Consider the following 135,860-nt stretch of genomic DNA (forward strand, 5'->3'; position numbering starts at 1 on the left):
AGCACTAGAAGAATTGGGATCCAGAGACAAATGCCAACCCCTGCGCCAATTCAACAGTCCCAGCCTACTGCCAATACCCGCACCATCAGTCCTGGCTCCCCAAACATGGACAGGAGCGACGGGACCCTGAAGCCAGGGCTTTTTCCATCAGCACATGGGAGCTTAGCCTGTGACTGGAAACCCCCCCATGGCAATCACACAAGTGCTGGAGATTCCAGGACCAGAATCAAAACTTTTTTTCCATAAAATCGCAGGTTTAAAAGGACTCTGAGCGCACTGTCATGGGAAGTGCTGAGGGTGCTGTTTGCACAAGGACGTGATGTAGGGCCAGGGAGGCGTGAGGTCAGACATTCAGTGGTATTTATTCATGCAGAGCCTGGCAATCTTCAGATCCCAGAGGCAGCGCGAAAGCAGTGTGACGTCTTCGTTAGAACGGGAGGTGTCTGGGCCGTGTGGGGAGCTGCTCATTGTGGCAAGAGCCCCCCAGTGCTTGACAGGGGCATGGAGGGGTCGACTGAACCTTTCCCTGGAAGCTGTTGGTGAATCAGAGGAGCCCAGTGCAAGGTGGGATGTGTGTGTGTGTCTTTGTTCTACCTTCGCATTGCACTTATCACCGCAGGGTCTGAGCACCTCCCAGCCATGCATTAACATCTGTCATGGGTTTGTTCCCTCTGCCTCTCCCTGGGAAGAGATGTGTGTGCAGGGGAGTGCTGGGGTTTGGATTGTTTTAACACACACACACACACACACGCACGCACGCATTGCTATCTGTATATTAGAGAAGACAAAGTCAAGGAATGCCTCTGGCACGTGGAGCAGGAGGTGGGGAGGTGTAGGACTGTCCTTAGTCCTGGGGGGAGTTTGCTCCACAGGCTGGGACTGGCCCCGGCCCCAGAGGAAGTTCTGTTTCTCACACAGATGAGCTTTATCTTCATTCCATGGTGCCAGAGGAGTGACGTTGTCCACCAAAGCCTTCCTCCAGGAGCCTTAGTCAATCTTCTTGATTCTCTGTGCCCAGGCTTGGAGATAAGGACTGAGACCATGAACTTGACTCTGTTCTATAGGACGGCCGTGTGCGGGGGGGAGGACGGGGTCGATGTGCTCGTGGTAGCCTGGGTTCCTAAGGAGACGAACTGCTGTGTTCTGAACTCATTGGCGTTTCCTAAGTGCTGAAGGCTTCGTGCCCAGATGGACGGCATTGCTGGGGTCCAGCAGGGAGGGGTTGATGGGCGACGTGGGTGAGCCCTGTGCAGAGAGGAGATCCCTACCCAGGCGGGCTCAGGAGGCAACTGGGGAAGTGCCTGCATGTGATGGCTTTAATCCAGCCACAGTAAATCTCCATTCACCCTCCCAAGCAGCGAGTGTTTCTGGGCCTGCCCATCCCGCCCAGTCCCCCTATGTGCAGAGTGCAGCATGTTGACGGGACAACCCAGGAACTTGGGGGCCTATCACCCTTCCCCAGGTATCTCCAAGCCCAGCTGGGGAGGGCCAGCCGAGTGGGTGCAGGAGGGGGCTGAGACCAGGTGCAGGGAAGCCATGTCCCTGAACAGCAGTTTGTCACCAGGTTTGGTGAGCCACAGGGGGCGGGGAACAGGGCAGCTGCTTCCTTGCAGGGACTAGGCTTTAGTATCACGATTTGGCACAGAGGCCTGCGAATACCCCCTCGCACCCGTTGCCCCGTGGTTCTCAAACGTATTGGCTCATGCCCCCCTCGTGTCTGTAGTAGCTTACTGCCTGCCCCCCCCCACACACACACACAAGTAGCTAGGCCGATAAAAAAATAGTCAACATGCAACTCTCACTAAATATTAAAAACACTAAGGCATTGATTCAAACAGCGCCTTTTAACTACAGAGCAACGGCAGAGTTCAGTGAAACCCTACTTCCTGCCACCACACCGCTGTTACTAGCGTGCCGGGTGCATCTGGGTTTTGGAGCAGAGCAATTCCATTCTGGGCTGGATGCTGGAGACAGCTCCCCGGAGATCCCCTGGTACCCGAAGACAAGATCATTGTTTGTTTTTGATATAAACCAGCATTTCTCAAACTGGGGGTCCCAACCCAAAAGGGGGTCACAAATCTATTGTGTGTGTGGGGGTCATGGTATTGCCACCCTTACTTCGGCGCTGCCTGCAGATCTGGCAGCTGAAGAGCAGCAGCCGCTGGCCGGGTGCCCAGCTCTGCAGGCAGTGCCACCGGCAGCCCCACGCAGAAGTAAGGGTGGCGTGTAGAACGCATCCACAACATTTGCTCTTTATGCCCTGACCAACCAGGAAAAACGGGTGAGTTCTCAGTGGAAGTAGACCCCCCACTGATTTGTCTGGAGGAATCAGCGTTGCTGCTTATTCATTGCTGTGGGTAAAACGTGCACAGTACGTGTTTTTATTCCTAAAGCGTCTCACGTGCCCCCCCCCCGAATACATTCTGCATCCCCCCCAACGGGGCACCCCCCAGTTTGAGACCCTCTGCTCCAGTACTAGAGCGGAGAGGAGCGACCCACCGTGCAGCTGGCAGAGATGGCATCTCCCATGAGCGCGGGGGTGAGTGAGTCTCCCGGCCTGCCCCAGCACAGGAGTCGTTAGCCGGGCCGGGCCGGGGCTGCCCTTGTGGCTCAGCAGGTCTGCCACGCGCTGCTGGCCCCTCCAACAGCTGCTACCCAGCTACGGCCGTTCCAGTGGCAGTCCAGGTGCATCAGTGGTACACACTGCTTTGGTGTTTCTGTGGCAGAGGTATTTCCCCTTTCTTTCTCATCTGCCCTCCGTGTGAGTCTGGCGATTTCCCCTCCCTTTCCCCCTCCTCTGAATTCAGCCAGATTTATTACAAAACGCCAAGCTCTGGCTAACAACCCTATTGCTTGGCAGCATCCTGAGAGCAGAAAATGCAATCTGGAGCCTCTGCGTCATTAACAGAGGACAGCTTCCTATGGAAAGGTCACGCGCAGAGTGCAGGCTAATGAGGAGAAGCCTGAGAACATGTGGGATTCTTCTAGATTAGCAGTCAGGCACTCTATCCTCCCTTAACCCCTTCCTCCCCCCCCCCCCCCCCCATCCCGCAGTACTCCCCTTTCAGCCCTTCCTTCCTTGGGCATAGCAGAGTTCTGGGATTGATGTTCTCTGAGATCCAGGAGATAAGTGGAGAGCCAAAAGGTAACCTGAAAAGGAGAAATAACTGTGGGCACCGCCCCAGGGCGCTGGACAAGTGGGGGAGTCTCCTATCAGGAACATCAGGTCTATGAAAAAGAACTTGGCAGCTAAAGCAAAAGGCATTTAAGGCTAAAGTCTCGTTAGTACTTGGGGGAGCAAGAGGAGTTTCCCTGCCAGAGACTGCAGTCCAGCTGGAACTAAAGTGAGAGCCGGAAGCTGGTCCTGGCTGGGAGGGTGACACACTCCGGTTTAGTTCGGACACCAAGAGCCACCCCTGGGTGGGCCATTCCAATGGGCTGAGAGCTAGGGCTCAGATTGGGAGTGGGCAGAGCAAGGGGGTAAGTGGCAGTATTCTACTCAAGCGCCGTCCACAAGCCCAGAGCCACTGGGTGTTTTGGAGAAACTGACCAGAAATGATACAGTCAACATGTTGCCATAGTGTCATCACTAGGCTCCAGAGTTAACACGCTGCTGCTCTGAATGGAGCAACTCCTGCCTTTCAGAGTTATGGTTCCAGTCTGCCTGCAGACTCAGGCCTGCGTTGGGTCCCATGCGGAAGGTTTTCTTGCAATTGTGAGTGCTAATCTGTAGAAACTCATGGGTCTCCCACAGAAATGGTGGGACAACCGAGCCCCAGCTCCACCCACCCCTCGTGGGAAGCATGAGCTCCTTGGAGCGCAAGGTGAGACTGACACCCCTTTGATTGTGTGCGCACGGCGCTGTACTAAGGCACAGTTCAGATCCAAGGAGCTTGGGTCTGTACCTCCCCCTCTCCTCGAGGTCAATAGGAGATCTGGATGCGGAGCAACTGCAGGATTGGCCCCTACAGTCCAGTCGCCCCGTGGAATGACTGTACATGCCCCCAGTGCCTGCCCCTCTTCTGGGGCTGGGCTGACTCTCTAGAGAGGAGCGAAAGGCAGAGGAGGAGATGGGCCTTCCTGGGGGCAGGCCAGAGCCATGCAGGTAGGACGCGAGGCAGGAGCAGTGTAGGGTCCAGAGGACGTGACTTGGACAGAATCCATGGGAAACTCAACAGTACAACTCTCTCTGCGAGTGGGGCAGCTCCGGGCATCTAAGCTGACCATCCTGTGACCTGTATGCGGTGGTGTCGGTCCCAGGGTATGAGCGAGAGAAGGTGGGGGAGGGAAGATCTTTTCTTGGAACACAAAGCTCTTCTTCAGAACACTCCGCGTACCTGACCCAGCCCTGCAGAGCTCTGCGTAAGCACAACAGCTTGTTTCTTGTGCAATAAAAGGTATTACCTCCCCCCACCCTGTCATACTATGACCTGCCGTTGTACAGCCCTGGGCGTTTGGGCCAGGAGTATGTGGCAGTATTTGGATGCCGGAGTGCCAACCAACAGCTTGTACTGGAGGAAGGGGTGTTAGTTAGGCAGTAGGTGGCGCTCTGAGCTCTGCGTCGGCACAGACCCACTGTGCAGTTACAGATGCGGTGAGGCTGTTTCGGGGTTACCCGAGGTGTCTAGGGTGAATCAGTTCTGCCTGCTCCCAGCAGGAGAGACCCCTGTCTGTGCCCCACCCAAGGAAACTCTCCCCAGCCCCTGGCTGCCGGTAACAGGGGTGATCTCCATGGGGAACAGACACTGGATAACAGGCTCTTCAGCCCAGCAGCGAAAGGTCCAACACAATCCAATGGCTGGAAATTGAAGCCAGACAAATTCACACTGGAAATGAGGAGGAGAGTCATTAGCCACTGGAACATGTTCCCAAGGGTTGGGGTGGATTCTCCATCACTGGCAGTGTTTAGAACAAGGTCGGATGTGTTTCTAAAAGCTCTGTACTGGGCATCATGGTGGGGCAGGTTGCTGCCCTGTGCGATACCGGAGGTCAGACAGATGACCACAATGGTCCCTTCTGGCCTTGGGATCTATGAACACAAGCGCTCTGCTCTGGGCTCCCCGAGCGGCACCCTGTCCTTCTGCAGGCTAGTAACTTATTGTCACGGAGTGGGGGGAAGTCAGGGCCCTGCACCCCTCTTCCTGCGATTCACCGTGACTCTCAGCCAGCCAGTAAGACAGAAGGTTTATTAGATGACAGGAACACAGTCCCAAGCAGAGTGTGTAGGTACAACCAGGACCCCTCAGTCAAGTCCTTCTGGGAGGGTTAGGGAGCTTAAACCCCAGCTTTGGGGTTCCCTGTGTTTCACCATCCAGCCCAAACTGAAAGCAAAACCCCCTCTAGCCGTCTCGCTCCCCTTTCCCCCAGCTCCTCCCCTCCCTTTGTCAAGTTCCCCGGGCAAAGGTGTCACCTGGCACCACCCCCCCTCCTGGCTCAGGTAACTCTCACGTAAAATCATCCCCAGCTATCCCATCCCCAATGCAGACAGTCCCAGTAAAACTAGACGACATTCTCAGGTCAGTCCGCCCCACTCCCTACTGCGTCACACTTATACACCCCACTTTGTTACACCCGAGTGCCCGGTGCCGTATCTCATGGACGCCCACAATGTACATCAGTCTGCTGCCTCCATGGAAACAGGGCACCCCAGTTCACTGGGTACCCCTCCGGTCAACAGCCTCCTTAGCACAAGGCGCTTAGACAGGTTTCTAGTAACAGAGCGAGAGAGAGATTCAAATACCAGCCACGAGATGGGTTTGGAAACACGAGGTTACAGGTAAAGGTAAAACCTAAGATGCACTCTACGGTCTGTACTTATTGACAAGCTTCCCCCCCCCCTCTTCCCCCGCCCCCATGAGTTCTTGCAGTGCTTAGCACTGGACACCGCCCATGCAGCAAAGTGCAGGGGTAACTTGCAGTGGAAAAGAGCCGAGTGCGTGTGTTGCTTGTTACCTGTGGCTGGGGAGTGTTTCCCCTGGGGGCACAGACAGAGCTCCCTCCCGCTGAGTCACCCCAGGCACCTCGGGTAACCCCCAAAGTGTCAGAGAAGCCATCTCCCAACTGAGCAGTAAAACCAAAGGTCCTGCCCACTCATGGTCATTAGCGATCCCCTGGTGCATTCTGTAGGGGAACGGGCACAAACCCTGGTGACTGTGTCGTGAGCAAAGTCCAGCTCCATTCCAGTCGCCTCCCTAAATTCCCCACCCTTTCCCATGGCTGGTGCGTTCTTCTCTGCTTCCTGCCCATTAACCATTGCCCAGTGCTGCTGTGCGCTGCTAACAGCTGTTACATTCCAGCCCAGAGGTGGCTGCATTCCAGTGCTGCAGGAAGTGATCCGTGTTGGTCTCTTTTCTGCTCGCAGGCATGTTGGGAAGATGACTTAATGGCTGTGAGGCACTCGGAGTGCATCCGCTGGCGTGCTCTGGGAGTCTGACGGATTACGGTGACGGGCTGCTTGCTTCTTGGAGGGAGGGTCCAAGCCACACCAGCAGTGATGGAGGCAGCGCTGTCTGGGGAAAATACACATAGCCAGCTCCGTGCATCCCCATCCCCATCCCCATCCCCCCGGGCAGCATGTGAAAAATGAGAGACTTTGGCTGTTTCACAGAGTCCCAGCATCACTGGCTGCACAGGAGAAGAGCCGGAGGTGTGATCGGAGAGAGACAGACTGGGCTCCTCTCAGCTTACCTGGGGCTGGGTAAGGCAGGAGGGTTGAGGAGCCCAGCACATGGAACAGCTGGTGGTGAGTAAGGAGCAGGTCAGCTCAGGTGGCAGCCGCACGTGGGGATGGAGCTGACACAGCAAAGCTGGCAGCCTCCAGGATGTGAGCCAGACCTGCCCGCTGGGAGCCACCCCCCGTGAAAGGCTCACAGGCCATATTGTGAGTGTCATTAGAGCAGCCCGGGACAGGCCCTGACTAATCCAGCGTGAATCATGCACTCTGTATGCGAGGGGGCTGCGCACCTCTGAGAAACCTTGGGCTAGAGCCAGACACAAGACCAGGGAGAAACTCAGCACAGGTAACAGCAAAACACCCTGTGCGTGTGCAGAGCGCTGGGCCCCAGCCCATCTCACGCTCTGTCCCACGAGGAGCCACTGGATCTCCCCCGTGTCAGCGCTCAGCACACACTCGTCCACAGGAGAGGTGTCCAGCCGGAGCAGAGACAGTGCTGTGTCCCAGCTGTCCGCGCTCAGGGTGGGACGTGGGCCAGGCCAAGGGGACTGGGAACCTCAGGACAGGCACCTCGGGCTCAGATAAATCACCCTGTGGAGACCAGGGAAGCGTAGAGCATTCAGCTCAGTCGGCAACTTTAACATGTGCAGCTCCCTGGGTGCAGGATGGGAGGCAGAGCCGTGGCAGTGAGAACCTCCCACTCTCTAGTGTTGCTCCTTTGCTCACCGCCTGGGAGAGCGTCACAAGCCCCAGCATGACACTGCACAGCATCAGGCCAAGTCAGAGAGTGAGAAATGAATCTCACGTAATAGTGCCCTGAGCTCTTGCCCAGCAGGACGTGAATCAGGCCTAAGAAATGAAAAGCTCCCCCCTGGAACAGCATCTTCCTTTGGCCGGGGTGTAAGCCGGACACGGGGCCTGAGAAGTTCAGCATGTGTAATGGTGTCAAACACTAACTCTGGGCAGGCACGAGTCAGAGCCTTGTGGCCAGTGCACAGAACAGCTTCCCTGGGTGGAGACAGAGCCGTGGTGTGAGAGGAGCCCGGCGCCAATGTCTGTGGCACAGCTCAGCGCTCGGCCTGGCAGCCGGCGTCAGCGAGATGGGAAACGCCGCACATGCGTGTCACTGGGGAAAGGCTCACACTGGTTTCCAGCCAGGAGAGAGTTTACTCCTTCTGGAGCTCACACGCAGATGCCCAGAGTCACTTTAATGGGGCAGGACGCCCACCTATGGGATCTAGCTCCCAGCATCTTCTGAGATGGTTCCCAAGCTGGGGGGGAGGGTAACGTTATTTCATGGACCCAGTGATCAGTTAATTAACGCTCCCCCACCCCAGCAGAAGAAGAGGGTGCAGTGCAGCAGGCAGACCCGACAACATGGCACTTTAAGCAGATGACCCCACGGCTCTTCCGAAGGGTCTGACTCTCTCCCCCACCGCCCCCCCCCCCCATCTTCGTACGGCTGTGCCATTCTCACGGGGGTCCCTGACTGCTGCTGCCCCTGCCCTCGGGGATTTCCTCCCGAGTCCCCCAGCAAGTCGGCCCCGTATCTATGCCAAGGTCAGGTACTTGAGCTGGGTCCTGATCTGGTGAGAGGCCAGACTGAGCCAGGCCTCTAGTCCAGCGGTCTCCAAACTTTTTTGATCGCTCACCCCATCAGTAAAAAATTTGAGCATGCACCCCCTGCTCCCGGCCGAACTGTCGAAGCAAAAAAAAGGGGCACTGCTCCGGCGGCGCTCCTCCTGTCATGCACCCCCAAGGATCCTGTTGTGCACCCCACTTTGGAGACCTCTGCTCTAGGCCCAGGCTCCTGTCTCAGCAGTGGCTGCAGCATTTAAACCTTTACAAAATGCAGTTTTAAAAACAATGTAGTGGCTGCACAGCAAAGCGTCCCGCCATGAGCTGGCCACGGCAGCTGCCGGTGCGCAGCCAGACCAGAATGGAGCCCCGGAGACCTGGGAACAGCCTTCAGCCAGCTCTGGGGTGTTGGCCCTGAAGCCTAATGAGAGCTGTAATGGAAATATCATTACCTGGTGCACTGAATATTTTGGCAGGAACATCCAGGCGTGGTGCCCACATCATCAGGTGCCATTTCTGGTCGTGTCCTTCCCCCAGGCCAGACAGGCCCTGGCTTGAGACTGGCCTGAACTGTTTGCAGCACCGGATCAGCTCAGAGCAGTGTATCATAGAATCTCAGGGTTGGAAGGGACCTCAGGAGGTATCTAGTCCAACCCCCTGCTCAAAGCAGGACCAATCTCCAACTAAATCATCCCAGCCAGGGCTTTGTCAAGCCTGACCTTAAAAACCTCTAAGGCCTTGGCTACACTTGCGAGTTGCAGCGCTGTAAAGGCTCCCCCAGCGCTGTAACTCACTCCCCGTCCACACTGGCAAGGCATTTGCAGCGCTGTATCTCCGTGGTCGCAGCGCTGCATGTACTCCACCTCTCCGAGAGGAATAGCGAGTGCAGCGCTGCCGCGCCAGTGTGGCCGACCAATGCGCTGTGAATGGCCTCCAGAAGTATTCGGCAGTATCCCACAATGCCTGTTCTAGCCACTCTGGTCATCAGTTCAAACTCTACTGCCCTGGCCTCAGGTAACCAACCATGTGACCCGCCCTTTACATTCCCCGGGAATTTTAAAAATCCCCCTCCTGTTTGCTCAGCCCGGCGTGGTGTGGAGTGCTCTCAGCAAATCTTTCCAGGTGACCATGCCTCCACGCGCCAAACGAACCCTCATCAGTGTTTGGGGGGAGGAAGCTGTCCAGTCCCAGCTGCGCTCCAGCCATAGGAATTACGATACCTTCAGGAAGGTATCAAAGGACATGATGGAAAGGGGCCATGACCGGGACACCCTGTAGTGCAGGATTAAAGTGAAGGAGCTGGGGAGTGCCTACCGCAAAGCCCGCGACACAACGGCCACTCGGGTGCTCTCCCGCGACCTGCCGATTCTACAAAGAACTGGATGCGATACTTGGGGTTAACCCCACCTCCACTCCGAGCCCCACCCTGGACACTTCAAAGCTGGTGGGGGGAGGGGGGGGGAAGAAAGAGGAGGAGGAAAACGGGAGTGATGGTGGTGGGCCGGATGGAGACACCCCGGAATCCCTGGAGCCATGCAGCCAGGAGCTCTTCTCGAGCCAGGAGGAAGGTAGCCAGTTGCAGCGGCCAGTACTTGGTGGAGGACAAACAGAAGAGCAGGTTCCAGGTAAGCGGTATTTTTTTCCCCCGGGAAGGAATTTTTTCGGTCCGGGCTCTTTGGGAGAGGACGGTTAGGCATGCATGCCTAGATGTGGAATAGTGCATTGATGTGGTTTATCACATCGCGGTAACCGGCCTTGGTAATCTCCTCGAATGTCTCATGCAGAACGTGTGCAATGCGTTTGCGCAGGTTTATCGGGAGAGCCACCGTGGTCCTTGTCCCAGCCAGGCTAACGTGTCCGCGCCACTGTGCCGCAAGGGGACCATTGCTGCACACAGGCAAGCTGCATAGGGGCCAGGGCGGAAGCCGCATTGCAGTAGAAGACCCTCCCTTGCTTCCCAGGTCACCCTCAGCAGCGAGATATCGTCCAGGACGAACTCCTGTGGAAAATGTTGGGACAGTGTTCAGTGTAGGTGTCCCCTGAAGCTGTTGACTCTCCCCAAGGCACAAAAACCCAGAGGACAGAGCAGCCCTGAAACAATCAGTCCCCCTTACCATTTTGAGGCTCCCGTGAGATATGTGTGCTCTGTTTTGGACGGGAAAATTATGCTATTGTGTAGACCCTGTGTGTTTTCTACTCCTTAAGTGCGGGGGGAATCATTACTCTGTCTGGTATAAACAATGCTGCCTCTGTTAACTGCTGCATTTTGCCTATACAGCTGCATCAACCTTGAGACCTCAGCCGTCCCTCTTATCGCCTGCTCAGAGACTGCAAAGACTCAGGAAGAGACCGCGAAAAAGCAAAGAAGACATGCTGCAAGAAGTGATGCAGCAATCTATTAAAGAGAATGAGAAAGCACAGAACTGGAGGGAGAGAGAAAGCAGGATCCGCCAGGAAAACGCAGCGCACCCGCGGCAAAGCACAGAGCACCGGCAGCAAAGCACTGATAGGCTCATAAGCATCCTGGAGCGCCAAGCAGACGCTATCCCAGAGCTGGTAGCCATGCAGAAAGAGGAGCAGTACCGCAAACACAAACGCCCCCCCCCACACACAGCCCTTGTCCCAAAACTCTTTCCGTTGTGCCCCACTGTCACCTCCAACCCACTTTCCCCAACTTCCGTGTTCTTCACGCCACCAGCTGCCTCCAACACCAGTATCTTCACCACCCAGCCCTGAAAACCACGACCCTTACCCTCTGCACTCAACCCCCATCACCATGCAGTATAGCTATCCTGAAGTGCAGCACTCACTGCACAGCACACCAGACAGGACAGACGCGAATCTGTGATTGTACCGTTCCCCACTCCACCCCCTTGTTTCTTTTCAATAAATGGATTTTTTGGCTTTGAAAACATTCTTTATTATTGCATAAAGTAAAAGATTCCTTAGCCCAGGAAATAAACAGGCCCTGCAAGTCTGCTTAGCAAACACTGATTCCTAAAGATTGGAACTACTGCACTTCACTCCCTTGCAGGGCACCAGATATCACTGCTGGTTTTCAGCCTCAAATTGCTCCCTCAAGGCATCCCTAATCCTTGCAGCCCCGCGCTGGGCCCCTGTAATAGCCCTGCTCTCTGGCTGTGCAAATCCAGCCTCCAGGTGTTGAACCTCGGAGGTCCATGCCTGAGTGAAGCTTTCACCCTTCCCTTCACAAATATTATTGAGGGCACAGCACGCGGACATAACCGCGCGGATGCTGTTTTCAGCCAAGTCCAGCTTCCCATACAGAGATCGCCAGCGGCCCTTTAAACGGCCAAAGGCACACTCCACAGTCATTTGGCACCGGCTCAGCCTGTAGTTGAACCGTTCCTTGATGCTGTCAAGGCTCCCTGTGTAGGGGTTTCATGAGCCACGGCATTAATGGGTAAGCGGGATCTCCACGGATCACAATGGGCATTTCAACTTCCTCTACCGTGATCTTCCGCTTTAGGAAAAAAGTCCCAGCCTGCATCTTCCTGAACAGCCAAGTGTTCCGAAAGATGCGTGCGTCATGCACCTTTCCGGGCCAGCCTGTGTTAAATGTCAATGAAACGCCCATGGTGATCCACAAGCGCCTGGAGAACCATAGAGAAATACCCCTTCCGATTAACGTACTCGGATCCTAGGTGGGGTGGTGCCAGAATAGGAATGTGCGTCCCATCTATCGCCTCTCCACAGTTAGGGAACCCCATTTGTGCAAAGCCATCCACTATTTCCTGCACATTACCCAGAGTCACGGTTCTTCTGAGTAGGATGCGATTAATGACCTTGCAAACTTGCATCAACACGATTCCAACAGTCAAGTTTCCCACTCCAAACTGGTTTGCGACTGACCGGTAGCTGTCTGGAGTTGCCAGCTTCCAGATTGCAATAGCCACCCGCTTCTCCACTGGCAGGGCAGCTCTCAATCTCGTGTCTTTGCACCGCAGGGTGGGGGCAAGCTCCTCACATAGTCCCATGAAAGTGGCTTTTCTCATCCGAAAGTTCTGCAGCCACTGCTCGTCATCCCAGACTTCCATGACGATGCGATCCTGCCACTCGGTGCTTGTTTCCCAAGCCCAAAAGCGGCGTTCCACGATGCTGAGCATGTCCATGAATGCCACAAGCAATTTCATGTCATACGCGTTACGCGGCTCGATAGTATCGTCGGACTCCTCACCCTCACTGTCACTTTGGAGCTTAAGGAATAGTTCGACAGCCAAACGTGACGTGCTGGCGAGACTCGTCAGCATACACCTCAGCAGTTTGGACTCCATTTCCCGCAGACAGATCACGCTGCACAGAAACCATTGAAAGATGGCGCCAAAGGTGGATGGAAACAAAGGGATTTCTGGGATGCGAAGCAATGCATCACAGGGCATTGGGACAGGACCCAGAATCCCCCGCACCCACGCCCCCTTCCCACAACTCACGGCGCCAGAATGGGAAGAAGTGCTCTGTGGGATAGCTGCCCATAATGCACTGCTCCCAATAGCGCTGCAATTGCCGCAAATGTGGCCACGACAGTGCGCTGGGCAGCTGTCAGTGTGGACAGACTGCAGCACTTTCCCTACTCAGCTGCACGAAGTCAGGTTTAACTCACAGCGCTGTACATCTGCAAGTGTAGCCAAGGCCTAAGGAAGGAGATTCCACCACCTCCCTAGGTAACCCATTCCAGTGCTTCACCACCCCCCTAGTGAAAAAGTTTTTCCTAATATCCAACCTAAACCTCCCCAACTGCAACTTGAGACCATTACTCCTTGTTCTGTCATCTGGTACCACTGAGAACAGCCGAGCTCCATCCTCTTTGGAACCCCCCTTCAGGTAGTTGAAAGCAGCTAACAAATCCCCCCCCATTCTTCTCTTCTGGAGACTAAACAATCCCAGTTCCCTCAGCCTCTCCTCATAAGTCATGTGCTCCAGCCCCCTGCAGCCATCTCCAGGCTGGGCAGGTGCAAAGCAGCTGTTGGCCCTGCCCCAGAAGGACTCAGAGCTGTCCCTGGCTCCTGCAATAGCAACACCAGCCCCTGTGGTGTCAGCCCCAGAGAGTGGGGACATGACAGCAGCAGGGAGCAGTGTCTGGGGGGCAGAGGCCTGCAGCTGTTCCCAGCCTGGAGGCAGCCCACAGGAAGATGCTGAGGCCATCTGGAAGGAGCCCAAGGGCAATGCTCAGAGCTAGCATCAGTGGGGGCATCTCTGTCGGCCCAGGGCAGGGTTTGGTCCCAGAAGGGTATAAGGCCAGAGGGCTGGGAGGAGGCCAAAGCAGGCAGCAGGAAAGGAGCAGAGAGACAGGCAGGGGCAGGAGGTCCTGAAGGTCCTCAAAGATTTTGGGGGTGCAAAGAACCTGACCTCTGTGCAGGAGAGCCAGTGACAGGGGAGCAGGGACAGAAGATCTCAGCAGCAATGCAGATGGACTGAGTGGGCTCTGCTAGGAGAGCACAGGGGGTGGGGGGAGTGGTTACAGCTGGGACAAGAGGGCTGGACTCCCGAGTTCTGTTCCTGTGTGACCCTGGGGAAATGGCGGCTCAGAGAGAGCGGCGGCTTGCTTCTCTCTGCGCGCTGACGCTCCCTGCCCAGCCAGCGGAGGGCGCCTGAGGAGGGCTCAGAGTTGTCACCGAGCGGCCCCGCTGGAAGGGGCGGGAGGGGCCCGAGTGCCTAGCACTAGGACAGCTGTGGGCGGATGGGTGAAGCAGGGGCACAAGGCCCCATCTCATCCATCCCCCTCCAGGCCCTGACTCTCCTCTCACCCCCGCCAATGGGGCAGCACAGTGGGGAAGCGAGAGGAGACCCAGCCCTGGATCCCTTATGTGGAGCTGCTTCCCTGCCTAGTGCCGTGGGAATTCCCCCAGTCTCTCCAGGACAGGCAGCAGGCGCCGGCCACACACCAGGGCCAAGGCCTCTGCTCCTAGCTACGCTGAGCTTGCTGCAACAGGGCACTGCCCCGGCCCCGGGCACAGGAGAGCCCGCATGCTGTGGAGCCATAGGATACGCTCAGAACCCGCCACCCAAACCCCACCAGGGAGCGGCTCTGACCTCAGGCCCTGCCTCCCCCACCTCTGCTCCGTCCCTGGGGCACGACCTGGGCCCAGCCACGCACCCCCCAGGACAGTTTCCATGGGCTGCAGCTGGGGTGCTGGCAGCCCACTGAGAGTTAACCCTGTCCCTGCCGGGCATCGGACGGGATCTGCATGTCCACCACACGGCCCATCTCGCTTCTCCTGCTCATCCTGCCGGGGAGGAGAACAGACACCTCACAGGGGGCAGCGTGACAGGCCTCCCTGGATGTGTCAGACAGCGTTCCTTCTACACAGCCTGCTGGAGAGCCCCGCGGACGCCCCCAGGAGAGTTCAAATCTCCATACACTCAGTCCCCCGCTGAGCTGGCGGCCAGACCTGCCCCAGGGAACGCCATGGGCTGGGGCTCCATGTTGCTCCGGGAGGTAGATGGGAGGCCTGAAAGGTGGAAGCAGGGGACTTCCTGCTCTCAATTCCCCCCCCCCCCCCCCCCAAATCAGCCATTCGGGTCTTGTCTATCCCGCTTTGCTGGGCAGTTTCTGTGGCCGACCAGACTCAAGCGAGTGAACCCGAGTGCTCACACACGGGACTTGGACTCCAGCCATTAGCTTCCATTTGCTTTGCTTGCACCCCTTCATCCTCAGCACCCGTGGGGGCAGGGGAGAGCCCTGGGGGAAGGTGCAGCATCCTCGCGCCCCCTCCAGCTCAGGTGCGGGTGGAGAAAGCGCCCTGCTCCTCCCAGGAGACCTCTGGCAAAGCTGGAGCTGACCATGCTGCTCCGTAGGGGAAAGCCCCCTGGTAAGAGTCCGGACTCACCCCTGCGGCGCCCCCTACTGGTTTCTTTGGGGAATCAGGTCGTCCAGCACCTGGAGCGCCCTCTGCAGGCCGGTGATCCGGCTTGTCCCTACTTCTGGCCCCATGTCCCTCCCAGGACCCAGTGCCCCTATTACTGGGATGCTGCCCCCTGGCAGTACCCCACAGATCTGGGTCTCCCCCTCCCTGGGGAACCCCCACCCACTATCCCCACCTTGCCTCAGCACTCGGCCACTGCCAGTCACCAACTAGCCCCCGCTCCCTGGGGCAGACTGCAGTATAGGCCACTCATCACTGGCAAGGGGAGTTTGGACCTGCTGCCATGGCCTAGCCCTGGGCTGCCCTCTGCAACCCCCAGTACCCCTTGGCCTTCTCCTAGGCCGCAGCCTGGCGCTTTCCAGGCTGGAGCTCCCCAGCCTTTCCCCAGCCCTGCTCCACTCCGTAGGGTTACCATACATCCGGATTTTCCTGGACATGTCTGGCTTTTTGGGCCTCAAATCCCCATCTGGGGGGGAAAACCCAATAAGCCGGACATGTCCGGGAAAAATAGGGAGGGAGGGACCGGCGATGCTTAGCCGGGGCCGGCGGTGCGGGGCCGGGCAGTGCTCGGCCAGGGGTCGGCGGTGCGGGGCTGGGGGTCGGCGGTGCTCGGCCTGGGGATGGGGGCTGGAGCCGGCGGTGCGGGGCCGGGAGCCGGTGCCCCAGGGCCCGAGCCAAGCCGGGTGGGAGACGCTGCGGCCAGAGCCTCTTGGCCTGGGCTGGCCGGCCGCCCGCCAAAGGGAGCCGCTCGGCCGGAGTGACCGGACTGGGCCGTCCGTCCCCCCCCCCCGCCCCAGCTTGCCTGCTGCTTCAGGCTTCCCGCAAATCAAATGTTCGCGGGAAGCAGGGGAGGGGGAGGGGCGGGGGGGGGCGAAGCGTCCAGGGGAGGGGGCGGAGTTGGGGCGGGGCCGGGGCCCGTGGAGTGTCCTCTTTTTGGACCCTTAAAATGTGGTAACCCTACACTCCAGGCAGGGCCGGCTCCAGGCACCAGCCTGGCAAGCAGGTGCTTGGGGCGGCTGCTCCGGAGAGGGGCGCCACTTCCAGGTATTCGGCAGCAATTCAGCGGACGGTCCTTCACTCCCGCTGGGAGCAAAGGACCTCCCACCGAATTGCCGCCACAGATCGTGATCGCAGCTTTTTTTTATTTTTTTTTTGGCTGCTTGGGGCGGCCAAAACCCTGGAGCCGGCCCTGACTCCAGGTACCCTGTGTCTAGCTCCCTGCAGCCAGGCCCTTCTCTCCCTGAAGGCAGAGAGAGACTCTAGAGCTCCTGGCTCCCAGCCTCTTATACAGGCCAGTGGGTTCGCGTGGCCCCAGCTGCAGCCACTTCCCCCTCCCCCCAAACAGCTCAGCCTTCACACTGCCGGCTCCCTGGGCTATCTCAGGCCCTTCCAGGCAGGAGCAGGTGGCCACCCTGCTACACCCCTCTAATGCCTTTGTGGGGACCCCCCCTTTCCACATCAGAGCAAATCACAGCCCAGCAGTGCAGGATGTGGGGCTGGAGGTCAGCCCAGACCATCCCCATGGCCCCTTCTGGCCTCAGAAGCTCTGACCGCAGCCCTGTGTATTGCGCTGACGGGCCAGTGGCTTCGCTTGGGCGTGAGCGGGTTGAACAAGCCCCAGGGCACAGCGCAGAGCTGTGAAGAAGCCAGGGAGCTGGCTCCTTGTGTGCCATCTGCCCCCAAGGGTGGGGAGGGCTTCTCCCTCCCCAGCCCCTGGCTCTCTGTGCCCACAGCTGGGCTCTGTTCAGTCTATAAACTCTGGGCCATGGTACGTTTCTCCCAGGCCTGGGGCCCCATGAAACCAGAGGGAGGGTTGGGCCGGGGGAGGGGCTGTGCCACGTGGCATGACTTCTCAGGAGGGAGGGATGCCATCTTTGTGGGCATTTCACTGGCCAGCACAGCAGCAGGCTGGCTTCCCTCTCAGCATCATGGGTTCAAATCTTACCCAGGACATTCACGGCTCTGTGAGCACAGCTTCAATCTAAGCCCCAATGGCCAGGTGGCCACAAGCTACATCCCATTTGATGCTAGGGAGTGGGACCCATCTACGCTAGAGCTGGAGCCATGTTCAACGTCACCAGGCTTTGCCCATTGACCCTGGGATGCCACCGGCAGAAAGGCCGAGGAACGAGGAGAGGGACTGAACTCCCCTCTCAGCCCTTGAGCCGGACACTGGGGCAGCCCTCTGGCCGGGATGAGTGAGGACGCCTAGCCTACTGCAGCTGCCCGTGTGTACCAGCCCAGGGTCAGGCAGGGCTCCCCATGGGCCTTGGAGATTCCAAGCCAGCCACAGAGGAACCCAGGCCAGGAATAAAATCGCACTGTGTATTATTCTGCAGCATTGATAGTGGTGAGGCGTCACCCTGGGGATCCCCTCTCCACACACAGGTGTGGGATCCTTATTCCCAGCCCCCTCTCCTGTGTGCAGAGGCACATCCAGCATCCTTCCCCCACCACTGCCCCACCCAGCAGCACCTCCCCAACCTGCCGTCCCCGAGAGGTAGGTGTGTGCCATCTGCTGGGCAACCTGGGTTGACGCTGAGGGCCCTGTTGTTTCTTTTTATAGAGTGAGGTCATCCGCCAACGTTCCCAGCTCAGATGTTCCCAGCCCCAGCCCTTCTCCGCGCTCTCCTGAGCCAAGAATGTACTGTGTGCCTCCTCACCCCGCTGGGGGGGCTCGTAAATGTCTCCCAGCCGAGGCTGGGCCAGAATAAGGAGAGCTGCACAATTAGTTAGCAGGTCTGAACTTAACCTCATAACCACTGACACCCGCTGCCAGGGGGGAGGGCCAACCCCCTCCCCTCCCAGCGCGGGGAGTCGCTGAGCAGCACAAGGGGATCAGAACTGGGAGCCGTCGGCTGCATTAGCACTTATACGGGGATTTATAAAGGAGGATGCTTGCCAGACAAAGAGGATTGCTTTTTTTGGTAGAATCACAGCCCTAGAAGAGGGGAAGGCAGTGGGTGGGGTGCAGCGGATTGCAGTCAAGCATTTGATACTGTGTCTCGTGAAGTCTTAATTGAAAAACTAATTCCAATTGTGGTGGGTCAGAAGAGAGCCACCTGGGCCGAACGCTGGCTGGCAGGCCACCAGCCCGCAGGAACAAGGAACCCCATCGTGTCTGCAGGGCACTAAGGGATCCCAGTTACATGCAGCCTTATTCAACGGCAGTCCTGCTTCAGAAGAGAAGCAGAGAACGCCCAGGGAAGCGTGTGGATGGTCCTTGCCATGCTGGGAGTTGTGATAGGGAAATAAGCCCCACATGAGCAAACCACACACCGCGTGGCCCAGAACACCCTGAGCAAGGGAGCAGGGAGAGGACCAGTTTAATTATTAATGTGGTTACGCTGGAAGGCGCTAATGGTCATCTGGGGAGTCCTGGATCCACACACACACCTCGTTAAAGCCAATGGATGTGGCCAAGCCCCCCTCCTTCAGGCTCAACAGAAGGAGCACTCAAGCCCCTTTATGTAATAAAGACAGCTGCAGACAAGGGAGGTGACTGCTCAAGGCTATGGGGCGTATGGCCAGTCAGAGCTACCCCAGGTACATTAACAGGGGTTTCCTTAGCTGCAAACACAGGGGCTAGGATTTCGGTTGCAGGCTGTGTGTGTTAGAGGCAGAGAGCCAGCAGAAGCGTGACGCTGTGTCAAAGCAGAGGCAGTGGGCTCCTTGGGCACAGAGATCGCTGGAGAGGCAGGCCTGGGGATTTCTGAGCAAGGACACTGCCTGCTGCTGGTTTCTTCTGTGATCAAACAGGACTTTGTGGACAAAGACTAGAGCTGACTGGTATAATTTATTCCTCACCTAACAGAAACAACCCTGCAAGGCCCCGAGTATGGGTGAACCGCCCGGCCTGAAGGGGCAGTAAGATTGTAGCGTTGCCAAGGGACCACGTGCAGGGCTGCACGGATGCAAACAAGAGACAGCTCTGCCCAAAGAACTTACCGTCTCAGGTCCTGATGCTGCTAACACTGGTGCACATGCTTCACTTTAGCACGGCGCATTCACTGTCCTAAAGCTAAATATATCCAGGACTTATTGGACAGGACAGGCCAAGGGGAGGGAAAACGACTAGCTCACGGTCACCCAACTGGCCCATGGCAGTACCAGGTCTGGAACCCACGTCTCCTCTGAGTCCCCACGCAGCAGCCTATTAGGTTTCCTTCACCAGACTTGGGAGGAACAAGTTATCAACTTGGCAAACTTCACCCAGGACTTAACTTGCAAGGAGGAGATGTGAATACCCAGGAGGACAGACAAATGATCCAAAGAGACCTAGCAAGGTTAGAACCCTAGTTGAGGAATGCCAAAAGGAGAGTCAGCTGATGCATGGGAGGGAGTGAACATTTCCTCAGAGCGAGGAGCCCCTTGGGACATGGTCCTGGTTAAGGTAATGCAGTAACCCTCATTGGGCACCTGTAATGTGTAAGGGGGATACTGCAGCTGGCCCATCCTGTGACCAGGTGTTGGAACCCTGCAGGGGCTGCTAATTGGCTCCTGGGCACAGGTAGCAGTTGTTGGCTAAGCAAAGAGAGCGGGCACCAGGGAAGGGTCTGTCTTGGATCTGAAGCCCTAGGAAACAGCCATGCCTGGGCAGATGACTTGGGCTGCAGTTTCTTGATAAAGCCAGGAAGAAGAGGGGGTTTGGGCACCCAGCCAGGGGGGTGCATCCTCATTACTTGGGACATTAAACTACCTAGCACAGGTGACTAGAGAACAGATGAGGAACCCTGTTGCAGGGAGAGGGACTTGGGTTTTCATGGATCTTTCCCATCTCTGCGGGCCAGTCTGTAGACCAGTTAGGGCAGTTTGATTACGTTGCTCAGGGCTGTGAAAAACGTCATGCCTTGGGTGATAGTTAAGCTGACCTCAGCCCTGCTGTAGACACCATTAAATGCAGCGATCACCTCTCAGAGAGGTGGGTTTACTACAGCCAGGGAAGAACCGCTCCAGCCATGGTAATGTCTACACTACAGCCACAGCATTTCTAGTGTAGACAGCCTGAGGCCATGCAAGAGGGTGCATTAAGCGAGCTGCGTCTGCTGGGGAGCAGCAGGGTGATGGTTAACAATACCAGCACTTAAAGGGACACTCGCAGGTCTAATTTACACCCAAATGTGGGATTTAGTAAAAAGCGGTCGCAAACACGGCACGGGACGGCAATATTTCCATGATGTGTTCAGTGTTTGTTTCTCATTCCAATGGAAAGAGTTTCTTTTTAAACAAACCAGTCACCCCCTGTGGCATTGGCTGGGCCAGCGCACAAGGAGCCGGGAAGGGAAATATGCTGAAGAGTGCAAGGACCGGGACAAACAGGTTTCTGCACCTGAGTCAAGGGAGAGGCAGGAAGTGGGGGAATCTCATGAACCAGGAGGAGGTTTTTGGACGGCAAAGAGCCAGGTTTAATCATCTCTGGGAGCATTAAGGCGAGAGGGCCAGATCCAGGGCTGCAGACGAAGTGCAGCTCTGGTGTGGGGGCGGAGGGGGGTTTCAGCTACCCCAGTGGATGCCTGTCACGGAGTGGGGGGGGGGGGGGAAGACACACCCCCGGCTTCCTGCTATTCACCGTGACTCTCAGCCAGCCAGTAAAGCAGGGGGTTTATTTATTGAACACAGTCCAAGACAGGTTTTGGAGGCACAGACAATAGGACCCCCTCAGGTCCATCTTGGGGTCCCAGGGGCACCACAGCCCCATTGGGGGGCAGAGCCCCGGCCAGGGTCCCTCCATTACTAGCCAGCTCCTGCAACCCTCACTCCCTCCAGCGTCTCTCCCCCAGCCTCTCCCCCCAGCCTTTGTTCAGTTTCCCGGGCAAAGGTGTCACCTGGCCCCAGCCCCCTCCTGGGTTCTCACGTTACATGCTCCAGTATCTTCCCTCAAGGCCAGTCTCCCATCCCCCAGTGCAGACCGTCCTAGCCAGCCACACTCCCCACTCAGCATTCAAAGACCACATTAAGAACAGTCCCAGTTCATCACAATGCCCCCCGCCTCTGGGCAGCTCTACTCTGGGCCAGCTGCCAAAGGGGCTCGGTGGTTATACGCGGAGGGCATGCCCCCTCCGCTGGGGGCAGATGGATGAGTCCCGTTCTGCAAAGGCAGCTCTGTGGATCAGTGCTGCGACTGCATGCAGTGGAGAACCTAGGAGCATCCCTGGAGGGGGCTGCAGAGCCACACCCCCCAGTGGGCAGGGAGGGCGCGAGATGCTGCCGGTTGATGCTCTATAGCTGTATGAATTGGCACGTGGATCCCTAACCTGGTCTCTAGGCCCTCAGGTCATGAGTTGCTGAATTCATCAGGAGAATGAACTTTGACGGCTTTGCCTGCGGCAGCTCACCTGTTGTGTCTCCCCCCCAGCACCCCTTTAGGAGATCAGGCCCTACTTGTGGGGAGCCTCTTATTGCCAAAGGTCCACACTGCCCACTGGGGGAAGAGACCTCTTAGATCTGGTGAATGAAGGTGAAAAACTGACGGAGAAGCAACCACACAGCCCCAGGCAGATACAAGACACCTAGGACATGACTCCCCAGGCAATGCACCTGCAGCTGTCCAAAGGGGTTCTGCCAGCACTGGCTTCAGGCCCCTCCCTCACATGGGTTTCACCCATTGCCATAGAAGCAGGCACAGAGCAAGACCCTCTGTCTGCTCCCTCTCCCTTTTCCCCAGACCTCGAGCGGAGTCACCAGGCCACTCGCTCCAGAAGAAGGCATGAAATGAAGCCAAGAGCGCTGTGCTCCCAGCGCAGGCAGCTCCTGGGTTGTGGTCTTGGACGTACGTCCCCCCACCACATACTGGCAGGGCTGTGATCTCTAGGTGCAGATGAGGGAGAGGGCAGCAAAGGGGTGAAAGTCATGGCGATGGAGTTCAGAACAAAGTCTGGAATCGGGGGCGTGTCTGATGCTCAAAATAAAGGGCTGACTTTCCATATTTAGTCCAAATAAACACAGGCCAGGCTGGGAGCAGGGAGCTGCCAGACTAGAGCCTTCCAGGGCAGTCCCAGCCCAATTCCCCACATGGGAGGCAAGGCTGAGCCAAGAGACCCTGCCCAACCCTTGTGTCACCACAGCACCCAGCTGCTGCCCTTGGGTAGCTTCTGCTGACCCAGAGCCCCCAGGTCCCCCTGCTCAGGGGCAGGGCAGGAGGAGATGGCAAGTGCTGCTTAGGAGCGGGCAGCATCCTCCCAGGCCATGCGAGCAGCTGGCAGGTTGCCATGGGGACAGTGACACCTGCAGCTCAGAGGACATTCCCTTCCCACGGCATTGAGGGACTGAGGGAGCCACCCTCTCTGCACAGCCTGACCCAGATACAGAGATGGGGATAGAAGCAGCCCTGGACCAAGCTCCCCACCCCTAACCCCAGCGGGTAACCTCAGTCTGTCTCCCTAAGATCTCCCCAGCCTCACAGCTATACCCCCATCCTCTCACAGCCTCCCAACCCCCGATACACAGCTGGCCCAGCCCAGTCTGCTCAGATGCCTGCCCAGCCGTGGGCGCCAGCCCTCACTCTGCTGACAGTCCACTTCCCTGCCCCCCATACTTGGAAGGGGGCCCCTCGGTCAGCCTGACTCTGGCAGGGACAGTTTCCACCCCACTCCCTAGCAGGGCATCTCCCCTTAGCCTAGCACTGGAGAGGCTACTGGGGCTTGCTCACCCTCTCACAAGAGCAAGACAGGGAGGGCTGCAGGAGGGAATGCAAAGACCAGCTGGCTGTTACTACTAGCCATTCCCCTTGGGCCACTGGGAATGCCCGGGGGGCAGGGCTGCTATGGGAAAGGCAGCAGGATGGGGTGGCCCAAACATAAGTTGTACTTGCCTCATACCCCCAGCTCAGCACGTGACTTTCAGTGAATCACTGATATCCCCGGACCTCGGCTTCCTCTTCTAGCACTATGACCTCACTGCATTAATTAGTGTTTTTAAACACACTGAACACCTGACGAGCTACTAAAGTGCTATAATTACCCAGTTAGCCAAGGCATGCACCTGCCCCCTCCCACCCCACTGCCTTCTATTGGTAGAATCAGAGCGCCACAGCTGTGTGTCATGATCCCTGCTTTACTAACAGCTGCCGGAGATTCTCCTTTAGCTCCCACAGAAGGGGTAGAAGGAGCAGAGGTCCATACCCGGCTGTAACCCTGGGATTTAAAATGGCCAGTGTAGCACAATAAAGTCTTGAGGGGCCACAGATTTGTTGCAACATTTCTCACAGTCTTTTGGAATCTTCTACAGCATCTGCCTGTGCTGTGCCACTAATAACCCCACTTCTTCCCCTGCTGCCTTTGAACCTGCTCCACTTTGGTTTTGTCCTTGGCTGGCTGTCTGGATTCTTGCAATTTGTACTGCTCACATCACTGTGGTATCCGGGCCCCAACACCACGCAGTGCTCGCCCGACAGAAGGGCTGGCTCTTCTCCCCATTCGCCGGCTGTGATGTGGTGTGGCAGCCCAGCACAAAAACCACAGGTTCCACCCCATCAGGCCTCTTCTCCTGGGAGAGCATCAGCCCCTGGTCACGCACACAGCCATTCCCCAGTGCTCCCCGCTGTCGAGCACAGCCCCCCCAGCATGGGGTTTGTAGGCATCACACAGAGAGGGGTGTTAAAGAGTGATTTCAAGGCGTGGCCTTGCGGGTGTTTTCCCACACATATGGCAGCATGGGAGAGAGCACGATGGCATGGTGGGGAACATGCCAATGGGCGCTGGAGGGTGGCGTGGGAGGTGTGGCTGGGTAAGGGTCTATATGGAGGGCAGGGACGGGCTAGGCGGGGACGAAGGGCAAAGACAAGGCATCTGGGGAGTGGAGCAGGGGGCAGCAGTACAGTGACACGGAGAGGAGTGGCAACAAGTCCGGGAGACAGTGGGGCAGTGGATGCCAGCGCGGGCTCCGCCCCCAGAACAGGCAGCCCCCCCCATGCCCTCCCCCCAGCGCGGGCTCCGCCCCCCCAGCACAGGCTCCGCCCCCAGAACAGGCAGCCCCCCCATGCCCTTCCCCCAGTGCGGCCTCAGCCCCCCAACATCCAATCCCTGTACAGTACAGCGTGCCCCGTCCCGCAACCCCCAGGCACGGGCACCTCCCTAGCCCAGCCCCGCCCCGCCCCGCCCCGCGCCATTCAGAACTACACGCCCCAGAATGCCGCGGGCGGGGCGGGGCTCTGGCCACGGGGCGGGGAGGTCAATGAATTGAAATGAGCCAATGGAGAAGCAGCGTGAGCTGGATTGGGCGGTCCGCGCCTGGTGACTGGTGGGAGTGGGTGTGTGGGCGGGGCTGGCAGGCGGGGGTTGGGGGCTGGCGCGGCGGGCGCCGCTCAGTCCCAGCTGCGGCAGGAGAGGAGCGGAGCCGGGACGTGGCCGGGGCTCATGGCCTGGCCGAAGCAACGCTACAAGAGGTGCGCGGGGGAGCGCTCCGGATTAGAGGGGAGGCAGGCACTGACTAATCCGGATTGAGGGTTTGGAGGGGCAGCGGCCAGTGTGGGTTAAAGGACTGGCCGTTCCTAGTTGAGGATGGGGGCGGTGCTCTCCGATCCGGATTAAGGAATTAGTGGATCTGGCTAATCCCAGGGTGGGAGGTCGGGTGGTCTCTAATCTGGATTGTACAATTGGGGAGATTGCCAAATCTGGATTGGGGTGCTGTTTGCTAATCCAGATTAAAGAGGGGAGGGAAACATGTTGACCAACCCCTCCCCCCAACCCAAACAAACCCCAAAGTTGGGAAAGTCTCTCATTTAAACCAAGCCCTGGCTCCCTGGGGCAAACTATTCCAGAGCCCTGCCCTGTGGGTTTTTCCTTCCCTTCCTTAAAGCGTCCGGTAGTGCCTACTGTCAGAGATGAGCGACTTGTCTCATCTGGTTTGGCAGTTCCTACTTCCTTTAGTCCATTCGGGGGGGGGGCAAACATAGAACCAATCTGCATTAAGGAAATCTGGGACCCCGGCCAGTGCCAGCGTAGAACCTGGTAGGATGGGTGTATACAGCCTTTCACCACAGGACTAGTTTATTTGGACCTGAGACAAGCCATGCCTGAAAGCTGCCAATGGCTATTCGGTGGTTTATGTGAAATGAGCTCGATACCCACCTCACAGCTGGGGCTCACTGGTGATCAGAGTTGGCTCAGCGGCGAGGCCGTGGATGGGACGGGCTCCTTGTCGCCCCAGAGCAGAGTCCTCCACTTTGTCTAGTAGCCTGATGACTTTCACCAGCACTAAACTCTGAGGGCAACAAATACCATGGGCAGGGCAGGGGGAATTGGTCAGTACTAAAAAGGTGGGTATGCTTGGACCAGCCAATCCACAATAATAAACTGGGGGTAACTGATATGATTGGCCACTTCCCTTTCTCGTTGTAGTTCTTTATGCCCAAATATTGCACCTCTCTGAGGTGGAATGTCTCTTATTTTGGTTTTAATAAGATCAAGCTGTATTTGGGGAATCTCTCTTCCTGGTCAAAAAGGAGGTGTTGTTTGTGGGTGGGTGGATGGTGTCTCTGGATAAATCGATTGGGGAGGGAGCGTGGTTAAGGGGCGCTGGCAGATCTGGATGCATGAACGTGGGGTGTAGTGCTGGAGAAGTAGTCGGAAGCCTTGTGTGAGTGGGACGGATGCATTCAGCTCAGGCTTCGCCTCTGGCAGAGCATAGGGTGTTGGTGAGGCTCTTGGAGTGTGCTGTGGTTTGCTTTCAGAGTGACTCTGTTTCCAGCCCTGGGATTAGCAACCAGTGAAACAGCTGTAGGTTGATCCCATTTGCCTTTCGTCAGAGGTTTAATAAATCCAGGAATCTCTTTGCAGCTTCGCTGACATCCTGCAATCTGTTCCTTTGCAGAATTCCTTCTGTGAGCTGGCAGTCCCAGAACAGCACGGGCCCTACGGCCTGCTCCCGTCCGCTCACTTCCACGCAGCATCCAGCCCTGAGAGCTGCCCAGAACAGTGCAGTCACTGAGACCAGGCCTGCATTTGGCGTGAAGGGAGGCAAGCATGTCTGAAGAGAACCTCCTGAGCATGGATGAGGGAGCCCTCCGGAAACTGGTGAGTCCCTCCTGAGGGGCAGCCCCATGGGAACGTGCGTGTGTATCTCCTCGGTAGCTCCTGACCTTGGCCGCGTCCTCTCCGCAGAGCGCTCAGACCTTCCCTGCTGAAAGAAAAGAGAAACCACTGCTCCGTTCACCTTTCTGCTTGAGCCTTTCCCTGATAGCGTGGCAGCTGTAGCGCGTGGTGGTTGGCTGAGCGCTGGGGCACTCTGGGTGCCTGGGAGTATGTGTCAGGTGTTCCGCTGTAATCAGGATGGGAGGAAGAAATGGAAACAACTCCTGTAATTTCCAGAGCACAACCTGGGCAGGACGTATGTACAGCCTGCTGCCAGAGTCAGGCCCTGCCCACTGGGGTTGTGGCTCTGTTTCTGTTTACACTGTAACTGTTGCTGGGCTCGGGGGGACTCAGGTACAGCCCTGCCATGCTTTGGTCTTGCAGTGTAAATGGGACGTTTGTGCACCTAGGCTCTGGCACAGTTTGGGATCTGGTTGAGACCAGTTCTCTTCCCCATGGTGGAGGCAGATCAATGCCGTGGCTGTTCGGCCCTGTCTACACTTCCTTTGAAACTGGTTTCCTAGCTGCTGGCTTGCTCGGTGCCTGGTGGCGTTGCTGCGCTATGGGCACGCGATCGGGTGAGCTTGGCTGGCACAGCCGGAGGGGTTGGGAGGCTGCTTGTTTGTAACTCAGGAGATAAAACATCTCTGCCTGCTCCCCAGAGACCCCCTGGGCCAGGTCTGGGCATGGGAACGGCGTGAGCGTGGCTGAAGCTAAGCAGTGCTAGTTTGTACTCCGGCCTGGGCATAACAGAAGGGTGAGCGGTCCTAGCCCACTGCTGGGTGGGGTGGGGGCAATGAGACTGGGCGAGTCTAGTGGAAAGGCCTGGGCTGGCCAGCTTCCTGGGCCTGGGGGTGCTCCAGACCATGGGGCCTGAGCGAGCTGTGTCTGCAGCCCCTGCGTTTGGCGCCGGTCGCTGGCTGCAGGGCCTGTCGCCCGTCACCCCAGTGGCTGGAGATAACAGTGACTGGCCCCTGGGAGCGCCCTGTGTGAGTGCCTGCCCGGCGTCCCTGGCTGCGTGCTGAGCTCTTGGCTAAGGGGGGCTCTGGGGTCCCCTCCCAGTCTGGGATTGCGAGCTCTCCCCACTGAGGGCAGGTGCGTTGGGCTCCAGCCACTGCTCCCACGAGGGCACTTTGCGTGGGGCTGAGTGAGGTGGGGAGCGCGGCAGTGTGTTGGCCCAAATCTCCTGAGGCGGCTGCTGCTTGCTCCCATGGGGGGCACAGGGACCCTGGGGGATCAGCTCCCGCCCCTGCCGAGCCTCCCCACCAGTGCCTGATGATGGGGGACATGCATAGGCAGAGAGGGTGGTGGGTGCCCAGTGAACAGCAGGGTTAGTGCTCGCTCTCTGAGGAAGCAGGGGTCTGCCATGCCCCGCCTATGTGATGGCCCCGTAGGGGCCCGACCCCCTTGTTCTGGCACCGGAAGGGGAGAGGGGGGGCCACTCCCAGCTCTGTGCCTGGCATGGTGGGGCTCTGGCAAGCTCGCTGTCCTGTTGCTGCTGACCGTATCCCTGGCCTTGGCGTGCATCAGTCCCTTCTGCAGGCTGCCCCAGACGCACTCTGCCACTTGCCCCGTTGCCTTGCCCTGCTCAGCTGTGCTGCTGAGCCTGGCCTCTGGGCTCCTGCTGCCAGGGACAGGGGTTGATGCTGTTGTTTGTCAGCTGCCTTGTGCATGTCTGGCTCCGGTCTCTGGCTCCTGCCCGCTCGGGTGGCCCTGCCCTGCTCTCTGCTGCTAGAATCCAGGCACAGCAGGAAGCGCTCTGCCCCCTCTCTGCAGGGCCTCTGCCCTGGAGCAGCCAGCGCTCCCCATCTGCTCCAGCTCCCTCCTAGTGCGTGTGTCGAGTTGCTTAGCGTGCCTGTGGAAGGGACCCTGCGGACTGGGACAGAAACCTCCCATCCCCCTCCTTTCACTACCCACTTGCTGTGCCCAGCAGCAGGTAGCTCCAGGACCACTGGCTCCTTCGGCAGCAGCACGTCCTCCTCTGCCCTGTTTCTCCCCCGGCTGCTGGACAGACACTGGGTCCCAGGGCAAGGCGTCTGCAGTCCCCCCCGCAGTAATAACCCCCACCCTAGGCCCCCCTGCCTGCTGGAGTGGTCAGAGAGCTCCCAACCCAGGGTGAGGAAGTGGGGGGGCTCCTGAGTGGGTGCCAGCCGGCGGTCTGCTCCGAAACACACCGCTGGGGCCGCGGCCGGGCAGGCGGGGCTGCCGCCTATGTGGCTGGGCTGGGCTGGGCTGTCCTCAGCAGGGAGGCCGGATTTCCCCTCTCCCTCCCGTGGGCAGTCCTGGCCCCCTGGCTACCCCCAGCAGAGCAGCTCCGCGGGGAGTTAGCGATGGACTGCACTGGAGATGGGGGCTGCGATCACCCAGGGTGACACACTGGGGCTGTCGTGGGGTGGGAGTCCTCCAGCTAGGGCCCTGGGCTGCACAGCGGCCCGGAGAGCCTGGTTCTGGGGGACAATGCTGCCAAGGGCCCCATGCTGCTCTCTCTGCTGTGGGGCCAGGCACAGCTGGACTGCTAATTCCCCCCTCCCCCATCTCGGCCGCTGGCCTCGAGCGGGAGGGTTTGGCTCCGGCGCTCCAAAGGCCAAACTGCTGGTGACCGAGGTGCTGTGTCAGTAATCCTGGGAAATGGTTAACGGCGGGAAGCTGAGTCAGCCTGGGGGGAACGTCCCGTCTCAGCAGGCGGCTGGGGCTGGAGACCTGGCACCCCCTGGGGCTCGGGGGGCCGGTGCTTGGCCTGTCCGTCCTGCGCGTGTCTGGGAGCCAGCCCTTGGGAGTGCGCTCTGGGTGGCAAGGTGGGGACCGACCCCCCCCCCCCCGGCTCGGCTCGGGGGGGAGTGGACTGACACCCCCACCAGGCTTGGTGGGGGAGCGGGCAGCCAGAGCGGTAGTGCGGGGAGCTGCAGAGAAGAAGGCTGACCCCCCCCCCCCCAGGCTCGACGGGGGGGAGTGGACTGATTCCCCCCCCCCCCCCCCCCGGCTCGGTGGGGGAGCGGGCAGCCAGAGCGGTAGCGCGGGTAGCTGCAGAGAAGACGGCTGTCGCCCCCACGGAGGGGAGCTTTCATGAAGGGATGGAGGAAGCTGGCACTAGATCAGCAGAGGGGAAGGCACTGGACAGCAGATAGTGCAGCCAGTTGGAGTGAGAGATCCTGCGGGGAGCCCGGGGTGTGGCTGATCCTCTCGGGGCGGCGCGAAGCTGGGGCAGCGCGGAGAGCTGCGGGGGGCTCCGTAGTCCAGGCCAGTGGAGGGGGAGCAGGTGCTGTGGTGTACCCGAGCGGGGCGGTGGCGGAGAGCTGCGGGGGGCTCCGTAGTCCAGGCCAGTGGAGGGGGAGCAGGTGCTGTGGTGTACCCGAGCGGGGCGGTGGCGGAGAGCTGCGGGGGGCTCCGTAGTCCAGGCCAGTGGAGGGGGAGCAGGTGCTGTGGTGTACCCGAGCGGGGCGGTGGCGGAGGTGTGGGTGCAGAAGGTGAGCTCAGGGCGCAGGATGAGGCCAGTGTTACAGCCTGCGCTGAGAGGGGAAGGGGGCATGGGCACGGGGGTGCACCCTGGGCTAGGGGGAGAAGTGGGCGGGGGTGTGACACTCCACTGAAGCATAGTCTCGGTGGAGGGAGCAGCCATGGGGTGAGCTGGGGCACCTGGTTTGCTAGGTAGCAGCGGGGCTGTGCTGGGAAGGCACCAGGCGCTCACACGGCTGTCGGGAGAGCAGCAGGCCTGCCCGGTGCCAGGGGAGCGATTGCAGTCAGACGCTCGTCACTGGCTCCATGGAGGAGGCGCTTTCCGGGTGATGCCCGGAGGAGGGGAGCTCTGCTGAGACCTGCAGGGGACGGCGTTGGGGCAGGGTGGTGGCAGCTGTTGGAGGGTTACTGGGAAGGGCAGCAGTGTGGGGAGGTGGGAGGGCATGAGAGGGGCCCGCATGTGATGCCTGGCTTGTGTGGGAGCCCCTTGCCCTGTGTGGGGCCTTGCTGTGGGGCAGGCACTCCCCAGTGACAGCAGCTGGTGCTGGATGGCAGTTTGGGAGACTTATCTTGTCTCCAGCACAGTCCCGTGACCATCCCCTGCCCAGCGCCCGACTGCCCCCTCGGGGCCCAAGGCCCTCGCTGAGCTCTTGTTTGGATTGCTTGCTGACGGGTCTCCAGGTTCATCTGTTCTGGCGCCTGGTTCTTGTAGCCAAGGCCCTGGAGTCTCGTGTGGACTCTGCTACGGTCTGGCTGCGTGACCTGAGCGGCCCGGTGAGGAGAGCGTCTGTCCTGCTAGAGCCTGGTGCTGGGCTGTCACTTGGGCCCTGCCCTTCTGTGCGCTTGGAGGTGAAGAGAAGAGCCAGGGCACCCAACTCAACCTGTTCTGAGTGCGTGGAGCTGCGGAGCCCTCGCCGAGGTCACGGCAGAGAGGGGCTTTTTTCTGTTGCCAGGCATAGACCATAGGTGCCCTAGCTGTGCCAGAAACCCCTTTGTGCCTCAGTTTCCCCTTGAATTCTCCTCATACCCTGGGGAGCCAGGGGCTTGACTCAATCAGTGATGGAGCAGCTCCTCCGCTGGAGGGTGTGCTCAGAGGGGGAGAAGCATGGCTGGGATCCAGCGATGGCTGTCCCTCCTCCTCTCTGCCCCCCAGGGGCGACTGGGCCCAGCTGCTCCCCACACAATGCGGATTGTCACCTGTGCTCTCGTCCGGCCTGGCAGTGGCTGCTGTGCCTGCAGGACTGGGCATGTGGGCAGAGCAGCAGGGGCTGGGCCCAGGCGTTGTGGGGAAGGGGAGGGGTGAATGGGTTTCTCTGACGCGTGTCACTCTTGCCCTGTCTCCCCTGTGGGGCTGGAGAGGGCTAGGATCCCCATCCCTGGCTGTGGGGGGGAGCCCCCTGCCCAGGGGCTGTCCCTAGCTGTGTGCTCTGCCTCTCGCGGCTGGGAGAGGCCCCTTCCGAGCTGGCATGGGAGGAGGGATTTTTCTGCTGGCTTTTGGCTCTGCCTGTGTTGGAAGAGGATTAGCCCATATAAGGAGAAACTGCCTGCCTCTCCCTGCACTTCCTCCCCCTCTCCACGCCCAGCCGCCTCTGCTCCCCTCTGCTTCCCCCTTCCCAGCCCTAGCTCCCTTTAAACCCGTGGGTTCTGGCTCCCTCCCGCCCTTTCCGCTTTCCTCCCCATGCTTGCCTGAGGGGTTTGCCATTGGAGGTGGGGGGAGGGGGGGCTGGCCTGTTCTTAGGGGGCACCATGGGGGGGGTAGTGATTTCTGCAGAATCCGCTCCTGGCCTGTGCAGGCGCTGCCTGTCTCGGGGTTCACCTGGCTGGTTCGCTGGGAACCTTCCCGCCCCCGAGCTGGGTGTGTGCTAGGCTCCCTGGTGCTGAGCTCTGCCCAGGGTGGTGCTGCCTGGCTCAGCTGGCAGCTGATTGGCTGGTTTGAATGGTCACACTGCTGCCTCCTCTTCTGAAAGGAGCCGGGCAGGCTCAGCCCATGCGGCAATGAGGGACGTGTGGCCAAGCCTGATCATGGGGGAGGCAGAGCCCCCGGGTCCTGCGGCCTGCACGAGGTGGCACCAGCCCCGAGAGCTTGCCCTGGCAGCCCCCCTGGCAGGGCCGTGGGGCGATCAGGGGGATTGTAAATGTGTCTGAGGAACATGGAGTAAAATCCTCCCAGAGAGAGGGGGAGACTTGCACCCCTGGCACACAAGGCCTGGGGCAGAGGGGCCCGCGCTGTCGCCTGGACACCCCCACCTCTCGCACGCAGCCGGATGCATCCGTGGACTCCAGCCCAGCCTGTTAAGCTGTGCTGAGCCCCCTCTGGACCAGGTCGACCCAAAGCTGGGGCATGCGCCCCCCTCCCGGCCTCTCCACATTCCAGTCTGGCTCATTAGAGAGGCAGAATGCAAATCCCCTCCCAGCTGGGGCCAGACAAAGGGCGGGCCAGGGCTGGAGGGGCGCAGGTGCAGGGTCCACCTGTTTCTTCACTGATGCTGGCTTTTGGGAAGGATTGTGTCCCCCCCCCCCCCCTTTGGATCCTCACTTTACCTTCCCTCAAGCCATCTCCCAGCCCTGGCTCTCACTTTCCCACTGATCCCCCCTCCCCCACCCACCTGTAGTCCTTCCTTTGAACTGCTGTGCCGTGTTATGTGCTGTTAAACAGCTGCCGTGACCCACCCCAGAGATGGCTGCCTGGGGCTGGGATGTATGGCTTCATAGAGACAGGTGGTCCATAGCACCTTTAGAGATGCAGGCCATGAGAGAAGTGCACCCAACTACTGTCCGTAGCTGTCTGCTCAGTCCGTCCGTCCACGTGCCCAGTGTCTGGCTCCTTGGTGCCCCTCTCTCCGTTCTGTGCTGGCTCCCTCCGGTCCTTTGCCTTTCCCCAAAGCCATGCGGGTTTGGAGGTAATTATAGCTACCTATAAATGGGAAAACTTGCCCCGTCCCAGTGCTGGGGAGAGGCCTGTGAATGGCAGGGGGCTCTGGTACTGCCAGGGAAGCCGCCCACCCGTGACTTGCTGGAGCCCTGTTTACAAGGCCACATTGTATGTTTCGCTAGGCAGGCGTTAGCTCGTAACCGTTAATTTACTGCCTGGTGGGGGGTGGTGGTGCGCGAGGGCCTCTGGCACGTCCCGAGCTGAGCAGGGTGGAACGTTCAGTCCTTTCCCGGCCGATCGGCTTAGGCTGTGGTTTCCAGTACATTTGTTTCCCCTGCGCTGCTGGCCGCAGAGCATCGAGGGCTGTTTGTTTTCCCTGTCCTGGGCTCGGTGCTGACGTGGGTTAGAGATGTGGATGCTTCCCCTGCTCTGTTGTAATCTCTCCTCCGCGGAGGGAATGCTTTCCAGGGAACCAAGCGCAGAGCAATACCGTCTAGAGCCGGCGCAGTGCTGGAGACCCTGGCTGGCTTCTCTCCCTTTCTCCGGTCTCCCCCATGCCGTCTGGCTGGCTGGGAGCGAGCGGGCTCCAGAGGCCCAATATTGGAAGAGAGGCCTGGTCTCTGGCTGGGCTGCTCCCCCAGAAAGCATTAGGCTGAGGGGTGCAGCTGCGACTGGAGAGCGTGATGAGTGCCATTCTCCCAGCTGGCTGGGCGAGGAAGGCCATGTGGGGCAGTGGTGTGGGCTGCAGGCCGTGTCTTGGCAGGGAAGGGGTGCGGGAGCTCCTGGCCCTTCACTCTGGGAGTGTGTGCGCCAGCCATGTTGATTCAGGCGGTCCTGCTCCCAGCAGGCCAGTGCGACCTGCCCTCTGCCCTTCTTGCATGGTCCGGGGGCCGGGCGCGCCGCAGAGGGACGTGGGGCGGCCAGGAAACAGAGCTGACAACGAGGGCAAATGTGACCCATTATCCAGGAAATGGGACCGGGGCCAAGCGCTGTCAGCAGGATGGGGGAGGGAGGCCTGCTGTGGGGGGGCAGGCCGGGGGGAGCAGTTCCCTCCTTCCTGCTCCGATAAGGAGCTGCAGTGCCAAAAGGCAGGGACATGAGGCACCTTCTGTCCGCACCCATGGGGGGGAAGGCTCCAAACCCCTCCATGTCCCCTCCCACCGGCCCCACTCTGCCCCCCTCCTTGCGCTGCCATCTCTTAGGAGTGATAGGGGTCCACAGGGATATCTGTCCCCTCATGCTGGGGGCTGGGCAGGCCTGTACCCGCATCCAGTGGGACGGGAGGGGGCGGTGGGAGGGGGCGGTGGTGCTCGCTCAGCAGCTGGTCACAGCCTGGGGGTCTCATTGGGAGCAGCTGGAAGATCCACAGGGCTGAGGGCTCATCTGAGCCCACTGCCCCCGCACAGTGGGGTGCTGGGCCTGTTGCCCACGGCTAGCCGGCGATGCCACTGCCTTGCCTTGGGGAGAGTCCATCTGATTTCCCCAGGCCTCCCCCCACCCCAGCCCCGGATTTCCCTTCTCCTGGGAAGCCGCGTCCTGCAGCTGAGCCCTTCGAGGGGGCTGGGGCTCCTCTGACTGCGGGGGGGGGGGGGGGGGTTGGGGGGTTTGCTGCCTCTGGGTGGGTGTCTCGGCGCTGTGTCCACACCAGGCTTTTCCCCCCAGCAGTGACACTGCAGACGGGGCCCTGGGCAGTGGCTGGTGGCTGGAGCAGTGGTAGGAGCCTTGAGCTTGGTGCACTGGGGGCTTGGGGCTGGAGTGCCGCTCGGTGCCTGGTAAGGCTGGGCGCTGACTGGGGGGGACCTTGGGGCAGCATTTGGAGTGGGCTGATCAGGCAGACGCCAGGCCGGATCGGCTCAGCTGCCGGGGCCTTTCCAGAGGCTGCAGGTGGAGGCCACTTTGATGGATGGGAGGGGGAGGGGCTGGAACTGTTGGGGGGCGTGCCCCCCACTCACTCTGCATGGCAAATGCAGGGGGTTTCACCTCTGATCCTCCCCTGCCCCAGAACGTCCTTGCTGATGTTGCACAGGGAAGCCCCTGCCTAGACTGTGGGGGTCCCCTGCGTGTCTGAGCTCTGAACGAGCTACCCGCTGTCCTGGCCAGCTCCGCTCTGCGGGCCTTGGCCTGCCTGACCCCTGCTTTCCTCTGCGCAAGGGGCAGGGCTGCACTCTGTCCCTAGGGGGCCTGGCTGGGCTCTGGCTCGGGGGGGACATGGGCTTGTGACACCCCCACATGCCCGGCTGTTAGCAGCCCCAGTGGGGGAGCCCAGGACTCACTGGGGGAGTATCTGCTGCTAGGCTCCAGCCAGGGAACAGCCCTTCCTGCGCCAGAGCTGAGGGGCTGCCCTGTCTGGGTCCCCTTTGTGCTCCCTCGGGTGCTCCTGGCAGTGTCCCCCCCCCCCCCCCCCCAGGGCTCTGGGTACGCTGCTGCCACGGGCGATCTGGCCCGCCCCGTCCCACTGAAGCAGGTGGCTGAAACCCACCCAGGAGACGGTCTATGTGCTAAGCGCTCCTGCTGCTGGGGGCAGCCGACCCTGCAGGCTGGCAGCTGAGGGGGGAAGCACCCAAGCCTGCCACTGTGGGCCGTGGCTCCTGAGGGGCAGCATGTGCCCAGCTCTCGGCACGTCAAGTCCCTGCCCTGGGGTGGAATAGATACTGTTTGTGTGTCGCCAAGCCAGCTGTTGCTAGGCCTAGCACTGGTCTGACTCTGAATGGCCCAGGGGCTGTGGTCCAGGCTTCCCCTGGAGGAAGCCCAGTGCCAGGGCACCTGCTTCCCACCCCACAAGCTCTTGGTCCTGGGGAAGCTCCAGAGAGGAGCCGGGGGGGCTCACCCTGCAGAGCAGGCAGCGGCACTAGGCGGGGCTGGGCCATGGAAGGGCAGAGGGAGGTGCTGTCCCAGGCTAGGTATGCTGGTGCCCCCAGGCAGGGAGAGGCGTTGCTGGAGGCAGAATGGCCTGCCCTGGCTGTGGGATGTCATGAGGGGGAACCGTGGCTTGGCCTTGGCCTGCTGACGATTGCCGTATGCCCACTAGGGGTTCACCCCAGGGCAGAGCACACCTGGCTCTGAGGGAGGAGAGGCCTGGGTCTGCCAAGGGAGGGCAGGCGGCCCCCTGGCCCAGGATGCTGTGCAGTGCGCCCTAGCCTCTCCTGAGGTGAAGAGTCCGGCTCAGTCCCCATGGGGACAGGCGGGAGCACCGATTCCTGGCTGGGCTGGGCAGGGCGTGAGGAGTGCAGAGCTTGTGCCCCCATCCTGGCAGGGAGAAGGGCCCTGGGCCCCACTCTGAGCTCAGCTTCCTCCTCTGAGCCCCTCGCAAGCTCCTGCCCTCTGGGAGCCTGACTCCCGCATCCCTCAGGGTCTCTGGTGACTGCCCCAGTGGCAGCTCAGGGCTGAGGTCTCTCGTTGCTCCCGGCCTGCACAGCCATGCTGGAGCGTCGGCGGCTTTGAACCAAAAGGGCCATTGGTGCAGCTGGCCTGGCAGCACCAGGGGGGAGTGTGGGCAGGGGTGGAATCCCAACTCTGTGGGATTGCTGAGGGCAGGCAGGAGCACTTGGCTTCGGGGCCAGGATGATGGAGAGAAGCGTGGGGAGTTGGGGGCATCAGGCTGTGAATCTGAGAGACCCCAATGGAGCTGGCTCATGGGAGGCGTGAGCCCTCCCAGCCAATCCCTGTGCATCCTGTCTGCAGATTGAAAGGGTATTGCTGGCAGGCAGGGTTTCCTGTCTGTGGCTGGGTGGGGTGGGTGTCTCCATGTGGTGTCTCCTGCCTGCTCCGTGTGCCAGCGCAGTGCGTGGCACTGGATGACTGACTAGGGCTGTGGGGGGAATGTGCCTGGTGCTGCTTCCTGGGGACAGCAGCCGACCTGGCTTGTCAGTGTGGAGTCCCCTCCACCCCCCTTTACTGGAGAGCTGGAGCAGCTGCCGAGGAGGGGCTGGGAGGGAAGCCCGGAATGGAAGGGGTAATTTCCTCATTAGCCTGCCCCGCCCTTGCACACCCGTCCCAGGGGAGCAGCAAGAGGCCCTGTCTCCTCCCAGCTGTTCTCCCTGCACCTCTCTCCAGAACTGACTCGCTTTCCTTGCCAGGGTTCACGGGGTCTGAAGCCGCTTCCCTGCCCCAGGGGCCAGAGGCAGGGCCTGATCCTGGCTTACAGCCCCCGTGAGAGAGCCCTGCCTGGGGCTGTGTGGAAGAGAGCCAGCTGGACCCTGGCTGGCAGCCCCCCTGCCCGGCGGCCGTTCCCAGCTGTGGTGAAGAGGCACCAGTTGCCGCAGGGTGTGAGAACCAGCTGCAGCGTGGCTGATACCACCTGTGCTGATGGGCAGCGCGTGAGGGGGAGGGGGTCCCCACTCAGAGCCAGACGGGACTAAGGTCGTGGCTCCAGGAGGGAGCAGGTATCTCTGGCATGCTTGCGCTCTCCAGCGCATCAGGCAGTCCAGCGTGAGCCCTGTGCCACTCAGCCCCCTGCTGTCTCTGGCAGCCTCGTCTCAGAGTGCGGTCCCACTGGTGCATCCCTGGGGCTCAGACGCTCTCCCAGGAGGTGCCTTGTAGCCAGCAAAATGCCACCTCCTGCCCTGGCGTATGTGTCCTGGTCTCCAGGGCAGCCTGTGAGTGAAGGGGAGAGGGATGCCCAGGACTCTGCCACTTGGTCCCACCAGAGGCCCCGTGGCTGGTACCTGGCTATCTCCCCTCCCCTCCCCCCCCACCCCCCAGTTAATCTCTGCTCGGTATCCCTTCCATCCCGCCTTTTCCTCCCCCTGCTCTCCTGTCTGACCCCATCTCCACCAGCCCGTGCGGATGAGCTGGGGCTCCGGGGAGGGGAATCTTTCCTGTTCTCTGGGGATCAGGGGCAAGGTGTCTGGCAGGCCAGCGCCCACCCTGCACAGCATGGCGCAGAGCACTGGTGACCCGCGCTCGCCCTCCCACCCGGCTACGGGCTCTGGATAGCTGCGGGCCCTTTGTGCAGACGTTCTGGGCCAGGTGTTTGGGATTCAGGCAAGGACTAGCAGCTCCACCTGATGCTTCAGCATCTAGGAAACAGAGTCTGGTGCAGCTCTGAGCCACCCTGCTGGCTGGTCCCCACCCCACCCCCGGTGTGCCTGCCAGCTCCCTAACCTGATGCATCAGAGCCGCTCCCTAGGGACTCTACCACTGAGCGCCCTAGTGGTGGGGAGCGGGGTCTGGGGCAGGCAATGTTTACCCTCCTGTGGGTGCCTGGGCTTCCAGAGGCACCAAAGGGCACTGGCTTCTTGGGGGTGGGTCCAGCTGGCCTGGCACCTCCCGGAATGACGCTGCATGTTGGCAGGGTGAGCTCTGGCTGCAGAAACGGGGGAGCCGGTGGCTGACCTGACCCACACCATGCTCCATAGTCCCCCCAGCGTCGCACGTGGGCTGGATCCGGCTCGCTGCTCAAATCTGGGCCCAACCTGATTCTGCTCTGTCCAGGCTGGAAGTGAGAACCTGGGCTGGAGCTGCCAGGAGGGAAGTGGGGGCTGGGGGGAGCCTGGGGCCCTTGCCTCCTGGCTGGCACCTGGGGGGCTCCCCCTCTGTTGAGCGGTTGCGGCGTGTGGCCAGGAATCTGGAGTGGGGTCTCCCCTCGGGGGGTTTATGGAGCGGTGTCCCTAGCTGGCTGATGGGGAACGGGCCCAAGCTACAGATGGCTGGCAATGTTAATTCCACCCTAGCCCCGTCCCCCAAGAAACAGACAAAGGCTGGGGCTGCCGGGATGGGAGCTGCCTGCTCCCGGGGGGATGTGGTTCACCTCCTGCGCTGGGGGTCTTTCCCCTTGGGCCTGGTCAGTGGGCTGCAGGGTTTGTTTGGCTCCATGTGCTCAGGGGCAGGGGAGGCGGAAGCAGGAGCCCAGGCTGGGGCTGGCACCGCTGCTCCCACCCCTCAAAGGCTCCATCTCAAACAGCAGCTGGTTTGGGTCAAATAGTTTATTTTTAACAAATTCCATGAGAAATAGCGGCTGGAGCCAGTGGCTCCTTCAGCCCTGACATGCTGCAGTCAGAGAGGCGCTCCGGCTTGTGCAGGGCCCAGCTGGCTGGGCTCCTGCCCTCGCTTCCCGGGGTCTCCTGGGTCCCCACCCCTTGGGGCTGGGGGTCTCTGGGCTCCCCCCTCCCGTTAGGCCTGGGCCTGGCTTCCTGCACCTGGCCCAGCCGTGGGGTCCCTGGAGACGAGACCCTGTGCAGAGCAAGGCAGGAGTGCTGCCGTAGCAACAGCAAGGGAGCCACCCTTGGCTCCTCGGCCAGGCCCAGGGCACTGGGCCCGTGTGGAGCCGGCAGTGCCCTTCGTCCTGCATGACTGGCGCTGCCCACGGCAGCACTCTGCAGACCTGTCTGAGCAGCCTTCCCCAGAGCGGCAGCAGGGTGTCCTGTGTGCTGGGCTGGCTGAGGCCGCTGTGCTGCCGGGGGGTGCGGGGGAAACAGGTCCTGTTTTGCCCAGGGTTTGGAGGGTTGCTGGAGCTGAGGTCTCTGAGCTGGGTACGCTGCCCCCAAGGATGCTGGGAGTCCAGGTTCTCCACAGCCACCCGCGCCAGCTCCAACCACTCCCGAATCTCTGCACTGTTCCCTGTCCCACCCGCTATCCAAGGTGCTGCCCCTCCCACGGGCCTACCTGCTGGGCATGCCGTCAGAGCTCGTCTTGTGGCAGGACAGGGCGGTGGCTGCAAACGGGGGGGGAACGATAGCTGGACATCGCTCCCAGCCAGAGCCCAACCGAAGGAAGGGACATGTGGATCAGAGCTTGCCGTGAGATCGACATCAGGAAACGGGGCCTCCCACGCCCTGGCACGCTGCCCTCGGTGCTCCGGCATCTCCCTCCAGCTGCTGCAGTACCCAGGATAGGGCCCCCCGCTGCAGGCAGAGAAGCAGAGCAAACTCTGAGGGTGGGGAAGGGAACAGAGGGGTATTGTGGGGAGGGGGCAGGGGCTGCGGTGGTCAGGGGGAGTTGCATTGGTGCATCGTGGGTGCCTGTCAACCCCATCCCATTGCCGTCTCCGCAGGCTCCCTTTGCCCCAAGCAGACCCAGCCCTTGGGCCTTCCATTTTCTTTCCCGTCCAACCACCGCCCTGTGCCCCCCGGACAGATCTGTGTCTCTGCAGAGGGGCCTGGCCTGGACGTGCCCTGGAGTGTGCTGCCAGCTTCCTTCCTCCCCAGGGCAAGCGTTGGCAAGGCGGCAAGTCCGCGGCATGATCTGAAGCTGGACAGTGTGGGCCCAAGTCTTGCCTCTGCGTTCTGCTCCCTGCCCGGGCACTGCCAGCTGCAGTGTCGGGAAAGGCCAGTTGGCCTCCTCCTGCCCAGTCCCTGCTCTCTGTCCCTGTTGGCACGTGCATGTGTGACGCTGCCTCTGAGAGCCATGCCGGTGCCCCCGCTGCATAGGCACCCTCTGCTTTGTGTGCTGGGGCCGGAGGGCTGTGCGCCAAGGGCACACGCTGCCTGGCGAGGAGAGGACAGTGCCCAGCAGTGTGTGCGGTGACACTCCCGTGCAGCTAGCGCAGTGGCACAAACAGCCCCATTGTGCTGAGCGGGGGCGGCCCGGCGGGAGGGGCGCTCAGGAGGGGTGGCACTGACCGCCGCTCCCTTGGGAGAAGGGGGCTGGATAAATAGCAGGCTCTAGCCGTCCCTGGGTGACCTCCCCGCTCTGCTCTGCTCTGCTCCTCAGCTGGAGGCCACGCCGGACCTCGCTGAGCGGCGCCAGATCCGCTCCGCCATCCGGGAACTGCGGCGCCAGGAGCTGGAGCGGGACGAGGAGGCTCTGGCATCCAAGCGCTTCCGCTCGGAGCGCGGCAGCCGCCGGCAGGAGAACAAGGAGAACTGGCTGCGGTGAGTGCAGGGGCTGGGGCATGGGGTGTGGGCCCCGCCACACCTCGTGGGCAGGGCTGAGCTGCCCACCCCGGCCCAGTGAGCCTGGTTTATGGAGCAGAGTCTTTGCCCCTCCCAGCAGGGATGGCAGTGCCCCTGGCAGGCAGGCCGGTGCTCGCTGCTCCCTGGATACCTGGTCCTCCTGCCGTAGGGCCCGTGTGGGATGAGGCAGGCTGGGATGGCAGCTCCTGCTTGCTCCGTGTCCCTGGTCCCCCCAGAGGAGAAGCTACAGCTCGGCTTAGGGGAAGTGCCCCCATCCTGGCATCATGCCGTCTTGGCCCCTCCCTGCCCGCACCACCAAGAAGCTGAGCGTGCACTCGGATTTCTGGCACTGGGGGGACAGCCCAGTTCCCCAGCCTGCGTGCCCCTGGTCAGACTGTCTCTCTGCAGGTCTCAGCGGCTGGAGGAAGAGCAGCAGAAATCCCTGGCGCTGCTCTCCGGGAAGCTCGACTCCATCACGGACGTGGAGGAGCTGACGGCTCTGGTGAGTTGCCCTCCAGGGCGTGGGCTGCTGGCGGCCCTCTGGGGGAGGGAATGACCCCGCTCTGGCTCCGTTCCAGGAGGTAAGTCTGCGCTCTGCCCTGGGTGTGGGGTGGGGAGGATCTGGTACCAGCCAGGGTGCCTGCTGCCTTCCAGCTCGGCTCCCTTCACTCCCTCTCCTTTCCTGTGATCAGGGCAGCCAAGCACAAGATGGGGAGCTAGGACTCCTGGGTTCTGTTCCCAGCTGTGCCCCTTACTCGCTGTGCGACCTGGGGCAGGCCATATCCTTGACCCTCTCCGTGCCTCAGTTTCCCCTCGGTAAAACAGGCCGGGGTGCGGGTCCATTGCTGTGCCCTTGCTACTGCTCGCACACTCTGGTTGGGGGTCCCCTGGTCTCGTCAGCGCCTTCCCCCATCTGCCATGTCCCATCACCTTCCGCTCCCATCAGCTACCCTGTCTGAGCAGTGTCCAGGGGAGCCGTGGCCAGGCATTGCCTGAGCAGTGCCGTCGGGCTGCTGGCAAGGCGCAGAGAGCTGGGCGGGCATGGAGCCCCCGGTGCCAGGAGCAGGGTGGGTACTTGCCGTAGTGCCAATGGAGCAGTTGAGATTGGGACCTCTCACGACCCAGGCTGGCGAGCAGGGCTGTGTGTATGGCAGCGCGGGGGCAGAGCCGGCTGTCGACTGGCATGTTCTGGAGTCTCCCTCTTGGGGGCTAGGGCTGAAGGAGCAGGGCAGTGGAGGGTGTCCCGCCAAGGGGACCTGAGTCTAGGGCTGCAGTGTCCTGGTGGATGGGAGGTGGGGAGGATGCAGACGGTTTGGTCTCCCACTGGCGTGGGGGTGCGGGCGGGAGGAAGAGGCTGCTGGCTGGTTTGCCTGGAGTGTGAGCTCCTCCCCAGCAGGTGCTGCACCTCCCACCCTTGCCCCCAGTAGGCAGCATTCAGTGAGAGCGTCTGGAGCACTGTTCCCCCGGGGCAGCGCCTGACCACCTAGCCGTGGGGAAACTGAGGCAAGGCGGGGCCATGCCTTCCCCAGGTACCATGGGGAGTTTGTGGCAGAACTGTCGCTAGAACCCAGGAGTCCTGGCTCCCAACCATCCACTATAACCCCTGCTCTGTGCTCCCTCCCTTCCTGCCCCTGGCGCCCATGCATGGAGCAGCGGCAGAGGAAACCTGCGCTGTGCCAGGTGGATCATACACCTAGACAGGATTTCTGGCGGCTGCTGAACCCACCTGGCCTGTCTGGGAGTGGGCTGCAGCCGAGCCTGGGTGGGCTGGACCTGGCGCTGGGGGCGCTCCCTCCCCCATCGTGCCAGGAGCCTGGGGTGGCTGTGGAGCGGAGAGAGCCCATGTTGTGCCCCTTTCTGCCACAGCTGCGAGGAGCCGACGAGTACGAGGAGCGCAAGCTGATCCGGGCCGCCATCCGCAAGCTGCGGGCCAACGAGATTGAGGGTACGGCACCCCCGTCCCCTGGCTCCTTGCGCAGGCCTGGCCTGGCACTGCCCCGGGCCAGCTCCTCGTTAACTGGCTCCTCCCTCCCTCCCTTCCAGCTGCGGCCTCGGCAGGGAGAGCCCACAACAGCCGGAAAGGGGAAAAGGAGCCACTGGCCTCCAAGGGGAAGGAGAGCTCGGATGGGGGCAGCTCGCCGGTGAGTGGGGCGGGGGGAGCTTGCCGGTGAGGTGTGGGGCCGGAGGGAGCTCTGTGGTGAGTGGGGCGGGGGGAGCTCTGTGGTGAGTGGGGCGGGGGAAGCTCTGTGGTGAGGTGGTGGGCCGGGAGGGAGCTCTGTGGTGAGTGGGGTGGGGGCTCACCGGTGAGGTGTGGGGCCGGAGGAAGCTCTGTGGTGAGTGGGGCGGGGGGGGGGAGCTCGCCGGTGAGGTGTGGGGCTGGAGGGAGCTCTGTGGTGAGTGGGGCGGGAGGAGCTCTGTGGTGAGTGGGGCGGGGAAGCTCACTGGTGAGGTGTGGGGCCGGAGGGAGCTCTGTGGTGAGTGGGGCGGGAGGAGCTCTGTGGTGAGTGGGGCGGGGGGGAGCTCGCCGGTGAGGTGTGGGGCCGGGGGGGCTCTGCAGGAACTGGGAGGCCTGGGGCAGAGGGTTAGTGTAGGGCTCTGCAGTGAGCCGGGGATGTGCCTACTCCCACACGTGTTATCGCTGCACTTGGGGGCAGTCTCCCGCCACTTGCCCAATGTGCTGGGCATTGTGCTGGCTCCATCTTGTCCCAGGCTTTCCCCCCATGCATCCCAAGTGCCCTCTAGGGTGCCCACTGTCGCTGAGTTCCATTCCTCCCTCTTGCATCTCAGGGCACCCTGGGACCCCACAGCCCATGGGTAATCGCCATGGTCCCACCCTGCCATCCCTGAGCCCTGGGGCTTTGGCCCTGGGGCAGGTGGGTTTCCCACAGCTGCTCTGGGCAGTGACGTGGGCAGGGGATCTGTGCCGGGGGACCTTGAGGCTTTCTTCCTGAAATTGGGGAGGGGGGGAGACTAGCTGAGCCTGAAGGCTCGTCAGTTCTCGTCCCTCCCTGCCCCCTTGAGAGAAGGGCTAACTGGCTGGCTTGGGGGGTGGGAGCTGGGCTGAGCCCTTTTTCCCTCACCCTGGGGACTTCCAGCCACTTCCTCCCTGGGCTGGATTCGAACCCGCCCCCCAGAGGAGCACGGCAAGCTGCTGAGGGCTTGCTCCCGGCTCCTGAGGAGATGTGTAAGGGGGTGGCCTGTACGTCCCAGTCCCTGGGGCAGGCTGGGCAGTGAGGAGCACTGAGCCCTTCCCAGGGGACGCCCATGTCCCCCTTGGGCTCGGGGCTGGCCAGGTTCTCCGCTTCTCTGCCTCTATTCAGGTGTCACGCGGGCTGCCCACTGCTGGCCCCAGGCCCCACCAGGGGGCGACTTGGGAGCAGGGTTAACGTAAACGCCCAGTGCTGGGGGGTGGGCAGGGACAGCCGGCCAGGGGCCCGCAGCTGGGTGCTCCCTGTCGGGGGGCTGGCAGCCGGGCTGGCACTCACTCCCCTGTCCCCCAGGCACAGCTAGAGGACCTGGAGGAGCGGGAGCGCATCCGGGCTCAGATCCGGGAGCTACGCAGTGAGCAGAGGGGAGAGCCCCACAAACCAGATGCCCAGGGTGAGTCCATGCAAATCCTGCCCCCGGGGCCTGATTTCCATAGGCAAAGTCCAGCCCGGCCCACACCGGGGCAGAGCCTGGGGGCCCAGAGGGGAGGGCACAGAGCTGTCTTCCCCCGCTGGTCATGCAGGGGCAGTGGGGCGGGGTGGGTGGGACCCCGCCATGCCCTGCCCAATGGGGTCGTGGCCTGTAGGGGCTGCCTGCTCTCTCCCTGGCAGCCGCCCCTTTCCCAGGCGGCGGTGTGGGGTCGGGGCAGCACCCGGTTTGCTGCTCGGTCCTGAGCAGGGGTCTTTCCCTGCAGGGCCGGGACATGGCAGTTGGTGTGCGGCAGAGAGCGGTGGGAGAGGGTTTGCCCCAGTCGGGGGTCTCACTCGGGAGGGGCTGGGAAGGGGGGTTTAGCTGTGGAGGAGGGTGGGGGGACTCTGGGGCGACCTTCCCCCATAAGTTGGTTCTTTCTCCCGCAGACCCGGCCTCGGGGACCCTGCTGCTCCTGGACCCGCTGCATCCCCCGTGCTGCTCCTCGTCCTTGGAGCTGGAGCCGCAGCGGAGAGCCGAGCCCCCGGAGCGCAGCTCCCAGAGCCCTGAGCCCGGCCCAGGGGCAGAGCAGCCCTGCACACAGGAGGGGGACTGCGAGGGGCTCGGCCAGCCAGAGGCAGGAGGCAGTGGGGAGCCCAGCCAGGGCAGTGGGGAGCCCAGCCAGGGCGGACCAGAGCAGCAAGAGACACCTGCTACCACGGGCGACAGCTGCCCAGTGGAGGAGACTCGCCGGAGGCTGCCCAGCGACGGGAACCAGAGCAGCCAGGTAACGGGCCAGCTGCCCCTCCCGGGGGCTGAAGGGGGGTGCCCAGGAACGGGCTGCGCCTGCCCTCTCTGCTGGCTGGCGCCCACGGGCGTATGGGACAGGTGTGAGTGGAGGGCTGAGCTGGGTACTGCGAATGCTGGCCGCTAGGTGGCTGCTCACCACAGGACCCGCTGTCCAGGCCTGAAACAGGACGTGAGCGAAATGAGTCTGGGGTTTAACACGTCCCCATTGATCAGTACACAAAACTCCGCTGCGCCTTGCAAGGTCAGCCCAGAGTGGCATGGCAGGGGGCTGCAGGTCAGCGGGGCTGGGGCAGGATTATCAGGGGGCTGTGTTGGGATTGAGGGGCGTGGGCAGAGCCGGGGGAGGGGGCAGGGCTGGATTGGCAGAGGGCTGCGTGGTGGGATTGAGCGGGGTGGGTAGAGCCGGGGGAGAGGGGCAGGGCTGGATTGGCAGAGGGCTGCGTGGTGGGATTGAGGGGGGTGGGCAGAGCCGGGGGAGGGAGCAGGGCTGGATTGGCAGAGGGCTGCGTGGTGGGATTGAGGGGGGTGGGCAGAGCCGGGGGAGGGGACAGGGCTGGATTGGCAGAGGGCTGCGTGGTGGGATTGAGGGGGGTGGGCAGAGCCGGGGGAGGGGGCAGGGCTGGATTGGCAGAGGGCTGCGTGGTGGGATTGAGGGGGGTGGGCAGAGCCGGGGGAGAGGGGCAGGACTGGATTGGCAGAGGGCTGCGTGGTGGGATTGAGCGGGGTGGGCAGAACCGGGGGAGAGGGGCAGGACTGGATTGGCAGAGGGCTGCGTGGTGGGATTGAGGGGGGTGGGTAGAGCCGGGGGAGAGGGGCAGGGCTGGATTGGCAGAGGACTGCGTGGTGGGATTGAGGGGGGTGGGCAGAGTCAGGGGAGGGGGGCCAGGCAGGCAGTACCCAGCACCATCTGGCACCTGTCGGATTGAGGAGTTGCTGGGGCTAACCCTCCACCTCCCCCTTCCCCCCAGGTCAGCATCTGTGTCAAAAGCCAAGTGCCCGAGAAGCCGGCCAGCTCTGCCAACAAGACGACGCGAGCTGGTAAGACGCAGGCACAGCACCATCCCCTCCCCCACGCCATCCCCAGCTGTGCCTGGCCAGGGCCTTGTGGTCAGGGAGCCCCTGCCGGGAGTTGCACCAGTGGATTGTGCCCACTAGTGTATATGGACTGTCTGCATAGGGACCTTCCTGCATCAAGTGAGGGCTTCCTTGTATGCTGGGGCACCGAGGCTGCGAGCTTCTCCGCAGCAGTGCCCCCTCTCCAGTGATGCTGAGAGCTTCTCCGCAGTAGCTCCCTGCTGGCCATGTTGACTTGTGCACCCCCTCTCTGGGGATGTTTTGCAGACACCCAGCAATGCTTCTGCTGGGGGTGCTTGTGTGAGCATTGCTGGGAGCTCCCCTGTGCCAAGCTCCCCCTTGGGGCTGCGAGCTTCCCCATAGCAGTGCCCCTTCCAGTGTGGCCATGCTGTGAACTGCCTTGTTCGGGGATGCTGCTTCCCTCTGGGCTGGCTGCAGAGTCGGCTCGGAGCTCCCTGCGATGGTGCCACCCTCCAGGTAGATGGCGTGGGTGGACGGAGCTGTGGGCTTTCTTGCAGCAGTGCCAGGCTCCAAGGTAGGTCAGTGGGTGGTGCTGTGGGCTCCCAGCTCGGTGCTGTGGGCTCCCAGCTCAGTGCTGCCCTCTGGGGGAGGCGGCGTGGCCTTGCTGGGGCTCCTGGCTAGCCTGTGTCCTCGTTGCTCCAGTCTGGCTGCTCGAAGGCGTTGAGTCTTCTGTGACCAACCTCTGGGCTCCTGGCCGGGCACAGCTGAGTCTGTGCTCGAGCTGGGGGATGTGCACCCCCCCCGCCCTCCACCGCCCCCCTGGGATAGGACAAGCTTCCCAGGCAAAATCAAGACCACTCCTGGCAGAGAGCGAAGGCAGGGGGCACAAACATGGAGGTGCCTTGGGAGACTGGTGCATGTCTGTGTGGGGGTCCTAGAGGGGGTGCCCCCTGTGACCCAGGCCTGTGACCCCTCCCTGACCCTGCTCATCAGCTGCCCCTGGTCCCAGCTGATGTGGGAGCGGGGCCGGGCTGGTGCTGCTGACATCGCCTGCCTGCTCGCTGGGCCGCTGAAGGGCCATGAAAGGGAATCCGTGTGTGCAGCAAACTCCAGCCTTTTACATTCTTTAGCCCAATAAGGCCGGCGGCTCGGCACCGCTCTGTGCTTTCCTGGCCCTCCACCCCGCTCTGCTGGCTGGAGGCATCTCAGCGGGGGAGCTGGGCTCCCAGCTCGGGGGACCGCCCCACACTTCGACTCGTACCATAGGCCTGCTGCGCCAGGCAGCGCCAGGGCTCCCCCCCCCTTGCCGGCTGCTGCGGCTTGGGGAGCTGGAGGAAATAGCTGAGATCCTGGCCCTGGTCGGCTCCCCTGACTCAACCTGCCAGGGTCTCCGCTAGGCCGGGGAGGGGCTGAGATGAGTCGGGAGTTCCCTGCAGGACAGGCTCTCGGGTTTCTCTCCCAGGCGGAGCAGGGTTCATTGTGCATAGCCCTTCTCCAGTACCCCCCTGGGGGGGGATCATCTCTGTGACAGCCCCCTTGAGCTTCCTGCCCCCTCGCTAACTGGGCAGGTGCTGCCCCCAGGCATTGAGCAAGGCCGGGTGTAGGCTGGCAGCGAGAGCAGAGGGAGTGCGCAGGAAGGGCAGGGAGGAGACCTGGAGACCTACAGCCCTGGGGTCTGCCCGGAGCCGGGACAGGCACCACCCCATGCATCACTCTGGTCAGGGGAGGGCAGGCCCCTCTCCATGGCCAAGAGGGTCCCCCTCCCAACCACCAGGCCCCCTGTGGAAGTGGGTCAAGCCCCTAGACTCCCCAACAGCCATCAGAGGGTGACACCTTGGCTGGCAGAGGTGAGCTCAGCGTCTCACTGTGTGAGCCTGGCTCTGTTGCGTGGTGCCAGGCAGATGCTGCGGTGCCCGCGTCCCTGCCCCAGAGCAGGGGGTCCTGGGGATGACCGTGCCAGGGCAGCGTATGGAGCAGGAGCTGCACCGTGCGCACCGCGGCGGCTGCGATCGCCCCTCTGGAAAGGGGGACGTCTCCTGCAAACCCAGGACAGCCCCTCCCCTCGGCTCTCACCGCAGGGCTGTGCCCTGGCAGCATCGCCCGCTGGGCTGAGCCTGGAGCTCGCCTGCTGGACTAGCCCCCGGCCCAGTCTTTGTGGCGGGGCTGGTCGTAGTGGAGGGCATGGGGGCGCTGGTGTCTGGCAGCATAGGACTGTTATCTGTGCTCGTGGAGGGTCAGGGGTCCTGGTTTGACCAAGTGTAACCCCTGGGCCAGGTTCCCAGGGCAGACGCTCACAGCTACCCCTGCAGGTGGGCTTTCCCCGGGCAGTGCCCCGGACTGGCCCTCAGCACGTGGCCCTGCCACAAGCTGGCGAGGCGGGGTGCTCGTTGGAGGCCCAGGCAGAGGGGCACAAATGGAGCCCGTGCAAAGGGGCTGGTTCTGCAGCAAACCTTGCACTCCTCGGACACCTCTGCAGGAAGTTGGCCAGGTTCCCCCAGCCTGGCAGTGCCCTTGGAGGGGGACAGGCGGGCGGAACGTGGGCCCTGTCCCTGAGTCTGCCCTGCCTGGGGACTCTGGGGGGGCAGGGCTGCAGTCTGCCCTCTGCTGGCCATGGGCCTGCGCCAGCCCAGATTAACTCACCCCTGGCTGAGGGCTGGGTACCCGCGGGGCAGGGCGGCCTGGGCCCCTGGGGGTTGCGCCGGGCTCTGTGGCGGGGGGCTCGGCCTCCCTGCCCATGGGGCAGGCTGCGGGTTGCTGTGCTCAGAGGTGATGGCTGGCACTGCTGTTCTAACGTCGCTCTCCTTGGCTGTGCTATCTGCATCTCTGAAAATGCTACCTTGGTCTGGTCCTTCCCAAACGCTGTGGCTGGCAGCACCCACCCATGATGTGCCAGGAACCCCTGCCCGCCAGGACCTCCACCGCTACGCCCACATGCCGTCTACTGGGTAGAATGCCCCCTCCCCTTGGCCCCCGGCGCTGTGGCTCTGGCCCCATATCGGGCTGGTGCTCGCGGCAGCATGGAAGGTCCCGAGGTGCTTTTCTGTGACGACTGCCCGCTGCGAGCTCTAGGATGCGGGTGAAGGGCCCCGGCCCTGCTTCTCCAGAGAGCACGCCAGCCAGCCCTGCAGGGTGGGCAGCCTGCCCCCGGGCATGAGAGCGGTGCACAGGGCTGGCGCTGCTCCGGGCTCCGCCCTAGCTGGGTGGTAATTGGGCTGGCGGGATCCTCCTGAAACCTGACTGAGCTGGGGGTGGGGATGCCTGGCAAAGCGCTCCAGTGCCAGTCAGGCTCTGCGCCCACCGGGCGGGTGAATGGCTCAAGTACTCACTCTGCACCTGTCTCCCCTTCCAGAGCCCGCACGGGAGCAGCCCTTCCAGAGAGCCAACTCGGTGCGGGAGCGCGTTCGCAAGTTCACCTCGGACTCCCTGGCCCAGCCTGGTCCCAGGTCCTGCAGCCAGAAGTGGGAGAGCCCTGGCAAAGGCTCCTGGTCCTGCAGCAGCAGCTCCTGCGTCCCCAGGGTGCCTGTGGTTCCCAGGCGGCCAGTGCCCAGCGCACAGCAGACTTACCCAGTGTCCCCGGTGCGGACTCAGCCCGGCGCCACCAGGCCATGCTGCCCTCCGGGGAGCCAAGGAGGGCTCAGGGGGGCCCCCCAGCCAGCAGCCGTGCAGAGCACCACACCTCCTCCTCAGAGGCACAGGCTGCGATGGCCGGGGGCCCAGCCTGCCCTAAAGAGGAGGGCAGCTCTGTGGGGAGGAGCCAGGCTGGCCAATCGCAGGGCGGCCGGCTGACGTCCCCGCAGAGGCCCATTGAAAATGCCGAGGGAAGCTCGTCCGGCACAGAGGAGCCTGGTGCCCAGCAACGCTGCCTCTCTGCCCAGCTGCCCGGCCCAGCCCCAGCCTCCTGCCTGCGGCACCAAGGCCAGCGCCAGGGACGAGGACACCATGAAAACGCTCTTCACCATCGAGATCAAGGATGGCAGGGCCCAGCCCGTGAGCAACCGCATCGTGGGCGTGCCGGGCAGCCAGCGGGCAGGTAGGTTCCACAGTGGCTGTGGTGGCAGGGCTGAGCTGCCGATGTGTGGGTCCCACGGCTCTGCTCCTGGGAGAGGTGCGAGCAAAGGGCAGCCGCTCCTGAGCGTGCCCAGGTGGGGCCGGCTCTGCAGCCAGGCGGGGGTGCAGCCTTGCCCGGCTATCATGCTAAGATGCCTTTGAGCAGCTGCCCCATGGTTCCCCCTCTCCCCAGGGCAGATCAGTGGGGCTCACGGGAAACCAGCAGAGCCTCGACCTGCTCTTGGAGTTGGGCTGTATGGCCCCAGGGCTGGCTGCCCCCGGTCCCAGCCAGGGGAGTGTCAGGGTCCAGCCGAAGGGCTGTGGGACACTCCCCGGACACTGGGTCCTCACCCCCAGGCCTGCCACAGAGCTGGGAGCGCCTCGGCTCGCTGTGGGTGCCCAGGGGCCTCAGTCCCTCACTGTGAAGTAGACAGGTCCCCTGCTGGGGAATCTGGGTTTCCTATGGGGGATCCCCTGACTCTGGGCCCGCCCTATGCAGAGGCCAGCTGTGCCATCAGCAGGGGTGGGCTGTGCTCTGCATGGTGAGCCCTGCGCTGGGGGGCTGGGCTCTATGAGGGTGGGGGACAGTTGTGGGGGTGAGGGGCGGGTCTGAGCCCTGTGTGGCTCTTTGGGGTGTGCATGTTGTGGGGGCCTGGCGAGGCGCCGAGCTAGCCCGCGGCCGATGCTGGCTGGCCCCAGCTGTCTGTCAGCCTCGACTCTCCTGCCTCCCTTCCTAGAGCTGACCCTGGGCTGCGGAGCTCACCCATCCGGATCAGCAGCAGCAGCACCGCTAGCGGCACCGGCAGGGTCAGCACAGCCAGCAAGGTGAGGCCCCCCCCCCCCCCCCCACGGGCCTGGGGAAGAGCCGGGCCTGGTGCACACGAGGGATCTGCTGCCCCTGCAGGCGTCTGAGTCCTGCCCTGCCACACTCTATGCCCCCACCTGGGCACCTCGCGCCCGGTGCAGGCTGTCCCGGGGGGGCGCTTTACCAGCGCAGTGCCCTGCGCAAGGGAAGGATGCTTCAGCCCTTGAGCCGGCAGGTGCGGGAGTTTGCCAGCCTTGGCTGGCTGGGTCTGGGGCACAGAGCAGGTGCCAGGAACTGGGGGGCTCAGGCTGTGCGAATGGGGTGGGGAGGGAAGCAAGTCCCTGGGCCTCCACTGGCTCTGCTGTGAAACCAGATCCTGCCTCAGCCTGGCTATGGGCCCCGCGGCTCCCGGCTGGGATTGGGCCAGGCCTGTCCCCAGCCCCCTAGCGTGTTTGCCGAGTCGGCTGCGGGGGGCCTTGCCACTGAGCCCAGCGAGCACCTGGTGGGGGAGCTGTCACAGCTGCCCCCCCTGGTGGCCAGGTCAGAGCAGTTGTTACTCCGGGAGTTCTGTGATGGTGTGGTCTGTGTGGGGAGTGTGTCCCCATCCCCTCCACACCCCTCTGGAGATCCTGGCCTCACTCTGGGGTCACATGGGGCCGAGTGACCCCACAAGCCACGGGACAGGACCCCAGAGCCCTCGCAGAGTGCGGGGTGGTACCTCGCTGGGGTACAGCAAGGAGCTGCCTGGGCCGGACCCTGCCCATCATGGCTCCAGAGGGGGATTCTTTGGGAAGGACTGGAAAACGTACCCCTTCTCCCCTGCCTTCCTTTTCTCCTAGGCCAGTGGGTCTCAAACTTTTGTACTGGTGACCCCTTTCACATAGCAAGCCTCTGAGTGTGACCCCCCTTATAAACGATAAACACTTTTAATATATTTAACACCATTATAAATGCTGGAGGCAAAGTGGGGTTTGGGATGGAGGCTGACAGCTCGCGATCCCCCATGTAATAACCTCACGACCCTCTGAGGGGTCCCAACCCCCAGTTTGAGAACCCCTGTCCTAGGGGGTTAGAGCTGGCTGGCATCGGGGAGTGGCCACCTAGCCTGTAGGCGGCTGCTTGGAGCTGGGATTCCTGCGTGTGGTCAGACGTGCGCCGGGGGGAGCTGTGTGTACCAGGCGTGTGACCCAGGGAGGGGCTGGGGTGTGCGCATGGGGGGTGACCCCTGGAGCTGGGATTCCTGCGTGTGTACCAGGCGTGTGCTGGGGGGAGCTGTGTGTACCAGGCGTGTGACCCGGGGATGGGCTGGGGTGTGCACATGGGGGGGGGGTGGCCCCTGGAGCTGGGATTCCTGCGTGTGTACTAGGCGTGTGCTGTGTGTACCAGGCGTGCGCCGGGGGGAGGTGTGTGCGACCCGGGGAGGGGATGGCGTGTGCGCGTGGGGGGTGGCCCTTGGAGCTGGGATTCCTGTGTGTGCCAGGCATGTGCCGGGGGGAGGTGTGTGTGCCCCAGGGAGGAGATGGCGTGTGTGCTTGGGGGGTGTCCCTTGGAGCTGGGATTCCTGCGTGTGGCCAGGCGTGTGCCGGGGGGAGGTGTGTGTACCAGGCGTGTGCCGGGGGGTGCTGTGTGTACCAGGCGTGCACCGGGGGAGGTGTGTGTACCAGGCGTGTGACCCGGGGAGGGGATGGCGTGTGCGTGGGGGGTGGCCCTTGGAGCTGAGTCAGCGAAGGGAAACATACAGCTGGGCGTGCGCCCCAGAGGGAGGCAGGCGTGTGCAGCTGGACATGTCCCTGGGAGGGGCGGCGGGCAGGCACGTGTCCCCTAGTGGAAGAGAGGGGAGGGAGTGGGTGTCGTGTGGCCGGCGCGTGCCCCCAAGTGGGAAGAGAGGGGAGGGGGTGGGGCGCATGTGGCTGGGCGCGTGCCCCCAAGTGGGAAGAGAGGGGAGGGAGTGGGCGCGTGTGGCTGGGGCGCGTGTGGCCGGGACCTGAGCTGGCCGGGCATGGTTGGCACTCTTGGCCATGTAGGGTAATACAGAGCACTCAGGCATGTTGCAGTGTTTAGGAAAAACAAAGGGCGTCAGGGCCAGACTGCAGTGGCTGTGGGGCCCAGGATGACACCAGGCCTGGCACGTGCCCCTGTGGGTGGCGCCCCCTTGTGGCAGGAGTCTCTGCATCTCCCCTTCCCCAGGAGGTGCAGCACCAGAGTCCTGTCCCACAAGACCCCTGGAGCTGGAGGAGGGGCTGAGCCGGCCTGGCCCTCCCGAGGGTACATGAGGCACCTCTGGCCGAGTCTGCAGCTCTCGGCCGCTCTGTGCCCAGGTCCCCGCGGGGGCCGCACTCGGGGGGGCTCCCTGCAGGAGTAGCCACCACCCGGCAGCCCTGGTGTTCCTGAGCCCTAACCCTGAGGGAGCAGCGGGGGGCTGTGGGGTCAGCATTGAGGGGCATCCGCAGGGCAGACTGGGGGAGGAGGGCAACACCTCCGTGGGAGCCGTGCACTCAGCAGGGACAGCTCTTGCTGGGTGTGTGTGTGTGGGGGGAGGGTGGCTTCTCCCACACTAATGAGCTAACGCGGCCCCGTGGCCTGGCTGTGGTGCGAGCTGCCCGTCAGCTCTCATTAAGGTATTAGTGTGGAGGGCACGGAGCTGGGTCTGCCCGGTGGGAGAGCGCAGCTGCCAGGTGGGTGCCGAGACTGTCCGCAGGGGAGAGGGGCAGGAGGAGCAGCCCACAACCTCTTCCAGGTACGGGTGGCCACGGGCATGGAGTGCGCTGAGGGGCTGGCAGGTGCTTGGGTGGGGGGCCAAGGGGACCGTGCTCTCAGGTGTCCATGCGGAGGGTGAGCAGTGTGGCTGCTGGGGGGGGTGGGGGTGCTTTATTCCAGGGGCCCCTGCGGAGGGCGCTGCGTGCTCCTGGGCCCTAGAGGGGGCAGGCTGAGGGTGGGCGCGTCACTCCTGCTGCCGCTTGCTGCCTGGGAACCTGATCTGCCTGGCTGATGTTTTATTTACCAGCCGTGCCAGGTGCTCATGGGAACTCAGCGCCCCCCAGGTGAGCTGGTGTTGGAGCAGAGTCAGCAGTGGGGCTGGAGCTGCCTGCTCGGAGCCCCCAGTGGGGGGGCAGCAGCTGGTGGGGAGTGGCCTGTGACGCAGAGAGGTTTGGCTCCGGTGGATGGAGCAGGCCGGGCGGGAACAGGGTCCCTGCCAACGCTGGCACTGGGCTGTGCACGCCGAGGCCATGGGGAGGGAGGGCCCAGGGTGAAGATGGGGACCCCCTGAGGACCCCCAAGCAGAACAGGCAGCCCTGCCCCAGAGGAAATCCTGCCCCTATGGCCCATGGAGGGGTAGGGGAGCCTGGCCTGGGCCTGCAGCCACCTCCTGTCTGTGCATTGTGCTCTCTGCCCCCAGGCTGGGCAGCGCCGGCCCAGAGCCCAGATGGAGGCCTCCTTTCCTGCGGGTGAGATCCATGCACAGGGATGCTGATGCAGGGGTGAGGGGCTGGCACTGTCAGGGCGCGGGACGGGAGCTGGGTGCACTGCCTGGACGGGAGCTGGGTGCACTGCCTGGACGGGAGCTGGGTGGCACTGCGGAGGCTGCCCCTCCCAAAGGAACTGCAGGGCTGTGTGCTGAGGGCCCTGCCTCCCCCTCCTTAGGGTGTGGGGAGGGGACGCTAGTGCTGGCCTTTGAGAGCTGGGGTGCAGGGGGGTGGCACTGCTGGGGCTGGTCTGGGGGAGTTACAGACAGGTGACGGGGCCAGCATGGCAGAGGCTGGGGGAGTGTGGTGGGGATCGGCATGGCGGGGGCTGGGCTGGGGGAGGTGTACTGAGGGAGCAGCATGGTGGGGGCTGGGTGTGTGGGGTGGCGGGAGGCATGGCGGGGACTGGGGGGGGTAGGGTGGCGGGAGGCATGGCGAGGGTTGGGAGAGGTGGGGGGTGTACTGGGAGAGTGGCATGGCGGGGGCTGGGGTGGTGGTGGTGGGGGCAGCATGGCGGGGGCTGAGGGAGTGTGGTGGGGGTGGCATGGCAGGGGCTGGGCTGAGGGAGGTGGGGGGGTGTACTGAGGGAGCAGCATGGCGGGGGCTGGGTGTGTGGGTGGGGGCAGCAAGGCAGGGGCTGGGCTGAGGGAGATGGGGGGGTGTACTGAGGGAGCAGCATGGCGGGGGCTGGGTGTATGGGGTAGGGGGGTGGCATGGCGGGGGCTGGCCTGCTCTATCCAAGCCCCTTTCTACCCAGCAGAGCTTTGGTTGACCCTTTCCCCCATTTGCTGAGGGCGAGCCCTCGGGGGGGGCAGCTCAGGGGGAGCCCCGGGCTGAGTGAGGGGGTGGGGAGGCAGGTGGCTTGCACATGAGCATGTCTTAGTGCCGCCCCCCCCCCCCCCCCCCCAGCTTGGCCACCTGGCCCGAGTCCATCACTGGGCTGCGCTGGGAACTGTCCCAAGTTCAGCACCTCCCCACCCGGCTCCTGTGTCGGCCCCTCTGCCAGGCCCCGGCCTGTGGGATAAGAATAGCCAGGCTGAACACAAAGGCCTGCTGGTGGAGCCCAGCCCCGGGGAGGGGCAACGCCCAAGAGCCCCTATAAAGGGCTGGGAGCGTGCAGAGCCCACCGCCCGGAGCTGGCAGTGAGAGGGGCTTGACCACACGGCGTCTTGCCCCGGGAGCCTGCGGCGTGGCAGCCAGAGTCCCCGCCGTGCCCGCGTCCCATCCCCAGCCAGCACCATGCCGGGGGTGCACCTCCCCAGCCTGGACAATGCCCGGGAGGCGACGGTCGAGGAGATCCAGCTGGACCTCCAGGCCTTCCAGCTGGCCACCGAGAGGCGCCTGGAGGAGGCGCTACAGCAGTTGCAGCCCCTGGCCAGCGCCCTCAATGACTTGAAGGAGGAGCACCTGGTGCTGCGGGCCGAGCAGGCGCGCCTCGGCCGGCAGCTGGAGGTGCTCGCGCTCTGGCTGGGAGCCCAGGATCTGGAGGAGAAGGACCCCAGCACCCTCTTCCTGGAGGCACAAGATCCCTGTGCCCACTTTGCGGGCACCGAGGAGCCCAGCAGCCCCGTGGCCCATCCGCCCACCTTCTCCAGCACCCACAGGCAGTCGTCTGTGCACCTCTCCAGGAGCAACAGCTTCGTGAGTGTGCAGGCTCCGGGCAGGGGAAGGCGGGGTGGCAGGCCCACTCCTTCCAGGGGGACGGCTTCCCTGAGAGCCCATCCCATGGGCAGCGTTGGCTGGGCTAGGTCTTGGGTCTGGGGGAAGGAGGCAGGGGTGGGCAGATGTTGCTGGGCAGAAGCCCTGGTCTGCCCCTGCTGGCTGGTCTGAAAATCTACTCTGGGTGCCCAGTGCCGGTCCCCCCGCTGGGGCCAGGGCAGGCGGCCGGCTTGGAGCTGCCTGGGCAAGGCCCCTATCGGCCCTTCCCCAAGCCTTGGCCCCTATCGGCCCTTCCCCAAGCCTTGGCCCCTGGGCAAAGGGAAGCTGTTCCTGTGGTGGGGGAGCCCCAGAGCTTGCACCAGCTGCTGCTGGCCCAGGCAGGCGCGTTTTCACGGGGGATTAGCTGGGCTGTGGCAGGAGATTACAGCTGGGGGTTGCTGGGGGAGACCTGTGCCAGCCGAGGCTCCCATCACCCGGAGCCAATCCAGGCCGCCTGCCTTGCATTGCTGACGTGCCATCTGGAGCAGCCTGTTGTGCTGGGCGTTTGTTTGCAGGGACAGCTGGCCTGGGGTCTCCTTACGCCAGCTCCGAGCCCAGCCAGGGAGCTGCGCCCTCCCGCGGGTGCTGGGGCAGCGTCAGAGCTGCTTGCTGCCGGGCGTCACTGAGCGGGATCTCCCCTGGCTGCTGGGCAGGGAGGCGCATGGGCCGCCTGGATCTGGGTGTGGCCCCCGAGCACCAGGGCTAGTCGGGCTGCTGTGCGCACAGCCCAGACCTAGCGCCGCTTGCCCCCGGCTGACCACGCGTTCGGCCCTGCCCTAGGCTTGGTTCCTCCCATCACTGCCTGCCTACCACCAGCCCCAGCCGCAGAGGCCAGCTTCCTGCCAAGGGCGCTGCGCATCTGGTCCGCCCCTGCCCCAAGGGCTGCTGGGAAATCCCAGCCCTTGGTCCCCTGGTGTTTTAGCCAAAGAGAACTGACCCCCAGCGAGCCGCTGGGCAGAGTGAGAGAGGCTGCGCTGCCGGCCGTCACGCCCAGAGGGCAGCTGTGCTGTATATGTTGGCCTGCCATGGGGGGCACCCTGCTCCAACGGGGCTACTATCCTTCTCAGCCCCTCAGCCGGCCAGTGCCAGGGTGCCTGGGCCCTGCTGCTCTGCCGGGGGGGTGTGAATGGAGCCAAGCAGGTGTGGCTCAGCCCCCGTCCGCAGGCCTTTGTGGTGCTATTTTGGGCCTGGCCGGCTGGCCGGGCTGCATTCGTTGGGGGTCGTGTTGACAAGGAGCCGGCACCACCTGATTGTTCAGAAGGGGCTGGGCTGCCTCGTTGCCAGGGCAGCTCCTGATCCCCAGGCCAGGAGCCTCTTTCCGATAAGCCCCTTAATCTCCTGGAAATCCTGGCTGGAGCTAGAGGCGTCCACGGTGCCTGCTGCCCAGCCCACCCGCCGCCCGGGGCAGCCCCCCCTGCTCGCTGGGTGTAGCTGGGCTGCCGGACGTGTAGACTCACTGCTGCTGAGCTCGCATGGGCTGCTTGGGCCCTCGTGCCTGTTGCTAAGGTTTGCTGGTAGCCCTGTCCCCGGCTCTGCCGTTCCCCTTGCAGGGTTCTGCAGGCCCTTTGAGGCGGAGAGCAGGAGTTGTGAGGGTAGGGAAGGAATCGCCCGCCTGCAGGAGCAGCACGTCTGCCCCGGGCTCTGGTGGTGTGGGGGTGATGGAGCCACCGGATCGAGCTAGGACCAGCTTTGGAACAGCGTCTGGGAGGAACCCTTCCATGGGCCAGATCCCCGGCATCTCTCACTTCCTCCAGGGGAAGCCACGCGGCTTCACCACCTCCTTAGACTGGACCTCTGGGCCTGCTCCACCCCCTGAGCTCTGCTCAGCGAGTCCTGCTGAGACAGCCGAGGGGGACTTGTCCGCTCTTGGGGGATGCATGCACCTCGTCCAGCTTGTGCGGTGACACTCAGTATTGTCAAGCCAGTCGGGTTTTAGTCACAGGATGCCCTTAGGGCAGCCCAGAGGAATGAGGGGTAAAGCATCGTCCATTCGGGGTCGCTCTGTGCCAGCCAAGCTGTAGTGAACTCTGGCTCTCCAACCGTCTGACCTTGGTCCAAATCCTCGACTGCACTTGTCCCCCAGCTCACACCTCTCCGGACCCCTGTTTCTGGGCTGGGAAATGCTGGGCAGCCCCCTTGCTGAGAGGTGGGGAAGTCCATGTGCCTCTGGGTCCTTGCTTGCTCGGTGTCAGCGTCTGGGTAATTGGATCTGCTGTTGTGTTCTCCAGAGCACCACTGAACTTGGGCCTAAGGTCAGACAGCTAGGCCACACCCATATCTGTCTCTTCGCCTGCCCGAAGTGGCAAACAGCCCTTTCCCACCCGCTAGTGACAATCCAGCACAGAGGGGAAACCGAGCACAAACTGATCTCCTGAAAGTATTACAAAAAATTCCTGCTTTGTCACATGTGGCTCAGTGGCAGAAGCCCAGGACTGGGAGGCAGGACTCCTGGGTTCTATTCCCTGCCCCCGCCCTGGTCTGCTGGGTGACCTCGGGTCAGTCGCGTCCCCTCTGCGTGTGGAGATGGTCAGGGCTGCCCCAACACAGCTCTACTTATGGAACGCTGGAGGGTGTTAGTGGGGATGGTGGGGCTGGGGAAGGCAGGACGGTTCAGCCTGTCGTGTGGGCGTAGAGGATTGGCAGACAGAGCCTCTGCTGGGCTTGCTGGTACGGCCCGGCTCGATGGGTAGTGGGAGCAGGGCAGATGGTCAGGCAGTGGCATTGGCAACTCAGTAGGTGGCGCTCTTCCCTCTCATCAGCCCCCTAGCTAATGCCCAGCCTGGCGCTGAGGGCACGGTAGTGCTGGGGTGTAAAACCAAGTCCTCGGCTGCTCGTGGGCATGCGCCCCGGCACGTCTTCCCAGGGCTGTGCGCTGGGGCTGTCGACCGGAGCTGCTCTCCCTGTGGGGCTGGGGGATGTATGCGTGGGGTTTGCTCGGGCCCTCGGCAGGGCAGGGCGCTCTGCAGCTGGGAGGTTCTCCGCATCGCCCCTCTCGTCGCAGATGGAGGCGGAGCTGGTGGATCAGCCCCAGTGCCGGTGCCGGAGCCGGAGCTGCCCAATGGGATGGAGAAGGCCCAGGCGAGGGAGCGCGAGAAGAGGAACAAGCTGAGCGCGTGAGGAGCTGAGCAGGATCGAGGAGGAGGACGTGCTGGATAAGATGGGTACGTTGAGCCTGCCCCTGACCGAGCTACCCCAGCCGGGCTGTGGCGCAGGTTTGAGGGGGCAGTGGGGTTTTGGGGGTGGCTGTGGGGCAGGGTGGGCCATGTGAGGCCATGGTGGAGTTTGGGGGGCAGGGTGGGGGTGAGGCCATGGTGGGGTCTGGAGGGGCAGGGTGCGGGTGAGGCTGCGGTGGGTCTGGGGAGTGGCTGGGGAGCAGGGCGGGAGGATGAGGCCGTGGTGGAGTTTGAAGCAGGGTGGGAGTGAGGCCACTGTGGGGCAGGGTGGGAGGTGAGGCTGCGGTGGAGTTTGGGGGTGGCTGGGGGCAGGGTGGGAGGTGAGGCCTCAGTGGGGTCTGGGGGAGTGGCTGGGGGGCAGGGCGGGAGGATGAGGCCGTGGTGGAGTTTGGAGCAGGGTGGGAGTGAGGCCACTGTGGGGCAGGGTGGGAGGTGAGGCTGCGGTGGAGTTTGGGGGTGGCTGGCGCAGGATGGGAGGTGAGGCCTCAGTGGGGTCTGGGGGAGTGGCTGGGGGGCAGGGCGGGAGGATGAGGCCGTGGTGGAGTTTGGAGCAGGGTGGGAGTGAGGCCACTGTGGGGCAGGGTGGGAGGTGAGGCTGCGGTGGAGTTTGGGGGTGCCTGGGGGGCAGGGTGGGAGGTGAGGCCTCAGTGGGGTCTGGGGGGTGGCTGGGGGGCAGGGGGTGAGGCCGCGGTTGCTGAGGTTGCTGGTGTCGCGCTTGCCTTGGCAGCTGGACCAGACGTCGGACTTTGAGGAGCGCCGGCTGATCCGCTCTGCCATGCGGGAGCTGCGCCAGAGGAAGAGAGGTAGCTGCCTGTGGCTCCCCAGGGGTTGGTGGCTGGGGGAGCTGGAGGGGTTGGCACCTTGACCCTGGCAGCAGGCTGGCAGGGCCATGGAATGGAAGCAGCAGAGGTGGGTCAGGGAGCCAGGAGCCGTGCTACCGAAACCTGAGCTGGCCTGGGGATGTCTGGGCCCTGCCCCAGGGAGGGGCTCGGCGAGGCAGGCAGGCTCTGTAGCCTTTGCGGATCATTGTGTGCGAGTGTCCCCAGTGCCATAGCCCTGGAGCCGTCTGGCATGGCAGCATCCTGGGCGAGGGCAGCAGGGGCCTGGCTGGAGAACGGCCCCATCCCTCCTGCCGTGTCTCCAGCTCTCAGTCCAGGCAAGGAGTTCCCCATGGGGCCCTGACTCCTGGACGTGCTGCGGAGGATGGACTGGGCAGGGACTGGGCACCCCAGAGATGCTGTGGTGGCTCCATGCCGGGCAGCATCCATCACCCCCAGTGCCCTCATCTCCGCGTTAATGCCGTCCCCCGCGTGCATTTGCAGAGCAGCGAGACAAGGAGCGGGGCCAGCGGCTGCAGGAGGTGAAGAGCCAGGCTGCAGTGGGGAAGACAGGCCATGCCACCGAGACCACCACCCGGCAGAGCGCCCAGTCGGCTGATGGCTCGGCCCGCCACACGCTCACCAAAACTGAGCACCTCGTCCAGTCCAGTAAGGGCCCTGCAAGGCCACTGGGCGCTACCGCTTGGTCTCACAGCCTGGTCCCACTCTGTGCCCCCCTGGCACAGGCCGTCTCTGCTGTTCTCTGCTCTGCCATCTTGGCACGGGCCGTCTCTGCTGTTCTCTGCTCTGCCACCCTGGCACAGGGTCCGTCTCTGCTCTGCCACCCTGGCAGGGGCCGTCTCTGCTGTTCTCTGCTCTGTCATCTTGGCACAGGCCATCTCTGCTGTTCTCTTCTCCGTCACCCTGACTCGGGCCCATCTCTGCTGATCTCTTCTCTGCCACCCTGGCATGGGCCCGTCTCTGGGTGCCTGCCAGTCTCTGCTGGCCTCTTCTCTATCATCTCCCAATGCGTGGCCCCTGCTCTTGGAGTCTCTCTCTGTTTCTCTGTCCTTCGCCGCCCCCATGCCGACGGTGCTTGGCTGCCTGGGCTTCACTCTGAAAAAGGGCCCCTGAGCCCAGGCACTCCAGGACAGCTGGCAGCCGTGGGGCCTGGCTCCCCAGCGCTGACCTGCTCTGCCTTGCTAAGAGTCTGCTGGGCTCTGGAGGCGCCGCCTCTGTGCCAAGAATCGCCTGCTCCCCGGGGTCTACAGGGACCTGCCAGCAGCGCTGTGGCAGGCTCAGGGAACGCTGGACCTGGGGCACAGGATTACACTCACCATGGGGAGCCCCCAGTGAGCCTGGCCCACAGCATGGCAGGCATGGAGCCTTTGGGGCGGCCAAGGGTCTGTAACAGGGCCCGGCCCCTTGTTAAAGCTGGGCCTCCCACTGGCTGGCTGGAGCCATCCCTGGCCCTGCCTGTCCATTCCTGCGCTTCCTCTACCTGCCAGCAGCTGCTGCCCAGGCTGGTATGAGCTCAGGCAGCCAGGCCCTCCAGCATGCCCTGCCCAGGGGGCTCTGCCAGCAGGGAGGGCTCCTGTCCAGGGCTGGGACTCTTCTCTACTCCATCGGCCTGTGTGCTCTGCCCTCAGCTGCACCAGCTGCCTACACCCTGGCTCTTACGGTTCCTTCCTGGTGCCACCGGCCTTCTCGGGCATACAAGGATGCTTGGCCACGTGGGCCCTTCCACCAGGTGCTCTGGCGCTTGGCCAGGCCTGGCTCCGGCTGGGCGGCGCTCTCCTCAGACAAACCTGCCCTGGCTTCCTACTGCCTCTGCTCCTTTCGTCCCCTGCCACGGGCCTGTTCTCTCCTGTCTCCGGACTGAGGCAGAGCCTTCTCTGCATCTCCTGCCGTCAGGCCGGGCCTCCCTGCCTCTTTCTGCCCCGTACTCTCTGTTGCCTTTGGAGCCTGCTGCGCACGCGCCCGTTGGCCTGACCTGGCCTTCGCGGGATGCGCTGGCCTCACTCAGCTGCCTCTCTGCAGCCACGCCGGCTCTCTGGCCCTGCCCTCTCCAGGGGCAGGTGCTCTAGGTGTTGGCTTCGCCCCACCCTGGCTGATCCTTTTGTCTTTTCCTCCCTTTGCAGAAGACGGCACAAAACCTCCCGGATGACGACAGTGGAGTCGAGCTACACAAAGAGATCGGACAGTAAGGGCCCTTCGCCCCCCTCTGGGCCTCTCTCCTGCCACCTGGTGGCAATTCCCCCTTCCTCTGGGGGGCACCTGCTTGCCCGTTGGCACTGGGCGCTCAGCCCTGGGGCAGGGGGAGGGGCAGCCACTTGCCCATTGGCGCTGGGCCCTGGTGGAAGCAGGCTGCGGCGCCTCTGGGCAGCGCCAGGCACAGGGAAAAGGCAGCTACTACTACCTCCCTCACCAGTGCCTGAGGTTCTTCTCCTTGTCTCTGCAGATGGCAGCACGTTTGTCCAGACCAAATCCTCCTACAGCTCCTCGTCCAAGAAGGTGGGCAGGTGAGTGACACCCTGCTGAATGGGCAGTGCCCTCTGGGGAGAGGTGGAGAAAGGCATGGCAGCTCCGTGTGTGCCGCCCGAGCTCCTTGGGCCACTTGTGCCACCCATGGACCCCAGCAGGGGGGACAGGCCTCTACTCACTGTATTTGGGTGTCCCCAAGGGTCAGCGACCTTGGCTACCCTCCACCCCCCCCAAGGCAGCTGCTGTCGCCTAGCCTGCTACGTGTCCTTCCAGCAGCCCCCGCGGGGTGTCAGCCTTTGGGGTCTTGTGATGTCTCCACGTGGCTGAGTGCCGGGAGAACCCGGGGCCTGTCACTCGGGGATCTCTGAGCACTGTGCAGACCCCACTGATTTAAGGCTCCCACAACCCTGAGTGGTGTCGTCCCTGCCACACGAAGGCAGATTCTCCCCTGGCTTGGGGGGCCCCATTGAGACCTTTGGGCCTGCAACTGAGTCTGGGGAGCTGCAGCTGCTCCTTGGGTCCCCCCTGCACCCCCTCCCCAGGGTGCTGTTGGGACCTGGCTGAACAGAGACTCCCTCCCATGCTGAGTCTCTCCCTCCCCCAGCATCTTTGACCGCGAGGACGAGAGCAGCTCGCGCCAGGGCAGTCTGGCCGCTCTGGAGCGGCGCCAGGCCGAGAAGAAGAAGGAGCTGCTGAAGGCTCAGATTCTGCCCAAGACGTCGGCCACACAGGCGCGGAAGGCCATGATTGAGAAGCTGGAGAAGGAGAGCGGGAGGTGAGGGCGCCGGGTGCGGCCGGGGCAGGGTTGGGCTGGGTTGGGCCAGTGCCGTGGGCAGTTGACCAACATGCTCTGTGTGTGCTCCCTGCAGCCCCTCGAGCCCGGCCATGTCGCGGGTGGCCGTGCAGCGCTCCTCCAGCTTCGGCGTCCCCAACGCCAACAGCATCAAGCAGATGTTGCTGGACTGGTGCAGAGCGAAGACCCGGGGCTACGAGGTCAGTGCCCTCCTTCCCTTGCAGCTCCTGGCCAGGCTGGGCCCACTCCCTGCCCACCATCCTCCGGGGCTAGGGTTGCCAGGTCTGGAACACGCAGTCGAAAAGGGACCCTGAAGACTCCAGTCAGCACCGCTGACCAGGCTGTTAAAAATCTGGTTGATGGTGGTGCCAGTGCAGTGGAGCGGCGTGGCTCCTGGAAGCGGCCGGCATGTCCTGCCTGCTCCTGGGCGAAGGGGCAGCCAGGGGGGCTCTGTGCGCTGCCCCTGCCTGCAGGTGCCGACTCTGCAGTTCCCATTGGCTGGGAACCATGGCCAATGGGAGCTGCGGGGGCTCCGAGCCACCTGGCCCCTCTGCCTAGGAGCAGGAGGGATGTGCCGGCTGCTGCCCAGAGCCCACATCTGGAACCCCCTCCTGGACCCCCAGAGTCCCCTCCTGTACCCCAAACCCCCTCATCCCTGACCCCACCCCAGAGCCCGCACCCCCTCCCGCAGCCCTCACCCCAACCACCTGCCTCAGCCCAGAGCCCCCTCCTGCACCGTGAACCCCTCATCCCTGGCCCCACCCCAGAGCCCGCACCCCCTCCTGCAGCCCTCACCCCAACCACCTGCCTCAGCCCAGAGGCCCCCCCCCCGCACCGTGAACCCCTCATCCCTGGCCCCACCCCAGAGCCTGCACCCCCTCCCGCAGCCCACAGCCCTTCTCACACCCCAACCCCTTCCCCGGTGAAAATGAGTAGGTGAGCGAGAGTGGGTGAGAGCGAGTGACAAGAGGGAGGGTGGATGGAGTGAGTGGGGGCAGGGCCTTGGGGAAGGGGTGGGGCAAGGGTGTTCAGTTTTCTACAATTAGAAAGTTGGCACCCCTAGCAGCAGGTCCTACTCGCCCCCACCCTCCTTCTGCTACAGGTCCTGGCCAGGCTGGGCTCTCCTTTCCCCTCCCCTTCACCCCGGTTCTTGGCTGGGTCAGGCCCTCGTCCTCACCCTGCTCCCCCATCCCCTTTGGCTCTTGGCCAGGGCCTGCTCTCCTCCCAGCCCGTAGCCAGGCTGGGGCCTGCTCCCTCTCCTGACCCTGCCTCTGCCCCACAGCACGTGGACATCCAGAACTTCTCCTCCAGCTGGAGCGACGGCCTGGCCTTCTGCGCCCTCGTCCACAACTTCTTCCCCGAGGCCTTTGACTACACACAGCTGACGCCCCAGAACCGCCGCCGCAACTTTGAGGTGGCCTTCTCCTCGGCAGAGTATGTACCCCTCCCCGCTGCGCAATGCGGGCCGGGGCTGGGGCCCTGCCCGCTCTGCTGTCTCAGGAGCATGGCACTGCCCTGCTAAGTGCCCCTAGGGCTGCCTCTCCTACGAGCTGAGCCGGCTCCCTGCTGCCCTGCCACGTGCTTGGGGCTCTCCGGCCGGCTCTGCTGTTCCCAGCATGCCGTGCGTGGCTGCTCTGGCCTGACCCTGGGCAAAGCGACGTCCGTGCAGGTGCACAGGAAGCCAACGCAGCCCAGTGCTCAGTGCAGAGATGTCGGGCCAAACCCTCGGAGCCCTGAGCATCGCTGAGATGGCCCCGGAGCAGCCTTCGCGAGGGACTGAATGATTCCCCAGAGTGCTCCTTGCCCATAACCGGCAGCCGCTGCCCCGCCACGCCACTGAGCACCGACAGTGGCCGGCCTTCCTGGCTAACCCTGGGCGCACGGAGCCCCTTCCCCTGCCACCGTCCCCCTCTTCTAACTGCTTGAACGCGGGAGGAAAACCTGCAGGCCGAGGCCCCTCAAGCTGCCTGGGGCTTGCCTGGCGACGAGTGGGGAGGGGATGGCCAGGCTGGCGGGGGCCGGGGTGCAGTGCAGCGCTGCAGCCCAGGCAGCGTGGGGCTGAGTCCCGCCCCGGGGGCTGGGCCGCTATTGCAGCTTCCTGAGCTCCCCCTTTTCGCTTCTGGTTTCCTGGGGCGCTGAGATAAGGGAGCGGGTCCAGCTGGAGGCTGAGTGTCAGCCCCTCTCCTTCCTTCTGTCTCTCCATCCATCCATTCATCCACCTATCCCTCCTTCCCTTCAGCGGCCGGCTGCACCCTTGCGGAGCCAGAGGCAGTGTTTCCACAGGCTGGGGGTGTGTGGGGATGTGATCTGAGTTCCCTTGGCCCGTGCAGGCTGCCCTGCCGGGGCTGACGTCTGGGGGCCAGGAGGCCCCAGAGGGCACGTGGGTGTCAGCTCCCCAGGCCCGCGCGCTCTTCTGTCTAGTCTGCACAGGGTACAGCGAGCGGTGGTGTGCGGGGTGCGTGTGCCTGGGACTTCCGCCTTCCTGTTAATTATGCCTTTTGCCTTAACGGGGACCGGTGCGTGGACCATGAGAGCAATCGATCCCTCCGGCCTGGAAGCCAGGTGGCCCTTCCCCTTCCTCCCCCTCCGGCCCTCGGTGAGCTTCTTGCACCGATTCCAAGCGGAGCCAGGCGAGGAGGGAGCCGGGCCTTCCCCTCTGCCACCCCATCTATATACGCAGCTATATAGAGAGCCGCTCCGCTCTGGAATCCGCTCCTCAACCGCTGGTTGGCGCCAGAGCACTTCACTCCCTTCCTCTCCTCCTCCTCCTCCTCTGTCTCCCTCTGTTCTTCCTCCTCACGCTGGACCTCACACTCCCACACCTCTGTCTCCCCCGGCTGTGCTCGTGTAGCCCCGATTCCTGTTAGTCTCACAGTGCCGGTAGTGCAGCGGTACCCGGGAATGCGCACCCTCCCCCGAGCATGTGTGAACTGGAGCGTTGTTATGGCCCAGGGGAATGTGAATTGGATTGATACGTTTCTCTTGTTCTCTCTCTTCCCCCCCCCCCACCCTCTCCCCGACTGGGCTGTGATCACTCGCTCCCCCTTTCCCCCCGCCCCCAGGAAGCACGCAGACTGTCCGCAGTTGCTGGACGTGGAGGACATGGTCCGGATGCGCGAGCCGGATTGGAAGTGTGTGTACACATACATTCAGGAGTTCTATCGCTGCCTGGTCCAGAAGGGGCTGGTAAAAACCAAAAAGTCGTAGCCTATTTCCACCCCCGGGAGCGATGGTGAGAATCTTCCTCTCAATCTACCGCCCAGCCCCGGCTTGGAGGGGGCAGCGAGGGGCCTGGCTGTGCTGTGCTGAGTCGGGGGCTAGCGGGCAGGGCAGGGGTGAGCCTGGTAATGCCCAGGTGCAGCTGTGCAGTAGGTCAGGGGAGGGGGGTGAGTCCTGCCATCCATGGGGTGGGGGTCTGTGGGGCACACTCCTCTTCCCAGAGAGCAGGCCAGAAGTCAGGGCGCCAAGGGGCAGAGCACTGTTAGCCAGACTGACTCTGACCTGAAACACTGCCCGAGTGTCAGCGTCTAGAAGGGGGGCTGGGGAGGGGACCAGGTCATCGCCCCCCAGCACCGCGCTCGGGCTGAGCCACAGCCTTGGCCCCCGCCAGGCGGAGGGGCACCCTGACGAGATTTCCCTCCCCAGCTCTCTGAGTCCGGGATGTGGGGCACGGGGGGCTGTTCTGAACTGCTGCTTTAATTACACCTCTCCCTGGGCCGGAGCAGCCTGGTGCTGGATCGAGGGCTGGCAGCGCGACTCCTGCAGCCCTCCCCGCCCCACTGCTCGTGCTGGCAGGGCCAGGGGGCTAGTGAACTCCTGGGCCTGGTGCTTCCTCCGTCTGTGTCCCGCCGGAGCAGCCTTCTCGCCCCGGGCGCCCGCTCCCAGCCCTGTGCCGTAGGCCGGCGAGGCTGAGCCGGGGTTCAGGCGAGGTGAGCCAGCCCTCCCACTGCAAGGTGCCTCCTCGTCATATATGGGCAGGCGATGGGAGCAGGGAGCCTGGAAAGTGTGACTCAGGCACGTCCATCACGCTGCTCCTTGTTAGTGTTTGGGCCTGTCTGGGGCCATCTCTGCTCCCGCTGGAGCCTCCCCCGGCCCGCGGGCCCTGCGCGCTGCAGGCTCAGCTATGCCTTTATAAGGGCAGGGATTCTCCTGAGGCTGCCTGGAGCTTTTCCATCACGAACCCAGCCGGACCGGTGCTGCGGGGGGGAGGGAGCCAGCTGCCAGGGGCTGCATTTCCAGAGGGGCTGGAACCAAGGGGAGCAGCAGCTGCTGGCCGGGGGCACCTGGGCTCCAAGCCCCCCAGAGCCAGTAGGGCCCCCCCAGGCTGGAGCGGTCACTGCAGTGATTGCTCACTCTGCTGCAGTGCAGGACTCAGTACAGCGAAAGAACCATTCGGGGCCTAGGCCCGGAGCAGGAGGGGTTGGCATCGGCCCAGCTGTATGGGAGGGGAGCTGCAGGGCAGAGGGCCTCTGGGGTAGTTAAGTGGGCAGGGCTGGGGGGGCAGAAGCCCTTACCTCCCCCACCCCCGGTGCTCTGTGCTGAATGTCCTGAGCGGTGCTGGTACTGCCCAGCAGACCCGGTGCCAGTCTTGGCTCTCACATCCCCTCTCCATGCCCACGCTGCTGGAAGCAAGCAGGCACTGTTGGGGGAGGGGTGCAGGGCAAGGCCTGCCCCATCTTGGCGCTTTCGGCCAAATGCCTGGACGCCGCTGGGCCAGGGCGCCCCTTTCACTCCCAGCGCCAGTGGTCCTGGCAGGGAGCACTGAGCCGGGTGTGACAGGGGGCTGGGCATTGCGTGTGCACCAAGCGTGTACAGGGGCTAGGCCAGGTGGGCGGGGCTGAGCCCTCCCTGGGTGCAGATCAGCAGGTGTTGGCGAGAGCGGGAGGCGGGGGGGGAAGCTCCGCATGCAGGGCTGGGGGGTTCGCGTGGGGGTACCCAGCTGGCTGCAGTGTCCCTGGCTGAGGGGGAGCCGGGCTGCTGCAGCTGGGCGCAGTAGTGAGCAGCAGCTCCCAGCTGTTCTGTCGCAGGCCAGCATCCGTTCACTTCATGTGTCAGCACTGCAGGCTCCGAGTCCGTCTCAACTGCCCACAAGTGCCTTACCGCCCCGCCGTGCCCAGGCGGCCTGGGCTGGGAGAATAACACCCTGCAAGGGGTGCACACGTGGCGTCAGCAGCAAACGGCTGGTGGCTGGAGCTCTGCCACGGCTCGCTGAGAGACCTTGGGCAAGTGGTGCCTCGGTTTCCCCACCTGCAGAGGTGGGAGGATGCTGAAGGGGCTAATCAGTGGCGGGGCAGCACGTGGAGCTCCCTGGCTGGAAGGCTGCTGAGTGATCTCAGCCCTGCACCATGCAGGCCGAGGGGGGGCTGGGTGGGGGACTGAGACTCCTCCCTCTAAGGCACCGTGGGGCTGAGCTTGGGGGAGGGCACTGGGGCAGGGGAGAGGTACTCTACTGCCAGCAGGAGGCACTCCCCTGCCTCTGAGGGGAGTCAGGCAGGGGGTCTCTGAGGCCCTGGGGGCAGGCCCCTCCCCCTGCCAGCCTCGCTGGGGGGGGGATTTCCTGCTCTGGGCTCTGCCCCGGGCCTGAGCAGCGCAGGGAAGGCCTGGCTCCTAGGAAATCAGCCACGTGCTGGTAGGAAGCCTGCGCCAGGCACCGTGGCTGTGATCAGCTGGGCTTGGCCTCAGCCCCGGCCAGGGAGCTGGCTGGGCCAAGCACTGTGGTGGTGGCATGGGCCAGGCTCTCCCAGCCTCCATGCAGCGCCATCGCTGCTCAGTGCCCGGACAGATGGGGGGGTGGGGAGGGGTCTTCTGCGTGATGGGGCTGTTTCCCAGTGAGTTGGGGGGTCCTGGGTGCTGGTTACACAGCAGCCTGCTGCTGTACCTGCAGCTGCCACCGCCGGGGGCTGTTCCTTCCTGCTGCCAGGCGTCTCCCCAGCCTGCAGCGCCCGGTGCCCAGGCCTGTTCAGCAGAAGGGGCTGATGGCTGGGGGCAGAGGGATCCTTCGTCCCCCTCCAGCACTTCCACGCAGGGATCGCTCAGCGCTTTACAGGCACGAGCCGCCTCAGCCCTGGGCCCTCGGTCTCACCCCAGCCCCCACTGGGCCGGCCAGCCGCTCTGGGGGTCTGTGCCAGCAATGGGGAGGGGGACGCTGGCTCCAGGCTTGTGCTCACCCCACCAGCTCTTGCTCCCTCTGCAGTTGGGATGTCCCTGAATGCGCGGCTCTCCCCTGAGCGTGAGCTGGGCAAGGCCTGGCACCGGGTTACCAGCTCCACTCCTTCAGGCTCATCCCTCTGCCCCTCCTGTGCGCCAGGCTGCTGCTGTCTGCTGGGGGGCTTGGCATCGCTGCAGAGCCCCAGTGGTCCTCTGCTACTGCTCCATGATTTAGCCAGCTGCCCCTTTAAAATCCACTCCCCCCATTCCAGTCCCAGGTAGCAGAGCCTGGCCAGCCAGCACGGGGCTCAGGGGAGCCTCCACCCCCCCTTTCCTGTACTGTTTGCAACAGCTGCTGTGGCCCTGGGGCTAGTGCCAATGGCTCCCAGCAGAATCTGCCTCTGGGAGCCTGCGCTGGAGCTCTGGGCCAACAGGGTCGTGCTGGGCAGGGAGTCTGGGCCATGCCCGGCCTGGGCTGCCCCCCACCCACTGCTACAATAACATCTGCCTCTGCTGCAGCTTCCCCTGCACCCGCTCCTGGGGAGGTGGGGGGGCACTATGTGCCCCTGGGGCAGGCGAGGGGCTGGTACAACACTAGCAATCCTGCTCCAGAGGTTAACCCATTCTTGTGCTGTGGCCCAGACCCCCAGCACTGCACCCAGGGCTTCCATGATGCTGCTGAAGGTGGGTCTGGCAGGCACCCCATGGGCTCAGCCCTGAGCCTTTCACCACCTCCCCTGCAGCGCAGCCCTCCAGCGGAAGGAGGTGAGGTGCCCCCTACGAGGGGCGCAGCTTGGCTGGGTTCCAGGCCTGGCACCCTGGCCAGTGCCTGGTCGGCTCGTCTGCTCTTGGCAGTGTTTGGCTGAGTGTAGCCTGGGGGATTGTGTTTGGGTCGTAGCTGCGCTCCCGCTCCCTTTGCAGCCCCAGTTCTCGTTGCTCCAGGTGCAGTTTCTGCCCCAGCTGCTCGCAGGGAGTTAATACACCATAACCGTGCCCCTTTCTCCTTTAGCCACGGTGCAGGAACTACAGCTCCCAGCATGCATCCCCCGGTGCTGAGCTGCAGGCTGGGACGTGTGGTCTCCTTGGGCCTCACCTTGATTGGCTGCCCGTGGGCCCTGGGCAGCTCTGGGGTAGCATTTCTCACCCTTGCCCCGTTGGCATGGGGTGTGCTGGCAGGGCTGTCCCTGCTGCTCTGGGAAGGACGGCACAGGAGCTGTTGGCGGGTGGAGCCCAGGCAGGCCTGTGCCAGGAGCTGCTGTGTGCCAGGCCGGGTTGGCGCTGTCGTCCCTGGGGGAAGCCGCAAAACCAGGCTCCTGCTTCCTTCCACTCTGCATCTGCCCTGGGGCTGGCTCGGGGGGCAGGGCTGGGTATTTCCTGGGGGTGGTGAGCCAGAGCAGGTCGCAGCTGAGCTGTTCAGTGGGGCGTGCAGCGTGGCACAAGGGCCAAGGACTGAATGGGCTCTGGGCGCTGACCAGCCCTGGAGGGACCTGGGTGGGCTCCGGGGGAGGTGTGGTAATGTGGGATGTGCCTCTGCCCATGCAGTGCCGAGATTGCCCGTCTGCACCCACTCACTCCCCTAGCTTGTATCCCAGCCAGGCTTAAAATCCCCTGCTGTTAGGCCAGGGGCTGATGGAGTCACCGCCTCTGCCTGGGGAGCTGTAAGGAAATGGGTTTCTCGGGGCGGGGAGGGGAGTCTGCCAAGGCAGGCGCGTGCCCATTCACCCCAGGCTCAGGCACTGTGGCCTGCCTGGCGCACAGCCCCGCGGGCAGCCAGTTCGCAATCAGGAGTGTTAGGGAGCAGAGCGGCAGCCTCGTCAGCCACTGGGGGCCTGCCTGGGTTGCTCCAACGCCGCCAGTTGACGGCCAGAGCTGGGGAAGGGTTGGGGCGGGCAAGCAATGCCAGCTGCCGTTGGAGGCCTTGGGCTACCTTGGGCCTGACCCTGCGATCTGCCCAAGCCCTCGGCCGTGAGGCTGGGAGTTGAGGGCATTAGCAGGATCAGGCCCTTTGCCCGGGGCACCTGCTGTGATGCTGGTGGGATGATTGTGAACATTGGGGGGGGGGCACTGGGATGGGCTGGGCCTGTGGGGAAAGGAGCTCGCCCATCCCGGGGCGAAGGGGCCCTGGTGGCAGGGTTCTCAGCATGCCATTGGCGGCAGGGTGGGAGGGGACAGGGGATTGAGGGAGCACAGGGAGGAGCTGTGGAGGAGGAGGCTCTTGTGGGGAGAGAGGGTGAGTCCTGCGGTGTGGGGGGTCAGGGGCTCATGCAACGTCTGCCCTTCTTCTGGGTGCCTGCTGCCCCATGGCTGGCACTGGAGCTGAAGCTGCAGGCTGCCCCGTTCCTGTCAGAGGGGCCAGGCAAGGGAGGAGGCTGCCATGGGACTCAAGGACTTAGGACAGTGACAGGGGAGGGGGGACACTTCGGCTCCCCAGCCAGGCAGTGTGGGGGGCAGTCTCCTTTCTCTGGGCACATCCCAGGAACAGGTTAACACACAGGCTGAGGGCATGGCCCCTCTGGGCACCACAGGCTGGAGGGGAGCGGCGAGGCCAGGGGGATGTGGGATGGCCTGGGGCTCCGTGCGGGCAGCTGCATTCAAGTCAGGACCAAGGTTTAAAGGCAACGGGCACTAGCCCTGGCCCCACAGCTGAGCGGGAGGCCCCGGGAGCCAGGCAGCTGAGGCAAGCGGGCCTGGGGCCACCTCAAGCTCAGGGGGAGAGGGGCAGGGATGTGGGAGAGGGGGCAAGGCAAGGAGGGCTGTGAGGAGAGAGAGCAGGAATGTGGCAGGTGCCAGCTGTGGGGGTGATGGGGCCAAGTGCCTGGCTGGCTGGTGAGAGCCCAGGGGCCGGGCAGGGGGTTGTGTGGGCAGGACCTAGGGAGAAGCTGCGCTGGTGGGCACCCCACCTGCCTGGGCGTGCGTTTGTCCGAGATGTTTAACTGAAGGGAGAGGCTGATGCACCAGGGTTACCCATGCCAGCTGGGCCTAGCGGGCTGCTGGTTGTGGAGGGAGCCCTGGGTGGTGGGCTAGTGCCTCTGGGCGGGAGGCCATGCAGGATATGAGCAAGGCCTGGTGCTTGGGGGCTGGGACCAGGGAGGGGCTGGGTGGGGTTTCTGCCAGGGGGGGTTGGGTGTGCGGTGGGATCTGAGGGGTGGGGGCCGTGGGGGCTCTTGGCAGGGCAGGGGCTGACCTGCAGGAGGCAGTCGTCCCCGCGGCTCATTGCCCTCTACCCGCAGGATGCTGGTTGACTGCATGCCCCTGGTGGAGGTGGAAGACATGATGATCATGGGGAAGAGGCCAGACTCCAAGTGCGTCTTCACCTACGTGCAGTCCCTCTACAACCACCTGCGGCGCCATGAGTTACGCTTGCGGCAGAAAGAGTTCTAGAGCCCCCTCCCCGTCCTGCCCCTGCTGCCCTGGGCACGGCTGCAGCGTGAATAGACTCCCGCTGCCCCCCTGCAGGGACCCAGGTGTGCAGAGGGGGGCTGCCCGCCCCCAGCAGACCTGCCCAGCCACCGGGCTGCCCTGAGGGGCCTGGGTGAGGCCGAGAGACTGGCCCTGCACTGTCTGTGCTCTGCCCCCTCTGTCCATGCTACGAGCTCCCTCCAGCTGCTCCTCTGCCCCATGGCAAGCTGAGCCCCCCTGGTCCCGGCCTGGTCCCCCTGCCAGCTTGGCTCTCACCCCCCCCTGCCCTGTGCTTTATATAGTATTGTTTTAAGTTATTCATGTTAAAGGAATTGTTTTTATGCTGTGCAATACACCCCCCCCCCTCCCCCGGGCTGGGAGAGCCCTGTGTACGTCTCAGGCTGGCTGTGGGGCCAAGGCCCTGCCCTCTCTGGCTGTGGCCCTGGGCGCCACCTGGTGCTGTAGACACCTGGCCCAGGGCCTTGTCGCTGGAGTTAGGTGGGCAGGTGAGGGAGCGGCCTGGGTCGCTGGATGCAACATACGTGGGGGGGGGTTCTCTGCCCTCGGGGGGAGGTGCACTCCAGAAGGATGCTGCTCACGCTTCTGCTTGCAGCCCTCTCCCTTGGCAACTTCCACGCTCAGCCCTGTGCCCACCCCGGGGGGGCAGTGCCCCCATTGGCACGCTGCTGCCTGCTGCTCACCCCCACCCCCATGAGGCACCGCCATTGCTGGGACCCACAGCCCCTTTGCCCTGGGGAGCTGGACTGGAACCTGGTGAGGGGGTGGGCTCCTGGGGCACAGGCCCTTCCCAGTGGGGCAGCCCCCCGGGGCTTGGCTTGGTACCTCCCACTTGATTCCCAGCCCTCCAACCTGCCTCTGGGCCCTTTGCACTCAAGTGCCACTAGCCGATTGTGTAACCATTTCTACACCTGCATAGACACTTGTATCACCACCAGCCCGACAATAAAGTTCTGTTATACAGGGCCTGGCCTCTGCTCCTTGTGTGACAAACTGGGACTGTTCTTCATGTTTCCTCTGAATACTGTGTGGGTGCCTCAGTTTCCCCCATGCATTTCTTAAGTCTCTAGGGGGTGAGATTGTTGCAGAGCAAAGGGCAGTGTACATAAATGGCCGGCACTCTGTCTCCTGGCAACTAATGGCCGGGGCCCTTCACCCCTGCAAGGAGATAGCTAAAGGTGTTGGAGTAACAGCCGTGTTAGTCTGTATCCGCAAAAAGAAGAACAGGAGTACTTGTGGCACCTTAGAGACTAACAAATTTATTAGAGCATAAGCTTTCGTGGACTACAGCCCACTTCTTCGGATGCATATAGAATGGAACATATATTGAGGAGATATATATACACACATACAGAGAGCATAAACAGGTGGGAGTTGTCTTACCAACTCTGAGAGGCCAATTAATTAAGAGAAAATTAATTGAGCCATTACAGACATTGACTATCTCCCCTTGTAAGTACTCTCACACTTATTATCAAACTGTCTGTACTCGGCTACCTTGATTATCACTTCAAAAGTTTTTTTTCTCTTAATTAATTGGCCTCTCAGAGTTGGTAAGACAACTCCCACCTGTTTATGCTCTCTGTATGTGTGTATATATATCTCCTCAATATATGTTCCATTCTATATGCATCCGAAGAAGTGGGCTGTAGTCCACGAAAGCTTATGCTCTAATAAATTTGTTAGTCTCTAAGGTGCCACAAGTACTCCTGTTCTTCTTTTTTCTAAAGGTGTTGGAGACCAAAGGAATCAGGTGACCTCCTGGCCCGGGGAAAGGAACAAAGCAGAAGAGGAGGGGCTGGAAGGGGAGTCAGTTTCGAGCTGGCTGGGAAATGGAGGGGAGCCCAGCTGGGGATCAGGTTTCCCAACAGGGCTGTGGTGTCCCTGGGACCCCCAAGATGGACCTGAGGGGGTCCTGTTATCTGTACCTGCAAGACCTGTGCTGGGCTGTGTTCCTGTCATCTAAATAAACCTTCTGCTTTACTGGCTGGCTGAGAGTCCTGGTGGGTCGCAGGACGCCGGGGGTGCAGGGCCTTGTCACCCCTGGGTGGGCAGAGGACTGCCTACTGGCCATGGTAATGCAGTGGGGCCCTTTTCCCACTGCCCTGGTTAGCGCTGCTACCCTCCCATTGCCGAGGGGAGGCATGGGGCGTGCATACCATGTGCCTCCCTCTCCTTTAGGGGAAGGGCCCTGCGTTCTCTCACCTGCAGCTCTGCCCACTTCTGGCCTGGCCAGCTCCCTTCCCTGCCAGCAGGGCTGGAGCCTAGGGGAGGAGGCAGATGGGCCTGTCCCCTGCCCTCTTGGTGTCCCTGGGCCAGGTTCCTGCAGGGGCCAGGTGTGAGGGATGGGGGGCTTCTGAAGCCAGGCTGCAGCTGAAGTGGCTGCACTGTTTCTGGGTGTCACTGCCAAGTGTATTCCTGGCTGAGCCGCACCCACATCCCCCCTGCTCTGGCTCCCAGGATCAGACACTTGTCCTCCCCCTCCCCGCTGGCTCCCACCCATGGCTGAGATCCCCAGCACAGGCTGGGCTGGGATAAGCCCAGACCTGTGTTTAGAAGGCAGGTGCTGCTCCAGCTCCCACCCAGGGAGCAGCTGGGAGGGAGGGAGTGGAGCCCCGGCCCGGCTCCACCAACCCATGTCCTGGACACAGGGCAGACCCCAACTCAGCCCCTGGCTCTGCTGCAGGGCCCAGCTCCTGCTCTGTCCATCAGCCAGGGCCAGGCCCAGCAAGGGGGTTTCCCTCCCCTGCAGCTGGGGAGCCAGCAGGGGGCAGCCCCTAACAGCCCCAGCTCTGGTCTGAGCCCCCCCTTGGAGCCACCAGCTGCAGCCTGACTCCAGTGCTGGTTCCCCACGCCCCCCACCCAGAGCCCCTGTTGTGCTGATGGGGGGTGGGGGGATGTTTGCTGTAATGAGCTGGGGGGACTCTGTAGCCCCCCTCCCCCGCCCGCTGGGCCAGAGCATGGCTCCAACTTGAGCCCAGCCTGCGAGGACCACCAGTCGCTCCCACCCCACACTGGCTCCAGCTGTGCAGGGCCAGCCAGCTGCATGGGACAGGCCCTCCTAACGCACGCGTGGGGTAGGGCTCTGACAGACACCCCCCCAGGAAGAAGATGACACACTGCACCAGGTGGGGTGAAGGGGCCTTTATTCCAGCTCTGGACACAAGCCCGTGGACCACAGCGCAGATGGCAGGGGGCAGCGACCCTGTGCCCTCTGGGACTCAGCTCATCCACCCTCAGCACCCAGAGCTTTCAGCTGAGGGCTTCATTCTGTCCCTGCAGGCAGGGGGCCCTGACACAGCACAGAAGCACGAGCAGGCTGGTCCGGGAGCCACGGGACTGCCTGTTAACAGCCAGGGGAGGGCAGCTGACCCAGGGCTGGTATAGACCATATTGTGCCCTGTACAACACCCCTGGGGGCAGAAGCTGTGTCACCCCTAGCAGTGGGGTGGATGCACAGCTCCAGTCCGCACACCCCTCCCCATGCCCACGTTTGGCTGCTCTCTATAGATCTGGGTGTTCCTGGTTGCCAGGCTTCCTGGGGGGCTCGCTCTTGGCTGCGGGAGCTGGGGGGGAGGGTGCTCCAGGGCTCTGCTCCTTCGCTTGCAGGGTGGGCAGAGGCCTGGCTGGGGCGAGCTGGAACTCCTCAGGCACCGGGGCATCAGGTGCCTCCTTGCGGTAAAATCCCAGCTCCTGCACCAGCTGGTTAATCTCCTCCCGGCTCATGTCACTCAGGGGAATTCTCTGCAAAAACAAACAAACCAGGGATTGCTGTGCCGGACATCCAGCAGCCCCGGCCCAGCACCGACTGGCCCACTGCTAGTCACAGCTGGGCCAGCAACTCAGCTCCCTCCCACAGCTAGGACCAGGGCTCCTGTCAGTCCAGCACCATGAGCGCCAGCCCCACTGGCTTTCACAGGATGACTGCAGAACGCATCCCCACAGCCAGAGCTCCCACCCTGCTCCCCACAGTGCCCCCTGCTGGGAGAGGCTGGGACAAGAGTACCCAGGAGCACCCTCTCCCCCCACCCAGCCAGCTCTTACCTCCAGCTCCTCGTATCTGAAACTGAGCAGCACAAGCTCAGGGTCGGCTCCGGGGAGATGCTTCATCACCAGGTTGTGGCTGGAAGGTGCCCTTAAGGATCCTGGCAGTGATGGGGCAGGGCCCTGGCCTGGCATCAGCATCCACTGACCACGGCCTGGGGGACTCGGGGCCCCAGGCCTGGAAGTTGCAGGGTCCTCTGTGTCCCCTAGGCTGGGAGAGCAGGGCACGCGCCCCTGGCTGGCGTGCGATTCACTGAGCAGCCCAGCAACCCCCAGGCTAGCTCCTGGGATGACACCGGCCCTAGCACAGTGTCTACGGAAGCAGGGGGCTGGTGGGAGGCAGTGTGGGGTTTAGCCTCCAGCAGGTGGCTGAGCAACTGCCTCTGGGGTGCAGCATCTCTGCTTCCCCTCCCCCCAGGCATGGGGACTTGATGCTACTTCTGAGGGTAAAGGGAGCCCCCATCCCCCGCAGCCCTGGAGCCACCACCACATCCCATAGCGCGGGGCGGGTTAGTGGCAAATGGTCATCAGGCTCCAGAGTGAGCACTCAACTGGGGTGAATGGGAGCTCTTGGCCCAGGCTGTCTGCAGACTCAGGCAGGCGCCACAGACCCACAGCCACGCACGGGGGTTCACAGCCTTGCAGGCTGGAAATGTGAGCTTGGATCTTGGAGCCAAATCCCGGGGTTGCCAGCCCCCTCCCCATCCACGGCCCGGCCCAGCAAAGGATACTACAGAGGGATGTCCTCGGTGACAAAGGCCTTCACCTGGAAGGGAGCAGAGATGAGCGCCGCCCCCGAGACACCCCAAAACGGCCAGGAGGGCTCCCCCACACCGCAGAACCGCCAGGGAAAGCAGGAGGCTGCATGAGAGCTGTGCACCTGCCCATCCTGCCAGAGGGGTTTGGCAAAGCACTGAGATAGCCTGGCCCCGGCACAAGCAGCACCTGGGGGAGGAAGGACCCCAGGAGGAGGCCAAGGGGGTGCCCCAGTCCCCTATAGGGCAGCCCAGTGGAGGGGGTGGGGTTCCCAGGGAACGGCAGCACTCACCTCCTTCAGGCGGCTCAGCCATCATCCTCCGCAGGTCTGCGGGAAAGGGAGCGCATGGGGAGTGAGAGCTGCCCCCAGCCGCCCACAGCCACCCCCTAATCCCATTGCAATCTCCCCACTATCCCCCCTGCAATTCCACCAGCAACCCCCCCCATCGCCCTGCAGCCCCACCTGTAACCCACTTCCACAGCCCCACATGCCCCCTGCAATCCCACTTAATCTGGCTTTGCACCCCCACCCCTCTGTAGGGCACCTCTCCAAATCCCAGGGCCCCATCCTGCCCTCTGCTCCATCCCACTGACCCCACCCAGACCCAGCTGGTCCTTCTATGGCCCCGGTCAGCAGGGTGTCTGAGCTCCTCCCAGTCTGTAATGGGTTGGGGCTGTGCAGGGCTTGCACCCCCAGGCCAGTGAGTTGCCAGGGTCCCACAAGGAGCCTGTGGCAGAGCACGGGCCCCCAAGTTCTCGGGGCCACCCTTCCTCTCCTCCCCTGGGCAGGGTGGGCTGCTCCTAGCTGGACCCGGCCCCTCCCCGCCTGCCCCTGCCCCACACTGGGCTCCTCCATGTCTCCAGGGCCAGGTCACCAGGAGAAGCAGAATGCCTGGTTGCCATGGTAACGAAGCAAGCATCAGGTTGTCCTAGTAACAGGTCATGATAATGGTTTCCAGGGGAACTCACTGGGAGGCTCCACCCCCTTCCCCAATCATAGTTTGGGGGTTCATCCCCACTAGGGCTGTGCCTCTCCCCATCTTCCACTGGTATGTGGTCACCAACCAGCTGCCCCATAGCACTGCCCCCTGCCCCCAGGTCATCTGCCCCCCATCCCAGCACGCTGGCCCTTCCCCAGCTTCCCGGGGACCCCTCCTTGGGATGGGGGGTGGGGTGGATGCCGGTGGCCACTTGCCCCTGGTTAATCGCTGGGTGGAGGTGGGACCCAGGTGGTAGCTCGTCTCCCACGTAGTCTGGGGCGCTCAGATCTCAGTTCTGGTTCCAGCCCAGGTCTCCCCAGAAGGATTTGGGGTACCTCGCCCAGGGGGTTCGGCAGACCCCCGCGGCACAGGGTCCAGCTCGGCTCTGGAGCCGCAAGGTGGCAGGGGTACCCCAAGGCGCGGCAGAGGAGAAGGCTCTCACTCCCGGGACGGGACGGGTGATGCGCCTCTCCCCAGGCAGCAGCCAGCGACCGGCTGCGGGCGGTCCTGCTCCAGCCCCCCGGGATCGGCCTCCCCCCACCCGGCTACTCGGGTTCCAAGCGCTGGCCCAGCAGCCCGCTCACGGGGCCCCCCTCGCTCGGGGGCGGGGAGAGCTTGGGGAAGAGGGATGCGCTGAGACACCGGCCGGGGAGGCAGGATCCCCCCCCATCTTGCCTGGACACCCCACGTTCCACTTCCTGCATGACCCACTCCTTATCCCCAGGGCTCGGCCTGGCCCTCCGCCCCCGCCCGCCCGTCCCCTCGCTCCCCAGCGCTCCCTCCGGCCCGATCCCCCCGTGCCCCGTGCCCGCCCCCTCGCTCCCCAGCGCTCCCTCCGGCCCGATCCCCCCACACCCGCCCCCTCGCTCCCCAGCGCTCCCTCCGGCCCGATCCCCCCACACCCGCCCCCTCGCTCCCCAGCGCTCGGCCTGCCCCCTATCCCCTGACGCTCGCTCCCCAGCGCTCGCCCCGGCCCGATCCCCCCGTGCCCCGTGCCTCCCCCCCCTCGCTCCCCAGCGCTCGCCCCGGCCCGATCCCCCCACGCCCCGGCCCGTCTCGCTCTCCAGCCCAAAGCAGCGGGTGGTTCCCCGCGCCCCCCGCCGTTACCTCCACCTTGCCCCGGGCCAGCCCCTGCAGCTTCCCCCAGTCCGGCTCGTAGGCGCGCAGCGGCGCCAGCAGCCCGGCCAGCAGCAGGAGCAGGCGGCGCATGGGGCCGGGCCGGGCGTGCAGGGGGCTCGGAGCGGAGCCGGCTGTTGGGGCCGCTGCCACGTCGGAGGGAGGGGAGGGCGGCGGTGCAAGCCGGGAGCTGCGCCCCCGCCTGTCCGGCCGCGAGGTGGGGCTCCGGCCCCTCCCTATGGCACGGCGCCTCCCGGAGCGCTCCGGTCCCGGGGCAGGGGGGGCAGAGCGGGCCCCAGCCACTGACAGCCCCCGGCTGGAGCTGGAGGGATGCAGGTTCGCTCCCCACCAGCCACACGGGCAAAGCGGCCCCAGGTTAACTCAGGACTTGGCTCCAAAGGGAAACCTAGGGGCGTCCCTCACCCCACCGGGGTCATGGTAATTCCGGAGTGAGAGCGTGCACATGGGCCCTGCACCAGGACAGCTGCAGCTCGGTAATTGTCCTGGTAAATGGACAGAACCGCTGGTGTTTAATTCAATTGGGGCAAAAGGCCATGTGGAGGCTCTGATTTCAGTGTAAACCAGGCTTGTTTCATTTAGGTTTGTGTTTAAGCTAAACCAAAATGAGCTGCTCTTAAATCAAAATAAGTGCGTCCCCGCAGGAGTTAACTAAACCAGTTTAATTAAACCAGCACCAGTTGTGTGTAGACAAGGCCCCTAGGCGATGCTCTGGAACTGCTCCCCACAAAGCCAGTCAGGACTTTGGGGAACCTCCTGTCCCTCGGAGCAGACTGTTTTTAGGGCAAGAAGCTCACACGGCTTCACCTCCTGGGTCTGACCTTGGAGCATTCAGCATATGCCCCTCCGTGCGCTTCCCACAGCGAGTCCGCCCAGGCAGGGTCCTGGGGAAGCCAGAGGGTTCTGCACCCCCCACTTCGCAGTCAGACGTGACTCTTAGCCAGCCAGTAAAACAGAGGTTTATTAGATGACAGGAACATGGTCTAAAACAGAGCTTGTAGGTCCAGGGAACGGGACCCCTCAGCCGGGTCCATTCTGGGGCCCAGCGAGCCAGACAACCCCATTTGCACTTACTCCCCGTCCCCAGCCAGCTTCAAACTGAAACCCCCTCCAGCACCTTCTTTCTGGCATTTGTCTTTTTCCCGGGCCAGGAGATTACCTGAACTCTTTGTTCACCTTTAGCTATTCCCTTGCAGGGGGGAAGGGCCCCAGCCATTTGTTGTTAGGAGACAGAGTGTCGGCCATTTGTGCATACTGGCCTTTATCCCGACACCTAGAGACTTAAGAAATGCATAGGGGAAACTGAGGCAGACACACAGTATTCAGAGGAAACATTAAGAACAGTCCCAGTTCATCACAATTATAAACAAGAACTAAGTTTGTTAATTACAAAAGGTGAATTTTAAGTGGTAAAGAGATAGCAAACAGAACAAAGCAGATTACCAAGCAAATAAAACAAAGCATGCAAACTAAGCTTGCGTCACTAAGGAAATTGGTTACAAATAGTAATTCCTCACCCTAGATATTGTCTTAGGAAGATTCCTTCACAGGCCAGATATCTATCCAGCCTGGGTCAAGCAGTTCTTCCCCACCCCGCTCAAGGCCAGTCCTTTTGTTTCCAGGTGTTTTCAAGTACCCCTCTACCTCGATATAACGCTGTCCTTGGGAGCCAAAAAATCGTACCGCATTATAGGTGAAACCGCGTTATATCGAACTTGCTTTAATCCACCGGAGTGCGCAGCCCCGCCCCCCGGAGCACTGCTTTACCGTGTTATATTGGGTCGTGTTATATCGGGGTAGAGGTGTATCTCTTTGGGCAGAGAGGTGAAGGAGAAATGAACTGAAGACCTTGATTGTTTTCCTCCCCCACCTTATATAGGATTTCCAGAGGCGGGAATCCTTTGTTTGATTCCCCCACCTCCCAGTGGAAAAGTTCAGCAGTCCAACTTTTCGTGAGTGATGTACCCGAGAATTCGGATTCTAATACCTAGACTGAATTGTTAAATCTAGTCACCTACACTGGGTTATTGCTGATTCTGTGCTTTGTGTATCACGTGACTTTTACAAACTAACTTTATATTTGTGGCTAATCTAAGCACTATACCCAGAGGTACAGACACTCTTTTCCCAACCTATGTGTTACACATTTTTTTTAACATTAGCTTTAATACAATTTTTATATCAGGTGAACCAGGTCACCTGACTCTGTAGTATCACAGCATCAGTGGTGTAGCCAGCTTCTAAGAGGAGGGGGAGCAAACATAAAAAAGGCGCCCCCCCTTGTCTCCTCCTCTGGCCACGCCCCCCTTGTCTCCTCCTCTGGCCACGCCCCCCTTGTCTCCTCCTCTGGCCGCCCCGCCCCTCCCCCCCATAGCTTCTCCGGCCACCATGCTGCGCCCCACCCCCCCGCTCCTCCGGCCGCGCCCGCTGTCCCCCCATGGCTGCTGGCCACCAGCCTGCTCCCCCACCCACTCCTCCAGCTGCGTGCCCGCCGCCCCCCCATGGCTGCTGGCTGCGCTGCGGGCGGCCAGCCTGCGCCCCCCCCTCGCTCCTCCAGCCGCCTTTGGAAAGGCGCCGCTTTTGGCAAATTTGCTGAGGGGAAGCGGCTGCTTCCCCTTCACCCCAGTAGCTACGCTACTGCCCAGCATCCATGAGTCATGGCAGGATGGAGTGTCCACAGGAAGGCCGAACTTTTCACAGTCCGTTGTCCTCGCTGATGAGCCACCCGCCCGGCCTGGCTTTTCCATTGTTGTATCTGAAGTGTTAGCAGTGGGCGTCACCCAAAGTAGCATAGCTGATGTACAGATACATGGTCACTATTCCTAACTTCAGATACAGAAATGATACAGGCACACAAATTGGCTAATCACATTCAGTAAATCATAACCTTTCCAATGAGATCTCACAAGACCCATCTAACATCTCCGTTATATCATATTCATATAATAAGCATATTTTCATAAAGACTGTGGAGTGCAATGTCACAATCCCAGTTATGAATGTAAAATGATGGGGTCTAAATTAGCTGTTACCACTCAAGAAAGAGATCTAGGAGTCATTGTGGATCATTCTCTGAAAACATCCACTCAATGTGCAGCAGCAGTCAACAAAGCAAACAGAATGTTGGGAATCATCAAGAAAGGGATAGATAAGAAGACAGAAAATATCATATTGCCTCTATATAAATCCATGGTACGTCCACATCTTGAATACTGCCTGCAGATGTGGTCGCCCCATCTCAAAAAAGATATATTGGAATTGGAAAAGGTTCAAAAAAGGGCAACAAAAATGATTAGGAGTATGGAACAGCTTCTGTATGAGGAGAGATTAATAAGACTGGGCCTTTTCAGCTTGGAAAAGAGACGACTAAGGGGGGATATGAGAGAGGTCTATAAAATCATGACTGGTGTGGAGAAAGTAAATAAGGAAGTGTTATTTACTCCTCATAACACAAGAACTAGGGGTCACCAAATGAAATTAATAGGCAGCAGGTTTAAAACAAACAAAAGGAAGTATTTCTTCACACAATGCACAGTCAGTATGTGGACCTCTTTGCCAGAGGATGTTGTGAAGGCCAAGACTATAACAGGGTTCAAAACAGAACTAGATAAGTTCATGGAGGATAGGTCCATCAATGGCTATTAGCCAGGATGGGCAGGGACGGTGTCCCTAGTCTCTGTTTGCCAGAAGCTGGGAATGGGCGACAGGGGATGGATCACTTGATGATTCCCTGATCTGTTCATTCCCTCTGGGGCACCTGGCATTGGCCACTGTCAGAACAGGGCCAGCTCCAGGCACCAGCCGAGCAAGCTGGTGCTTGGGGCAGCAGCTTGTAGGAGGTGGCATTCTGTCCAATCCTAGGGCGGCACGGCTGCTTTTATTTATTTATTTATTTATTTATTTAATTATTTATGTATGTGTCGTGGTGTTCCGCTCCGGCCGCCCTGTAGGGGGCGGCGGCGCAGAGGACGGGAGCGCCCTGCAGCAAGCCCGGCAGGGCAGCCAGCGTCCTTCCCTCCCAGCCGACCGGAGCAGCACAGAGCCCTCCCGGCAGGCGGCGGGGCCACGTGGCAGCGCCCCGCTGAAGCCCTGGCCGCCCCCCTTCTCTCTCTTCCCCCCCCGCTCCCTCCCCTTCCCCTGCTAGCCGGGGCACATCTGCAGCGCAGGGAGTCCCCCTGCACCCTGGCTCCGGCCGCACCGCAGGTTTTATTTTTTAAAAATTTTTAATTTTTTTTTGCTTTGTCATTCTGGTCGCCCCGTTTTTTTTTTATTATTATTATTTTATTTTTGCTTGGGGCAGCCAAAAAGCCAGAGCCAGCCCTGTGTCAGAAGACAGGATACTGGGCTAGATGGACATTTGGTCTGACCCAGTATGGCCATTCTTATGTTCTGTCATGAGTCTCAGGATAATTATTGTTTTCCTTAAAGCCCCAGCTCCTGGAGTCATGTGGAGATGTGATGATTTCAGCCTTCATTCTTAAAGAAAAAGTAAGTTTCTAGCCCTTGTGACTGTGGAGAAAGCTTCCAAATGTGACCCCAGTGCATCCTAAAGGCCCCAAAAGCAGAAGGCAAATAAAAAGAACTCCAAATTTAGTATTTTACATAATCTTGAGATTTTAAAGCCAATCTTGTGATTTTCGGTGAGCCTAGCTCATGATTTTTGAAGGTTTAGGTTTGGCAATACGTGGCGGGTCCTCCTGGCTGGGAGAGAAAAACAAACCCATCATGAGCGTGCGACTCTGGCCTGAGTCAGCAGAGAGCCTGCAACCGTAGCTCGGAGGGGGAGAGTGGCCTCCGGCAACTCTGCGGGGGTGGGGTCAGCTCCAGTGCCCCCACGGAGATCATTTCATTGGCACCGACATTAACTCCTTCACTGCTGATCATTTCAGCAGGCACAGCCAGGTGAGGCATTCGCCCCTGGTGTGGAAAGGCCCGGCTGTCACAGAAGTCAAGTCACCCAACCCCCACCTCTGGCCTCCCCCAAGGGTGTCTGCAACGGGATTTTGCTCTGGCAAGGAACCTCTTTGGCATCGACGCCATGGAGCGTGTGGGCACCGCATAAAATCAATGGCATTTAATAGCACAGGAAACAGAAGTGGTGCCAGGAGGGATGGGTCACTTGGGTGCATGCTGAATCCATTGCCAACAGCCGCAAATGGATGTAAAGGAAGCGGCTGCCGATGCCCGAGCTGGGCTCTGAAGGGAGAGGAATCCTGGGGCCCTGCTGGCGAATTCAGCCCAGTGGCTGCAGAATACACACCTGCTGCCCAGAGCTGCTGGCACCCAGGCACATCCCTCCCCCTGTACTGCCCTGCGGCCTCCTGGCTGCACAGGTGGGCTGGGATAGGCTGAAAGACTGGAGCTCATGCCAAGCCCCAGTGACGGCATCTGAGAGTGTCTGTGCTCTTGGGTAGGGACGGTGGCTAGTCTCTGCTCCCTGGCTGCCGGGTTGGGGACTCCAGAGCAGTGTGAGTAAGCGAGCCAAGCGAGTGGGATGGCCAGGAAGCTGCGTGCTCCTTTGCAGGTGAGCTGGAGACAGCCCCCTGATAACAGCCCTGCTACTAATATAACACTCAGGGCTCCCCGCTTGTCGTGGGCAATGCTGCAAAGAATGGATGAGTCACAGCCAATGTGGGTAAAACCAGGGATTTGTGACTCAGTGGGGAGGGAAGGTTTGCAAAACGCTCAGTGCTGATTTAGCTGTTACCACTCAGAGCGAGATCTTGGAGTCATCGTGAATAGTTCTCTGAAAACATCCACTCAGTGTGCAGCGGCAGGCAAAAAAGCGAACAGCGTGTTGGGCATCATCAAGAAAGGGGTAGAGAATAAGACAGAAAATATTATAATGCTGCTATATAAATCCATGGTACGCCCACATCTTGAATACTGCCTGCAGATCCGGTCGCCCCATCTCAAAAAAGAGACATTAGAATTGGAAAAGGTAGACAGAAGGGCAACTAAAATGGTTAGGGGGATGGAATAGTTTCCATATGAGGAGAGATTAAAAAGAGTGGGACTTTTCAGCTTGGAAAAGAGACGACTACAATGGGATAAAATCTTGACTGGCGTGGCAAAAGTGAATAAAGAAATGTTATTTATTCCTTCACAAGAACCAGGGGTCACCCAATGAAATTAATAGGCAGTAAGTTTAAAACAAACAAAAGGAAGTATTTCTTCACAGTCAACCTGTGGAACTCTTTGCCATAGGATGTTGTGAAGGCCAAGACTATATGGTTCAAAAAAGAACTAGGTACATTCATGGAGGACAGGTCCATCAATGGCTGTTAGCCAGGATGGGTAGGGATGCACCCCCATGCTCTGAGTGTCCTTGGTCTCTGTTTGTCACAACCTGGGAGTGAACGATACTCCATTGCCTGTTCTGTTCATTCCCTCTGGGACACCTGGCATTGGTCACTGTTGGAAGACAGGAGACTGGGCTGGATGGACCTTTGGTCTGACCCAGTCTGGCCATTCTGATGCTGTTCTTAACTCTCCTGTGTGGGTGGCTCAGGAGAGGTGTCATGGATCCATAGGTCCGGTGCTCTCGAACGGCTCTAGAACAGTGTGTCAGCCCCCTTAGGGTCACACCCATAGGGTCACTATGGGAAGCCATTTGGCTTCACCTCCTCCTGGCACCAAACTTCAGAGCCTTCAGGACCCCCGTGTCACGCTGTGAGCTCCCTTCGGGAGTCCACCAGAGTTGGAGACCTGAGGGAGCCATGCGCCCCAACTCCCTGACTATGGAGTGACTCTCAGCCAGCGTGTAGCAGCAGGAGGGTTTAGTAGATGTCTGGAACACAGCGTGGAAAGTCCTTCGTTAACATGGAGAACAGAAAGTTACAGCCTGGGCCGTCGGGGGCCGTCCAGAGCCCTCTGACCCCTCTTTAGTCCCAGTCCAGAAGCTTCAGTTCTCTCCTGCCTCCAGCAGCCCACACTTAAACCCGTGCGCAGCCCTTTGTTCTCCAGCTGGTCACATCCCACTGGCTTCCTAAGGAGGGTGGGCCAGGCATGGTCATTTGTTGCTAGGTGCCAAATCTCTGGGCAATTGGAGCGGCCATTCTCTTCTGGCACTCTTCATGGGCATGGGCCTCCAGGCGACTAGGCCTCAGGCATGTCTGTATCTCTGGGTTTCTGCAAAGAGCAAGCAACCTTTCCCCCAACCCAGTCAACCATGCACCACATAGGGGAAACTGAGGCACCTGCACTATTCATCCAAAATATTATGAAAAATTCCCACTTCCGCATGGGGGGGGGAGGGCACTCTCCCCTCTGTGTTCGCGCTGACCGCTGTGCCCCAGGACAGCACTAAGGGATGCTGGGCTGCAGGAGTGGTGTGAGTGGCTCAGCAGGGGGCGCTCTCCTCTCTGAGTCAATGCTGAGCCCCGTGCCCCGGACGGTCCCAGGGAGCCCTGTGCTGACGGCAGCAGGAGGTGGCCCAGTGTGGGGAGCGGTTCCACCCGTGCCACTACTGACTGCAGTGCCCCGTCTGGCGCAAGGGCTGCTATGCTGGGGGAGGGGTGACTCCAGGGGAGACCTTTGTAGTCTGAGAACAATCCCTGTTTTAGGGCCATGATGAGTAGGCCAGGGGGGCTCAGACCTTTTTTTGCTGGGCCTCCTTTGGAAAATATTTAGGGCTGTGGAGTTCCCCCTCCGCCCCCCAGACACACACACACAAGAGATAGCAAGTTACTGTTCATACTCCTAGGAGCATACTCATGGTATTGCCACCCCTACTTCTCTGCTGCTGCTGGTGGTGGCGCTGCCTTTACAGCTGGGTGGCCGGGGAGCAGCTGCTGTACCCCCTCTCCCCCTCAAGTTCCCCATCACCCTGGCAATATTTTTTGTGATCTCACGACCCCCCTACAATTGCCTTGTGACCCCTTTTGGGTCGTGCCCCCCCTGTGAGAAGCGCTGATTTAAGCGAACGTTAACCCCCGCCAGGCTGCGGCGGCAGGCCCTGGGCAGAGCTGCTGAAGGGTCAGGGGGCGTGGTTGCTTGTTCGGCTCTTGGTGGTTAGTATTTCGTAGCGAGGAGAAATGCTGCTGAGAACGCTCTGGACCAGCCGGACTGCACCTGGGTCCAGGTCGGTGCCAGGCTTGGGAGCAGCGACATTTGACTGGCAGTTAACGAGACTGGGGGCCAGACCCGTGGCTGGTGCAAAGCGTTCAGAGGAGTGTTGCTGATTTCCACCTGCAGAGGATCCAGCCCTGTGGAACCTGCCCTGTGTCCTGCATGAGTCTGGGGGCGATACCGGCTGTGTGAGCTGAGCCAAGCCAGGCACATCAAAGGAACCTGAGCGGAAGGAGCCGAGAGGCGCTCGGAGGCTGTGCTGCTGTCAGCGCACAGCTGGGATTGGGAGGCTAAGTGGGTCACAGGAGGGGAGACGAGAAATGCGCTTTCGGCACATGGCAGAAAGAGAGATTCTTTCACTGCCCCACGGCGCGCCTGCCTGGCCAGACCACTCAGTGTGCCAGCCTGGCTGGGCACTGTGGGCCCCTCCTTGTCCTCTGAGCATCGCTTCTGCTTTTAATGCAGCTTGTTAACCGAACCTGAGGCTCCTGCCTGGGAATCTCATAGCACCCCCAAGAACTGTTCCACCCATCTCAGGGGAGGGATTGGGATGGGGTGCTGGCTCGGACGGGCACGGACTCGGATGGCAGGATGTGGGGAGGGACCGGGGCAGTGAGGGAAAGCTGAGGCCAGCCAGTGGGCAGTCGTGGGCAAAGGGAGGACACTGGTACCTTTCCCGGCTCCATGTCTGGAGGCTAAAGGAGGAAAGGCTCAGCTCAGGCCCTTGGTAGCCAGCAGCCACCCCACTAACAGCCCCCCGCACCCTGGGAACAGGTCAAGGTCGCTGCACAGCGGCAGCCCCAAAGGCGCGGAAGAGCCTGCAGCATCCCATGCCCCCGAGCTGCCAGCCCTGGTCCCACGCCCATAGCTGCTGGCATTGGGGTATTGGGGGGCTGCGGCACCCCCTGGCTTGAAGTAGTTTCCAGCATATGCAGGCTTTACAGTTTGGTTCAATGGTTCTCAGCCCCCCCCCCCCCCACTACACACATTGTTCCAGCACCACGACCACTGCCCACGACCAGCCCAAAGTCCAGGCTGCTCCCTGGGGGGAACCTGGGGGAGTCTCTGTGTCTGACAGCAGTGGCCAGGCTGCACTGTTAGAAGTGGCCACCAGAGGGCAGGCCATTCCCACCTGTGCTGGGAGCAGGGCAGGCAGCGCTCAGGTGGGCCAGGTGCAGGGTGGGGGCTGGGGCGGGGTGGGGGCTCTGTTTGGGGCTCCGATTCGATTCCCTTCATGCTCGTCACATCCGGGCGCATCTCTTTAAGGCCAAGCCTGCAGTGAAGGCGCGATCCTGCCCTCGGCTGCTGCCCAGATGCCCTCAGTGTGGGTGGGGTGCACGTGGGAGACATGAGACGCAGCACGTGTGTGCGTGGCACACGATGGGGCCGGGTGGGCATGACACGTGTGTGGTGGGGGAGGGGGGCAGGGTCATCCACGGGAGCCGCGCGCCAGGGACACAGATGTAGGATGCTGCTGAGCAGACCCCAAGCAGAAGGTCCAGGTGACCAACTGGGCGGGGTCTTCCTGACCCACATGGTGCTAATAGGCCATGCCGGGTGCTGGCCTCTGGGTTTATTGAACACAGTCCCAAGTAGAGCTTGTAGGTACAACCGGGACCCCTCAGTCAGGTCCCTCTGGGGGGCAGGGAGCTTAGACCCCAACCCTGGGGTTCCCGCCGTTTCCCCAGCCAGCTCCAAACTGAAACTCCACCGCAGCCGTCTCCTTCCAGCCTCCCCCCGGCTCCTCCTCCAGTCTTTGTCCAGTTTCCCGGGCCCAAGGTGTCACCTGGCCCCAGCCCCCTCCCGGCTCAGGTATCTTCCCTCAAGTACAGTCACCCCCTGCTCTCCCAGCCCCCATGCAGACAGTCCCAGGTCAGTCCGCCCCGCTCCCTACTGCGCAGCGTCACAGCCTCTTCACCCCCCATCTCCAGGGGCATCGGGGGCTCCTGCTTCAGCTGGTCCAACAGGGTCTCCCTGCCCCTTCTGGGGTGGGCCCGGGGGGGCGTGGCCAGCTTGGCACAATCCTCTGCCAACCTGCATCACAGCGCCTCCTAGTGCCCCACTGCGGCAATGGGGTCAGCACTGGCTGCAAGGGGAGAGTGCCCCCTACTAAGCCCCACCCCTCTCCGTACAGCACAGCGCCCCCTAGTGCCACGTGCGTCTGATGGGGGCGAGTTTTGCCCCCGACACCCTGTTCTGCGCAGAGCCCGGGGTGTGATGAGGCCCCAGCTCCCGGCCAGTGTGGGACTCCGAGCTCTGCCAACCCTGCCGACAGCGCCAGCACCGGCCCCGCTCTGCTAAATGCCGATGCCCCCGAGAGGCCCCCAGTGCCTGCTCAGCTCAGCGTCCCCGACAGGCCCGTGCCAGTGGGGCAGAGCGGCAGCGGGTGCCCTCACCCAGGGAGCAGAACCTGCGGTGGCAGCTGTGCCAGCCCGGGGCAGGGCAAAGGGCTCCCAGCGCCCCCTTTCTGCTTGCCCAGCCGGCTGCCCTCCTGGCTGGCAGCGCTCGGTGGCACCCTGATGGGCTCCTGCGCCTTTAAATCCGCCAGCAGGTTGCGGGGCTGATGACATCACTGAGTCCCTGGGCTGCAGGAGGGAGCTGAGAGCATCATCGGGGAGGCAGCGATGGAGCAGTCGAGCCGCAGCAGCCGGAGGCCGGGGCCGGGGCCGGGGAGGAGAACCGCCGGCCCGCAGGCTGGGGCAGAGCCCTGCGGCAGCCACCGCAAGGTAAGTCCCGCGGGCAGCCCGGGCGCACCTGAGCCAGGGGAAATGGAGCCTCCTCGCAAGAGCCGGGAGCGCTGCCCCCCGGGGTGCCCTCGAGTGCCGGTCCCCGCTCGGACCGGCCGTGCGCTCTGGGGCCGGGCCGTGCGCTCTGGGGCCGGGCCGTGCGCTCTGGGGACCGGCCGTGCGCTCTGGGGCCGGGCTGCCCCTGGAGCCCTGCGGGGCGAGTGAGGCCGGGGCCCTGGGCTGGGGCAGTGCTGCTAGGACTGTTAGTCCGATGACCCCAGGCTGCCCCCCGGCTCCGGTCCCTCGCACACCTGCGTGAGGGGCCGGCTGGCCTGGCTGGGGTCCCACGCACCTGTGGCCCAGGCGGGGGAGCCGGTTCCCGCTGGCAGCACCAGCCGACCTCTCGCCCACCCGGTGACAGACTCGCTGGTTTTGGCAGGTGAGTCAAATGATGGCTGGTTTCTCCCCCGCCGCCCCCAGGCCGGGGGAAGGCGGGGGCCTGGGCTGAGCTATTTTCATGGCCAGTTAGTGGAGGAGCCAGATCTCTGGAAAGGCGGGGGAGGTTGGGGGGAGCTGGGGGGCTGGGTCCCCGAGGGAGTAGAACCCAGGAGACCTGCCTGTCGCTCCCCGGCGGGACAGCTCTGCCCGGGGCAGGAAAGAGCCTGGTGATGTGGAGGGTCTGGCTGGCTCTGCCCCCCAGTGCCCCCCAGCTCTGAGCCCCATGGGGGGATTTCATTGGTTTGAGCCAGGCTCTGGCGGCTCCAGTGGCTTGGCCTGTCGTGGTGCCCCCGCCCTGCTGCGGGCGCTGCCCGAGCTGACACCCAGCACCCGTGTTACCCAAGAGCCAGCCGGCCTCTTCCTCTTCCCCTTCCTGCCAGCAACGGCAGACGTTCCTGGGGCGAAAAGCAGCCCCTGCCTTTGGAGGGAGCCAAGCGGCCGTGGGGTCCCGTGCCCGATGGGCCAGCAGCCCCAAAGCGGGGTCCCTGGTATGGGAAGGGTTACGGGAACGGTGCAAGTGTCAGCAAGTCTGAGCCGGGCTGAAGAGGGGAAATGAAGGGCATGGAGGGGCCATGTGAGTGCAGGGCTCCTTGGAGGGAGAATGGTGCCTCGCTCCCCAGGTGCCAGCGACTCGCTGCCCAGCCCCCTGCCGGCAGGTCAGACATCCTGTCAGACCCACAGCGCAGAAAGCCAGACAGGAACTGGGTCCCCAAGGTTGATGCTTTTCACACGAAGGGGCCTCACATCGGACACCGAGGCCAAGCTGTTCTCAGGGGGCCTGATCGTCCCTCAGAGCTGAGAGCTTGGCCCCCTTGGGCTGGGTGTCCGGAACTGCTAGGCCAAGTCCTGCGGGAAGGGGGGTGTCTCTGGGAGGGGGTATCCCTGGAAGGGGGTGTCTCAGGATGTCCCAGGAAGGGGGCGTCTCTGGAAGGAGTGTGTCTCGGGGTGTCTCTGAAAAGGAGCGCGTCTCAGGTGCTCCTGGAAGTGGGGCGTCCCTAGAATGAGTATGTCTCAGGGTGAAGGGACAGTGTCCCAGGGGCTCACACGCTCCCTGTCTGTTCTCTCCCTCTCTCAGATGGAGCCAGCTCACCGTGGGAACAAGGACCAGGGACCGGCCCCAGCCATGGGGGCCCCGTCTCTATCGCCACGGGGCTCCATTACCGCCACCTCCCCGGGACCGTTTGCTCCTCTCGTGGCTCCGTTCGGTGCAGAGGGCTCAGTTCGGTTCCAGCCGGAGGGCTCCAGTGGGCCCATCTCAGCAGCGTACGCTGGGGGGAACCTCCCCCTGGGGCACAGGGGCTCCAGGCCCGACACCCTCTTTGACCCTTTCCATCCCGTCTCCCCTCGCTCGCAGCCCGAGGGCTCCCAGCACGTGGGGCCCGAGGAGAGGTCCCCGGGCAGGCACAGCCAGCCCCAGGTGCTGGAGAGCAGCAGAGCCCAGCCCGACGGCTCAGGTGGAGTCCAGCTCTTCACCCTGCTGTCCCCGGTGGAGTTCCGCCCGCTGTCCCCGGGCGCCGGCAGCCCCTCCTCCCACCCCAGCCAGTCGCCCAGCCGATCTGCGCTCCCCGAACTCTGCCCCCTGGATCAAGGGCCCTCCGGGAAGATGCTCCCTGTGGAGCGGAAAGAGCCACTCCCCAAGGCAGAGTCCAGTGACTACATCTCCGGGGGGAGAAGTGGCTCGTCCCCCAGACCCGTGAGCCTCCCCAAAGCCATCTCCAGTGAGTTCCTCTCCGGGGGAAGGATCGGCCCCTCCAAGTCCATGACCCTGGCCAAGGCCGAGTCCGAGGACTTCCCCTCGTACGGGAGGAGCAGCCCTTCCCTCGCCCTGCCTGGCTGCATGGACCCCTCCGAGACTTCCCTGAGCTGGCTGGGCAAGGCCAAGGAGAACGGCGCATTCCGGTGAGCGTGGGCTGCAGCGCTGGGGGGGGGCAGTCTGCTCCCTGGGGGGCTGGGGAGCCTATTTCAGGGTCTGGGTGTGCTCGGAGCCCTGCTGCAGCGGGCTGGGGGGGAGGGGGAACCGGGAGAGGCTCTGGCTGAGTGCCAGCACCAAGGAGCAGAGAAATGCCTCCCTCCGGTGCTCTCTGCAGGTGGCTCGCAGCGTGCTCAGCAGAGTCGGGGCCACCAGCCCAGTCTGGATGGGCAGAGCCCTCTCTACGGGGCTGGGGCAGGTGGGGCGTGTGCCACCTGCCTGCTGACTGCTCCTCGACCTGGCAGCAGCTGGGGATGTGATCCCGGTGCGGGGCTCAAAGGGCACCAGGGACAGTCGTGTAGCTGTCTGTCCATCCAGCTCCCTAGCTTGGGAGCCTGCCTGCAGGGCCGGCTCCAGGCACCAGCCCACCAAGCTTGTGCTTGGGGCGGCACCTGGAGGGGGGCGGCGAGGTGCTCCGGCTCTGGCCGCCGGGGAGAGCGGAGCCCCGACCGGGCCTCGCCGCCCTCCCCCGGGCGCTCTGGCTGCCCTCCCCTGCCGCGCTGGGGGGGCGGGGGCGGCCGGATGCTTTTTTGCCTGGGGCGGCAAAAAAGCCAGAGCCGGCCCTGCCTGCCTGCCCCATACACCCACCCTGTAGCCAGAACCCACCTTCTTCAGCAACGGCAACTGTCCGGTGGGGCTGGTGGGCCGGCATTCAGTGCCATTGCGTGACTGATAGCAGCTCTGCGCCGGGAGAGCACGCACCTGCCCTGGGCTCCGGGCCCCTCTACACATCCCAGCCCTTCCCAATGAGAGCCAGCAACTGCTCCAGAGGGAACGGCCCGGCTTCCCCCGGATGCCAAGGCATTGCCTGCTCCTCTCTTCCTCCCCCAGGTCTGCACCATGCATCAAAGCCAGGGCAGCAAACTCAGGCAGACCATGGGGAGGGGAGTGGGCTCCGGTGTCTCCCCCCTGTCCCCCCCCACACACCCCTCTCTCTCCTAGGAATTCAGGGGGACTGACTCTCTGGTAGGCAGCTCTCAGGCAGTTGAAGGCTTAGAGCCAAACCCAACCCCCTTGAACGCCACCCAGAATCCAACAAGCTCCTGGATCGGGGAGAGACCCACAAGAGACCCTGTTTCTGCACCAGCTTCCTGGCTGGGGTCAGCTGCAGCCACGTGTGTGAGCCACGGCTACAGCCCGTCCCCGGGGCTCAGATGCAGCCACTGCCCTACCCCACCTCGGTCTCTTGTGCAAATGAGCTAGCGAGTTCCATTTTGCATGTAATTTGCATGGCACTAGAACCACCAAGTCCCTCCCTGAGCAGTGGGGCAGAAGGAGCCGTCACGGGGCTGCACGACCTCAGGCAGCTTGTTGGGGTGGGTCACTGGGAGCTGATACAATGGGGAATTAGCAGCCTCCTGGGGATGGGGGGCTGCGGGGAGCCTGGAGCCAGCCTGCTACTGCTCTAGCCCGGCCCTGAGCCTGCAGGGCGAGGGGCAGAAGCTCCACAGTGGCCTCTAGTGGTCAAAAGACACAGCTGCAGGTAAAGGCCTTCCTGCCACCTAGCCGGGTGCGTGACAGTCCTGCTGAGGTGTGGGCGTCGAGGCAGGGCTGAGCACTGGGCCTGCTGTGCCCTGGTGTGGATCTCACGCCCCTGGGCTGGCACTAGCAGGGTGCTGAGTGCACTTGGTGCGTAGCATGCCCAGCGTGGTGTTGTGACGAACTGGGACTGTTCTCACTGTGGTCTGTGAATGCTGACAGGGGAGTGTGGCTAGGATAGTCTGCATTGGAGGATGGGAGACAGCCCGAGGGCGCATACCTGAGTGTGTAACATGAGAACCCAGGAAGGGGTTGAAGGCCAGGTGACTCCTTAACCCGGGAAACTGAACAAAGGCTGTGGGAGGGGTCGCTGAAGCCAGAGTGTGGGAAGCAGGCTGGAGAGATGGCTGGGAGGCAGAGATGGCTCTGACCTCCCAAGGGGGGCTGGGCTGGGATGCCCGGGGACCCCAAGATGGACCTAACTGAGGGGGTCCCTGTTGTCTGTGCCTGCAAGACCTGTCTTGGACTGTATTCCTGTCATCCAAATAAACCTTCTGCTTTACTGGCTGGCTGAGAGTCGCAGTGAATCGTAGGAAGCCGGGGGTGCAGGGCCCTGAGTTCCCCAATACTCCGTGACAACTGGTGGCAGCGGCGGGATCTACTGCACCCCGTGGACGGCGCTTCCTGCAGTAAGTGACTGGGGAGCAGTAAAACGAAGGGGGATTGACGGGGACCAGGCGTGCTGAAGAGTGAGAGAGAGACGGTTATTACCCCTGGGAGTGTGTGACCAGCGAGAAGGACTTTTGCAGTAACAGGGTCCCCCGGGGGGATCGCAGCGAGTGGTCCCAGGGGCGGAGAAGTCTGCAGCTCGACCCTGGCAGAGAGGTGGTGACCTCGAGAAGGGCTGGCACACTAGGGGTCCCCCTGGGAACTGTGGGGAGCTGTGAGCACACAGGCCGGTGAGTGGCCAGCAGGAAGATGTATGCCAAGCGGCTTAAGAGCGACCTGGTGGAGCTGTGCAAGCAGAGGGGGCTGTGCATTGGGAGGCTCACCAAAGAACAGCTCATTGCCCGGCTGGAGGCGGAAGATCACGCGAATGAACTGATCCCTGTGTCTCAGGGAAGCAGCCTGGCAAATGCAGCGCAGGCACCAGTGTCTGTCCCAGCTGGGAGTGGTCAGCCGGCTGCTGAGGGCTTCCCGAGACCCCTCCTTCCTATGCCTAGGGGAAGGGTGGGGAGGAGCCCAGCAAATACCGAAGGCGCCGTGACCCCCCCGGCCAGCAGGGGATCCTCCCGGCGACGTTCGGCATCCGTGGAGCGGAATTGGCTGGAATGGGAGAAAGAGCTAAAACTGAGAGAGCTGGAGGATCGTGAACAACAGAGACAGCATGAACGGGAGGAGAAAGAGAGACAGAGACAGGAGAATGAGAGACAGCGTCAGCATGAAGAGAGACAGAGACAGGAGAATGAGAGACAGCATCAGCATGAACTGGAACTGGCGAGATTGAAGGGCAGCGAACCCCCGGCTGCGGTGAGTGAGGGGGGACCCAGGACTGCACGGAGCTTTGACAAGTGCATCCTGGCCCCACACAAGGAGGGGGAGGACATGGATGACTTCCTGGAGGCCTTTGAGACGGCCTGCGAGCTGCACCGGGTTGATCCCACGGACAGACTCCGGGTCCTTACCCCCTTACTGGACCCCAAAGCCGTGGCATTGTACCGCCAACTGGAAGAGGCAGAGAAAGGGGACTACGAACTATTCAAAAAGGCCCTGCTACGTGAGTTTGGGCTGACTCCTGAGATGTACCGGGAAAGGTTCCGGAGTCAAGATAAAACCCCTGAGATCTCATATCTGCAACTAGCCGTCCGCATGGAAAGATACGCCAGCAAGTGGGCTGGTGGGGCCCAGACGAAGGAGGACCTGATTAAACTGCTGGTACTGGAGCAACTGTATGAGCGGTGCCCATCCGACCTGAGGCTGTGGTTGGTGGACAGAAAGCCAGAGAACCCGCGACAGGCAGGCCGGCTGGCCGATGAGTTTGTAAAGAGCCGGTCAGGAGATAAAAGGGAGGAGTCCCAACGGAACAGTCCCACCACAACGCAGAGAGAGAGTCACCATGGGACCTCCTCATGGGAAAATACAGAAAAAACCCATCAGAGGGGAGCATCCGGCATCAGGACCATCCGACCTACTCAAGGGAACCCATGGGACATGGGCTGCTACCACTGTGGCCAAAAGGGCCACATACGGGCCCAGTGCCCTAGGCTCAGGGACAGACTGAGCAGACTGAACCCACAGAGGGTTGACTGGGTAGAGACCCAGCCCGGCGAAAGGCAGCATTCCCAGGGAAGGGGGGCTGGCAGAGTACCACCTGCTAAGGAGGGAGGAGAGCTCCAGGCCAGCTCCTCTAGGGGGCTGGATGCTCCAGACTCAGGATTTTTGGTTTATATGGTAGGCGCGGGGCTGTCCCTCCGGAGAGAGTACCTTGTTCCCCTGGAGGTGGATGGGAGGAAGGTCAATGGATACTGGGATACGGGCGCAGAGGTGACGCTGGCCCGGCCCGAGGTGGTGGCCCCAGAACAGGTGGTGCCCAACACCTACCTGACCCTGACGGGGGTGGGCGGAACACCAGTCAAAGTGCCCGTGACAAGGGTACACCTGAAGTGGGGGGCCAAGGAGGGCCCCAAGGATGTGGGGGTACACCCGTATTTGCCCACTGAGGTATTGATGGGGGGGGACCTGGAGAACTGGCCAAGCAACCCCCAAAAGGCACTGGTTGTGACCCGCAGTCAGAGCCGGCGAGGGGCACTGCGCCCTGGTCTTGGGGGGGGTGCCTTGCCTGAGGCGCAGGACCCTAACCTGGTGGGGAGGGAACGCCCAGGGACACGGCTCAGGGAGGCTGCAGCTTCAGGCCCAGCGGGCGAGGAAGAGCAGGTGGCCATCCCCGTCCCAGCTGCTGAGTTCCAGGCCGAGTTACAGAGAGACCCCTCCTTGCGGAAGATAAGGGACCTAGCCGACCTCAATGCGGTACAGACCATGGGACGAGGTGGCCGGAAAAGGTTCCTGTGGGAGAAGGGGTTCCTGTACCGAGAATGGGCTCCCCCAGGGAAAATGGAGTCAGGGGGGATCAGGAGGCAGCTGGTGGTACCCCAGAAGTATCGCTGCCAGCTGCTGTGCCGGGCCCATGACATTCCCCTCTCAGGGCACCAGGGAACCTGGCGTACCCAGCAGAGGCTGCTACGGAGCTTTTACTGGCCTGTTACTGTCCGACAGTACTGCGGATCCTGTGACCCCTGTCAGAGGGGGAGGAAGGCCTGGGACAAGGGGAAAACAGCTTTAGGACCCTTGCCCAGCATAGAGGAGCCTTTCCGGAGGGTGGCCAAGGTTAAAAAGGCGGCTCTGAACCAAGAGAGCCCAAAGCACAGACCTCCAGACTGGAGCGCTGGGAGAAGACCACAGCCCAGTTGGAGCCCCAGAGGTATGGGGGTGGGGAAAGGGCACAGGCCGCATAAACCTTCCCACATGCGAACTGCGAGTGCCATCAAGCACCCCCGACCTAAGGGGGGGCGTGAAACTGAAGGGGCCTGGTGTAATTCTCACCAAGGAATGGGAGGGATGCGGGGGCATCCATGGGAACGGGGGTAGGTTCGAACTTCCCCGGGTCACTGGCTAAAGTGACCCTGCTCAGTTCGGTCTCGAAGGGGGGAGAGATGTGACGAACTGGGACTGTTCTCACTGTGGTCTGTGAATGCTGACAGGGGAGTGTGGCTAGGATAGTCTGCATTGGAGGATGGGAGACAGCCCGAGGGCGCATACCTGAGTGTGTAACATGAGAACCCAGGAAGGGGTTGAAGGCCAGGTGACTCCTTAACCCGGGAAACTGAACAAAGGCTGTGGGAGGGGTCGCTGAAGGCAGAGTGTTGGAAGCGGGCTGGAGAGATGGCTGGGAGGCAGAGATGGCTCTGACCTCCCAAGGGGGGCTGGGCTGGGATGCCCGGGGACCCCAAGATGGACCTAACTGAGGGGGTCCCTGTTGTCTGTGCCTGCAAGACCTGTCTTGGACTGTATTCCTGTCATCCAAATAAACCTTCTGCTTTACTGGCTGGCTGAGAGTCGCAGTGAATCGTAGGAAGCCGGGGGTGCAGGGCCCTGAGTTCCCCAATACTCCGTGACAGGTGTTCTTAGCAGCCGCTCCGTGCACGGGCAGAGCCCAGCGGTGCGGCATGCCCGGCAGCCTCTTCCTCGGGCACGGCCTTTCCAGACACCTGCCCTGTTCATTAGTCTCTGTCGTGGCCGGTTCTCTCCCCCGTAGGGCAGCAGCTCCGAGGCAGAGGGGTAAGAGGACTGTGGAGGAGGGAGTGGGGCCAGGCACCCTTGTCCCAAAACCTGAGCGTGGCTCCCTTTGTCTTTCCAAGGATCACCGTGGTCACGTGGAACGTTGGCACAGCCATACCCCCGAGCGACGTGACATCCCTGCTGCACCTCAACACGGGCGACACAAACGACACCGACATGATTGCCATTGGGTAAGCAGTGCCTGGGCCGAGAGCTCCTCCTCGCCCCACTGTGGGGGTTGAAGGAGGCTGTCCTGCAGTAGGTGGGCCCCAGAGAGGCTAGCAGGGCACCGAAAGGAATTGTCCACTAGCCCAAGCAATGGGGCCTCTTTAGAAGCAGACAGATCCAGGTTCTGGTCCCAGCTCCCCAAGTGTGCATGCTGTTCCTGCAAGGAAGATGATTCAGAATAAAACACACAATAAAAATCTAACAGTAAAAGTCACCCAAGCACTCTTTAACCCCCTGAAATCCGCCCTCCTTGCTCCCCCGATCCCTGTGTGCCTAGCCCGTACAAATGCCCCTGCACCTCTCGGTATTGGGCCGTGGACAGTTCAGCGTCCCCTCCAAAGTCTCTCAGGAGCGTCTCCCTCTGCAATCAGCCCTTGGCCGTAGTAAGCAGCCCTCAAGGGCATGAATCCATTGTTCTGTTCAAGCTGGATTGGAGCCAGCCCCTGGTAACACTTAATGCAGTTCTTAGCTATCGACCAGGCAGCTCCCAATACAACGCATGGAGACTTTGTTGGCACGACAAGCCGGACGAGCGTTGCCAAAGTGCAAGAAAAAGACAGGCCCTTTGGGTACTATTGTAGTGGCTTACGTTAGCACCTAGGAACCCGAACTGAGATCAGGGCTCCATTGTTCAGAGACCGGCCCTCTCCCAGAGACCTTCCCGGCCAAATGAGGCTGCTTGTGGGCTTGGTCTCTCTCCTGCTGGACTCCCCCATCCAGGCTGGGGGTCACACATGCCCTGGGAGGTTCAATCCCCCGTGCCCATCTGTGATCACTGTCCATTCCTAGGGCTCTCCGGGTGCTGTGACACCTCTGGCCCACTTACCTGTGCCCCAGGGCCTGGCACTTTTTTAATCCCTGTCTGCTTTTCGATGAGATGTCTTCAACCAGCAGCTTCCCTAGGGAGGGTGTGAAATCCCCATCACTGGAGGTTTAAGAACAGGCTGGACAAACGCCTGTCAGAGCTGGTCTAGGTTGACTTGGTCCTGCCGCAGCACAGGGGCTGGAGTAACTGACCTCCCGAGGTCCCTTCCAGCCCCACGTGTCTATGAGGCAGCGTCTCCCACCATTTGCTTTGGTTAACAGCTGCCCGGGCCGAGCTGGGGCAGGCTGTTAATCCTGCAAAGCCGCTGCTGGTGCAAACCTGGGCAGAACTACAGTGACTTGGAGGTGGCTGGGCCCCCCAAGCCCCAGACTGTTTAGTAACGCAGCAGCTGCATACGATGTGCACCAAGTGGCATTGCACATGCTTCTTGCATCTATTGAAGGCACCGAATTCCCTTAGGGTGCAGTTCAGGCCTGGGCTGAGAGCCTGCGAGAGGCCTACCCCATAAGCGGCCGTCTGTGACCCCGAGGCCTTTCCCAGGCTCTCGGCACAGGATGGAATTGCACCTTCCGAGAGCACCCACTGCCCCGCATCTCTCCACGCACTGCTTGTCTCTTCCCGTCTCAGATCCCTGCAGCCAAAGCAGAGCGCCCAAATCTCCTTGAACATCCGTGGGATTTGGGTGCCTGACTCTCCTTGGCTCTTCTTGCCAGTCCCAGCCTTCCTCACTCCCCTTTGCCAGTGCAGCCTGTGTAATCGCCTCGGCCCAACCCAAAGGGAGGCTGGTGCTTCCTCTTGATGGGGGATGCTGGCATTGTGGCCAGTTAAAGTCTGGCTTGGCAGTGGTGGTGGAATAGCCAGGGCCGTGCCACGGACTAGACATCATTGGCTAAGTATCTCTGGAGACCCCTCCCAGGGATCAGAGAGGCGGGTGTGCCACTTCGCAGATGGACTGTGCTGTCAGTCACACTTGGTAGGAAGGGGCCCTTTATAAAGGGTCAACCTGTTTTAGGTTTTTTTCCTGCTGCCCGTCACCATAGCATCTGGGTGCCTTCTACATGAAATCAATAGCGATAGCCAAGCCACTAATGGAGTTCATGGAGTCTCTGGCATTTCTCCCTTTTCCGGGGTCAAAACTCTGGGACGATTCTTGGGTTTGACTTTCTGTTTCAGATTTTTTTTCCCTAGCATTTAAGGCCAGACGGGGCCATTAGATCATCTACTCTGACCTCCTGTATACCACAGGCCACTGAGTGTCACCAGTTACCCCTGTCCTGAGCCCCAACTTGTGATTGACTAAAGCCTCTTCCAGAAAGGCATCAGCCAGCCTGGATTGGAAGACATCAAGAGATGGAGAATTCAGCGCTGCCCTTGGCAGTCTGTCCCAGTGGTGAACCACCCTGGCCGATAACATTCACTGTAGGAGTTCCCCTGTGGGATTCGTTGGGAGGATTAGGGGAGCCAGTGTTGGGGTGCAGGGGAGACAGAGTTGCCCCAGTCTCCTAGCAGAAAGGCTTTTCCAAAGAGGAAGGTTTTATGGCATTTCCTGAAGATGCTTGGACTCTGGTCTCCTCTGGAAGGTTGTTCCTAGCACCTCGTTGGAGAACACTTGGTCTCCTGCACTTTGGGTGGAGCGTGTCAACGACCGATGTTTTAATAAATGTTTAACTGATCGTTGGAGACCAGCAGGTCAATTGGTTGCTTATGAGCGTCTATAGCCTCTTCTACTGACGGACTTATAAGCAGCTGAGGCCAATATTTCTTTATAACGTCTGTCAGTCACCCCTGAGCCTCTCGCCCGTTTCAGAGCGGCACCGTCACACCAGCTGTGACTGGATGTCTGTGTCAGGCCGAGTCTTTGAAAAGTCGTCGTTAGCCTGATTCTTCCCTTGCGGGAAATGAGGCCGGGGTTCCCAGGCGTGCAGCATGTCAGGGCCGCAGCCCGTCTGAGGCTCTTAGAGTCCCTGGCAGGAGGGTGGAGCTCAAGGCTGGGTGTTAGGGCTCCCTGGTCTCCTTGGACAGGCTCCCCCAAACCAGAGCCGTGCCCTCGGGTTAGTGCCCGGCTGGCAATACGTTGGGAATCGCACAGACTCTTGGGACGTCTCCAAGGGCAGCGTTCGTTACTGTGGGAGGCAACAGCCTGTCAGTTGCTGCATGTAGCTTTGTGTGACTACGGGCACAGCACCTCCGCGGGGTCCCCAAGACCCCAGCCTGGCGGTTAAGCCCCACCCCGCTGGCTGTAGTGTTTGACTCGCCCTTAGCTGCCTGCTGGGCACAGCGCAGACGCCCCCTCCACTGCCAGCGGCAGGGACTCTCCCGGGGGGATTTCCGTCTCCCTGCTCCCTCCAGCACTGGGCCTCTGCCCCTGTCTGAGGGAGCTGCCCCTAGCTGGGATCCAGGCAGTCTCCTGGCAGGGAGCAGTGCCCGCTGGCTGGAGGGCTACTGGGGAGTCTGCCCAAGCCTGCCATCAGACCTGTCTGTCTGTCTCCCTTCCAGGCTGCAGGAGGTGAACTCCATGATCAACAAGCGCCTGAAGGACGCCCTCTTCACAGACCAGTGGAGTGAGCTCTTCATGGACGTGCTGAGTCCCTTCAACTTTGTATTGGTAGGGGGGGGTTGGGCTCGAAGGTCTGCTTGGTTTGGGCAGGAAGCTGATTAAATCAAACTGGGGACCCCACCCAGGAGTGCAGGCAGCCAGGGCCTCCCTACGCCTTTCCCCCCAAGTCTGGCAAGCTGACAGTTCCCCATCCTGGATATCAGGGTCTCCCTGGGGGGTGGGATTTGAAGGAGACTGCTCTAACCCCTAGACAATTCACAGGGATAGCAAGGCCCTGCCACCAGTTTATTGGGTTACTCTGGGCAAGGCACGTCCCTGCTCTCTGCCTCAGTTTCCCTCATTGCACCACGGAGAAGTGACACCCTGGCCCACCTTTGCAAGGTACTGAGAATCCGGGACATGAGGTGCTTCTTGTTCCATGGGTGTCCCCTCAGTGCCGTTTGGGGTACTTCTTTGAATTAAAGGGATGAGGTCAAAGAGTAGAGGGGAGCCGGTGGGGAGTCAGGAGTGGGGTGCGCAGGAGAACATACAAAGCTCATGACAGTGGTATCTGGGGGCAGGCACCGTCCATGGGCTTCTACCTGTGATCTTCACACTCCCGGCCCTCTTTGTGCATGTCCTCACAGCTGTCTCCATGGCAACTTGAGACTGGGAGGTCACAAGCACAGTTAAACTCTTCTGATGGGGGGGGCCCCAGCTGCTGGGGGGGCAGGGCTGTGTCTGGCTCCTCCCTGCCTGAGGGCTGGGGGTGTAACTCTACCTGGGCCCAGGAGTGGAGGGCAGGTCTTCCCCAGCAGAACAAGGTTGGGGGCTGCTCTGCCATGGGGGCCTGAGCCCACCCCATCTCCAGTGGATCTACCCCATGGCCCGGAGCCCATGGAGCTGCCCTGTCTCGTCCCATGGCCCTGCGGCTCACAGTGTTCACCATCATGCCTGCCTGGCCAGCGCAGCATATCTCCGCGTCATGCTGGTCCCTCGCTGGCCCACGGCCCCCGTTCCTTGTGGGGCCAGCACAGCCCCCAGCACAGGGCGTGTGGAGCCCTTGGCTTTGACCAGCCGGCCGTGCTCTGGCCTATCCAAAGTCCTAAGGGCCCACCCCCATCCAGGGAGCTAAGCCCCGCTGGGCACTCTGGGATAGCGCCTGTTGCCAAGAGACTGCTCTGCAGGGTCCGTTCCTGGGGCAGTCGCATGCCGGCGTCAGCCTGGCTGCACACCGATTGCCTGGGAATGGACGCTGCGGAGCCGGGCGCCGGCCAGGTACCAAATACAGGACAGGGTGGGTGCTCCCCGTCACAGAAAGTTGCACGGACCTGTAGCCTGTGGGGTCTGCATGCTCAGGGTGGCTGCCATCTGCTCTGGCTGGCGCATAAACACCCCTCAGCGCTGTGCCAGCGCTGACCAGTCCTGCCAGCCCTGCCCCTGGGAAGGTGGGTCAGTGCCATCAGCCCTGTCTCGCAGATGGGGAGACTGAGGCAGGGGCAGGGACTGGCCAAAGGGCACCTGGGCAGAGCCGGGATTCTAGCTCAGGTGCTGGCGCAGCCCTGCACCTCAGCCCCACGTCCCCTGCCATGCAGGGGCAAAGCCCTCGGATAGCTGCCCCGCTTCACGCCCTTCTCTCCCTGTCGCAGGTGAGCACAGTGCGGATGCAGGGTGTGATCCTGCTGGTGTTTGCCAAGTACTATCACCTCCCCTTCCTGCAGGACATCCAGACGGACTGCACCAGGACCGGGCTGGGCGGCTACTGGGTGAGGAGGGTGCCGCGGCAGGGGTGGGGGAACGTAACTCCGGGGGGGGCTCCCCTCCCCCGATGACACAGCTTGGGTTCCTCTTGGAGCAGGGCAACAAGGGCGGGGTCAGCGTGCGGCTCTCCGTCTTCGGCCACATGGTCTGTTTCCTGAACTGCCACCTGCCGGCTCACCTGGAGAAGGCCGAGCAGCGCAAGGAGGATTTCACCACTATCCTCAACATGCAGCAGTTTGAGGGGCGCGCAGCCAGCGGCATCCTGGACCACGAGTATGTACCCCCCCACTCCTTCCACTTCCTGTCCCATCCCCCCCGCTCTGATTGGGGCTTGGAGCTGAGTCTGCGGCTCTACCCCTCTGAAACAGGCCGTGTCCCGCCCCCAGGAGCCCAGGAGCTCAGATGGGTCCAGCAGGGTTCCTGGCGGGGGCTCTGCTCTGGGAATTGCAAGCCAGCACCTCACCTGGGCTCCCTGGGCGGGGTTAGCTTCCGCGGGGAGGCGGGGGAGAGTCTCCCCAGGCAGGGTTAGCTGCCACGGTGGGGGTCTCCCTGGGCTGGGTTAGCTTCTGTGCGGAGGGGGGGGGCGGGGCGTTCCTCCCCGGGTGGGGTTAGCTGCAGAGGGGGGGTAGCTGCTGGGGTGGGGGGGCTCCCCGGGCAGGGGGAGTGGTGGGCTCCCTGGGTGGGGGGCTGGGTTAGCTGGGTGGGGGGGGGCGCAAGGTGGAAGTTTCGCCTGGGCCCTGGGTCCAGGCCTGTCAGGTTGTGGTTTGCTCTGCCCGCTCCCCACCATGCTCTAGTGCTCGGTGCTAGCAGGGCTGCAGGCCCCGGGACGGCCCCACCAGCCGGCACCTGGCAGTGGAAATTTCCACCCCGGGTTCACGCTCTCCCATGTGATCCATGGAAAGTCTGCTGATCTGAGTAGAAGGTTTCAGCTAATTATCCCCAGGGCTGCCGGGCCCCGCACCTGAGCCGCTCCAGCAGCGGAGCAGCGGGGCTGGCAGCCGGCCAGCGCGTTATCGGCAAAGCACTGACCTACATTCCCTCGCCCGCACGGCTGGGCTGCTGAGAGCGCCTGCGCGGCTGGGTGAGATTGACTCCTGTCCCCAGGCCTCCCTGTGCCAGAGCCACGCGTCCCGGCTCCTGCTCGGCCCTGCCTGCCTGGGTGCCCCCCTGTGTGTCCAGGGCCCCTCCCAACACCCCCCATCCCATGCCCCCTGTGCATCCAGGCCCCTACCCACCAGCACTCTGTGCATCCAGGCCCCCCATTTGTCCAGGCCCCTGCCCTAGGTCCCAGACGCTAGCAGGTAAAGGGCTCCTGGCTGCCTGAGAGCAGGCTGGAGGCCGGGTCGCATTGGGGCTCCAAGGGCAGCTCCAGGACTGCTTGTCACCCCACCTGTCACCCTGGAGCTGGTTGGGGGCGCGAGGGGAAGCCCTGGCAGGGCTGCCGGAGGCCCGGCTGCTTTCACCCTGTCCCCGGAGGCCTGGCTGCTAGACCGACGCTTTCCCCACCCCCCACCTGCGTTAAACTTCCCCGAGATCCCGTGACGCTGTGTCTCTGACCCGACCCGCTGGGAATCGGGCCCCATCACTCTGGGTGCTGCAGGGGGGGCCCCCAGCCTCTTTGGACAGGGCTATGGGAGCTGGTGTCAGGCAGGGACTTTCCCTCCCCACTGCCTTACCCAGGACACTTCCCCGGGCGTCGGTTCTCAGTCCAGCGCAGCCCAGTGGCTGGATGCCAGGCCCGGGAGCCAGGACTCCTAGCGCTCTCCTCGGCTGTCACTCACTCACTTACTGCAAGCTCTGGAGGGAGTCGGGTCCCGTCTCTGCGGGCCGCAGCTGGCCCACCCCTAGGGATGCTGTGTGGGGAGCACGGAGTCCCCTCTTCACCCTCTCGCCCTCGCCCTCCCCAGCATCGTCTTCTGGTTTGGGGACCTCAACTTCCGCATCGAGAGCCTGGACATCCGCTTCGTGAAGTACGCCATCGACAACCGTATCTTGAGCCAGCTGTGGGAGAAGGACCAGGTGAGCGGCCGGCCGGGCGGGTGCGTCGCTTACGTCCTGTGCGGGCTCGGCTCCGAGATAACGCTCGGCTTGGCGGTGCTGAATGGGGGCCGGCAGATACTCTCCTGCAGCCCCACGTACTGAGGGTGACGTGGGGCCAAGGAGCCAGCGCCTCCCTGGGGCAGATATGCAAATCCAATCCCATCTGCCCCCAGCCGGGGGGCGGGGAGAGCTGCTCCCCTGGGGAATGAAAATCCCCAGCTGGGGCCCGCAGCTCCTTTGGGGAGGGGGAGGGCAAGAGGCTACCCATGCTGCTTCCTCCTAACCCGGCTGCTGCCAGCCCAGAGCCCGTGGGGCATGAAGGGCAGGCGTGCCCCTGGGCCTGGGGGCAGGTTCCCTGCAGCACCAGCTGCCTCCGTGACCCCGTCGCAGAGCCCCCCGGAGCGGGGCAGGGCTGCTCCCCTGCCTACTGCCCTGCAGCGATGCGGCCACCCTGCGTTCTTGCTCCATGTACAAGGTAAAATCCAAGTGCGGAATCCCCCTTAGGAAGAGATTGAGGGGGGCCGGGAGGGGGGCCGGGGTTCGGAAGAGGGCTGGGTTCTGGGGCTCAGGAAAGCGATGTGCAAAGTGCCTCGTTCCTCCCTCTCCATCCGCTCCCTGGGGTGTGGGTCAGAGCTACTTCAATCCCGTCCCGTTCGCCCTGCAGGGCCAGTTGGGTGCGGGGGAGCTGGGGCCCAGCCTGGCTTGTGCATCGCCAACCGAATTGCTCCCTGCGTTCCCAGTGCACGATCTCTCTTGTTGATGCACAAGCCCAGCATGACGTGGGGCCCTGGGGGAGAGAGGGGACTGGGCAGGGGCCTGGGGGAGAGAGGGGACTGGGCAGGGGCCTGGGGGAGAGAGGGGACTGGGCGGGGGGCCCTGGGGGAGAGAGGGGTCCGGGCGAGGCCCTGGGGGAGCGTGGGGGCCGGGCGGGGGGCCCTGGGGGAGAGAGGGGACTGGGCGGGGGGCCCTGGGGGAGCGTGGGGGCTGGGCGGGGGGCCCTGGGGGAGCGTGGGGGCTGGGCGGGGGGCCCTGGGGGAGCGTGGGGGCCGGGCGTGGGGCCCTGGGGGAGAGGGGGGGCCCTGGGGGAGCGTGGGGGCCGGGCGTGGGGCCCTGGGGGAGAGAGGGGGCTGGGCGGAGGGCCCTGGGGGAGCGTGGGGGCTGGGCGAGGGCCTGGGGGAGAGAGGGGGCTGGGCGGGGGGCCCTGGGGGAGCGTGGGGGCTGGGCGAGGGCCTGGGGGAGAGAGGGGGCTGGGCGGGCGGCCCTGGGGGAGCGTGGGGGCTAGGTGGGGGGCCCTGAGGCAGCGGGGGGGCCGGGCAGGGAGCCCCAGGGGAGTGTGGGGGCCAGGCGGGGGGGGGACGCATCTCTGTACTGATGGGCTCTGAGGTTGATTCGAGACTGTAATCTCTGGGCACGCACGGAGCTGCACTAAGGTTGGGCAGAGAGCACAGGAGCCGCCTGGCACTCCTAGAGGCTTGTGCTTGGGGCAAAGTCCTCCCAGCCTGGCCTGTGTTGCCGGGAGTTGTGGGGACATATTTGCATGAGGATCCGGATCTTCCCGCCTGCACCCGTGCTCTCAGCTGGGGCTCCAAGGGCAGGAACAGGTTGGCTGAGCTCCCCAAGCCTGAGTCTGCAGCCTGCCCTCCCCTGCGCTCCAGGGAACAGCCACTGGGGCTCCCCAGGGCAGGCATTAATGGCAGGCTCAGCTCAGTCTCTGGGGCTGCCCCCAAAAGAGGATGAAGGGGGGAGGGGAATCACCAGGGTCATGGGCTCCCCGATCCCCATCCACTCAAGCCCAGAGCCCCACTCCAGCCACCCCCTGACTCCAAGCCCCTCCCCAGGGTCAGCAGCCATGTTCCCGTCCTTGGAGGGGGTCAGGAGCTGGGGGGGCGGGGCTGGAAGGGAGGCCTGTGTGAATTGCACTGCCAATGGCTGTCTGTTCCCCTTGATCCCCTCCCCCAGCTGAACATCGCCAAGGGCACCTGGCCCATCCTGAGCGGCTTCCAGGAGGGGCTCCTCAACTTCCCGCCCACTTTCAAGTTCGACGTGGGCACCAACCAGTATGACACCAGGTAGGGGTGTGGCGCAAGCGACTTGCCTGCCACGGGGAGGGAGAGGCAGAGGAGAGGACTGGGGGGCCTAGCAGTGAGAGCGGGCACTGGGTGTCTTGAACTCTGGAATGGGGGTACCACTCTCCTCACTGCAGGATACTGGCACTTGGCTGGGGGACACAATACAAGCAGGGAGTGTTACTGAAGCAGTTTCTGCATGGGGGCTGGGGACGGGGCTCCAGGATGGGGGGCATAGGGCAGGCACACCATTGTGGGGAGGATATGGCAGGATACATCAGCATGGGGGCATAGGGATGGGCAGAGGATACAGGCGGCCATGTAGGCACGGGGGGCATAGGGATGGGCAGAGGATACAGGCGGCCATGTAGGCACGGGGGGCATAGGGATGGGCAGAGGATACAGGCGGCCATGTAGGCGCGGGGGGCATAGGGATGGGAAGAGGATATGGCGGCCGTGTCGGCGTGGGGGGCATAGGGATGGGCGGAGGATATGGTGGCCGTGTCGGCGCGGGGGGCATGGAGACAGGTGGAGCGTACAGGCGGCCGTGTTGGCATGGGGGGCATGGAGACAGGTGGAGCGTACGGGCGGCCGTGTTGGTGCGGGGGGCATGGAGACAGGTGGAGCGTATGGGCGCGGGGGGCATAGGGACAGGCGGAGGGGATGGGCGGCCGTGTCGGCGCTTTAGGCATAGGGACAGGTGGAAGGTATGGGTGGCCGTGTTGGCGCGGGGGCCATGGAGACAGGTGGAGCGTACGGGTGCGGGGGTATAGGGACAGGCGGAGGGGACGGGCAGCCGTGTCAGCGCGGGGGGCGGAGGGGACGGGTGGAGGGGACGGGCGGCCGTGTCGACGTGGGGGGCATGGAGCTTGTCATGGGGGCGGCTGCAGTCACTGTGTGCTGGGGAAGCCCTGCAGTTGCACCAGGGAGCATCCCCAAGTTGTGCTCCGTTCCCCTCCCCCAGGGCCTGCGCTGGGGAGGGGGGCGGCTTGCAGGGAGACCCCTTTGCCCTGTGCCAACTGAACGGTGCCCACCTGTGCCACACAGTGCCAAGAAGCGGAAACCAGCCTGGACCGACCGCATCCTCTGGAAGATCAAGTCCTGCGGTGCCCCGCACAACCCCAGCGGCCGGAGGCCCAGCAGGACCGGCCTGGCCGTGACCCAGCTCTGCTACTGCAGCCACATGGAGTACGTGGTGAGCGACCACAAGCCTGTGGCTGCCATCTTCGCCGTGCAGGTGAGTCTGTCGCCTCCTCTGGAGCTCCCCAGCAGGGCTGGCCGGCTCTCCCCAGCCCTAGTCTGGGTCTGCTGGAGCGGCTCTGGGACGGCCCTGAGGGTCCAGCCCACCCGACGGAGGCGCTTGGCGGCGTTGGCAGAGCTTCCCCTTCAGGGGTGCCGCTGCCCCACTCACGCCCTGTGCTTCTCCCTGGCAGTTTGCCTCCAAGACCGACAAGCCCTTGGTTGAGATTCAAGTGGCCGATGAGTGGTCCAGACCTGAGCAAGCCATTGTCCGATACAAGATGGCCACCGTCTTCCACAGGAGCTCCTGGGACTGGATAGGTCTCTACCGGGTAAGGGGCTGCACTGCGGGTGGGGGCAGGTGGGCTGAGTGCTGGAGGGGCAGGGTGTGGGGCCCACCTGCGGGTGCTCCTGGCCCCTCTGCTGGGTCCTTCCCTGGCTGCTGCATAGGGGTGTGCAGGGGGAGAGGGGTGGCTGGGGGTGTGAGGGGGAGCAGGGCCAGGTGGCTAGGGAATGGCAAGAAGGCAGGTGTCTCCTGCCCTTGGAGGTGGAGATGGAGGGTGCGGGCTCCACGGGGCTCCTCCCTCCCTCCCCAGCCCCCAGAGTCCCACACCCCAAAAGAGCTGTGCCCCCTCCCCCGGCAGTAGCTCCCACCCCCTGCGTCTGTGCACTCAGCAGGTGAATGGGGGGCGCTGTGGGGCTAGGTGCCTGTTACGGGGTACCCTCCTGAGGGGCAGCGCTGTCCTGCGGGAGCACCGGCTTTGCCACTCGGAGCCAGGCTGTCCTGCCTCTCTAAGCGGCCACTGCCTGCTGCCCCTTCCCCTCCTGATGCGCCTGCCCAATGGGGCGAGCTGCCCCTGGCCTGAAGCAGGGGAGCCGACCCCCCTGGTGCTGGCATCCCTGGCTACAGTGCCGCCCGGCGACCAGCCGCCGTGTGTGCTGGGGCCCTGTGAGCATGGACCCCAGGGGAGCGCCAGCGGGCCGCAGGTGTCCTTGGCACCGTGCAGCCGGCTCACAGGGTGAGCCTGCACCTCGCCCGGGTGTCTCCTTACAGCCTCGGGCGGGCCTCGGGCGCAGGAGCGGGGCAATGTGACTTTCAGCTCCCCCTGGGCCGAGCTGGGGCTGCGGGGGAGGGCTGTGCTGCGAACCTGATCCCCTGGCAGAGAGACTCCAGCAGCCTGCAGGGATCGCCTGCCCCCAGCCAGCCACCGTGTGGGACGCAGGCGTCGCCCTGCAACCCACGGCAGGATCTCTGCTTCCCACGCTGGGGCCAGGCTCTGCTGTCCAGGCCCCGGCTTCCTAGGCTCACTGGGCCAGGTCCCCCTTGGGGTAACTCCCTTGGCTTCAGTGTGTTCACCCCAGGGAGGAGTCTGGCCCCTCTCCCTAGCAGGGGCCGTCCCTCTTCTCCTGTTCACCCCTGGTGGGGCAGCAGGGACTGCCCCCTTGACCCTGCTGCTGACTGGATTCCCCAGGGGCTCAGGGGTCCCCTGGGTTACAGCCGCCTGCTGCCGCGTGCCAAGGCCCTGCCCTGGGTGCCGCTGCGCTGGGTCCGTGCAGCCGAGGGAGACGGGGAGGCTGGGGCAGAGCCTGCTCTTCGCTAACAGCTCCAACCCAGGGCCCTGCTGCTACGGCAGGAGCATGGCTGGAAGTGATGGAGCGGACGTGTCTCCCGCTCCCAACCCCCGACGGGCGAGCCCAGGCCCCGCTAGCGCTCGGGGCTGGCCAGGGGCCAGCGTCTCCTCTGATTCGGGTGCCTCGGTTCCTGGATGCCCAGCCGGGGACTGTGACTGGGGGATGGGGGCGATGGCCTGCGGCTCCGCCGGCTTGTGCACAAAGGGGAGTCTCACCATGCGTTGTGATTGGGAGCCCCGGGGCCGGGGAGGAGAGCACCTCGCAGCTCAGAGCCCGCAAGGCGCATCGAGGGCAAACCCTGGGGGTTCAGAAAGCTCAGGACTTTGGGGCTGTGGCTGGTGGCGGGGGGGGCCAAGCCTAGGCAGCGAGTGCTGCAGGTGCTCAGCACCTCTGAAAATTTGGCCGCGTGTCTTAAATGGAGCCCCCAGATCAGGCTGGGTTGTTGGCTGAGGGTTGGCTGGGAGCTGAGGGTTGGCTCTGGGGCTATGACCAGGCTGAGAGCTGAGGGTTGGCTCTGGGGGTATGGCCAGGCCGGGTCGGGGTTGGCTCTGGGGGTATGACCAGGCCAGGTCAGGGTTGGCTCTGGGGGTATGACCAGGCCAGGTCAGGGTTGGCTCTGGGGGTATGACCAGGCTGGGAGCTGAGGGTTGGCTCTGGGGGTATGGCCAGGTCGGGGTAGGCTCTGGGGGTATGACCAGGCCGGGTTGGGGTTGGCCCTGGGGGTATGACCAGGCTGAGAGCTGAGGGTTGGCTCTGGGGGTATGACCAGGCCGGGTCGCGGTAGGCTCTGGGGTTAGGGGTCAGAATCAAGCACCCTGGGGTTAGAGGTCAGTGATTAGAGTTGGGCATGGTCTGGTGATAGGGTTGGGGTCAGTGTGGCTGGGTTAGGGGTCAGGGTGGGGTCAGTGTTAGGTGCACGCTGGGGGGGGTTGGGTTGTGCAGGTCGGTGTTACAGGGGTAGGGGCGGGGTTAGGAGTCGGTGTGAGGCACGCTGGTGCGGGTTGGGTTGTGCAGGTCAGTGTTACAGGGGTGTGGGCGGGGTTAGGAGTCGGTGTGAGGCACACTGGGGCGGGGTTGGGTCGTGCAGGTCGGTGTTACAGGGGTAGGGGCGGGGTTAGGAGTCGGTGTGAGGCACGCTGGTGCGGGTTGGGTTGTGCAGGTCGGTGTTACAGGGGTGTGGGCGGGGTTAGGAGTCGGTGTGAGGCACGCTGGGGGGGGTTGGGTTGTGCAGGTCGGTGTTACAGGGGTGTGGGCGGGGTTAGGAGTCGGTGTGAGGCACACTGGGGGGGGTTGGGTTGTGCAGGTCGGTGTTACAGGGGTGTGGGCGGGGTTAGGAGTCGGTGTGAGGCACGCTGGGGGTGTTGGGTTGTGCAGGTCGGTGTTACAGGGGTAGGGGCGGGGTTAGGAGTCGGTGTGAGGCACACTGGGGCGGGGTTGGGTTGTGCAGGTCGGTGTTACAGGGGTGTGGGCGGGGTTAGGAGTCGGTGTGAGGCACGCTGGGGGGGGTTGGGTTGTGCAGGTCGGTGTTACAGGGGTAGGGGCGGGGTTAGGAGTCGGTGTGAGGCACGCTGGGGGGGGTTGGGTTGTGCAGGTCAGTGTTACAGGGGTGTGGGCGGGGTTAGGAGTCGGTGTGAGGCACACTGGGGCGGGGTTGGGTCGTGCAGGTCGGTGTTACAGGGGTAGGGGCGGGGTTAGGAGTCGGTGTGAGGCACGCTGGTGCGGGTTGGGTTGTGCAGGTCGGTGTTACAGGGGTGTGGGCGGGGTTAGGAGTCGGTGTGAGGCACGCTGGGGGGGGTTGGGTTGTGCAGGTCGGTGTTACAGGGGTGTGGGCGGGGTTAGGAGTCGGTGTGAGGCACACTGGGGGGGGTTGGGTTGTGCAGGTCGGTGTTACAGGGGTGTGGGCGGGGTTAGGAGTCGGTGTGAGGCACGCTGGGGGTGTTGGGTTGTGCAGGTCGGTGTTACAGGGGTAGGGGCGGGGTTAGGAGTCGGTGTGAGGCACACTGGGGCGGGGTTGGGTTGTGCAGGTCGGTGTTACAGGGGTAGGGGCGGGGTTAGGAGTCGGTGTGAGGCACGCTGGGGGGGTTGGGTTGTGCAGGTCGGTGTTACAGGGGTAGGGGCGGGGTTAGGAGTCGGTGTGAGGCACGCTGGGGGGGGTTGGGTTGTGCAGGTCGGTGTTACAGGGGTAGGGGCGGGGTTAGGAGTCGGTGTGAGGCACGCTGGGGCGGGGTTGGGTTGTGCAGGTCGGTGTTACAGGGGTGTGGGCGGGGTTAGGAGTCGGTGTGAGGCACGCTGGGGGGGGTTGGGTTGTGCAGGTCGGTGTTACAGGGGTGTGGGCGGGGTTAGGAGTCGGTGTGAGGCACGCTGGGGGGGGTTGGGTTGTGCAGGTCGGTGTTACAGGGGTGTGGGCGGGGTTAGGAGTCGGTGTGAGGCACGCTGGGGGGGGTTGGGTTGTGCAGGTCGGTGTTACAGGGGTGTGGGCGGGGTTAGGAGTCGGTGTGAGGCACGCTGGGGGGGGTTGGGTTGTGCAGGTCGGTGTTACAGGGGTGTGGGCGGGGTTAGGAGTCGGTGTGAGGCACGCTGGGGGTGTTGGGTTGTGCAGGTCGGTGTTACAGGGGTGTGGGCGGGGTTAGGAGTCGGTGTGAGGCACGCTGGGGGGGGTTGGGTTGTGCAGGTCGGTGTTACAGGGGTAGGGGCGGGGTTAGGAGTCGGTGTGAGGCACGCTGGGGGGGGTTGGGTTGTGCAGGTCGGTGTTACAGGGGTAGGGGCGGGGTTAGGAGTCGGTGTGAGGCACGCTGGGGGGGGTTGGGTTGTGCAGGTCGGTGTTACAGGGGTAGGGGCGGGGTTAGGAGTCGGTGTGAGGCACGCTGGGGGGGGTTGGGTTGTGCAGGTCGGTGTTACAGGGGTAGGGGCGGGGTTAGGAGTCGGTGTGAGGCACGCTGGGGGGGGTTGGGTTGTGCAGGTCGGTGTTACAGGGGTGTGGGCGGGGTTAGGAGTCGGTGTGAGGCACGCTGGGGGGGGTTGGGTTGTGCAGGTCGGTGTTACAGGGGTGTGGGCGGGGTTAGGAGTCGGTGTGAGGCACGCTGGGGGGGGTTGGGTTGTGCAGGTCGGTGTTACAGGGGTGTGGGCGGGGTTAGGAGTCGGTGTGAGGCACGCTGGGGGGGGTTGGGTTGTGCAGGTCGGTGTTACAGGGGTGTGGGCGGGGTTAGGAGTCGGTGTGAGGCACGCTGGGGGGGGTTGGGTTGTGCAGGTCGGTGTTACAGGGGTGTGGGCGGGGTTAGGAGTCGGTGTGAGGCACGCTGGGGGGGGTTGGGTTGTGCAGGTCGGTGTTACAGGGGTGTGGGCGGGGTTAGGAGTCGGTGTGAGGCACGCTGGGGCGGGGTTGGGTTGTGCAGGTCGGTGTTACAGGGGTGTGGGCGGGGTTAGGAGTCGGTGTGAGGCACGCTGGGGGGGTTGGGTTGTGCAGGTCGGTGTTACAGGGGTGTGGGCGGGGTTAGGAGTCGGTGTGAGGCACGCTGGGGGGGGTTGGGTTGTGCAGGTCGGTGTTACAGGGGTGTGGGCGGGGTTAGGAGTCGGTGTGAGGCACGCTGGGGCGGGGTTGGGTTGTGCAGGTCGGTGTTACAGGGGTGTGGGCGGGGTTAGGAGTCGGTGTGAGGCACGCTGGGGGGGTTGGGTTGTGCAGGTCGGTGTTACAGGGGTGTGGGCGGGGTTAGGAGTCGGTGTGAGGCACGCTGGGGGGGGTTGGGTTGTGCAGGTCGGTGTTACAGGGGTAGGGGCGGAGTTAGGAGTCGGTGTGAGGCACGCTGGGGGGGGTTGGGTTGTGCAGGTCGGTGTTACAGGGGTAGGGGCGGGGTTAGGAGTCGGTGTGAGGCACGCTGGGGGGGGGTTGGGTTGTGCAGGTCGGTGTTACAGGGGTAGGGGCGGGGTTAGGAGTCGGTGTGAGGCACGCTGGGGGGGGTTGGGTTGTGCAGGTCGGTGTTACAGGGGTGTGGGCGGGGTTAGGAGTCGGTGTGAGGCACGCTGGGGGGGGTTGGGTTGTGCAGGTCGGTGTTACAGGGGTAGGGGCGGGGTTAGGAGTCGGTGTGAGGCACGCTGGGGGGGGTTGGGTTGTGCAGGTCGGTGTTACAGGGGTGTGGGCGGGGTTAGGAGTCGGTGTGAGGCACGCTGGGGGGGGTTGGGTTGTGCAGGTCGGTGTTACAGGGGTAGGGGCGGGGTTAGGAGTCGGTGTGAGGCACGCTGGCGTGGGCAGGGGTCAGCACTGGGTAGGGTTACCATTCGTCCGGATTCCCCCGGACATGTCTGGCTTTTTAGCTAAAAATAGCGTCCCGGGGGAATTTGTAAATGTCCGGACTTCCCCCCCCCCCCTGCATGCAGAGCGCGCGCGGCTAACAGGGCAGCCGGCCGGATGGTGCCACTTACATGGGGCTCCGACAGCCAGAGAGAGCCTCTCCTCCGCTTCCCCTGCAGCAGAGATCACTCCCTCCCTCCCTGCATTCGCAGATCGCCTCCGGCAGTCTGGAGCTCCTCCACTGCTGCCCAGCGTGCCTGAGCAAGGTCACAGAGACGTTAGGCGAAGGCCAACAACAAGGGGGCCAGGGGGCAGGAGAAGGGGCAGGGAGGTTCTGGAGGGGGCAGTCAAGAGATGGGGGGGTCAGGAGTTCAGGGGGGAGCTTTCTGGGGGGGGGGGTGTGGATAAGGTTTTGGGCAGTCAGGGTACAGGTAGGGGGTAGGGTCCTGGGGGGCAGTTAGGGTGGGGGGGTGTCTTAGGAGGGGGCAGTTAGGGGACAAGGAACAGGGAGGCTTAGGTAGGGGGTGGGGTTCTGGAGGGCAGTTAGGAGCAGGGGTCCCAGGAGGGGGCAGTCAGGGGACAAGGAGCAGGGCGGGGGTTGGGAGTTCTGGGGGGGGGCTGTCAGGGGGCAGGAGTGGGGAGAGGGATCGGAGCAGTCAGGGGATAGGGAGCAAAGGGGTTTAGATGGGTCGGGAATTCTGGAGGGGGGCTATCAGGGGGTGGGGAGTGGTTGGATGGGGTGTGGGAGTTCCAGGGGTCTGTCTGGGAGTGGGGGTGTGGATAAGGGTTGGGGCAGTCAGGGTACAGGTAGGGGGTAGGGTCCTAGGGGGCCAGTTAGGATGGAGGGAGGGTCCCAGGAGGGGGCAGTCATGGGACAAGGAGCGGGGGGGAGGGTTGGAGGTTCTGAGGGGGGCGGGAAGTAGGAGGGGCGGGGCTAGGGCAGGGCTAGGGCGTGGCTCCTCCTGTCCTCTTTTTTGCTTGCTGAAATATGGTAACCCTAGCACTGGGCACTCTCTGGGGGGCTGGGGCCTGGTCCCGTCTAGCTCTCCACTGGGACTTCTCTCCCTGCAGGTGGGTTTCAGGCACTACAAGGACTACGTGGCGTATGTGTGGGCCAAACATGAGGACCCAGAGGGCAGCATGTACCAGGTGTGTGAGCATGGTGGGGCCCACACAGCCCCCCTTCATGGCCATGCACCCAGCTGGCCCTCGCTGGCCGCTCCTTTTGCCTCTGCTTCCCAAGTACCTCACTGATTTTCCCCCCCCCCTCTTCCTCCCACAACGGTGAGCGAGCCCTCCGTGCTGTGCCAAGCAGCCTTGCCAGCCAGGTGAGCGTCAGTCTCTGAGAGAGCCTGGGGCGCTCGGGATCTCCTGGCCCACAGCGTCTTAGGGCAGCCTCCCTCCAGGCTGGGTGGAGCACACAGCCCACACAGGCAGCCATTGTTACAGGACATCCTGCACTAGAGGGGAGTTGTGCTGGGGGCCACCAGGTGTGTGTGTGTGTGGGGGAGCTGGGGAACCAGTACCAGCCAGAGGCCAGGTGTGGGGCTTTACAGCTTGTAGGACAGTCCAGGGGCTGGATCCGTGACTAGAGAGACAGCCACATGCCCAGTTGAGCCAGCCCCTCACAGCATGGAGACAGCCGCTGCCCTGTGGGCAGACGATCACACAATCCCATGCAAGCCACCTGACAGCCTGGAGCCTGGACTCCATGCCACAGAAGGAGCAAGGCCGTTGCCAACGGCTGCCGGTGGTAGTGATCTGCATTGCAGTCTGTGCCCACGGGCCCCGGGTACCAGGCTCCCAGCGAGCAGGCACTCAGCCCCTTTGGCCTCTCGGCGCTCCTGCATTCATGACTAGTGCCATGCCCCCTCTCAGCTCTGCCCAGGGCACTTCTCCATCTGCCAGCTCTGTGTTCGCCTGTCCCCTTAGAAACGCCCTTGGGCACCAGATGTCCTTCCTGGGTACGCCAAGGGGCACTGTGATGGGCCCGCATCTGAGCTACCCTGCTGGGTGCTCCGCTGTGCCAGGGGTGGGGGTGGGCTGGGTGCATTGCAGGGCCCATCTCGTGTGGGTGGCACGGCCCCTGACGCCCCCTTGCTTTCCCCGGGGCTGTAGGTGGTGTTTTCGGAGGAGGCGCTACCCAAAGGGAAGGGCGAATACATTCTCGGTTACTACGGCAACAACTACAGCAGCATCACCGGGGTGACAGAACCCTTCCAGGTGAGCAGCTTCCTGCCAGGCGTGTCCACAGGGGGCAAGACGCAGCGGGGGCACTATGCAGGTGGGGACGGGGAGTGCACCGGGGGGCTGCTGTGCAGGTACAAGGGCATCACGGTGGGGGAGAGGAGATGGGGGTGATGGGGAGGGGAGCTCTGGGGGTGTGAGCTAAATTATATGGGGGGTCTTGGGGCCCCATGGCACCAGCTGCTGCCCAGACACCACAGAAGTTGGGCTGGCCTTGCCTTGAGTGGTGCTGTGACATGTCTATCCCCCCTCCCCGCTCCCTGGCAGCTGAACCCTCGGTGTAGGGAGGTGAGGGGCATGAGAGAGGGCGGACTGGGTGTACCGCCTGCCCTGAGACACCCGCGCTCCCCGTGGGGCAGTGCCAGCCTTGTCTCCCCGCTGACTGTCTCTGTGGGCGTGCAGATCTCGCTGCCCACGTCGGAAGAGGGCAGCAGCCAAACGGACAGCTCGAACGCCAGCTCCGAGGAGGAGGACAACAGCACCCTGGTCCTGCTGGCGCCCAAGTCCCGCAGCCCCAGCCCTGGCAAGATGAAGAACCACCGGAGCCGCAGCCCCAGTCTCCCCAAGTTCCAGGGGCTCATCCTGAGGCCGACGAGCCGCGAACGGGGGCCCAGCCGCAGCCCGTCCCCGCAGAGCCGACGCCCCGTGAAGGGCGAGATCCCCAGCATCCAGCTGCCAAAGGAGGAGCCGCCCTGGCCCAATGCCCAGAGCAAGGAGCCAGCGCGGGCTGCCGAGAGCCGGGAGAGCAGCCGTGCCCCCGGCTACAGGACTGCGGGGGAGCACTGCGGCACCTGGTGCCTCTCTGACGACAACCCCCTGGCCAGGGCCAACCCCCGGAACCTCGGCCTGCTGCCCGCGCTCCGCCTGGAGACTGTCGACCAGGCCATGGGCCCAAGGCGGGCGAGCGCAGACCAGGGCTACCCTGCCAGGAGGATGAGCCCCACCAGCCCCACCGCCGGGGCTGCCAACCTGTTCAGCACCTCCCCCAAAGAGCGGAGCGGTTCCAGGGACAGCCAGGAGCCCCCACCAGCTGCGGCCGCCACTGGAGCCACTCAGAGCCGAGCAGCTGGCATCACGCCGTGACTGCTGGGCCTGGCCTCTGTGCGCCCATGTGCAACGATCCCCGTTTTGAGCTTGCCGTGTGCTTCCTCGTGTGCTGCCTCTCCTGCCCGCACTGTGATCCGTCCCTGCTGGTGTGATGTAGGCAACAGCCGTTAGCGAGCCACACGCCCTGCTCAGGGCTGCCCGGGCATCGGCCACCGCACGGTCGCTCCGCTCCCCACGGCTGCTCACCCCAGCCATCCGCCCACCGGGCCCGGTAGTGTGAGTGCAGTGACGCCCCGGCAGGGCCGCAGTGCCCATTCCTCCGTGTTAGCTGTTCCAGCCGTGAAACCTTCCGCCCCAGGCTATGTGCCTGGGCCCCAGCTCCGATTCCATCAGCTCGGAGACGGAGCCTTGGGCAGCGCTCCCCGGACAGCCTGGAGCACGGACTCCGTAGGGCATGAGCAGGGCCAGGGAGTCGGGACACTGGGTATGGCAGGGCCCCCGGCAGCAGTCAGTGGCGATGCCAGGGACTGTGGGCAGGGCTGGCAGCCTGAGGCTACCAGGATGTGACGGGGGGGAGCTGGCTGTGAGCGGCTGGCAGACCAAGCTGCAGCCCTAGTCCTCCTCTGTGCGTGGTGAACCCAGACGGAGCAGCGCTTTCCTTTGCCGCACGGCTGCGCCGAGCCCGCTGCCCTCACCCACGCGGAGCAGGCTGGGGAAGAGGCAAGACGGTGGGGCTGGCCCCATGGCCCGGATGACAACGTGGACAGGGAGGGGGGTGCTGAGGAGCCTACGGGGAGCCCAGCTGGAGTCTCCAAGGGGGAGGGTGCCAGGCGCCCAGCGGGGCAGGAGGGCTGAGCGCCGGCCCTGGCTCTGCGGCTGCATGGGGAGCATGTCAGGTCACTCGGGGCACTAGTGCTGACCCACACGGCTGGGGCAGGAGCTGGGCCGGCACAGAAATGGGGGCACAGGGACAGTGTCAGGGGAGACGAGAGCAGCGGGGGACAGGACAGATCCAGGCAGCACAAGTGTGGGGGGGGTCACTGACCCACAGCCTGGCCTGGTCCTGTAGCACAAGTGCCCACGTGGGAGGGAACAACCCAAAGCTGCCAGGAAGGGTGTGGGCCTGGCTGCCCTGGGGCCCACGGCAGGTCCTACCACATTGCAGCTGATGGAATAAATGACCCACCCCCAGGTGCCCACCCTGTGTTTTGATTTGCTGAACTGGTATCTGCAGGAGGAGGTGGGGCCGGGATGGCAGGGTTACCACGGGGCCTGGGGCTGGCCTGTGGGGCCGGCCTGTGGGGCCTGCAGCCCCCCTTGGCTCTCACGGGGAAGGCCTGGGCTGGCTCAGCATTTGGATGGCAGTGCTCAGTAGTGGGCACTCCCCTGGCACTCCGTGCCAGCCCATGCCCCAGCCCAGCCCTAAGGGGGCCTGTGAACGCGGGGTGCTAGTCACAGGTGGTCCCTGAAGGCCCAGCCTTCCTTTGCAGCACCAGGGAGCTAGTCGGGGGGGGGGGAAGGGGGGGTCACTCTATTGTGCCTCGCCCGCTTGCGCTGCCTGGCTCTGTACTGGGAGCGCAGGGGCAGGGGCCATGGCCCCTCCGTGTGCAGCTCACAGCATGTGGGGGGGACCCTGAGCGCCCCCCACTCTCAGCACAGGAGCTGGAGCAGCAGAGCAGTGGTGGGAGGTGCCCCTGGCGAGGGGTGGGGGCCCTGACTCCCCACAACGTAGCAGACGAGGGTGTACCAAGCCAGTTGCTGCCCCGCTGCTGATGCTTCCCTGAACTGAGCTCCCCTGCCCCACACTGCCCTCGGGGGCAGGGGGGGCTGGCAGCTTGAAGTCACTGCTGTTCCCTCCCTCCCCTGGGGAAGTTGGGGCCCTAGGTCCTGTCCCATCACCCCCATGTGAAAAATTCCCCCCCCCCAGCCATCTGCACACCCTGGCTCCCCTTGGCCTCCCCCCCCCCAGGCGTGTGCACACCCTGGCTCCCTTGCTCTGCCTTTGCTGTGGATAAAATTAGCAACGTTCCCCCTGGCCCCCACCCCCTGTGCAGCATGGGCGGCTGGCTGGCCTGCCCTTCCCATGGACCTGGGGAGGAAGAGGCCACAGTCCCTTGCAGGCAGCCCTCCCCCCTCCTCTTCTGCTAGTGGCCTGGGTACTGCTGGGGGGGAGAGGGCACAGAATGACGGGGGAGGCATAAGAGTCTGATGGGACAGAGAAGTAGCCCCCCCCCCTCCAGTCCCCACAGGGCAGCAGGAGCTGGGGGCTGCTCAACCCACCCCGGGCCCAGGCCCAGGCCCCAGCCCTGCCCAGGACGCAGATGGCGTGAAGGAAACACTTTATTGCTGCATTATTTACAGAGCAATGGCCCCTGGCCCTGGCCCACAGCTCCATGCCTGCTTCAGGCGCAGCCGGAACGGCCCCCTTTGCCCCATCCGCGGCCCCCAGAGGGGCAGTGCTGGGGGGAGGGCTGCAGCATTAGGGGGAAAAGATGTAAAGAAATAGGCTCTGTAGAAAAGTTGTCCCTACAGCTGTCGTGGGCCAGCTCTGCCCCAGGGCTTGGGGGGGGGGGGGGGGGGAGCTCTGCCCCCAACCCTGGTAGTAACAGGCTCACAAAGCAAGGCTGGGAACAGCACCCCAGAGTCTTGACTCACCCCCCTTCTCCCCCCAGCCTAGAGGAGGTACAGCTGAGCCCTCCTGCCCCGCTCGGGTGGGGGCACTGCTAGTGGCAGCGGCCCCTCCCCCAGGCATGGGATTCCTCACAGGGTGGGGCTGGTTTCCCCTGTCTCAGCCCCCCGGGCTGCAGTCCCGAAGAGGGGCCACTGCTGCCCCCCATGGCAGAGCTTCAGGAAGTGGCCTCCTGGCCTGGAGCTTCTCCCCTAGGGCCCCGTGTTCAAGGGACCCACCTGGGGCCCAGCCCTGGGGGGTGCCCCCTGGGGCAGAACAGAGCCCCTCCCCCAGGCAGGGTGCTCCCCGGGGGGGAATGTGGAGGGGAGGCAGCGCCTTAGCTTGGCCCCACACATGCACCCCAGCTTCTGCCCGGGCCAGGGCCCTGCCCAGCCCACCCTCAGGAGTGTGTGGCAGGGGGCAGCGGCACCAGCAGGTGAAGGAGAGGGAGGGGACAACCAAGCCCCTGTCCCAGACCAGGCTGGGAGGGTCCTGTCTCCCTGCAGTGCCCATGCTGGAGGCTACAGGCTGCCCAGCGGCACAGTCAGTCTCCCAGCCCTGCCGGAGGTGAGCAGGGGCAGGGCTGGCCACAGTGTCAGCGCCACGTTCCCCCTGCAGACAGGCTGGCTCCATGGTCCCACGTCCAGGCTGTGCCCTGGCCTCAGTGGGGTGCTGGGTGATGGTCTGACCTCCGGGCTGCCCTGGCCAGCTGGAGACACTTGTCGTAGAGTCTGGGGGGGCTGCCCTGCGCCTCCCACTCCTGCCGCTTGACCTTGATGGAGGCTGCGGGCCGCGCCTGCCACCGCCCCAGCGTGTTCTTCAGGTGCCGCGCAGGCATCAGGACGGCCCGGCCCAACCCGATGCAGCTGGGAGAGAAGAGGAGCCCGCTTAGCCCAGGGAGCGCCACCCCGCTGGCACCAGGGGAGGCCCCAGCCCTCGGCTTGCTGGGGAATCAACCCCCATGGGGCCAAGGAGGGAGGGTGGGAGGAAGGCAGGGGCCCAGCCCCCTCAGTTCCACCCTGCTCCCGTGGGCCCATGGGGGCACGCTGTGGGGAGCTGACCTGAGCCCCTCTCTTCCAACCTCCCACGGCCTCTGGGCCTGGGCACTCCCTCCAGCCCCCCCTGCTTGGCCAGCCTGCCCCATGTGCCCCACTCGGGCTGTGCCTTCTGCCAGGTCCCACCATGGCACTGCCACTGTTAATGGCTGAGTGCTGCCAGGCAGCTGGGGGGAGGGAACCAGAGCTGAGAGGGGCGGGGGGCTGGGCAGGGCAAGGGGCTCCAGGTGGGGAAGGGCCCCTCAATGCCAGCGGTGCCCCCCCACAAGACAGGAGATCCAGGCTCCAATCCCTCCCGCCCTGTCTATACGCAGGGTGATCCTCTGCTGCCACCCAGTGGGGAGAAAGCCGCATTGCAAACCCAGCCTGGGCTGCCCCCTTCCAGCACCTCCAAGGGGATCTTCAAACAGAGGTAGGGCCCAAGCCAGGCAGCACCCACGTACCAGCATAGGGGACCTCCCCCCACCCCCAGACTGCAGGGGACTCCATACCCCCCTTCTCCCGAGCCCCAGCCCCGGGCACAGAGGCTCTGAGCCTGGCCTGGGCAGCCCTTGGTGCTGATGCTGTACTCACTTGGGCTGCTGCTCCCCGTCGGTGCAGCCCCTGGGCGGCTCCAGCACCCTGGGCGGCTCCAGCACGAAGCAGGCCGTGGAGATGAAGTCGGACAGCACCTCCTCCTCCACCTCATTGGGACCCTTCGTCCTGCGCAGGAACCGCGCCAACCTGTGGGGACAGGGCACAGCTCACAGTGGGACCCCACTGGGGGCAGAGAGGCAATGCTGGGCATGGGCCAGCACCCCTCCAGACATGCACCGAGTGCCCCCTGCTCCTGCAGTCATCAGCACCTCCACCCCGTCTCCAGGGCCCTTCCCTCTCGCCCCCTGCAGAGACCGCCTGGCCCAGTCCCTGGGAGCCAGGGTTAGCTTGGGCAACAGTGGGAAGGAAAAGGCCCAGCACCAGGCCCTTGGCCCCTCCCTCCATACACCAGTCAGAGCGGAGCCAGCCCGGGACACCCACCTGGCTGCACCCCAGGGGCGGCCCCGCTGCCTGAGGAAGTGGCACTCACCTGCGGGTGCAGTTGCAGTGGAACAGGGTGCGGGAGTCCAGGTTGCGCAGCTGGTACTTGACCTCATGGGGCGCAATCTTGTGCTCACACTGGTCAAGGTGCCGGTAGCATCCGCAGCTCCTTGCTGGGGCTGGGGGGAGGGAGTTGGGCTGGGGTCAACTGAGGCACATCATTCAGGCCCCCCCCCCAAGTGGGTCAGGGGCCCAGAAACCCTGCACAGGGCCTCGCTCTGCACAATGCTGGGCCAAGCGCCACGGGCACCCAAGCTCTGTGCACACACACCATGGGAGTTCCCCCGCAGAACATGCCACCCCAGAGAACCCACAGCAACCCCCCAGCCCCTGTGCCCAGAGCACTTACTCACCCCGGCGGCTCAGCTCGGGCGGGTGCGGCGTGGGAGTGCGGCGTGGCTCCGAGGCTGGGGTGGGCGGTGAGTTAGTCCTTTGGGCAGGGCGCGCTGAGTCCCTGTCCTGGGGCTGCCCTACCCCCTCCATTCCAGCCCCACCAGGGGGTGGGCGCTCAGTCCCCGGCGTGGGGCCCTGCTCGGAGGCCCTCGTAAGGGGTGGTGGCTCCTGCCCCCTCAGGTCTGGGACATGCCTGTGTGGGGTGGTGGCTCCATCCTCAGCAGGGGCAGGGGGCAGTGTGCCAAGGCCCCTGGGCAGGAGGGGCGTGACAGGTCTTTGATCTTCTCTGGGGCTCTGGGACCCCTGGGCCCCAGCGTCCTGCCCAGGCGTCTTCCTGTTCTTCCTCTGGTGCTTCCTGCCCCGCCTGGCGTGCTTCTTGCCCTTGCCCGGGGGGCGCGTGGCAGGGCTGGCCGTCTCCCCCGGGGGCAGGCCGTAGTGGTACTGGCTTTGCTGCACCATCCGGGCCAGGGCTACGGGGCCGTAGTGCTTACACCTGGGGAGCAGAGGGGGAGTGAGACAAGGCCCTCCCCCAAACTCCCACCCCCTCCAGAGCTGGGCTCTGCTCCCAGGGGTTTCCCTGAGCCCCCACACGCCTGCCCCCTGCCAGCTGGCACTGAGAGGGCTGTGCTGCTGCAGCTCCTGATAGCCATGTCCCGGCTGGCACCGTGCCCTCAGCATGTGGGAGTGCCAGGGTGGGGCCGACTGGCTGCGTCCCGCCTGCCGAGTCATGCCACCTGCAGCAGCCAGTCAGGGAGCAAGACACCCACACGCCCCACTGGTGCCCAGCTGCTTCGCCACAGCACCCCCTCCCCCACACAGGGCCAGCCAGGGAACCCACAGCCTTCCCAGAGCCTGCACTGGCCGAGCGAGGGAGTCCCAGCGGGAGAGGCAGCCCAGGGCCGGAGAAGGGAGCAGGGCCAGGCTCTCGGCCAGGCATGCTGGCCCGATAGCCCTCAGGCTCTGCCCTGATCGCCCACACACTGGACGGCAGCAGAGCCTAGCGACCCCCACCGGGCTGGGTCCCACCACCGGTCCCCTGCCCACTGTCTGCCCCCTGCTGACCTGTCTTCCCCCCCATTCCCCTCCACCACTAGAGGACAGTCACCTGGTAGAGTCCCCATGTGCCCCGCCCGCCACCAGCAGCCAGACCCCGCAGGGGACACTCTGTGCTGGGCGAGTCTGTCCCTCCCTTCCCAGCCCACCCCCGCCCTGGGGCTCCTGCCTCCTTGGTGCAGCCCCGCGAGCAGCCCGGCTGGAGACTCACTTCTAGAGAGGTCTTGAGTTCAGGGACCTCACCGTGCTCCCAGGGCAGATGGAGGCTCTGCCATCCCCAGCTGGTGCCAGGCCTGTCCCTGCACCCAGCTCGCCAGAGGCAGTGTCGGTCCTATTCCCATGCTGTCTCCCACACCTGAGCCAACCCTGCTCCCCCTGTTAGCCTGTGGCCGCTCCACACAGTCTGGCAGGATTCGGGATGTCTGACGAGCTGACGCGGATCCATGGGGAACCTCATGAGAGCCCCTGGGAAGCGGATCTCTGCACCCTGTCATGTGGCAGCAGGCACCCGGAGAGGAGCCCGCGGTGCAGGGGTGAATGGGAATGCTGCCCAATTCCGGGGACAGCCCCGGTTCTCCAGCACTGCTAGCAAAGGGCATTGCAGGGACACGCCAGTGAGAACCTGGCACAGCCCCCGCTCCAGTGACGCACCCAGGCCTGCTGGGCGCAGTGCCCGGAGACTGAACCTTGGCCTGGGGAAACTGGCTGCAGCTCCAGCCTGCCCTGTCTGATGGCCCTGGGGTCAGAGAGCCCCCCCGAGATGCTGGGCGTGGTTCTGTGAGCAGGGCCGGGGGCTCAGGACCCTGCGTGGGTACTCACCCTCCCCACCAGTGCCAGTCCACGCATGCTTCGCTCTGCTCCAGCACGAAGCATGGGACCTCCAGCAGGTTGAAGAAGGTGATGCCGACCACGTTGGAGATGGTGTCGTTCTGCTCCAGCAGGCACTGCTTGAACCTGCAACCCAGCGAGGGGTGTCAGGGCCGCGGGCTGCGCAGCACAAGGCGGGCGGGGGGAGGAAGGGCTGGCTCAGACGAAGGGCACGAGGAGGGCGGGGGGGGCCAAGAAGGGAGCGCAGAGGAGCCCTGCCGCTGTCCAAGCCCAGCCCCCTCCCGCGCTGAACCCCCGGTTAGCGGCTCTGTTGGGCGTGCGAGGTGACAGCGCCAGGATCCTGCACAGCCCGTGAAGCAGGAGTCGCCGAGGAAAGGGGCGGCCGGGGTCTGCCAGTGCCTCCATGGGACCCGGGGAGTTGAGCGTTTCCAGCCGGCCGCAGACACTGGAGCAGGGGCGGGCACTCTGGAGCCGCATGGCACGGCTGCAGGAGGGGCTGGGGGCTCTCAACCATGCCATGCAAAATGGGCAGAGGGGACCTGCAGGCCTCACCACCCCCAGCTCTGCTGATGCTCCTCAATCCCGACTCGCAGCCCCCCACTCTAGGCGTCTCCTGAGCCCCAGGTGCCAGGGTGGGTTTGGGATACAGACGGTCGCTCCCCAGTGGCGGAGCGGACAGCCCTGGGGCTCCTGCCCGTGCCAGCCCGGCTCACCTGGCATCGCAGTCGCAGTGCGAGATGGTGTGTAGGCGGTAGTTACGGATGCCGTAGTTGTACTCCAGGGCAGAGAGCTGCTCTGAGCATTGGTCGTGTTCCCGGCAGCACAAGTCTGGGCCTTGGAAGATTCCTGCAGGGGAGGGTCGGGTGGCTCAGGGGGGGCAGTGCCCAGCAAAGCAAAGCAACACTCCGCAGAGGCCCCAGCTCCCTCGCTGCTGCCCCCTATGGGCAATGGGCGGGGCACCTATTGGCAGGGCAGGAGGGGACCTGCAGGGTGGGTTATTGTCTCACACACTGGCCACGATCCCCATCAGGGATCAGCACCCAACCCAGGCTGGACTGGCAGGGGCAGGGGCGCTGTACCTGCTGAAGGTCTGGCCCCATTGGGGCTTCTCTAGGGCCTCCCTCAAGTAGCCTGTGGAATGTCTTGGCCCCATGGGGCAACTTGGGCCACCGTCACCATGCTCAGGAATGCAGCAGCCTTGAACCAGCTCCCGCAGATACTTACACCCCTCCTGCGGGGGTCACACACAAAGGCTCACAGGCTGGGGGGGGGGGTGAATTCCCCAGGGACCAGCCCCATCTACCAAGGTGATAAGAGACAAGACTGAGGGACACGGAGCTGTCCTAGCTCAGGCACAGATAGCCCCGGTGTCTGCCCCAGGCTGGGAGCCCACGTCTCCCGGTCCTACTGGAACCGCAGCTAGGCCAGAGCCACTGAATCACAGCAAATCCAGTCCCCTCCGACAGGCAGCTCCTGCAGGTAGCATGGTGAGGAGACCGGGCAGCCTGTCCCCAGACACCCTAGGCCCAGGCGTGTGCCACAGGATCTCCACTAGGGCAAATGCAGGAAGCTCATTTAACCCCCTTCAACTCATTCCAGCCTCTTTGGCCTTAGCCTGGGACCTGCCGGCTCCCCCTGCCCACAGCGCGGGGTCCCAGCTCTGCCCCAGGGGAGCTAGGGGCACTGGGGACCTTGCAGCTCCACAACTCTTACCTAGCTCGTTGAGGTTCCCTGCAGAGTCCCCAGCTCCACACCACAGCGTCCCTGGCATCGTCCAGCCCCGCCGGGTCCTCCTGCGCCCACGCTCCTCCAGGGCCAGTCCTGCCCACTTGCCCACGGGCGCTCTCCTCACACGGGGCCTGCCAGCCCCCAAGGGCTCAGCCCTGCTGCAGAGGTGCCTCTGCTGGGCCAGGCTGTCCAGGGCTTGCTGGCGCGCCGGGCTCCAGGGGCTGGCAAAGAGGCTGCTCTGCGGGCTCTTGGCACAGGACTCCTGGTACAGGCGCGTGAGCCAGGCCTCCTCCTGGATAGAGCAGGCCAGCAGGTGCCCATCCCCGCCCCAGGCGCTCTGGACGAGGGCCAGGGCGCCGGAGCGCTGGCTGAGGAAGCTCAGGTACCTGGTGCCCGCGGTGCCCGCCGCCTCCAGGTAGCAGAAGGTGTCGCTCCTGCTGAAGGAGCCGCCGGCCCCCGGCTCAGCGAGAGAGAGCAGCGCCCAGAGGATCCGCCACATGGTCCCCAGCCGGCGCCCGGCCAGCCCAGGGGCGCCCCCCGCGGGGCTGTGGGGCGCGCAGACAGTGGGGCGCGGAGCCGATGGCGCGCAGCCGGCGAAGGAACGAAGCTGCGCCCTGCGCCCGGCCCGGCTTTAAGGCGGCGCGGCGGCCGCGTGGGGTGATCGGCGGCGACTCCATCAATGGGAGGGTTGGGCCGCGGGCCGGCCGCTGATTGGGCCGCACCCGGCAAACCCCTCGCCGACTGCGCCGCCTCCAGCCCGGCACATGGCGGGGAGCTGCCCGGAGGGCTCGGCGCTGCGGCAGCCCCAGAGCCGGGCGCGGGGCCATGGCGGATCCCCTGCGCCCTCAGTGCCCGGGGCTCCGGCCCGGCGTCAGCGTGTGGCTTGGCCGCCGGGGTCAACGCACGCTGGTCTCCTCTCCGGTCCCGTGGGGGGTGTGACTCAGGTGGGCTGCCCCACGCTCGGCACAGGCCAGGAGGAGCCGGCAGCGCCCTTGGCCTGGTGCCCTACCCAATGGGCCTTGCCAGCGGCTCCTCTCTGGGTCACGGCCCAGGGCACCTGCCGCACCAGTGCACGGAGGCTGCGGGGGCTGGGCTGGGCGCGGCCCTGGGCGCACAAGGCTGTACCAGCAATAAACGGCCCCTAAGAGCCTCCAGGGAGCAGGTGCCAGATGATGCCGGAGAAGTGGGGTCAGCCAGTGGCCACTGTCTGACCTTTCCCTAGCCCCGTCTGTCTCCCAGCTCCCTGGCGTACTTTGCAAGCTACCCCCTTCACCAGCCCGGAGTTGCAGTCACCTCTGGGGTGCATCGTGTCAGCTGCTTAACCGCACACAGCAATGCCCCAACGCGGGGGAGAGCGGGAAGGGAAGGGTAGTCCCCTGTGCAGAGGAGGGGAGATAAGGAGGCAGGATGCAATGGCTGGCATTAGCACAGGGAGAGTTGTGGTGAGAGCATGGACATGCCATCAGATTGGGATTCTATGCTCATCGGTACCATGGGCAGGCCCCTCTCTGTGCCTCAGTGTCCCCATTGGTGATATTAATAGTTGGCACTTGCGTAGCAATTTAGAAAGGTGGGTCAGTGTCACCATGCTACAGATGGGGAAACTGAGGCACAGAACAGGGATGGGACTTGTTCAGGGTGACAGTGACCAGCTCACTAGCTACTGCAGAGCTGGGAACAGAACCCAGGAATCCTGGCTCCCAGATCCGCCCCGCCCCGTCTAAGCACTAAATCACTAAATAAATCCCTGCCCCAGGATTTAATTTTTTATTTAGAAGATAAAACTTGCCTGAGTGCAAGTGACTCCAGGGAGTTCTGGGGCTCCAACAACACCTGCCCAGCACCTGTCTCTGCTCGTCTGGGCTGGCGTTTCAGGCATTGCCCAGAGCGGGCAGATTGGACAGCCTGAACTTGGCATTCAAACAGCCCAAGCCTGAGACCCTGACCCTGCAGGTCCAGAGACGGTGACACACGCGTTCGTCCCTTTACCCAGGGAGCTGAGGCTAAACAAACCCAGCCAGGACTTTGTGAGTGCCAGCAGCCAGACTCAGGGCCAGGAGGTGGCTTGGGGCTCCCTCATTCTGGGGCACATGAGGTGGGGGGGGCATCTGGCTCCCTACAGAGCTCCACACCACCCCAAGTGGCCATCAGGGGCCACTGCAAGCTCATCCCTTCAGCCCAGCCTCGTGTGAGGCTCCAACCAGGCTGTGGGGAGATGTGGTGGGGCTGCAGATGCCAGAGTGTCCCATGAGATGCTGGATACTTGGCTTCTGCAAAATGAGCTCAGATCCTTGGGAATTTTCGGTAATATTTGCATGAACCCAACGCAGCTGCACCGCTGCAAGATCTCCCGTGTAGCCGCTCCGTGCTGACAGGAGAGGGCTCTTCTGGCGACATTATTAAACCACCCCCAGCGAGCGGCGGTAGCTACGTTGAGGGGAGCAGCTTTCCTGCTGACATAGCGCTCTGCACACTGTCACTTATGCTGGCAAAACGTATGTCACTCGGGTGCTGTTTTTTCACTCCCCCGGTGACAAGTTTTGCCGACAGACGTGGTAGAATAGACATGGCCGTAGTGCGTGAGTGTCGCCTGGCTGTCTGAGTGGACTGAATAAGAACATAAACACATAAGAACGGCCAGACTGGGTCAGACCAAAGGTCCATCCAGCCCAGTATCCTGTCTGCCGACAGTGGCCAATGCCAGGTGCCCCAGAGGGAATGAACAGAACAGGGAATCATCAAGAGATCCATCCCCTGTCGCCCATTCCCAGCTTCTGACAAACAGAGGCTAGGGACACCATCCCTGCCCATCCTGGCTAATAGCCATTGATGGACATATCCTCCATGAATCTATCTAGTTCTGTTTTGAACCCTGTTATAGTCTTGGCCTTCACAACATCCTCTGGCAAGGAGTTCCACAGACTGACTTGACTGTGCGTTGTGTGAAGAAATACTTCCTTTTGTTTGTTTTAAACCTGCTGCCTATTCATTTCATTGGGTGGCCCCTAGTTCTGGTGTTATGAGAAGGAATAAATAACCCTTCCTTATTTACTTTCTCCACATCATGGGTTATTAAAAAGGACTGGCCTAGGCTAACCGATATCAGTGGAAAATCTGAGAAGACAATGGAGAACCCAGTCACCAGGACACTGACACCTAGCAACCAGTGACCCAGGGGGATGAGGATTTCCCCACCTCTCATCAGAGAAGCTGAGCGGAAACCCCAGTTTGAGAGCAAAGGACTGGAAGGTGTTGGGGGGGAGGGGTAAAGAGGTGGCTCCTGGGAGGATCCTGGACACTCTCACCTGGGAACTGAGTACAGAGGGAAGAGAGCGAGCGAGCCTGCCAATGGAAGTCACTACAGCTTGGCTGGTGGGTTGCTCTGGGGTTGTCCAGAATGGACGATGCTTTAACCTTTATGTCTCTGAGTGACCTGAGGACTTCCAGGGCTGTGTCCAGTTGACTAATAGACCCGACTGTTTTGATAATGCTGCTTGAGTGTCACGGGAAATCCTGGGTGAGCTGCATTGGTCCCTGCAGAGCGGACAAGGAGTCTACCTCAGCTGGACTCAGCAAGCATAGCTCATGATGTCTGTTACCCACCGAGCACAGGCAGCCTCCCAATAGCTCTCCTGCCGACCCGTGTCTCAGCCCCACCTCATCTCAGCCCCGTAAGTCCTGGGCCTCTTGACGGGCTGCCAGCCGATAGGATGTTTTGGGATCTGGTCCTGGCCCCCTGGGATCTGGCCCCACCAGTCGTGTTCCTGGGCTGGGAATGAAGCTGCAGCTGAGAGGTGCAGGCCAGGGGAGTACGGGCTCCTCGGGGTCTGGGCCCGGGTGGCCCTAGCAGAGAGTCAGCAGCCAACTGTGCAGAGCCGAGCTCAGTGCCTCCCAGGCAGGGCTGCCTTCCTTGGCTGAAAGATCAAGGGCTCAGGAGTGGGTGTCAAACAGAGTCTCCCCGGAGGTGGTAGGAAGAGCAAGTACCAAGAGAATGAGGCAGCGGTCTGGGTGGACTCCATCGCTGGTACTGATCCCCCAAGCCAGCCAGCCCCCAGGAGTGCCTGCTTGTGACCAGCTCGGAGGGTGTTCCTGTCGGGGGTCTGGGTTGTGTTGTTCGTGCGGGGGGTGTAGTTCCAGGGTTATCTGAAGGGTGTTGGTGTTTGTGAGCATGCACGACGTGGCATGTTGTGTGGTTTGTCAGGATGTTCATGTTGCAGGCTTGTGTAGTTTGTGACAGCACTGTTACCCAGGAAGGTGTTGGGGGAGTTTATTAGGGTGTTGTCTCTGTGTTTGTGTGTTAGGAGGGTGTTACAGGGTTGTTGTCCCTGTGTGAAGCTGCATGACTTGTGGGGTGTTGTGTCTGTGTGTGGATGTTGGCGGGTGTTGTCTCAGGGGCGTGTGTTTGTGGGGTATTGTTCCAGGGATGTTGTGGGGGGAGGGCGATGTTGTTTATGGGTGTGGGTGTGGGTGTTTGTGTGCTGTCCTTGTAGCAGGGTGGTTGTGCTGTTTGTCGGGGCCATTGCCAGGGCGCTGTGTGTGCCCTCGCAGGCCATGCCCTGGCTGCGCAGGGCCGGTTGCTCTGTGTTCAAGGAGCGGGTGATGTGGCACTCAGAGAGATGACCTGACACTGCTGATAAGGGAGTGGGAAGGACTTGGCGAGCCAGTGGATTTCAGTCAGCAGGGATGGGGGGAAGGGGGCAGGCTGCGCTCCTCAAGGGAAGCACATGGAGGAGCTAGCGCGGGCCCTGGGCTGGCCTGTCCCATTTAGCACTCAGGAGTAGGAGTCCCATGTCCTGAGTGCAGCTCATCCCCTTCCTCAGCAGGCAGTGGCGGTTGGGTGGGGACTCTCCCCATCCCCTGGGTCTGGGCACAGGGACCTGCCCCCTGCCATTGGCAGAGCCTTAGCCTAGGAGCTGGGACTCGGCTCCCTGGGGACGGCTCTGGTCCCTTGCCCCACCCACCAGCGCCCTGTGGTTGATGAAGCCAGCACCAGGGCTCAGAGCCATGGAGTTTTCCCTCCCCCAGAGGGTGACATTCCCCCTGTCCAGAGGGGCCATGCCAAGACGTAGGTACCACATTCACCTGTGACCCAAGAACCTCTGGATGCCAACTGGCAGAGGGCGCTGGGGTACACAGGGGTACCGGGGTCCCAGGGTTCACTAGAAGAATGTCATGTAAGGTCCCTAAGGAAAGCCTGGGTCACACTGGTCATCATAATCATATCGAGACAGATGTATGGAGAAGATGTGAGGAGTTCTGCTGATACTAAAATTATGTTCTCTAGGGCATTAGTTCAAAACAGGTCACTCAGAGGTAGCGTGTCTTGAGACAAACTCCTCCAGACAGGGGCATGGGAGACACTTGTCTCCAGGGGACCAGTGGGTATTGTTGTATCTCACACCGTAGGAGTCAAATATTGCTGAAGAGCTGGCGGAGACTTCAGAAGGCAACTACCAGGAAAAGGCAACAGCAGGAGCAAGAGAGGAAGAGAGTTGCTCTCTTGAGGTGAACTTCCAAGGGCTGTTGTGGTACATTTGGGGGTGCAAAGAGACACCCTGGCATCCTTCACTGAGGAAATAAATGGATAGCGAGTTGGCTTCATGAAAAGGATCCCAGCCAGGCCTGGTTGAAAATGCTGGACAGAACTTTGGGTGAGAAAAAAGTTCTTTAGCCAAGAAGGGAACGTGTTAGTGAAGTTTGAGCTTTAGAATAAATTCACAGAGTCCAAGGCCAGCTGGGACCATTGGGACCATCTAGTCTGTATAGCACAGGCCAGAGAACAGTCTCAAAATTGCTCTGAGGGCAGATCGTTTAGAAAAACGATTTTCAAATGGTCAATGATGGAGAATCCACCACACCCCTTGGTAACTTGTTCCAATATTAATTACTCTCACCGTTAAAAAATTACACCTTATTTCCAATCTGTATTTGACCAGCTCCAACTTCCAGCCATTGGCTGTGTTAGATCTTCCTTTGCTGGAGTGAAGAGTCCCATTATTAAATATTTGTTCCCCATGAAGATACTTACAGACTGCGATCGAGTCACCCCTGAGCCTTCTCTTTGTTAAGCTAAATAGATTGACCCTTCGAGTTTATCACTAGAAGGCAGGTTTTCTAATCCTTTAATCATTCTCAGGGCTCTTCTCTGACCCCTCTCCAATTTATCAACGTCCTTCTTGAATTGTGGTCACTAGAACTGGACACAGGATTCCAGCCGTGGTCACGTCGGGCCAAATACAGATGTAAAATAACCTCTGTGCTCCGAGTCGAGATTCCCCTGTTTACGTATCCCAGGATTGCATTAGCTCTTTTGGCCACAGCGACACATTAGGAGCTGATCATCACTGATTATCATCCATGACCTCAAATCTCTTTCAGAGTCACTGCTCCTGGAAATCTGGCGGACATTCTTTGTTTGGCGGACAGTTACATTTAACCATGTTAAAACACGTATTGTTGGCTTGTACCAAGTGTACCATGCGATCCTGATCACTCTGAATCAGTCACCTGGCCTCTTCATTATTTACCATTGCCCAATTTTTGAGTTATCTGCAAACTTCATCAGTGATGATTTGATGTTTTCTTCCGGGTCACTGATAAAGGTGTTAAATAAGGCACATTTGTTCCCATCTCTCCCGCTGGTTTTTATTTAAATCTTGATTCTTTCTTAAATACATTTCCTTTTGTTTTAGAATTGAACTCCAGGGCTGTGTGTAATACAGGAGTGGTGGGCTAAGGCACAGTGGGGATTTCTGGGGGGATCCAGTGATCAAGGACTGGAAGCCACAGGGGGACACTTTGAAGGAGCCGGGGTGCGTCTATTGTCACTCGGCAGGGCTGGTGTAGCCTAGAGGAGAGTGCTGAAGTGCCTGCCAGTCTGGCTGTGTTAAGGAGCGAGAACCTGGCTGGCACAGGCAAGATTCCCTTGCACCACAAGGTGACTCTCAGCCCTGGGTGCTGGCGAAGCATCACGGGGCATGGTGCCCAGAGTGGGGCAGTCACTACTTCACACTGATCCAAAGCAGTGGCCTGGCGAGCCGCAGTTCCCTTTGATCTGGGCTTGTCTTACAATTTTAGACTAAATCAGGAGGAAGTTCGGCTCCGGGCAACATCTGCACCCTGCTGAAATCTCCCACCCTGCTTGGGAAAGAACTGGTGACTTGGCAACTTTGGTCTGTGTTGCAGCCCTGACGCTCCCCAGGGGTATGCAGGGCGCCACGGCACCTCACCACCTCCTGTCCTTCGCGTGAAGCAGTCTTGTCTGGGCCTGCTGTGCAGCAGCTCCCTGAAACCACCAGCCTCTGGTGGCGGAACAAGCCCTGCCTGCCACGCACGCCTCCGCAGGCCTCGCTCTCTCTGTACGGCTAGTGACAGGCACACACCAACCTTTGGACCGTTCCCTGCAGAGTCCAGCCCCCGTTCCACTGAATGTCACAGAACAACCAGGCCTGTTCTTCCCCTAGGAACAGAACAACCAGCTTGTAAGAGTCGGCCCCGGCCCAGCGCAGCACTCAGCACCTCAGCGCTGGGAGATGTCTAGAGTGAAAACGAGAGTACGTTTGTTCTCAAAGACCAGAGAGTCAAGTGAAGGTGAGTAAGGACATTGGAAACCAAAGGTTACATATAAAACAAAATTCAAACACACTTCCTGGAGACTAAACTTAACTAGCCGGTTACCCTCCTGTCTCAGGACGCCCTCTCACTCAAGTTCTCGTCAGTGTTTTCAGCCACGCTCTGCATGAAGAAAGCACTCTGTCCATTTACTTCCTAGGGGCAGGGCGACAGAGTGTCCTCTTTGTCTCCCAGATGTAGCAGAGGGAACCTTTGATGTGCACCTCAAGACAAGGTTCTCCCCACCCCTGCTCTTTGCCCTGCCAGTTAGATAAACATCTCTGGTCTGATAGAAAACCTGCTGCTCATCTTTACTGGTGACCAGCCTCTAAACGGAGAAGTTAAGAACATAACTTTCAGTGTGTGTACTTAACACTTCCACAACGGCCGTGCGTGCATTGGGTGAGGTATTGGTGACCAGACTCCAGCTCTTCTTGGAAACCTCTCGTGACACTCTTGGGTGAACCAGAGGGTACGTGCCAGACCCAGGAGATGCTGTAATCCCTGGGCACCCCGTGCTAGTGGCATTAGTTGGTTCTTGGGTCACAGCAGCTCAGAAAGCTCAAACCTGTTGTGGGTCTGTGCTTAGCCTGCTGGGCTCGAGCGCCCGCTGCCCGTACTGGTGGAACTGGCCGGTTGGGGGGATGTCGTACCGAGCCAGCCCCTAGTGTGGGTGCAGTTATACCTGTGTAACGGTGCCTTATACGCTGCAGAGAACGCTCCCCAGTCCTTTGCCCGCCACAGGAGTTCAGCCGGGGATGGCACCAGACACTCCAGCCCTCTTGGGCATTTCTGCTGTGCCAGGGAGGGGGGGGGAATGCCTCTGATTGGCTGCTTTCCCCACGGCCAATCAGAGGTGCTGCAGGTAGCAGGAAGAGCTCT

General features: G+C 62.7%; 4 protein-coding genes and 2 long non-coding RNA genes across 8 annotated transcripts in view; 3 read left to right on the forward strand and 3 right to left on the reverse strand.

Annotated features, from left to right (window-relative positions):
* The window catches only part of LOC122173477 (uncharacterized), a 12,584-nt gene extending 1,382 nt beyond the window's left edge, over positions 1-11,202 (forward strand). The window contains exons 1-3 of the long non-coding RNA XR_010592835.1: positions 1-564; positions 6,362-9,876; positions 10,530-11,202. The exon at positions 1-564 is cut by the window's left edge and continues 1,382 nt beyond it. This is a non-coding gene — a long non-coding RNA (uncharacterized LOC122173477). The remainder of the gene's footprint in view (positions 565-6,361; positions 9,877-10,529) is intronic.
* Positions 11,203-24,381: 13,179 nt separating this feature from the next.
* On the forward strand, positions 24,382-72,621 carry LOC101930753 (smoothelin). The gene is given in 27 exon segments (XM_065568256.1): positions 24,382-24,517; positions 25,945-26,147; positions 40,180-40,340; positions 40,770-40,863; positions 42,228-42,306; positions 42,405-42,502; positions 43,862-43,961; positions 44,426-44,763; positions 45,755-45,824; positions 49,171-49,305; positions 49,308-49,388; positions 49,391-49,458; positions 49,460-49,675; positions 49,677-49,855; positions 50,606-50,713; positions 53,716-53,735; positions 58,861-58,949; positions 58,951-58,994; positions 59,735-59,811; positions 60,331-60,511; positions 61,971-62,029; positions 62,288-62,348; positions 62,915-63,085; positions 63,180-63,303; positions 64,386-64,537; positions 66,166-66,335; positions 72,481-72,621. Coding segments are annotated over 25 exon segments (2,901 nt in total). The 5' UTR covers positions 24,382-24,517; positions 25,945-26,096; the 3' UTR covers positions 66,311-66,335; positions 72,481-72,621.
* Positions 72,622-75,796: 3,175 nt separating this feature from the next.
* On the reverse strand, positions 75,797-79,925 carry SELENOM (selenoprotein M). Its single transcript, XM_005278770.4, has 5 exons — positions 79,555-79,925; positions 77,760-77,795; positions 77,443-77,477; positions 76,712-76,790; positions 75,797-76,411 (listed from the first exon to the last, which is right to left on the reverse strand). Exons 1-5 carry the CDS (start codon positions 79,654-79,656, stop codon positions 76,172-76,174), a joined length of 492 nt encoding a protein of 163 aa, XP_005278827.3. The 5' UTR covers positions 79,657-79,925; the 3' UTR covers positions 75,797-76,171.
* A 10,131-nt stretch (positions 79,926-90,056) lies between these two features.
* On the forward strand, positions 90,057-121,603 carry INPP5J (inositol polyphosphate-5-phosphatase J). Of its 3 annotated transcripts, none has more exons than XM_065568253.1 (13): positions 90,057-90,377; positions 91,951-92,774; positions 98,739-98,849; positions 102,209-102,317; positions 103,898-104,014; positions 104,107-104,282; positions 105,917-106,028; positions 108,009-108,118; positions 109,163-109,352; positions 109,549-109,686; positions 116,343-116,420; positions 117,390-117,494; positions 117,921-121,603. In XM_065568253.1, the coding sequence occupies exons 1-13, from the start codon at positions 90,276-90,278 to the stop codon at positions 118,599-118,601; spliced, it is 2,853 nt and encodes a 950-aa protein (XP_065424325.1). In that variant the 5' UTR covers positions 90,057-90,275; the 3' UTR covers positions 118,602-121,603. The 3 variants fall into 3 exon arrangements, with proteins under 3 accessions (XP_065424325.1, XP_005278891.2, XP_065424327.1); XM_065568255.1 differs by lacking the exon at positions 90,057-90,377 and adding an exon at positions 91,259-91,363; XM_005278834.4 differs by lacking the exon at positions 116,343-116,420 and having other exon boundaries at positions 90,062-90,377.
* LOC135975787 (uncharacterized) lies at positions 120,893-122,909 on the reverse strand. The gene is made up of 2 exons (XR_010592834.1): positions 122,862-122,909; positions 120,893-122,099 (listed from the first exon to the last, which is right to left on the reverse strand). It is a non-coding gene; the product is annotated as an uncharacterized LOC135975787 (long non-coding RNA).
* Positions 122,910-122,911: 2 nt separating this feature from the next.
* On the reverse strand, positions 122,912-128,057 carry PLA2G3 (phospholipase A2 group III; the record flags this gene model as incomplete). Its single annotated transcript, XM_024109509.3, has 6 exons — positions 127,353-128,057; positions 126,353-126,485; positions 125,631-125,765; positions 123,719-124,251; positions 123,355-123,484; positions 122,912-123,011 (listed from the first exon to the last, which is right to left on the reverse strand). Coding segments are annotated over exons 1-6 (1,545 nt in total), but the record flags the coding sequence as incomplete, so codon positions are not given.
* Between the last annotated feature and the right edge of the window lie 7,803 nt (positions 128,058-135,860).

The sequence above is a fragment of the Chrysemys picta genome, chromosome 15 (genome assembly GCF_011386835.1).
Source record: "Chrysemys picta bellii isolate R12L10 chromosome 15, ASM1138683v2, whole genome shotgun sequence".
NCBI classification, from domain to species: Eukaryota; Metazoa; Chordata; order Testudines; family Emydidae; genus Chrysemys; species Chrysemys picta.

Coding starts and splice junctions, on each gene's coding strand:
- INPP5J (XM_065568253.1), top strand. CDS start 90,276: ATGGAGCAGTCGAGCCGCAGCAGCCGGAGGCCGGGGCCGGGGCCGGGG. Junction 92,775..98,738: donor AAGGAGAACGGCGCATTCCG/GTGAGCGTGGGC, acceptor TGTCTTTCCAAG/GATCACCGTGGTCACGTGGA. Junction 102,318..103,897: donor GTCCCTTCAACTTTGTATTG/GTAGGGGGGGGT, acceptor TCCCTGTCGCAG/GTGAGCACAGTGCGGATGCA.